Source organism: Zingiber officinale, chromosome 2B (assembly GCF_018446385.1).
Source record: "Zingiber officinale cultivar Zhangliang chromosome 2B, Zo_v1.1, whole genome shotgun sequence".
NCBI classification, from domain to species: domain Eukaryota; kingdom Viridiplantae; phylum Streptophyta; class Magnoliopsida; order Zingiberales; family Zingiberaceae; genus Zingiber; species Zingiber officinale.
Genome location: NC_055989.1, coordinates 131,020,784 through 131,163,587, shown reverse-complemented (window position 1 = coordinate 131,163,587; position 142,804 = coordinate 131,020,784). Strand labels below are relative to the sequence as shown.

At 38.5% G+C, this 142,804-nt stretch overlaps 11 protein-coding genes and 1 pseudogene across 19 annotated transcripts; 5 read left to right on the top strand and 7 right to left on the bottom strand.

The window, feature by feature from the left end:
* Positions 1–11,063: 11,063 nt before the first annotated feature.
* LOC122047233 (ACT domain-containing protein DS12, chloroplastic-like) lies at positions 11,064–14,140 on the bottom strand. Of its 2 annotated transcripts, XM_042608379.1 has the most exons (11): positions 13,746–14,140; positions 13,241–13,289; positions 13,041–13,166; positions 12,842–12,936; positions 12,734–12,757; positions 12,563–12,647; positions 12,418–12,477; positions 11,790–11,845; positions 11,484–11,589; positions 11,342–11,410; positions 11,064–11,262 (listed from the first exon to the last, which is right to left on the bottom strand). In XM_042608379.1, the coding sequence occupies exons 1-11, from the start codon at positions 13,868–13,870 to the stop codon at positions 11,200–11,202; spliced, it is 858 nt and encodes a 285-aa protein (XP_042464313.1). In that variant the 5' UTR covers positions 13,871–14,140; the 3' UTR covers positions 11,064–11,199. The 2 variants fall into 2 exon arrangements, with proteins under 2 accessions (XP_042464313.1, XP_042464314.1); XM_042608380.1 differs by lacking the exon at positions 12,734–12,757.
* A 2,641-nt stretch (positions 14,141–16,781) lies between these two features.
* On the bottom strand, positions 16,782–19,278 carry LOC122047231. Of its 2 annotated transcripts, none has more exons than XM_042608378.1 (6): positions 18,843–19,278; positions 18,520–18,634; positions 17,802–18,374; positions 17,310–17,484; positions 17,171–17,228; positions 16,782–16,996 (listed from the first exon to the last, which is right to left on the bottom strand). In XM_042608378.1, exons 1-5 carry the CDS (start codon positions 18,866–18,868, stop codon positions 17,203–17,205), a joined length of 915 nt encoding a protein of 304 aa, XP_042464312.1. In that variant the 5' UTR covers positions 18,869–19,278; the 3' UTR covers positions 16,782–16,996; positions 17,171–17,202. The 2 variants fall into 2 exon arrangements, with proteins under 2 accessions (XP_042464312.1, XP_042464311.1); XM_042608377.1 differs by having other exon boundaries at positions 18,823–19,275.
* A 2,174-nt stretch (positions 19,279–21,452) lies between these two features.
* Positions 21,453–24,983, bottom strand: LOC122049547 (CBL-interacting serine/threonine-protein kinase 21-like). Its single transcript, XM_042610914.1, has 13 exons — positions 24,738–24,983; positions 24,501–24,635; positions 24,306–24,413; positions 24,158–24,229; positions 24,031–24,084; positions 23,830–23,955; positions 23,657–23,746; positions 23,454–23,579; positions 23,302–23,388; positions 23,110–23,214; positions 22,044–22,106; positions 21,903–21,977; positions 21,453–21,766 (listed from the first exon to the last, which is right to left on the bottom strand). Exons 1-13 carry the CDS (start codon positions 24,885–24,887, stop codon positions 21,716–21,718), a joined length of 1,242 nt encoding a protein of 413 aa, XP_042466848.1. The 5' UTR covers positions 24,888–24,983; the 3' UTR covers positions 21,453–21,715.
* Positions 24,984–42,987: 18,004 nt separating this feature from the next.
* On the top strand, positions 42,988–49,952 carry LOC122047230 (thioredoxin domain-containing protein 9 homolog). Its single transcript, XM_042608376.1, has 4 exons — positions 42,988–43,141; positions 43,217–43,489; positions 49,370–49,528; positions 49,610–49,952. Exons 1-4 carry the CDS (start codon positions 43,118–43,120, stop codon positions 49,787–49,789), a joined length of 636 nt encoding a protein of 211 aa, XP_042464310.1. The 5' UTR covers positions 42,988–43,117; the 3' UTR covers positions 49,790–49,952.
* Positions 49,953–54,095: 4,143 nt separating this feature from the next.
* Positions 54,096–59,277, top strand: LOC122047229 (AFG1-like ATPase). Of its 2 annotated transcripts, none has more exons than XM_042608375.1 (15): positions 54,096–54,281; positions 54,942–55,254; positions 55,508–55,596; positions 55,687–55,787; positions 55,913–56,035; positions 56,584–56,653; positions 56,756–56,842; positions 56,925–56,990; positions 57,081–57,173; positions 57,278–57,334; positions 57,426–57,554; positions 57,642–57,732; positions 57,861–57,949; positions 58,692–58,885; positions 58,981–59,277. In XM_042608375.1, the coding sequence occupies exons 2-15, from the start codon at positions 55,032–55,034 to the stop codon at positions 59,081–59,083; spliced, it is 1,515 nt and encodes a 504-aa protein (XP_042464309.1). In that variant the 5' UTR covers positions 54,096–54,281; positions 54,942–55,031; the 3' UTR covers positions 59,084–59,277. The 2 variants fall into 2 exon arrangements, with proteins under 2 accessions (XP_042464309.1, XP_042464308.1); XM_042608374.1 differs by having other exon boundaries at positions 54,847–55,254.
* Positions 59,278–61,292: 2,015 nt separating this feature from the next.
* On the top strand, positions 61,293–64,404 carry LOC122048714 (pentatricopeptide repeat-containing protein At1g80880, mitochondrial-like). Its single transcript, XM_042610247.1, has 2 exons — positions 61,293–61,870; positions 63,052–64,404. Exons 1-2 carry the CDS (start codon positions 61,293–61,295, stop codon positions 64,082–64,084), a joined length of 1,611 nt encoding a protein of 536 aa, XP_042466181.1. The 3' UTR covers positions 64,085–64,404.
* Positions 64,405–65,069: 665 nt separating this feature from the next.
* On the bottom strand, positions 65,070–68,438 carry LOC122047228 (annotated as a pseudogene).
* Positions 68,439–68,888: 450 nt separating this feature from the next.
* On the bottom strand, positions 68,889–71,749 carry LOC122047227 (reticulon-like protein B21). Its single transcript, XM_042608373.1, has 9 exons — positions 71,093–71,749; positions 70,915–71,010; positions 70,738–70,840; positions 70,579–70,653; positions 70,347–70,497; positions 70,207–70,276; positions 70,061–70,126; positions 69,734–69,856; positions 68,889–69,364 (listed from the first exon to the last, which is right to left on the bottom strand). Exons 1-9 carry the CDS (start codon positions 71,562–71,564, stop codon positions 69,198–69,200), a joined length of 1,323 nt encoding a protein of 440 aa, XP_042464307.1. The 5' UTR covers positions 71,565–71,749; the 3' UTR covers positions 68,889–69,197.
* A 2,022-nt stretch (positions 71,750–73,771) lies between these two features.
* Positions 73,772–77,315, top strand: LOC122049546 (DNA damage-binding protein cmr1-like). The gene is made up of 4 exons (XM_042610912.1): positions 73,772–74,538; positions 74,917–75,323; positions 75,998–76,096; positions 76,828–77,315. Exons 1-4 carry the CDS (start codon positions 73,852–73,854, stop codon positions 77,039–77,041), a joined length of 1,407 nt encoding a protein of 468 aa, XP_042466846.1. The 5' UTR covers positions 73,772–73,851; the 3' UTR covers positions 77,042–77,315.
* Positions 77,316–78,471: 1,156 nt separating this feature from the next.
* LOC122047226 lies at positions 78,472–81,745 on the top strand. The gene is made up of 5 exons (XM_042608372.1): positions 78,472–78,888; positions 79,665–79,727; positions 79,900–79,962; positions 80,082–80,144; positions 81,410–81,745. The coding sequence occupies exons 1-5, from the start codon at positions 78,487–78,489 to the stop codon at positions 81,524–81,526; spliced, it is 708 nt and encodes a 235-aa protein (XP_042464306.1). The 5' UTR covers positions 78,472–78,486; the 3' UTR covers positions 81,527–81,745.
* Positions 81,746–81,830: 85 nt separating this feature from the next.
* On the bottom strand, positions 81,831–87,783 carry LOC122047225. Its single transcript, XM_042608370.1, has 13 exons — positions 87,669–87,783; positions 85,625–87,414; positions 85,292–85,424; positions 85,082–85,184; positions 84,913–84,996; positions 83,718–84,128; positions 83,532–83,627; positions 83,058–83,219; positions 82,818–82,997; positions 82,537–82,650; positions 82,272–82,454; positions 82,151–82,195; positions 81,831–82,079 (listed from the first exon to the last, which is right to left on the bottom strand). Exons 2-13 carry the CDS (start codon positions 87,363–87,365, stop codon positions 81,945–81,947), a joined length of 3,387 nt encoding a protein of 1,128 aa, XP_042464304.1. The 5' UTR covers positions 87,366–87,414; positions 87,669–87,783; the 3' UTR covers positions 81,831–81,944.
* A 48-nt stretch (positions 87,784–87,831) lies between these two features.
* LOC122047223 lies at positions 87,832–100,505 on the bottom strand. 6 transcript variants are annotated; one of them, XM_042608365.1, is made up of 20 exons: positions 100,366–100,495; positions 99,937–100,152; positions 97,892–98,546; positions 97,603–97,691; positions 97,406–97,495; positions 94,964–95,690; positions 93,861–94,886; positions 93,669–93,789; positions 91,625–93,414; positions 91,292–91,424; positions 91,082–91,184; positions 90,913–90,996; positions 89,718–90,128; positions 89,532–89,627; positions 89,058–89,219; positions 88,818–88,997; positions 88,537–88,650; positions 88,272–88,454; positions 88,152–88,196; positions 87,832–88,080 (listed from the first exon to the last, which is right to left on the bottom strand). In XM_042608365.1, the coding sequence occupies exons 2-20, from the start codon at positions 100,069–100,071 to the stop codon at positions 87,946–87,948; spliced, it is 6,279 nt and encodes a 2,092-aa protein (XP_042464299.1). In that variant the 5' UTR covers positions 100,072–100,152; positions 100,366–100,495; the 3' UTR covers positions 87,832–87,945. The 6 variants fall into 6 exon arrangements, with proteins under 6 accessions (XP_042464299.1, XP_042464301.1, XP_042464302.1 ...); XM_042608367.1 differs by having other exon boundaries at positions 91,082–91,181; positions 99,937–100,505; XM_042608368.1 differs by having other exon boundaries at positions 91,082–91,175; positions 99,937–100,505.
* Between the last annotated feature and the right edge of the window lie 42,299 nt (positions 100,506–142,804).

The window sequence follows — 142,804 nt, the reverse complement described above, 5'->3', positions numbered from 1 at the left end:
CAGCGTCGCTAGCAGCTTGGAGATCCTTCAATTCTCCATCGAATCTTTGGAGATCAGCCGAGCGGCTCTCCTTTTCGGTGGCCAGCAGAGCATCCAGGTCTTTGATGCGTTGCTCCAGCCCCCGGATCTCCACCTTCATGTGGTCCATATCGTTGATGGCCTGTTGCTTCTGAGTGGTCGCCGTCTGGATCTCCTTGTCTCGTTGTTTAATCATTGTTTCAAGCCGAACGACCTTGCTAGCCAGATCAGTAGCTCGTTTCCGTTCGGCTTCCAGCGATTTCTTGGCCTTCTCCAGAGCGGCCGTCGACTGCCTGGCGTCCCCCGCTGCTTTTTGTTTCTTCAGTTCCTCCTCCAGCTCGGCCAACCGATCGCTAATGGCGATCTGCTCCACCCAGTTCTGCTAGCAAACGTGAACAGGTTAAAAACTTCAAATAGGAGAGAGAAAAGGGGGAGGGGCTATACCCCGGTAGCTGATTGAAGGTTGCTGTCGCCGAACTGCCCAGGAGTCAACTTGGCTATCCGACTCCGAGCATCTATCCAAGCTTGGGCGAGAGGGCCCGTCAGGGTGATCATCTGCTCAGGAAACATCGGTCGATCGGCAGCAGCCATGTACGCCTCCGAAGGGAGGCGCAAAACGGTTTTAAGTAAATTCTGGCCGCTCGGCCCGCTCTGAGACGACCCAACAGCAGAAGAGGAGGGTAGCTCGCCTAAACGCCTGAGACATCGTCGAGTCCTCGAAGGGCTGGACGGCGGCACCTCCAAGCTGGCCCTCGGAGAATCCTGAGGGGTCGGGGTACTCTCGAGGGAAACTGTCCCGGACAGCACCGGCGCATCTGCACCCCGCTCAGGTTGTGGCTCATCAAGTGTAGAGGCAGGTGCGGATTCCGGTCGCCGGCGTTTCCGAGTGCGCAGCGGCACATCATCGGCCGAACGGCCCTCCACTTTAGCTTCGCTCGTAGGTTCTATATTGCCCGTGGCCTCATCAGGAGGGGCAGGGGCGTCCGAGGCTTCAGGGACCGTTGGCGTCCCCTCATCTTCTTCGCCGGCCGGATCAGCTGGAGCAAGGCCCCGTTCGGCGGCTTCCTTGCTCGTCACCGCCTCAATCCGAGCGGCCTTCAATTTGACCTTCTCGGTAGCTCTGGCACGCCACATGACCTCAGCTGCAGAAGCAGAGAATAAATCAGTTAGAACAAAATAAAGGGGAAGATAGGGGAGCTTACTCATGCTACAAGGCAGATCGGCTGGCGTAGAAGACAAGCCGAATATATGCATTACTCATGGGAGGAGCATCTTGTCAATGTGATAGCACTGACCGACTAGCTGTTCGGCTGCATGGAGATAGTCCGCGTCACCTCTAAACTTGCCGAGCTCCGGTTGCGCAGGCATAGCCGTCTGCCACTTGGTGCGGAAAGTGGGCCGCTCGGGAAAGTGTATATAGAAAAAATGCTCCTTCCAATGTTTGTTGGAGCTCGTCATATTATCGAAAAGGACGAAGCCTATCCTAGACTGGAAAACAAAGGTGCCCCACTCGGCTTGCTTGGGATAGTAGAAGTAGTGGAAGATTTTTGGGGTTAAGGGAATGCCGTTCAGTTTGAACAAAACTACCACTCCGCTCAGCAACCTAATAGAGTTGGGAACTAGCTGGCCGAGCGGAATGCGGAAATAGTTGCAAACTTCTAAGAAAAACTTGTGAGGATGAAAACGTAGTCCGGCCAGGAATTGGTCCCGGAAGAAGACAACAGTGCCGGGCGGAGGATCGTTAGGCCGATCGGAAGGTGTGGCTAACACTATTTGGTGGTCGATCAGTAGGTCATATGCTCGAGTGAGGCGCAGGGCGTCTTCCTCGTCGAACCGACTTTCCATGCTCGAGTACCAAAGACCCGGAGCACCGCCGGTTGACTGCGAGGTACTGGTCATGATCGAAAGGCCAGAATGCGGGATAGAAGAGGAGGGTTCAAGCAATGGAGGAAAACCGATTGAAAAGGATGATTAACAGAAAGAAGAATGCGTCTGGAGCGAGAAAAAGGGTCTTACAAGCGAGGGAGATGATCGGAAGAAGCCGTGTGATCGTCGGAAAGTCTGAGCACAAGGTCGCCGGCGAAAGGAGGAACGATAGGAGTCTGGAAACGAAGAAGACGAAATGCGGCGGAAACGGAGTCAAGGGCCTTATATCACCGCCCGGAAGCGATCTCCACCGTCCGATCCAGGTCGTCGGTATCGAGGTTGCCATCTGATCGTCCGTTTCAAACTGCGGCTGTCCCGTCGGAAGTGACGTAACCGCCATACTCTGACAAATGCACGATCGCCACGTGTCAGCCGGTTACTAGCCGCATTTAATGAACTCCCCTTACCGTGCGCAGAGCACGTGATGGGTAGTGTGGGAGAACGACGGACGTCGATTCCAAGAAAATATAAGGCATGGACGAAGTATCGCCGAACGGACAGATATCGCCGCACGGATGAGCATCCTTATGCCTGGCCGAGTGGCCTAATGCAATGATCATTGTTCGGGCAGATCGGCAGTCCAGTCAGTCGGACTTTGCCTCCTTCAACTAGACTCGAGAGGAAGGCAAGTGATCCGGCGGTAAAAATCCGGAACCCCATAAGAAGGAGTCAACGCTGAGGGGAGGTCAAAGGGTCCAGTGGCTCGCCGGAAAAGGACGAGCCGACCGGACTCGGAAGAAAGGGAAATCTGATAGTAAAAGGCACCCTGGTAGGGACCAGGGTTCCGACGCTCAAATGAAGCAGTGCATAATGACCGAGCGGAAGGATGTGCCGTCCGGTCGGCGCAAAGAATCAAGGCCGTCCGGACGACGTTCTTCACCCGCCCGGCAGGTCGAGCGCCCCAGTCAGGCGGTGGGTAAAAGACGGGGACATCTTCTGACAGCCGTCAAGTCGTATGGCTATGCCATACTTCTAGTCTGACAACGGGGGGTCCTGCCGTCCCATCAAAGAACATGCTCGGACTGTAGCAGTATGGTGTCAGGTAAGCTCTCTGACAAGTGCATACCGGGGTATGGGTTGCTGACACGTACGCACCTCGGTGGGCGTGCATTAGTTCCTTCTCCGTCCTATATAAAGAGGCTACTACTTCGCCAAAGGTACGCATGATACAAGTTTGGCAGCCACTTTCTCCACCACTTACCTGACTTGAGCGTCGGAGGGTCGTCGCCGGGAACCCCTTCCCGGCTAGACTTTTGTGCAGGATCGCCGGAGCTTCGTTCGACCAGCCGGAGATTCACTCCATCGACTAGGAGCGTGCCGCGTGCCCAGCGTCCTTTGGTTCAGCGATTCGGACAGGATCAGATATGAAACTAGATCTTATATATTCAGCTAGTTCTCTTGATTATATCCTTGTCCTTAAATATCAATTTAACTCATTATATTGATAGTAATGATTTTTTGAACATAAATTGAATTTTCAAATATTTTCGTATTAAAATATTATTAGTCATAATATATTTGATCAAATTGATGTTTGAGGGCATGGATATAATCAGGAGAGATAGACGAACACGTATGAATTAGTTTCATGTCAATCCGAAGTTAATTGGTTCATTAGTCAGTTTTGGGCAGAATCGACTGATGGGATCTCGGATTAACATGAAATCAGTTCTTATATATTTGACTACCTCTCCTTATTATATCCACGCCCTCAAATCTTAATTTGACTCAAGATATTAACAATAATGATTTTTTGAACACGAAAATAAAAAGCACGACTGATGGACCAAACGATCTCGGATTGATATAAAACTAGATCGTATGTGTTAGACTAGTTCTCCTAATTATATTCATGTCTTCAAATATTAATTTGAACTAAAATATTGAGATTAATGATTTTTTAAACACGAATTAAATTTTTTGAACATATTCGTATTCAAAAAATTATTACTCTTAATATATTGAGTCAAATTGATATTTGAAGATACAGATATAATCAAAAGAGTTAGACAAAGAAATTAATTTCATGTCAATTCGAAATCGTTTGATTCATCCATCAGTATTCCAATAAAATTATCCACCTCTAGCTCGTATCTACAAGTATAGGATGTGAATAAAACTTTAAGGATCTATAAATGATTTTATCAACCTATTAATTAATTAATTAATCTATTAATTAATTAATCAACTTCTAATTAATCCATAATCTGATTAATATTCAATTCAATAGTTATTCTATCAATTATCAATTTCAATTAATCTCGTTAATTAGTATAATCAATTATCTAATGTACTAGATTACTTAACAATCATTAACTATCCGATATTAACTACAATCAATTATTTAATCAATACCTATACACAAACCAATTCACCAATCATTCAATTTATATTCAATAACCTATAAATAATTCTATTTACTAAATCTATAATAAAAGTTAGATTTTTAAATCAATTAATTGGAAATCAATCAGACTACTTAACCCAACCCCCACATCTACTAAACCAAAACAAGATTAACAAATTCAACGACATCTCACGGAGGCAGCCGAACATGCGGCGTCGCATTCGGGATAGTGAAGAGTAGCGCGATGGAACCCCGGGCCCTCGATGTGGTTACAACGACAGTGGGCAGTCACGCGTGCGTGAGGAGGGACGGTGCCGAACCTAATAAAACTTAGGTTAGAAAATATAAAGTTAGGCTAATTGACATTATCAACTACTCACTTAAATTGACTATTCTAAAGTTAAATCATACATGAGTTGAAGTGATTGTCTATGGGGATGAGTTATGTGATTGTAATTTGGATTTACGTTGTAAATTGAGTTGGTTGTAATGTTTCTTTTATAATCAATTTAGAAGATGACTTGGAATTTAAAGTTAAAGTTATATATATATATGCTGTGATTAGATCTTGATGAGATGCTTAGCTTGGATACTGATTGACGAGATTTTAGATCTAGTTACTAAATGCTTTTGAAGGAATTGTATATCAAAGATTAACTCAATTTGAGCAGAATTTTGATGGCATATTAAATTATTCAATTTAAGGGCGAATGAATTTGGAGGACAATTGTTTTAAAAATGTGGAAAAGACTTTGATTGAATGATCTTGTCATCCTATTTTGTGGGTTGTGATTGAATTTCAATAGTTGTTTCAAATCTAAATGTCATGCCCCGAGGATAAAGGTGTCCAATAAAAATTCGGACAATACCTCCCTGTAACAGTGATAAATTGGAGTCAATATATATACACACTCAACATATAAACATAATCTACAGCCACGCAGTTTATAAACAACTCACACGGCTAAAAGTAAACACAGCGGAAATCACACAAAAAAAATATACGAATGTAAGACCCACAAAGTCATTAACTAAAATACCTGCAACCACCAGACTAGACTCCAAACCCACATCAACTTATTAGAAAGCAAATACGCAAAATCAATATACCGTCCAAACAGTAATAAGACTGAAAAGAAAACTGTTCTCGAATGTGTAGTGGGGCTGGCAGCCAGGACTCTCCATGCATCTTGATTCATCTACCTACTACCTGGCGAAAAAAAAACAATTTGTAGGGTGGTGAATGCTAGGGCTCAGCGGGTAAAGGAAAGATAGTGCATAAACATAACATACTATATAAATAGAGAGGGAGCCAAAGATATACAGTTTCATAAGAGGAATAGTAGATACTAAAATAAAATCGTAATATATGCTCATACCTGAAATCATATCCTAGGCTAGGTAATAAAAGATCAGGAGTAATACCAATCGACTACTAAACTATTCATCACTACGAAGATATCATGTGAGGCAAAGACATTCTATCAATAAGTAAATCGGAGTTGAACAATATGCGATCAATACATATATAACTCAACAAGTATAAATGTATCACATAGCAAAACGAACAACTGTAAACATAAGAAAGCAACAGCATAAGCAGGTATAACAATAATAAAAATGTATGCACTGATGGTCACTCCTGCCCACCCCTCTACTCCATGACCCCTGTATGGTCGAGAGGTCGGGTCACTGACAAACTGTACAACACTACAGCTACCACTCTCTCGAGAGGTCGAGTGAACAGTTGCATAATAGCTAACTAGCTACATCTGTGACGGGGGTCCTTGCTGCTCGCAACTCCAACACCATCACCGACAACAACATCATCAAAACCAACATACTAAGTATGCAAAGAGAGATTGAAGAGGTTAGAAATCACATGATGGATGGCGCCAGAATCAATGATCTAATAAGTCGAAGAAAGTGATGTCATAGTGTAGGTAGTGGTCGACAAAGCAAGCGGTCCATAGATAGCACGAGATGAGCCAGTGGGATGCAAAGGGGTAGGAGCGAGGTAATTTGAAAAATCAGGATAACATCGAGCAGAATGACCTTGACGACTGCACAACTGACAACGTCCAAGATACGGGTGTGATACACGATGACCCTGTGATAGAGAGGGTGACTGCTCCCATGGTCGGGAGGACCACAAACCAATGGGATGAGCACCGTTGGGTGGATGAGCTGCGATAGGCGGATAAGGCGGTCCACGTGAGAAGGTAGCAAATCGAGAAATAGGGTAAGCAATTGCCGGAAGAGTGATTTGTGTATCCCTACAAACGGTAAGATGAGCTTCATGATTGAGGAGCTTCTCATGGAGTTTCTCAAACGAGATTATAGTGTCTCGAGCTTGAATGGCACGTGCGAGTTCCTTATAGCCATCATCAAGACCATGAAGGACTTTGATGGTGAGGTCTTCAATGTCAAGAGGGGCATTCATGAGCGCCAGTTCATCATATTTGGATTTGATAAACTATATAAATTCAGTGATAGATTGAGAGCATTTGATTGGATTGCGAAGTTATGTTTTGAGTTGTATAATATGACCATGAGAGGACGTACTATAAGTGAGAGCAAGAGTGTTCCAGACATCACGAGATATGCGAGCAGCAGCAATGAACGGAATTAAGGATGGAGAAAGAGATCCAATAATAACATTCAATATGAGTTGATCTTGATGGATCGGCATGATATGCAAGATTAGGAGTCTTAGCTCCGTCGGCAATATGTAGTTTGTCCGGACATGGGTGAGAATCATCAACAAAGCCAAGCAGATCATTACCAGTGAAGAGGGTGGTGAACTATAGACGCCATGAGAGATAGTTGGATGAAGTCATCTTCAAAGGCGCATGAGCAGCAACATTGAAAGAGACCGGGATGGTCACATGTGCAGTCATAGGAGTGACTGCCTGAGAGAGAGGGTAGACGACAACAACGACGACAATAGCTAGGCGTGGGTAGGATTAGAATTTGTGGTGTATACCTGAGGCTCTGATATCATGTGAAAAATATTAATAGAATATATTTTTACTATTTAAGAATAATAATACAAGGTATATTTTATATACACCTTTAAGAGATAAAGATAAAAACGAAAACATATACAAAAGATAATGAAGCATATACAAGGAAAAAAAATTATGTACCATGTATTCTAACATATATTCTAAGATATCTTAATAGGTTGAAGGATCCATCTGAGATTTGGGATAGTGTAGAGTGACTGACGTTACAATTTATGAAATTAGTGAATGAGTGTCAAATTTTAAATTGTACACGAGTTATGGGGATAATTTTTGAGGATGATATTTGTGAATTCAGTGGGTTGTGAAGTATGTCTTACAATCAATTTATGAGATGCCTTGGATTTTGAAGTAGTATCGAGTATGTGCTATGATTAGATCTCGATGAGTTGTTGACTTTGGATTTTAATTGATGTGATTTTAAATTATCACCAGAAGTGATGAAGTTTAATTTACACTAAAGCGAGGGCGATACCATATTTGATTCATTAATGAGATACATAGTAATATTTTTTTTATTCATTAAAAAACAAAATGAAAATGAATAATGATCGATCCAAATAAAGAGGTAAAGCATGAAATCTACCTAAATGTTTGTGCTTCCTAAATTTTCTCTAGAAATCATGAGTTATTATTTTACACATTAATTTGTAAAGTTTATTTCTCAAATATACTTTTAGTAGTAAACTTGGAGCTGTGGATTGGTAAAAAAAAGAACTGTAGGGGCAATTTAGATAAAAATGAATATAAGGGGCATAATTTGCTGAAATGTACTAAATAAAGTTTAACGAATAAATAAAATAAAATTCTCTCTCTTTTTTTTTTTGAATTTTGTTTCATTCATACGTAGATAATGGATTTGATGTAGCAATTTAAAATTGCTTAGGTGGAGAATATTTAACATTTTAAGGGGTATTTTCTAAAAGAAGAAAATTTCAGGTCTGATTTAATTAAAATTTTCACTGAAAAAAAAAATCTCTAGTATTCATGCTTGTCTATTAATATACTATAGTATAAACTTTACATATTAATATTGTCATAACGAAACGAAAAATTGAAAATAAAGAACATGTTTTTGATAATTATGTTTTAGTTTAGCTTAAATATTTTACGCTGAATATATTTCTCGATCGAGAAACTATTTTGTGTATCTTTAAGTATTCTCATAATGACATGGATTTAGTATTTCTATTTTTGAATTTTGACATGGTCAAACTCCACATTAGGAGTTTAATACTTTAGTTGGATTTAAACCATAATTAACCTTTAATTAGTCTTAATTCGTTCTCCTTTCTCCCTCAAAGCACCTCAAATGCAATGTAGAAGGGGGGGGCTTCTTCTTAGCCTCCTCTGCAAATTTTGCTGAGAACAATTGTGTAATCTATTCCCATGCAAGGTAATTATTCGAATTTCTATTGCCATACTTCTTCTTTTATTTTTTTTTTTGCAAGATTTATTATTCATTTTATGGCTTTTGATTCCTTTTGAAATTTTTAGATTGCAATTCATATATCATTTCCTTTTCCATGGTTTGAGTTCCTAGAGAAATCGAATCGTCAATATATCCAATATGTATAATTTTATGGCTCAAGCTTTAGATCGAGTAATGGATAGACTAAGAAAGTTTGTCATCCTCAATTAACTTGGAGTATGTGAATAATGAATTAGATGAAGAAAATTTGTAGACAATAAGCATTTATAATGTGAATAATGGAAAGATTAAAGAAGACTTTTCGAATAATAGAGGGTTAAAGATGCTTTGTCGCACCAATAACTAGTATGTGAAATAGAACACATACAAGAAATTTATGATAGCAAATCTAATTAATATTTCACAAGATCATTGTGGATTCTTCAAGTGCATTGTGGTTCTACTTTTATTTGATTGTTGGCTACTTTGTTGTTAGGCCATGACTATGTCGAAGGAAAGATTGCACCAAAAGGACATCAAGAGTGTTTCAAGCGTACGTGATTTGAACAAGAAGAACAACAACAATTCAAACCCTACTTATCAAGTAAATGCACTTTCGAAAATATCTAAGAAGCCCACTCCACATTATCTTAAACCAACCGCCACAAGCTCAACGAATGTCTCCAACTCTCTCCAACCCAAAACGCAAAAGCAAATGCTAGATAGAAAATTGGCCGTAAAAGCCTCATCGGAATCCCCTCTCCTACACTCGAAGATCCAAAAGCAAACATCCAATTCTACATCCTCGACGAAAACCTCATCCCGAGCCTCCTTGCACTCAAGAACCCAAAGGCAAACTCCCGATGGCGGCGCGTTGTCCACAAAAACCTCATCACAAACCTCCTACCTACACTCTAAGAGCCAAAAGCAAGCATTGGATAGCTCTGCACCCTTGCACCACAAGAACCATATGCAAAAAGCCAATAATTGGTCGACGGTGAGAAAGAAAACATGTCCTACATCTGCTGCTGCACACGCCAAGAGTCACAAGCAAACATTTAATGGCTTTTCGCGAAGTCGAACGACACCGGTGAGCAAGGCTCAACCTGTTTGTGTCCTTCCTGAGAGGCCATCTTCAGCTGATAGCACAAAGGTGAGGACACGATCAATTCCAAGCATCTCATCCCTACTAAGTCCAATAAAAGCAGAAAGCATTATAAGAAGTAATTCAAAGATTTATGGATCGATCGCGAGGATGACCATAACACCATCTACTCCGATGATCCTCACCGTGATACATGAAGAAGAGGAAGGAGAAGAAGTTGATGATACTTCAGAGAAAGATAAAGAGAGTCAAGGCGGTAAAGAGTTAGAAGAGAGATTGAATTGTGGGAGAGAATTGGTGGACGATGAGGTGGAGATGCCTGAGATCGAATATCCGATGTCCTATTCCGGTCCATTTGATATTCGCAACAACAAAATAGAGCAGATGGCAAACAAGTTTAGCATTGGACGATCAAATAAGGTGAAGGCACTCGCGGGAGCATTCGAGACCGCAATCTCCTCACGGAAGTTTGAGAGTAGAGGCAACAATCATTTCATCTAAGAACCAAGGATTATGGCAAAAGATGAATACGCTCGTCCCCAACGCCTCTCCTAATTCATCCCAAGGTCAACACGGAGGAGATATCTAAGAACCAATGATGCAACTATAAAGAGTGAACTAAGAAAGTCATTGATAAAAGATCAATAGTAAAGGTGTTTGTTGTTTTTCTATTATTTTTTAGCAGAGGACATGAGAGATATTCCATGAATTCTTTTGTTTAAAGAATTTAAAGAAAGAAAAAAATAACATACATTTTTTTTCTTAAAAAAAATTGGTTCAGAGATCAGAGATGTGAATGAATTCAAGAAAAAGGGATGTACAATTCAATTGAATATGTATGGAAAAGAAAATGCTTGTACAAATTTTATGTTCAATGATTAAAAAAAAGGTGTTTTCTAGGCAGTGATAAAATACTTAATAGAGCAATAAAAAAAAACAATTTTTGAATATACATAAATTATATTTTAGATTTATCCAACAGGCGAATTAGGAGGAAAGTTATCTATTAAATTAATACTTTAAATAAATTATAAGTGCAATAAGTTAATAGGATTTTCAATAGACAAATATAAACTAGCAAGCTTATTAGTTGTGTTAGATTACAGGAAACCTTTTTCAGGTTTCGATATGTGAATTACAATAAACTTATTTGTATAATTGAAAATTTATTATGATCAACGTGATATAAAAACTTAAATGCAGTCAACATCTTCATGCAACGAAGTCAGGTTGAGAAAAAGAAACATGAATGTAGCGTCAATTTAGAATCAAAGGTAATGTATTACAACATAATTTGGTTTTTCCAGTATGTAAAATGTTGAGTAATTCTCTTATTTATACCATGACAAAGCTGCCCAGGGAGTGACTAAAAGCTCGCGTCCTCGGTCGTTGGCCTCCTCAAGAAATAGCTCAAGCTATTAAAGAGAACCTACAAGGTCACACGCACTTTTTAAAGGTCCTTGAGGAGATAACATTGTGGAATTAGAATTCTTGTAGATAAACCATACCTGTTGCAGGGACTTGATGATGGCTTTGTTCCTGTAACTGACATGGAACTTTGCTTTGGCAAACAATCCCTGCAAGGAGAAAGGGTTTACTAACTCGATTGATGAGTATGTAGAAAGAACTTGACAGAGCCAATTATTTTACTTCGGTGTCGAACTCTCCAGACTGGACTGTGATATTTATGTCGTTGATGATCCTGACAAGATCAACCAGCAAACCAGGGCGGTCTGCTGTCTCTACCACAAGTAAGCTGAGGAGAAGTATATGAATGTGGATAAGTAGTAAGATCATCCACTTAATGGGAGTTGTCGCAACATTTACTTTTGTTTCAGAGCACATATAATTTTAACTATTCAAAGACCGAGTATGCACACTACATATGCCAAAAGAAAAGAGACATTCATTGATAAATATGACAGCGAAAGATTAGGTTGTTAGAATTATTCGTACCTTTTGTCAGGTCCATCGTCATAAATATCTATATGGGTTGCAATGTCCACATCAACCTGAAACACAAATGAAGATGAGAACCTGAAGTTCATGCATTCGTGAAGCACTGCACTTGTCGAGTTGTTGAATGGTGAAAGAGAATACAAAATGAAACATCAGAAGCCTGACGGCCAACCAGTATAAACCTGATTTAGATGGCAAAACAGAATGATGAAATATCAGAAAAACACACACACAGACAATAGGGAACACGAATTTGACAACAGAGTGAAACATCTTCCAATAACAAAGGCCCGCCTGGTTAACTCAATGTGTGCAATATTGGAAAAGTAGTTTCTTTTTTTGCTAAACATAGATGCATCTTATGGGCCATTTTGTAATCCAAACCTTAAATACAAAAGTTCACAAATTACAGACACAACTTCCGTTTGTTGTTTGGTCACGAGAAAGTACACTGAAAACATAAAATTGTAAGGGAAGTATGGCTCCTCTGGCACGCTCAGATTGTGTTTTTGTAAAAAAAATAATTTACCTATCTTTCTAACGTTGAAATGAATAGAAGGTTCTAACTTCCAAATATCCAAAGATTCAAGTAATCCTTCACAGATATAAAACAGGAGCTACATACCTTCTGCTCAGGTGGCTCCACTCCAAAAGTTGCTCCCATGGCCAGTTTACTGCTAGACTCCTGTAGGGAACTAATAAGTTCCATTAAAATAACTCAAACACATGAAAATAAACCCATAGTGATCGATTATAATTATCAGAATTACCGGGTGATATTGGAGCATATTGGTGATAATTGTCAGCCGAATTGTTTCCAACAACTCTGGGTCATCAATCTTACGGCCAGTAGACCTATGAAAAGTTCCATTAACTACAATATAGCATGTTTCGATACACAAAAGGCAAATAGCAAAACTATTGTCGACAAAGTGACAAACAACAGTAGAGCTTTATCCATGAAGCTGCAGCAGTGAAGAAGAATGCTGTGGTCAGAGAATAACAGAAGGGTGAAATAAGCAAATACAGACAAAAAAGCGAGAGCTCACCTGTTAGTTATCATGAATCTATGGTGCTTCCCAGTAGAGTCCGAGTATTCATTAGCCTTTACAACATGGAGCCCCAGGTTCCTCAGAGAATTCATCTACCAAGGATATAAATATAAACAGGAGTAAGAATTAAAAACAGATGCATTTAACAAAAAAGAAATACACAGGAGACGAGGAAGGGAAGAGATTTCAAGTATACAGTATCAAGTAGAGCACCAAGGCGATCGCCAAAGGCTATCTCAACGACGGTTGCATCTGGATTTGAGTCTTGATCAATTGTCACTTTGGGTGTAGGAATTTTATCAGTCGCTTTGAAACTCCCATTCTAGCACAAAGGAAACAATGGATTAAAAACAGAATCCATTTCCAGGTAAACGCACCAAACAGATGGCTGAATACCTCAACAGCAGTTGGGTATGCGGATATAGGAGTGTGCAGGGATGGACATCTGACAATATCCCACAATACAACATCAGCAGAAAATAAGTCACTCGAGTAAAGAACATGCATATTAAACAAGTTTAGATCTTTCGCCTTTGGTTTCATCTTTTCGTAGACTTAAATGGATATGTTCCAATTACATGGTATATAGAACCATCACAAATCAGTAATATTTTACAGATTGATCCGCAAAAATATCCTAGATTAACCAGATGTCTCGATCTGCATGTTCTAATGTATTTATGAACAAGAAAGCAACTATCTCACATCCATAAAACAACTTTACCCAAATCTAAGAACAAAGAGAGATATTTAGAAGCCTGCACAATTGCAACTCCTGACAAGCATTAATGGATTAGAAACCAAAACATCTCACAGCAAAAAAATCCTTTTAGCCTAAATCTACAAGGACGGAGATAGCCAGAAAAAAAAAGTAGAGACAAAAGCAGGAAAGGATCAAAACCTGATCTTTGAGGAGCTGGAGATCCCCGATCGGAAGCGACGAAGTGAGTGGCTCCCACCTCCCTGTCCCAGCTTCAGGCCCAGGCTCGGATGGAGGACACCGGCAGCCATCGCAAGCAGCGCCATTCTTCAGCCTCAGTTGGTCGACCGAGAGGAGGATCTCGAGCGCCCTAGATTTGACTCGTAGATCTGCTTTCCCCGCGGTCAGTTAGGGCATCGGAGGAGGGCGACAGCGGCATTGGGAGAGAACACGAGGCGTGATTCACCTTGTGATCCATGCAAATGGCATGCGCTAGGTCTACTTCGCTCTCTCCCTGCCGCAGCAGCCGCTCTCCAGGCTCAAGTCAACTACTCCTCGTGGTAGCTTCGGGAGAGAGAAGACATGGACGAGACAGGGAGAAGAAGGGAAGATATAGCGACGGGCGGCGCCCGCTAATCTCGGGACTGTCATACTCGAAATCCGACGGTTAATTCGATCCTACCGTCTACGTGCGCCAACATCTCAAAACAAAAATAAAAATAAAATTTTTTAAAAAATTAGTAACTACTAACTATTTTGCACTGTATACTAGTAACTTATTCGTATTATTATTTTTTTCTTATTTTTTCCATCAAAATCGATGAGTTATAGTATCTACGAACCAGTACCTACTCTATACATTTGTAGTAAATATAATTTAATAGCTGTTATAATATGAAAAAAAAAGATTAAAATTATCGGAGACTCTGATAAAGATTTAAATGATGTATTTTCTAGTTAAAACTTGATCGTTATAGATTCTACCCCATAACAAGTTAAGGATATCTAACAAGTTTCAATTTGTGTAATTGTAGTAGCACCAATTTAGTAGTGGCTAGACATGAATGTTAAACTTTAAAATTTGAGAGATCATAACTTTTGACTCAAATTAAACTATGCGACATAATATATTAAATTGAAACTCGTTAAAACTACACTTGGTTATGGGGTGGAACTCGTAACGATCCAATTTCAGACTCAAAAAATATCATTTAAATCTTTTCAAAAACTCCAAACAATTTAAGCATTAAATTTTTTTTTCCATATTGTAGAAGCTAATTAGTAGCGATTACAACGTGTCAATTTAGGCAGGAGAAAAATAAGAAAGAGATAATAATATGAATAAACTACTAATATGTATTGGAATGTAATTAGGTAATTATACATGGGTGAGATACCATTTTGGTAAAAAAAAAATTAATATACAACGCTTATCATTGGTGGCAAAAGGTAAATACGCTCGTCCCCAGTGCCCCGGCCAACCCGTTCCAAGGCCAACACGGAGGAGGTAAATCACAGACGACTACTAGCCTTTGGAATAGTGACTAGCACATAAGGGAGGGACGCTTATCATAAAACATAAGTTATTATTCAAAGCACATATTATTCATATAATCAACCTCTAGAGTTTTGATATTTATTTAACAATATATTTAATTATGGAGACTAACAAAGGTGAAAAGTTTACCGAATAATTAGTCATAACTAGAGATTAGGTAAGTGAAAATCCTAAATGCAGTTAAGTAAGGAAAAGTCTTAACTGTGGTTAGGCAAAAAAAAAGTTTTAGATGAAAGTTAGACATGTGAGAAGTCATAACTAGATGTTAGGCAAATGTGAGTAGTCTACAAAGTGACTAGTAAATCTAAGTAGGTCAAGGCGAACAGATGTTTCGCAAGAGGAAAATTCTAAAGGAGTTAACCTTAGGTAATGGGAAGTCTTAGAGAAGTGAACTCCAAGCAAGTGTGTCTGAAAGGTTTTCGATCAACCTTGTATAGTAGACCGAACCAACGAATCTTGAATGCTGCTAACACTGTTTTACTTTATTGTTTTATATCTATTGTGCTCTTAGTTAATCAGGTTGATCAAACAATAAACGGGACCAAAGAAAGTCCAAACAAATTTGAAGAGCTGGATATTTGGCAGGTAAGTTAAGGTAAACTCCTGGAGTGGAGTGGTGAGGTTGTGTTCTAATTAGCACAAACCTTAAGTGTTGATCCAACTAAAAAAAAATCAACGGAGATTTCTAAGTTAAAGATCAAGATAGTCATGTCATATTCATGCATCTATATTATTTACTGTCTAACTATGTTTTGCAGGACTACTATTAGTATTTTGTTTGTGTTAACTTTGTTTTGCAGATAAACAAAGTTCTGGGTTGACCAAGGGTTCAATGTAATGAATGAGGTGTTCAGTCGACTGATTCTGCTAGTATGGCAAAGATCATATCGATGTTCAGCAAATATGGTAAACAGTTTGTTCCATCGACGGATAAAAGTGATCAATCAACCTATCTGGCCAACGTGACAGAGATTATATCGAAGTTTTGCAAATATGATAAACAGTTTGTTCATCGACAGTTCAAAGTGATCAATTGACCAAACCATAAAAAAGAAATGGCAGACGATCATGATGGATTGGGCAGGAAAGGAGTACTACAAATAAAATGGATCAATCGACCAAACAACAAGATTTACGGGATCGGACAAATCGGATCATAGCAAACAAGGAAGGACGTAGAGTTCAGTCGACGAATAGAAAGTTTTGCCGATGAAAAGGATTTTCAATTGACCGAACGACGTCTATAAAAGAAGATCTTGAGCTCCGAGTTGATTATCAATTTCGTTTGTGCCTCTCCTTCTCCAACTGTGCAAGTACTGTTTCTACGACACTGAAAGACTCTCCAACAACTACAGCTATTTCTTCTACTTCTACAATATTATTGTCGATATAAGCTTTTATTTACTTACATTCATTTAAAGGAGATGTGGCATTGTTACTATCTTCTTATTTTATTTGTATGAATATAATTTTTCAAAAAAATTATATTAGATTGTTCATTAGAAGTGATCAAGAATTAAATTACGGATCTTAGACTAATAGTTATTGGACTATGAATCAAGTAAAATCAACTAATTCTTTGTCTCGGTTTTACAAAAACGAAAAATAAAATTTAAAACGATCACGACTTCGATCCTACACAGATCTCCTCAAAGAGTAAAAACACAAGGAATATGCCGTTTTCGCTAAATATGATTACTCTTAATTGTCGATTCGCACTGATGAAATTTGTTTTAGCTTGCTACAAATTATTAATAATCATCCAACGAGTCAAAATCCTTCATGGCTACTTGGATTCAATAGGGGAACAAGAAAAACAAAGAAACTAGTTCTTCTGCTCCATTTGTTAAGGAATACCCTTGATTTCCTATGCTCCGGATGTTGATACAACAACCTACGAAGAAAGAAAAACAAGCATCATCAAGAACAATATATCGGAAAAAAATCCTTAAAATATTCTATGAGAACAGTTTCTATGCATCTTTATGAAGGTCTTAAGCAAAAGACAGTTTGATCAGATCAGTATCACTCAATTATCAAATCTGCACTCTGAGTTATCGATGCTCACCCGCTATTTAAAGCAACAGAACGTGTAGATCTTCATGCTGAATATAGCACGAATGGTACTGCAAAGCATGTAAACAAAATCAGCTACTACATTAACAAGAGGCATTCACCATTTGTTGCAGTCCCGATATTAAACTTACTGACTAAAACAATGCTCAAGAGAAGTAAACAAGTCATCCATAGATATCGGAGAACATGCATTTGTTGTCGTGCTTCGTCTGTACGTCTTCGGAATGCACCAACTTTCCCGATAAGATGTTGTGAAGTGGAAACATTTGAACAATTTCTGATCCTTGCATTCATTCCATTAACTCGCTGATGAAACACATCAACAATAACACTGAATCAGTTTCAGCTTTGTGAAAACCTAACTAGGAAGCCATTAAACATCTTATAGATACTGAAATAACTAATCTAAACTTTTGTCTACAAAATTGATTAGTAACTAAGGCTTGAATTGTCGTAAACGAGATTGTATTTGATTAAAGGCCATATAAATACACAAGGAATGTACCTCATCAAACATACACTAAATTACAGGCAACATATCATCTAAGATGGTGAATGAAACATAAAAATTTATGATAATTTGTCAGTCCCTATTTCCATTGTATGAATATACAAAGATGTACCTGAATGAACCGAGTCACTCCTTTTAAGTAATACGATAAGTCATGCCTCCGAGTCTTAGATTTCCAAATCTTGTCAGATATATGAGTGAGCCCCTCTGATCTAGTTTCAACCGGTGTATTTTCTGTTTCTTCATCGGCAATAACAATTTTCCAATCACCAGCTTCTGATGAACTTAATGGATTAATTTGCCCACGAGATTGTTCTACCTCTGTGGCTTTCCTTTCATATGATTCTTTGTTCACAACTTCAAATGCATCTCTCTTATTCAACATACACTCGCTGTCATAGCTCCAAGGGGAATCATAACAATAACGATCGACATGTTTTGCTTGTCGTCGATCACTTGGCACCCCAGAAAGAAAATCCGCGAGGTCGTCTCGTTCTTGTTTATCTAATTGAACCCAACGTAGGGGTTGCTTCCCTTCTTCAATCAATGAACCATTCAACCCTTTCTCGATTCGCATAATTTGGCTCCCAATTACAGAAAGAAATTGCTTGTGCCTAATGACTGCAGTATCCTCGGAAGAAAGACTTCTGTGGTTCATTTGGACAGCTTTTCCAAAGTCCTCCAGCTGCATCAGGGCAAGAAGCCACTACTGAACTAAATCGATGTTCATATGAAAACCAACAAAAAACAAAACAAAAAAAAAATGGAACGAAACAAGAATTAAGTTTCATCATTTCAACATCAAAAAGTGATCAGTGGGTGAACAGAACCTGCCACTTTGCAGTTCCCAGAGCAGTTTGGAGTTCCCTTTGCAACTCATCTGATGCTTCCGAATCAAACCTAACTTTGTGGTTCCTCATCCACATTCTATAGAAGGATTCCAGTCTGAAACGAGTAAAGAGAATGGACACATTGAAGCAATAGAAGAGGAGATAAAGAGAATTATGGTTCAGAAGTAAAAAAACTGTGAAGAAGAGAAAACAACAGTGAACCCTAGAAAATTCCCCTATTGCAAAATAAACGTCAAAGATTCAGTTTTTTTTCACGTAAACAAGAAGAAATCAGCAGCATACGTATCGGCCGATTCCTGCACCTCCTCCGCCGCGGTAAAAAATGCATCTTTCTGCCACTGATCGAAGCTACCACCGGCCGCCATGAGAAAGAATGAGGAGCTCCTCCGTCAGAAAGACCCAAAATCGCTCGAGACTTTCTCCCGGCCAAAGGTTGAAGACTTCGCTGACTTTGCAGGCGGGAAAGGTGCAATAGCGCCCACCAACGACTACACCAGAGGAGGAGGCGGCGGCGGCGGCGGCGGAGCGAGACGAAACCTTTGCTACCTCTGCAGGTTACAGGGATTGGAAGAACAAGCTACGACCAGAACGAATCACTCGGGATACTTTACTCTTCCGTGCGTCTCCATCGAGGGAAGCACCAAGCGTGGAAGTCCGACACGGCGTCCGCGGTCGGCCATGGGAGTCCGACACGGCGTCCACTCGATGCGGGTGGGCGTGCTCGATTTAAGCAGACTCACGCAGCAGTCGCGCACCCGAAAGAATCTCTTACTCACTCAAATGATATGATTTGGAGTGGGCCCCACATCGGGGTCCTGTGGAGTGGATGGGTTTGTTGGTGGAGAATGGGACGAAAAGATGGACTGTATTTAACTGCGATCACGCGACCTGCGTGGCTGTGCCTGAGCCTCCGAGTACGAGCAAGTAGTTTACAGGATTACAATACAAAATCTCAATTTTCAAAAGTATTTCATTATTAAGGAAAAAAATTAAAAGAAACCCAAATATCAATTTTTGTTAAAAAAAAACCCCTCCTTTTTTCTAAAGTCAAAAAAAAAAAGTTCAATAACATTTCTCATTCTTACAATATCTTTATTTCATCCTTATTAAAATATTTAAAATTACATCAACTTATTAAAATATCTTTAATATAAATATAACGATAATGGATCAAATAGCCCTCCTAAATTTGTAAAATTCCTGAAAGACACATTTAATTTTTAAATTTTCTAAAAAAATTATTTATTTTTTATTTTATCCTTCCCTTACATTTAAAAAAATGATATCATGATGCTATATTTATTTTTTCATAGAATGATACCACTATAGTGTTATTTTTTTAATACCACACCACGAGAAAGGTAAAATAAGAATATGTGTGCTCTTTAGTAAATATGAAAATTAAGCATGTCTTTTAAAAATCTATAACTTTAAATGTGTTTTTTGGTTAATTCTAAAAAAAAAAAATCAGACTCGATATATAATATTTTAGGAAAAAAAATAAAAAGGGCGTCTCTTTTTTGGCATATCTTAAAAAAACAAAGGACGTTTTATATTAATTTATTATAAAAAATGATATACCTCACCCTTAGAAAATGATAGAGTTATCCTTCACTAACAATTTTTTTTATTACTATCTTTCTTATTTTTTTTCCATCTAAATAAGAAAAGTTACAAATTTTAGTTATTACACATAGTTGTTATAACTTAACTACAACATAGAAAAAAATAATACTAAATTTGTTTAGTTTTTGAAAAGTATTTAAACAATATTTTTTAATTTGAAATCTAGTTATTATAGGTTTCAACTCGTAATAAGTTATAAATATTTAAACGAACTTCAATTTGATATATTACGCATATTGTGATTCAATCCGATTTAAAAATTATTATCTCTCAAAATTTAAAATTTAATATTCACATTGTCATAGCTACAATTACATAAATGTTAAATCATAAATTTTAAGAGACTAGATTAAATCACAAGATACACGATATTTAGAAATCTTTAATTTATAATATTATAAGTCATATGGTTAAGCCCGAGTTAAGCAAATCCTCCTTTTTTTTTTTTTTTTTTGTCAAAAGTTTAAAAAAAAAAATATTTCTCATTCAAACAATAATATCTTTATTCCATCGTTATTATAATATTTAAAATTATATAAATCTATTAAAATATCTTTAATATAGATAAAAATCATACTCTATATATAATATTTTTAACCTATTATACTTTTAAATATTATTACTTTAATATATTATAGTAAACTTGAAAATAATGAGTTCGATTTGTGAAAATAACCTTTGTAATACAAGCAAGATTTACTACAATATTAATAAGAATTTTATAGAACCAACTGTCCTTTAATTTCATTCCGTAAAACTCAATATTAATAAAAAATTTGTGCAACAAACTACCCTTTAATATATTATAGTAAATACGGATAATTATTACACATTATTAAAATGGTGAATAAGGATATTGTTTTTTTCTTTTTGGGTGGTGGATTAAGTTATAAGATGTTGCCATATAAAATATTGAGGTCAAAACTTTGCATGTCCAAATATACCCTCCTCTTATGTTTTACTATATCTACTAATGACTAATAGTCATTATTTACATTAGTGATTCGTTATTTACTTCTTATTAAAGGAGACGTTGGAACGAGCGAATAAGGATATTTTTTGATGAAATAAAATAAAATATAACTTTATCTTTCTAGAAATTGGTTTGATAATTAGAGAAAATTAAAGGCATTTTTTTATTTTTGCTCTTCGTTATTTGTATAAAGACACGAGGTGTCCCTGCACGATATTATCCTAAAATGCACACAGAAATAGGCATAATATTAAAATGCACAAAAAATCTCTTCCATCAATTTTTATTTACATTACCAAACGTAGTAATGTAATCAAGATTATATTAATTACATTACAAACTCAATTATATTACGCCCAACTAAATGTAGCCTAAATGTCATAGACATGATTCACCGGTACAACATTACCAAATAGTCCCTCAAAATTATCATTTCTAATACCGAACGGCAAAATAACTTTTTTTTTCTCTTCTTTAACTTTCTTCTTTGAATTATGATAAAAGTTTGTTTCAATCTGAATTAATGATGAACTCAAAGTTCTCATTCTCACCATCCTTTGATGACTCTGCTTCTCCTCATGAACTCCGAGAGTTGTCCTTCAGCAAACTTGATAGGCTCTTGCAAAACTGCAAATTTATATTTACATTTAATTCCATAAATAAATAAATAATCAAAAACATTTCAACTTGTAATTTTAAAATTAATATTATCCATTAAAAATGTCCTTGAAAATACATACAAATAAAATCATGATAAAATTACCTCTTTGTAGGATCCTAAATCCCCTGCAGATTTTGAAACTTCAATAACACAATATTTTGGTGTCACCTCCACCACCTAATAATAATAATAATAATAATAATAATAATTGAAGTGGATAATATTGTAATATTGGCATCATACCTCTGCTGATAAGCTATAGTGTGATCTACTTCTTGATAATCCTTTGCTAACATGGAGTCTCACCTTGAAGTTATTATAAATTATGGTAAGCAAACTTTGCAAGTGGATAGTTTCTAAATAACAGGGCAAAGGCAAAATTGCATATTTGCATTATAAATACACTTTTTTTTTTTTCAAATTTACCACTTGAGTTTCTAGCTTTATGAAATATAAAGTTAAAAAATCAAAGCTCCTTTTTTGAAATAAGATGACACACCCCTTCTTAAATTTTACACAAAAGGGTGTTCCACGCTATTAGCCTCATAAAATAATAGGGTTATCCTCAAATACTATTATTATATACTAAATATAGTATTAAATGGATTTGAGCACTTTAATAATATTTATATAATTTTAGTTATAAAATGATAGCTACTCTAATATTATCTTATTTAATAATATTTAACAATAAGATTTTATATCTTCGACAATATAGACTTATTTTTTTCGAAAAGATTTTCATTGTAATAACTATTAAATTATAGCTGTATTGTTAGCAATTATAATTTTATAATTGTTATAACATAAATTTATCTTATTTAACAATATTCATATTTTAACAGCTACTAGTTGTAATTTTTATAATTATAACAGTAGTTATGAAATCATAATTACTATAATTTTATAACTACTAGTAATTATAATTTTATAATTATTATAATGTGGATTTCTCTTATTCATGATGGTAAAAAAAATGAATATGTTCGTCCCTAAGATCGATTCATATAATTAATTAGTTGACGAGGTCTATTCAAAATTTAATATGTATGATAGAAAATATTAATATTAAACAGTGTACTAAACGATATATGTATCATTTTTACCAGGGAGTCTGATACGATGGGACACTGTTAAATCAAACGTCAGTCAATTTTTTAATACCCAAATATAAAATCTCGTATCATTTTGACTTATCATTTTAAATATTATAAATATATAGTTATATTATTCATTTTAAACTGAACGATGATAAAAATAGATATATTTGCATTTTCCCCTAAAAAAATAAACTGAATATAATTCCTACCCTGGAATTATTTATTCTTTTGACAGAGAGGTCCACATCTTTGGCAGCAACCTCGATCTTGGCAAATGTTTCATCAACAGGGTGCTCCGAGCCAAACTTTATTTTCTACCAAAAAAAAAAAAAGTAATTAATTAATTTATCAAAATAATTCCTTAAAAAAATATTTTAAAAATAAAAAAATCAAAAACACACTTCTTCCTGAAAAAGCCCAGACAAATCAAGATCCTTTGACATGGCAATGAGCCGAAAAGCATTAATAAATCTCCAAGAATTATTTTCCTGCAATAAAATATAATTAATTAATTCGAATATATTATAAATTTAATAAAAAATATAAATCTTACGCCGTGGGTTTGCGTTTCGCCACTGGAAGTTTGGCTCAAATAATTCTCATCACAATCAAGTCCTACATTTTGCCTGTAATCCACTTTAAACCACTCTTCCTCCAAGATATTTGAAATCCTTGCCCTCTAAAAATATATTTAAAAAATTAAAATTACTTTTTATAAAATAAAATAAAATAAATTTTTTTTGAGAGAGTAAATACCTTTGTTGGTAATGGCTCCAAAATTTTGGAAATAAGTTTCTTTTGTGCACTAGTGAACCGAACTGGAAATGTATAATCTGCTATAGCAATCTTTTTTTTTCAAAAAAAAATATATATAATTATTTTTAAAATAATTAAATTCGATTGATTTATTCAATTTCAGCTTAGTTTACCTTTCGGTATAAGTTGGTGAGGGTTCTGTCTTGGAAGGGCAGAAAACCAGCAAGCAGTTGAAACAGAACGACGCCACAGGACCATATATCAGCAGCAGCTCCATCGTAGCTTTTGTGGGTGATCACCTAAAAAAATATTTAATAAAATACAAATAATAATTATTTAATTTATTTTACAAAAATAAGTAATTAAATATTTACCTCCGGAGCCACGTAGCTCGGGGACCCACAAGCAGTGGACAGCAAGTCCCCTGGCTGAAAATCAAATTTAAATAATAAAATTCTTTTTTAGTTTTCTCAAATAAAAATATTTATTTATTTTTTTGACCTTTTTCAGCGCACTCAGTCCGAAGTCTGATACTTTGATGTTTCCCTTACTGTCTAATAGTAAATTCTCCGGCTGCTTAATTAATTAAAAATAAATAAAGAATATATTAATTATGAACAATTTTTTTAAAATTAATATTAAAATTGACCTTGAGGTCCCTGTGATAGACTCCTCTGCTGTGGCAGTAATCCACAGCGTCAATTAACTGATGGAAGTATTTTCTGGCTTCCTTCTCATCTATTTTCTTCAGATAATCCTGATAATACTAAAGAAGTATATTATTTTTTATTAAAAATGAAAAAAAGGTATTTATGTTGAGTTATTATATTGAAAATATTATTACCAGCTTATCAGAGAGTGGCCCTCCTGCTACATACTCCATTACAAGGTATATCTTCGTCTTTGTTGCAAGTACTTCACGAATCTTGACGATGTTTGGATGATCAAGGAGTTTCATCGTGCTGATCTCCCTCTTCACCTGATTTAATTTCTTTTCAACAACGATCACAAAACTCGATTTTTTCTCCTTAAAAAAAACTAAATACAGAAAAAAAAGAGGTTTGAAATAAAATTAATTAACCTGATACATTAAGTTGTTCTTGATGACCGTCTTCTTGTCGATGACTTTAACGGCGACGGTGGCGTTGCTCTCCACCTCCACCCCGAGCTTCACCTTCGCGAACATCCCCTCGCCGATGGTGCGCTTAAGCTCGTACTTACCGACCATCATCCTCCTCGTCTTCTACTCCCGTCTCTCTCTATCTACACCATTTATGTACATGCATAAATATATACATAAACACCTTCAAACGTTTTCCTAATTTTACCATTCATTTATCAACGGCGAACCAATAATGAATTCAGGTGAAAATAAATAGAATATTATTATTATTATTTATTTATTTATTTATTTATTTGTGGGGGAGAAAAGAGTTAGTTGGAAAGGGAAACGTGATCGGTGCATAGTGGAGACTGTAGAGTGCAGGAATGGAAGGTGAGCTCTTCTTCCTTCTGCCGTGGTAGTGTAGGATGCTGTGCGGATTCGGGTACCAAGCAGGTTCGGTTCGGGTATGACCGTAATTAAATAAATTAAGGATATGTTTGGTTGGAATTTACTCTTGATAATTTTGATTATCTATTTAAGATTATCAATAAAAATTCTTTTTGATTTAGATAATTGATTCTCGAATAATGTTATATGTCCGACACGTTAACAAATGGGGTACGTAATTCTGAATTCGAAAACCTCAAAAAACCTGAGATTTTTCTAGATTTCAAGATTAATGAATGTTTTTTTACTAAAAATATCATCCGATAAGAGAAAAACGTGGACAAAATATATAAAAAAAGAAAAATATTTAAATAATAATAAAAACGTAAAAAAAAAAATTTATAAATATGGTTGATTTTACGAGGATAATATAGTAAAATATTAAATTAGGTTATTCATTAAAATCTTAAAACAAATAAATATTTTATTTTATTCTCCATAACTTTTGTTGTGTGATTATATGATAATCATATAACTAAGGTTATACATAATAACTCGAACTAAACACACCCTAAATAATAACTAATATTCATGAACAATATTTATAAATAATATTTATAAATAAAACTCTTATCAATGTGCTAAATAAATAAAGAAGTTTCAAAATGAATAAAAAAAATTATATTATCAAAATCAATAATCAAACTAAATAACTAACTAAGCAAGTTTAAAATATAAAAATTTCAAACTATCAAATAAGTTTAAAATTGAGAATTCGATGACAACTAAATAAACTAAGCTTGAACCAAATTTAAGTTTATAAAAAATAAACTAATGCAAACTTAACAATCATCTCAAGAGATTGATTCATTTTAGACTTTACTTATGATACAGTGAATAAAATAGAGCTCACAAAATTGGGGTTGGAGTCAAGTAAGCTGACTGATGTAGCGGTTAAAGTCAAAGTGGGGTCGACACTTGGGGTTAACATAGTCGCATGGCTCGACCAAGTAGTTCAGTCGATCGAACTTTAGGCTGATCAGAGCCCAAGTCCTCTTGGCTTGGGAAAATACCCAGTCGAGCTGTTTTAGTTTGATTCAGAAGCACATGGTTGGATGGCTTGACTGAACGATTTAGTTAACCAGATTTTGAGTTCCCCTCACTCTACCGGACTCTAAGTCTCCAACAAGGAGACCAAGCCGAGTCCTCAAAGAGGTTAAATCTTCAAGTTGTTCTATATCCCTTAGCCGAACCACCTCACTCCGAAAGCAAGGTCCAATCGGACGTTGGAAGGGACTTAGTCGGCCTAACATCATGACACATTAATGACCTATCAGCTCAACATTCCTTTTTGTTGTTATTTGTTATCGTTGTCAGATAATCAAAAGAATATTTCCCGTGCAAGTTGTACACTGAAAACTTCTACCCCGTAAAGTAGGAGAATTGCGGATCTATTATAGGAAAGATGTTAAAGTGTTATAATGGTCGGCCTTATTTTACTAATTTATCAAGATTCATGCCGAGAGAAATAATACTATATAAGAGAATCTCTACATACAAGCGTAGGTACATAAGGTTTCACCATCAAAATTCATTATTCATGGTTACTGCTTTTCATCTATTACACCATCACTTGTCTGGTGTCAGAGTGTCAGCGTGGCTGCGCCGAGACTCCTTCCTAGCCCGATGATTGATAATTTTTTCTTCTAATTCTTTTTCTTAATACCTAGATTTACTTGTAGTATCAGATTTCTCCCATTTGAAGTTTCCTCACGATCAATATTAAAATTATCTGACCAACGTACTATCCTTTCTGATTTTAAATATAATTATTTTATAAATATACTTATCACCGTAAAATAGGAAGGGTACCGTATATTTGATTTGTTATTATTTCTAGGACTTTCTCTGAGCAATACTGCTAAATAAGGTAAAAAAAGATTTTCATTTCTCGTCGAATAGGATACAAATGGGTGGATATAAATGGAAATATCTTTTCACCGAATCGCAGAATTTTTTTCTTCCTCAAAATACTCGAGTCTTATATCCTACTTTTAAAATCATCAAATCAGCTATCTAATACCTATTTTATGGTGTAGGAGAGCACTAACATAATAATATATTTGTACAAAAAAAATAAACATACAATAAACTTATAAATAAAAGAATAAGGTTGAAAAATTATTATCTCCGGTTGAAGTGTCGGTGTACTCTTTAGAAAATTTATTACTATCCACGGTGCAGAAGTTCTTCCACAAAATTCTCCCAAGATCCGACAACCACTCGCGTCGCGGAACCAAGCCTCAGGACAAAAGCGTACACACACAAAGAGGGAAGAAGGAGAAGAGGAGACTGTTCGAGAGATACCGAACGAGGAACAGAAGCGCAACATTTATTCACTTCGAAGCGTGAGGCCCACGAGCTGGGGATTTCCACCCCTTGCGCGGGATGATCGCGTGTGTCGCACCCAATTTATGAATTTCCGGCTCAAACCCCTCAAAATCACCTGATTTGAGTTCGGCCCACGCATGCGTGTAAGTCCCCATAACTTTACTAAGCAAGGATGGAAGTGATCTATATATAAGGTATTCCAACCTTCTTAGCTTAGTAATATGAGACTAAATATATTCACATATGTATTACCATAACAACTAAAAAAAATATTTTAAATTAAAAACACAAAACACAACATTTTAAGCCATCATATTTATCTCAATCGATTTCTATATTACAATTCGGTTATTATTAATTATTATTATTTTTTATTATAGCAATCGAGTCGGTTATTATTAATTATTATTATTACTTTTAATGTACATATTTTTTTACAGACTAATTTATGTTTAAATAATTAATGTTCACTGTATATTATGTCAAGTATGAACATAGAATAAGATAAATACAGAATAATTAATTTGATGTCATTTAAAATTCTTTATATCTATCGATCAGTGTCAATCAAAATCGATTAATAAATCTAAAAAATTTAAAATGATATCAAATTAAATTTTATATGTTTATCTAGTTCTACAGTTTATATCTCTGACCTAATTAATATCAATTTAGTATAATATATTAGAATATTAATTTTTTAAACATGAATAAAATTTTTAATTATTTTTTAAAGACGAGTTTTAATCAACTGATGTAGCAATCTATTACACTAACTGTTCTGGATTACATTGCTACACTTCAATTTTTTTTAACAATTTAAAAACTTGATTCGTGTTTAAAAATTTATTATTCTCAATATATCATTAATTTTTAAGTTATAAATATAATTAGAAAAATTAGATAAAAATATATGGATTGATTTCATATTATTCTGAACTATTTAGATCTATCAATCAGTTGATGCTAAAAATAATTGATGGACCTATAAAACTCAGAATGATATGAAACTAGATTTTATGTGTTCATCTAGTTCTCTTAATTATATTTATATTCTCAAATATAAATTTGATACAATATACTGAGAACAGTAATTTTTTGAACTATAATGTATCTGAACAATCTAATTCATGCTAAAAAAATCATCTCACTCAATACATTGCGTTAAATTGTTATTTGAGAGTATTAATATAATCAGGATAACTACATGAACACATAGAATATAATTTCATATCATTCTGTGCTCTCTAAGTTCATCTACTGATTTTTCTCGAAACTTACCAAAATTGGCTGATAGATCTAGAGAGTTCTGAATGAGATGAAACTAAATTCTATATATTTGTCTAGTTTTTATAATTATATGCATGCCCTCAAATATTAATTTGAGATGAAACTAAATTCTATATATTTGTCTAGTTTTTATAATTATATGCATGCCCTCAAATATTAATTTGATACAATATATTGATACAATATATTGACAGTAATAAATTTTAAAATCAGTAGATGGATATAAAGAACTCGAAATGACATGAAATCAAGTTTTATATGTTTCTCTAGTTCTCTTGATTATATTTATGTTTTTAAATATCAATTTGACCCACCATATTGAGTGTAGTAATTTTTTAATATAAATTATATTTTTCAAATACATTCGTAATTAAAAATCACCCTCTCAATATATTGTGTCAAATTAATGTATACTTAGACTTTTAAATATCAATTTGACATAATATATTATTGAGAATAATATTTTTTAAAAAATAATTTGATCTTTTAATAAAAAAAGTAAAATATGTGATTTAGATATAACAAACAAAAAAGATAAAATGGAAAACTCTTTGGTTAGTTGAAGTAAACATGGATGATGGAGCCTAAAATGAAATTACATTAATATTTTTTATTCAAATATAAAATAATTCTAATATTTATTAGTAATTTTCATAGAACCATTAATCAGGAGGAATTTAGAATTCAAAACTCAGCTACTGTATATTATTGAAAATTTTTCTTATTAATCAATTATGGATCTAGAGTTCGAGACTCATCTACGGTTCCTGATTGCAGGTCATATGTATAGAACCAATTTCAGGATTGGGCACAGTATCAAAGATCTTTTAGAAACACATATTCCTCCAGGGGGTCGATTAGGGCACAGACATAAAGGTCTTTATAACACAAACAATAATTCACTTCATTTCAATTAGGTCTTGCTTTAGCCTCCTTAGGGGTTATTACTTCCTTGGTAGCTCAACACATATACTCTTTACCTACTTATGCATTCATAGCACAAGAATTTACTACTCAAGTTGCATTATATACTCATCACCAATACATTGCAGGATTTATCATGACAGGAGCTTTCGCTTATCTGGTACTTTCAACTTCATGACTATATTCCAGGCATAACACAACATTCTTATGCACTAATTTCACATGTTAGGTGTAGTTAGTGTATTCGATAGCTCCCTATTTAGTGTTATGCATGGTTCCTTGATAACCTCTAGTTTGATTAGGGAAACCATTGAAAACGAATGTGCTAATGAAGGTTACAGATTTGACCAAGATGAAGAGACTTATAATATCGTAGCTGGTCATGGTTATTTTGAGCGATTGATCTTCCAGTATGCTAGTTTCAATAATTCTCGTTTTTATATTTCTTCTTGACTTCTTGGCTTGTAATAATAAGAATTTTTGTCATTAATCAATTAGAAATTTAGAATCTTTTTAGTCCCATATTTTATGATTGAAAATACTACTACAAAGAGAGAAGTTTCTATAAATATGTTGAGTGGTGATTTTAGAAAACATATATTTTTTTATTTTTTTGTTAACTAAGATTAAGTATGATATATTAAATTAATTTATTATAAAGATGAATTTATTAGAATAATTTACTATTAAGATTCTCGTGCATCATTTTCTTGGATGATGGATGCTCAGTATTTTTTCCAAATCTATATATTACTTTACACAATATTTTTGTAATTAATAATATAAAAAATTAATCCATCCAAACAATACATATCACGAGACTATTCTTCAATTATTTCGAACTTCGCTACAGCTGGACACGTGTTCTTGATGTTACAATTTTCAGAATTTTAGATTTTTTAATAAAATATTTTATTAATGGATGATAATGGGAATTTCTTTATCAGAAACTAATAGAAATGTACACGTGTTTTTTTAGCATATTCAATAAATTGATCAAAGTACGTGGCTCAACCCAGCGCACGATTTTTTTTATTGGACAAAAGTGCGTTTTGTTTAAATCATCGAGTTGATCTATTATTTTGATCAGGAAGCGGCCGGTCAACAAGTACAATATTCTTTATTGTATATCTTATTTAGAAGATAACTTTTTATAAATTCATTATAGCTGGCACTGCCGTGCACCACAGTAGTTGATCTACTATTTTGATGTTTCATGAGGAGGACATTTTGTTTTTTTTCAGAATCGAAAAGGCGACATCTCATTTTAATTTTTATCATCTCATTTTAGGTATCTAACTATTTCTGCTATACCGTAACAATTAATTCCTATTATTTTTGCTCAGTTTTTTTCCCGTTTAAATCGACGTGTTATAAGAATCCGTAGCTACTGTATAATTATAGTATTTTATAGATATTACAATTGAGTTATATACAATTATAATAATTAAAGTTTTGTAGCTCTTACAATATGCTAAAAAATTTATGATTAAAATTATTCAGAGCAATTTAGATGATATTTTTGAGTCTAAAACCTTATTGTTATGGTTCCACCTCATATTTAATTGTAGTTCTCTAAACAAATTTTAATTTGATATATTGTATATCCCGTGATTCAACCCGAATCAAAAGTTATATTATCTTAAAGTTTAGGATTTAGCATTCACATTATAATTGCCACACAGTTATATCAACTAGAGTTTTATAACTGCTACATCGTAAATATTAAACTCTAAATTTTGAGAGGTCATAACAAACCACAAAACGCATTGACACCGTCTGTGGGAACGCACCTGAATCCGAGCCAAGGAGATGGAAGAAACTGGACGTCAGCACACCGTGACGTTCTCTCAAGAGGAGCTCGACGCGCTCATACAAGCGCGAGTGCCCAAAATAATAGAGCAGCAATAGAAAGCGCTAGCCCATCGGCTGGCGCAACAAGCAACCTCAGCATCCAGAGGCTGAGCGGCGCACAAAGACCGATCGTAACAGCTCTCCATATGGGGACAAAACAAGGGTCCGACCGGCACGCAAGTAGAAGCGCCACCGCCCCAATTCCATTCCATTGGGCCTTGTTCCAGACGACCTCCGAAATTGCGCAAGCGAATCGAGACCGGTCTTCATCAGACGAAGCTCCCGCTCGGGAAGCGAGAAAAGGCAAAACGCCCCAAGCCGACTCATCCCTCGAGCGGATCAACCGCCAATTCTTCGAGACAATTCTGCATGATCCTCTGCCAAGGCACTACGCACCCTTGGCGATTGGTGAATACAATTGGTCGACTGATTCGGACGACCACCTCGGTAAGTTTGATAACGCCGCAGTCCTTCATCAATACACTGATAGAGTTAAGTGCCGAGTCTTCCTCACTACGTTATCCGGCTCGGCACAACGTTGGTTTCGAAGATTGTTAGACGGGTTGATTCAGAGTTTCGAAGGACCGGTCTTCATCAAACGAAGCTCCCGCTCGGGAAGCGAGAAAAGGCAAAACACCCCAAGTCGACTCATCCCCCGAGCGGATCAACCGCCAATTCTCCGAGGCAATTCTGCATGATCCTCTGTCAAGGCACTACGCATCCTTGGCGATCGGTGAATACAATTGGTCGACTGATTCGGATGACCACCTCGGTAAGTTTGATAATGCCGCAACCCTTCATCAATACACGGATGGAGTTAAGTGTCGATTCTTCCTCACTACGTTATCCGGCTCGGCACAACGTTGGTTTCCAAGATTGTCAGACGGGTTGATTCAGAGTTTCGAAGGACCGGTCTTCATCAGACAAAGCTCCCTCTCGGGAAGCGAGAAAAGGCAAAACACCCCAAGTCTACTCATCCCCCGAGCGGATCAACCGCCAATTCTCCGAGGCAATTCTGCATGATCCTCTGTCAAGGCACTACGCACCCTTGGCGATCGGTGAATACAATTGGTCGACTGATTCGGACGACCACCTCGGTAAGTTTGATAACGTCATAACCCTTCATCAATACACGGATGGAGTTAAGTGTCGAATCTTCCTCACTACGTTATCCGACTCGACACAACGTTGGTTTCGAAGATTGTCAGACGGATCGATTCAGAGTTTCAAGAACTTCAGAACAAGCTCGTGGTCAGGCGGGATATCAAAAGCGTTAATAAGGTGCGCCGCGTCGCCCACATCAAACCTAGTCTCCATGGTGGTATACCAGAGACTAGGGGCGGGGTCGACTGGCTGGGAGGAACTGGCCATGATCGGAAAATGAAGAGGAAGAAGGATTCGTTAAAGAGATCACCAGAAAAAGAGAGCAGGATCGACAGGATGTTCACCGGGCAAAATGGCGGAATGACAGAAAACACTAAATGGTGAAAAAGGAAGAAGAAGGAGCAGAAGTGGAAGCTTACAGGAAAGGGAAGCGCTGGAGTAGAAAGTCGGGGGACCGCCAGAGCACTGAGCGTGGGCAGTTGCCAGAGCACACGAACACGAAGGCAGCAACAATGAAACAGAAGTCGACGTAGCGGCTTCATAAAGATCGAGCTCGGTCAAGCAGAGCCATCCGAGCTAGGTCACGAGAATCGACGCACGCATCCAACCATCGAATTTGAACCACCGCACGTCACATCACCTCTGACACGTCAATCGCGTGGTAACGGCGGCGGCACCACAGAGCATTCACCTACAGGGCGCATTTAATGAGCTCCATTATTCGGCATGGCCGCGTACTCGGTTCAATGATGGTGATTTTCACGAATTCCGAAAAGATCCGGAGGACGTCAACTTTGACCGCCCGCGGACCAGGACCTGGAACGGGGAATTTTGCATCAAGTACCGACATACTCTTCGCCGAGCGGCGGTGGGGAGCCGATCGGACCCTCTTCAGCAGTACGACCTAGCGGCCGACGGAGCACTAGATTAATTTCGTCCAATCAGTCGAACTTTCAGTCTCCTTCGACTAAACTTGAAGGGAAGGCATGTGATCTGGTAGTAAGAAGGGGCCCTCGCCTCGAGTGAGGGCGATGACACGTGGGAGGTCAAAGTCAATGGTCAACGATCAACGTCGTGAGTATCCAGCCGGGCGGACGTATGTGTGTCCGATTCTGCATTATAGCTCGGTCTGAGGCCGAGTTTCCGACGCTCAGAAGACTCAAGCCTGGCTCTAGAAGGAAGGAATGAGGGCCGAGCAGCTCCCTCGTTTGGCCGAACGGGGAACGTAACCTCGGCCCAGCAGACATGGCTTCTTCACTCGACGAGACGGAGCCAGGACAGTTGGATGATCGGCCGAGTGAACATCACGCTCGGCCCGGCCATGATAACAGCTACGACTCGACCAATTGAGCGGCTACCCCGTTCGACCCGATAACAAACAAAAGGAGCAACTGGGAATATCTTCCTAGGGATTAATGTCGACGGCAGGCTGCGTGGCGGGCGGTATAGTCAGACGGAGAATCGTACGGTGGAATTTCCACTATCATGTCAAAGATATGCTCGGGCCATTGAGGTATAACGTCAAGCACATTTTCCTGACACATCTATTATAGGTATACTTTGAGGAACGTGCACGTCTTGGGGAGTGTGCACGCACCTTCGGGGAGCCCTATATAAGGACCCCATACTTCAACGGAGGTATGCTCACTTCTTCACTGTAGCTACAGTTCTCGTTTCCTCTTCACCCTACTTCTTTCCGCCGAAGATCTTACTTGAGCGTCGAAGGGCCATCGCCGGGGAACCCCTCCCCGGCTCGGTGTTGTGCTTGCAGGTCCACGTTGGCGGGAGATCTACGCCTGCAGAGTCTTCGACCAGTATCATGCTTGTAGGTCCCCGGCTCTGTGTATAAGTGCAAAATTCAGACTTGTGCAGTTTCTATTTCATGTGTGCCAGTTTTGTATCAATTTACATTATTTCCATGCTTATGGAGAGCTAAATCCATTTTGAAACAGAGAGGGCAGTGGGAACATAATCTTTTCATTCAAGCATCAATTGATACCTTTAGCCCGGATGAAATGTATATGGGTTGAATTTAAGCTACCTTAGGTTTCCATATCTGAACTTATGCAATAATTCCGTATTTACAAATGTTGGTTCCGTATGAAAATTGAAGAGGAAATGTAGAAATGCGGAATGATGAGGATGCAACTCATGTATAGCTAAGTTCAATTCTTAAAACTAAGTGTTAAACATGTTCATTTCTGCAAGGTTTATGTCAAGAATGAAGGAAGACAAAGGAAATAATCTTGTGCCTAGTTTTAGTTCTGTTCTTTTCTAGAAAAAAAACACAAGGAAATATAGAAACAGAGGAAGAAGTGGATTCATTAGTGATGCACATGCTGACAACTTTTTGCAATGATCAGTTCAGTGCAAGGAAACCAAATTGAGTCTATTGCATTTTCTGTACAGAAATTTCTGAAATCCAGAGGTGTATAGAACAAACCATGACAGGAGAAATTATAATGGATTAAGATTGGATTCCTTTAATGTGATTGTATTGCATTCCTTCTAATGCTTGTGAGAGTTCTATGTGTTAATTCTTGTCATTGATATCTTGGAGCTCCGGTTGTACAATTATTGAGTGTATTCTCTTGAAACTGAATTTTCACGGGTACAAAAATCTGCAGTGACAGGTAAAAGAACAAGATCAGTACACTAAAAGAATATCATGACATTTGGATACATGTGTGTTTGAATTGCCCGAGACGGACAATATTTTAAGTGTGGGGGAGGGAGCTATTTTCCATTAGCTAATGTGAGTTTGTTTTTGAGCTTTCAAGTGATGGAGTGGAAGTGAAAAATCCAGTGAAAACAGAAGAAAATTTTGGAAATTGGCACATCACAAGAGTGTATCAAAAGAGTATCAAGATTCTTTGTTTGCCATCAAATTGAAGGGGAGGTTAGCTTGGTCTTTTGAATTGATAAAGACAAATGGTATTCATCTCTTTTCACATCAAAATGGTCAACTCATCAAGTATATTCCCCCAATACTCTAATCTCCTCAATTTTTCATTAAATACTTTTCTTTTGCCTATTTCATTCACTTTCTTTGTTCTTTTTGCTTCCATTTCAATTATTCATGATAAATTCCTTTTCATTCATGTATGCTATGTTTTATAGTGGTGGAGAAGTAGAATATAAGCAAGCTTATGGTAGTGAAATGTTGTGAGTTGTATTGAGTGAGCTCCACTTATACACATGCTTGAGTGTGAGAGATAGATTAGGTAAATCCCTTGTGAGATTGCAACATGCTTAATTTTTTAATTGGATTGAAACTACCATACCTACTGATTATTGTTTGAATTGTTTTCATGATTGTTTGTGATCTTTAAGATGATCTTAGTTAAATTCTTTTTACTATCTTCTAGGTATTGTCAGGGAATTTGTTTGGAGATAATTTTTAATTTTCTTGACTTGAACGGGGCGTCCAAGGCTAAGTGTGGGGATTTGATAACTATGATTTTGGCTATATTATTTTGAATCATAATGCATGTTTTTATTGGTTTATTCATAGTTTAATCTCACATTAGCATCATATCTCAATATTACATTTGATTTTGGACCTAATTGTAAATTAGCTAATTTTCATGGTATTTGGTGCTAATATTTGATTCTTATTTTGTAGGCATCAAAAGGGTCATGGGCCCGATCAAATCAGGCTGCATTTGGGCTCAAATCAAGGGCTAATCAAGTCGATAAAGCCTCGGAGCATTATAGGTCGTTCATCCAAGATTGAGCAGATCTGAGCCATCCGTTGAAGATCCGGCTCATCCAACCTAATGAGGGATAGATCTGAGCCATAGATGAGGATCCAGACGTTTTGATCCAGATCTGAAGACATCACAGCCGTTGATCAAGCCAGAAACGACCTGGACCGTCCGATCAGATTGGGAGAGGTTTAAAAGCTTTGAGAAGCTACAGTGTCTTGCGGACTCGGCGTTTTCGCGACTACAGTGCCTTCGTCTTCTTTCTTCTGCGACGCCGAGCTTCCCGTTCCTCAATTCCAAATCTGATGAGCAAGCTTCTTCTCCGACGGCGATTCTGAGCTGCCGGCGTTCATCTTCCGGCGATCAGAGGAGTGTTAGAGGGAGGTTTCTCGGCACGCCTTGACTCTGCTTCATCGCGCGTTCTTGATCCGGGGAGGTTTCCGATCAGTGAACTTCGTATCCAACTGAGCTCAGAGGGAGGTTTCTTTGAGTCTCAGATCCTTTTCCGCACCCCATTTCGCAGCTACATTGGATCGATGCGGTCGTTCGATCTAGTTTGGCAATTCACAGATTCAAGCTCTGTTTCCTTCGGCTGATGAGGTTTCCAGTTGCTGGGAGTTTAAGGGGAGGTTTTCAAGGTCAATGAACGCTTTCTGGTAATAAGTTGGAAGCTTGTTTATCGTTTGTTGGTGTTTGAGGGGAGGTTTCCGATAGCACATCTGTTTCATAGCAGGTTGAGAGGAGTTTGATCCGGATTTGGGTTTGTGGAATGTTAGGGTTTTGTTTCTTTCATTTTTGTCTTCGAATTGTGTTCAAACATGCTCAGATCCTATGATCTGATGTCTTTGTTTTGTAGTTCCGTTTCTGATTTCTTACTTGCAGTTTTTATTTTGTTAAATTTCGGCAATTAAACCCCATGATCAGTTACTTAAGAAGTTTGCAATTCTGATTAGAATAGTTAGTTTAACTACTTGGATTCTGAGAACTTTTGCCATTAGATCTTCGTTTTTAATGGTTAGATTAATTTGTAATTTAGTTTTTGTTTTGGATTAGAAGTTAAGATTGACACAAGCTTGTTAGTTTAAGTTTAGTAGTTAGCGAGGTTTTTGTTCTGATCAATGATATTTTATAACTGGGATCATGCTTACATTTGGATTGCTTAATTTGATATATTGATTGTTACCTCTGTTCAATATAATTTTGTTTGATCTTATGAGTTTAATTGTCAAGTTGAATTTTAGTTGTTCATTAAAGATTTTGTTGATTGTTTTCCTTGATTTACTGATGCATTGAATTCGAATTTAATTTCAGTTAAATTGATATTGAATTCATCTTGATGATGTACGAGTATAATTGGAACTAATTCTAGAAATCACACATTCACTAGTTAACCTTAGAAAAATACGACTTGGGACTCCTTACTACACGTGTTTCATTTAGTTTATGTGAGTTTCAATCTTTATTAATTTGGAGCGCCTTGTGACATGCAAAAAGGCTGACACCATATATCCTTAAAACGAATTTGATAATTTTCTGAATAACTCATCATCAATCTAATTATTCCATAAGAGCCTTATGCCTTATTTCTACTACACTATTCTGTTGGGGTGTACCAGGTGCAGTTAGTTTGAATTAAATCTTGACTACTGATAAGTGACTCCTAAACTCTTCTAAGAGGTACTCGTTACTACGATTTCACCGTAGTGTCTTGATACTTTTACTTTGACGTTACTCCACATTAACCTAGTACTCCTTGAACTAATCAAAGCACTTAGACTTGTGGTGCGTCAAGTAAATGTATCCTTATCTCGAATAGTTGTCTATAAAAGAGACAAAATATTCGAAACAACCTCTTGCTTGGATAGTCAAAGGTCTTCACAAATCAGAATGAACCAATTCCAACATATCTTTGGCTCCACACCATTAGACTTTAAAAGCTTCTTGGTTATTTTTCCTTCCAAGTTAGACCCGCAGGATTGGAAAGATTTCCACTACCAATGAACCTAAGAGTTCATTGATTTTTTTCCTTTGAATCCTACTCAAGTTAATATAACCTAGCCTTAGACTGCCAAGGATGTGATTGGTTCATTTCCGAAGGTTCCTTTCTCTTATGAAAGTTAGAAGATGTGTTACTAATTTCCATTTATTACATTGTGGGAGTTATTGGATTTATAAATTGTCAACTAACGTACCAGAACATATATCTTTCCTATTTTCTTGATAACAAGTTTGTTATCAAAATAGATAGAATATCTATTCTTCGATAGTTTAGAAACCGAAATCAAATTCTTTCTAAACTTGGTACGTAAAGATAATTTTTTAAAATCCATATTTTATTCTTATCAGAGGATAAACATCTCCCACTGCAACAGCTGCTACTTTTGCAGCAGTGCCTATGCAGACGGTGACTTCCCCTTCATATAGTTATCGGGTTTCCTGGAACCTCTGCAATGAATTGCAGACATGATCAGTGGCTCCCGTATCTACACACCAGGTATCGGTAGATAACACCACTAATTATATATTAACTAATGAATGAAATACATATTTTGTTCTTAGTTCTAAGAGGACAATCTACCTAAATGTCCAAGTCCTATTTCCAATCATTACAATTGGGACTACTAAGTCTATTCTATAGTATAACAACTAGGGGATTGACAAACATTTTAAATCCTAAGAATCACAAAAATATTTGGTCAAGACCAACACCTTAAAATCCCCATGAATTTTGTATGTCACGATAGTGTGGACGTATACAAAATCAAAGAGGAGATTTTATTCATTAATTTTATTATCTCGTCATCCTAAATTTATGACAAATAAAATTAATAGTTGGTCTATCAAATATTTGGTCAAAAACTTTGAATTTGAAATAATATTGATTCCTCAAAACAATATCATTTAAATTCGCCAACACCTCAAATACCATGAATTTTGCATGCCACGATAGTGTTGACGTATACAAAATTGAACATTTGTAAGAGGAGGGTTTTACCCATTAATTATCTTGTCAATAAGTCTTTATGACAAATAAAATTACCTCAAACACTATGAATTTTGTATGCCACGATAGTGTGGACGTATACAAAACCAAACATTTGTTAGAGGGGTTTTTCCCATTAATTTTATTTCCTTGTCAAACTGACAAATAAAATTATCTCATACACAATGAATTTTTGTATGCCACGATAGTGTGGACGTATACAAAATCTCAACATTTGTAAAACGGGGTTTTAATTTTATTATCTTGTCAACCTATCTTTATGACAAATTAATAGTTGGTTTTCTTCGGTCACACAAATAATAGCAGTGACTTCGATGGGGAGGATACTATTAGACGTGTCTAAGCGTATACCATTACTTGACACTAAGTCCATTAATAAGATTATGCCCCTTCCGATGGGGAAGATCATACGCTCTTAATTAATTTCCAAACCTTGTGTTTGGTTGATGGAAATAGAATCAAGATTTTGGAATAAAATCCAAAAATTTGGGTGTGGATGAAACTCACCACCTCCCTTAGGTTTTGATGGAATAGGAATAAGAATTATGTTTTGGACGAAAATACCCTTAGTATATTTGTTCAATTTTTCTTTCATTTCACTCTCTCTACTTATTCTCTCTCATCATACTTTATCTCCCCTCATTTTATCATCACATTGTCTCTCTCCTTATTCTTTCTCGTCACACATTGTCTACCATTTTCTCTCTCTCATCACACACACACTCTCATTATTTTCTCTTTCTTTATTCTCTCCTCATTTTTTCATCACACTTTCTCTCTCATCATTCTTTCTCTCTCCTCAATCTCTCTTACCATACTCTTTCTCCATATTTTATCTCATCACACTTTCTCTCTCGTCATTCTCTTCCATCACACTTTCTCTCCTCATTCTCTCTCATCACATATTCTCTACCATTTTCTCTCTATATTCTCTCTTATCGCACACTCTCTCACATTTTTTATCATACTTTCTCTCTTATCATATTTTCTCTCTCTTCAATCTCGCTTACCATACTCTCTCTCCATATTTTCTCTAATCACACTGTCTCTCTTTTCATTCTCTTTCATCACACTCTCTCTCCTTATTTTCTCTCATCACACTTTCCTTCTTTTCATTTTTTCCCATCACACTTTCTTTCTCATCATACTTTCTCTCCTCAATCTCTCATTTTCTCTCATCACACTTTCTCTCTCTTCATTTTTTGCCATCACTCTTTCTCTCTCAACACACTTTCTCTTTCATCATACTTTTTCTCTTCTTAATCTCACCTATCACGCTCTCTAGCTCTCCTCATTTTCTCTCATGCCACTTTTCCTCTCTTCATTTTTCCCCATCACACTTTCTCTCTCATCATATGTTTCTCTCACATTCAACTTTATCTTCCATCTAATTTTTTTTCCTCTTATTTTCCTCTAAGGGTGAAAAAGGAAATTTAAGTTCATTCCGATTGAAAATATTCAATTAACCAAACATTATTTTTAGGAATGATATCCAAGCTCATAATCATTCTCATTCCACAATACTATGACACTCATTCTCATTCTGATTACTAGGAGAAAATCAAACGCCACCTAAGTAGGGCAATGCAAGGAGAGATATGAAAGAAGAAGAATTGACCTATAGAAAATAGTTATAATTTTTTAGTATTGCCTTTATTTTTTTAGTGAGTCAAGACTAATACTTTTATAATTTTATACATCTCTAGGGGTACTTACAAAAAATTAAGGTAGGACAATTGCCTCACCAAAGTTACACGTGCAGGGGCGTAGCCAGAATCTAAATTGACCTGGGGCTGATCATCGAGATATAATAAATTAATTGATTCAAAAATATAAACAAAAAATGATTATTAATTTTTCGAAATTATAGAACAATAGTATCTAATATTCAATACATTCAAAATTAAAGCATAGAGCAAAAAATGCTATTGAAATTGTGCTCTTCAATTTTTCTTAGAATCAAATTCATTAATTATTATATCATTATCAATTTTTTCAACCAACTTTCGTTGAACGAACTCATTAAATAAAACTAATCAATTAATTAATAAATCTATTAATAAATTTATTAAAATAAAAAATAGTAGTTGACTCATACAGATAATATCAAAAGAAAATATACTTACGACAATAGTCGTACCGATATCGTGTGTTATTCGAGAGAAAGGATGCCGCGCTTGTACTTGTCAAGTTACTGTCGAATACCTGTATAGGACATGAATATAAAATATCATATGAATGATAATGTAAAGATCTTCAAAAAATTGAGAGATTACGTCATCGAGAAAGGAGCTCTATTGCTTGAAGGAAATCCATTCTAAAAATAAATAGATCTACTCAAACCTAGTGACGAAAAAAGAGGATCAAAATTAAAATCTTTTGCACCTACGACTTTGCGGATAAGAGGAAAAACAAGGAGGTGGGGGGACGACAACCGGGATCCTTTGGACCGCAACCCCTGGTCCACTCCTGGACCAGGGGTTACTGATAGGTGGGATCTCGTGGACCCTACCTGTATAACAAATGGGATCCATGAATTCCCACCTATGAATGAAGCGATCCATCCTCTGGATCGCACTTTGTAGTCCAGAGGATCCGACCTCGGGGGGATGAAGACACTTGTGGCTCTGCGATAAGAGGAAAAATAAAAGGTTGCTTGCGTGGAGTTTATAAAATTTTAATTTAATTAAAATTCCTAATAAATTGACATGTGTTTTAGAAATTTAATTAAACAAAATAAAAAATTTTGATTTAATGGAAAGTGCATGCGGGAAACAGGAAATAATTAAGGAAAAAAATATAGGGATGATTTATTTTGTTTTATTTTTCTAAAGTTGATGGGGTTGGAGCCCATCCTAGCCCCAATGTGGCTCCGCCCATGTACACGTGGCTCTGCCCTAGTTATGTGTGTAATATAATACATAAACATATGCGGATAAGATACTCTCCTTCATAAAAATTAAGACCTATACAATAGTGCAATGATATGGTGACGCTCGAGAATTTCAATAGCAAGCTACTGTAACAAATTTTCCTTTATAAAAAATTAATTTAATATTATATTTGATATTAGTTAAAAAACTGAGAAAAGTATATTTTTTATCATTATCCACCCAAAATATTTGTAAAAGCTTTAGTGTTGTCAATTCTAAGATGTGAGATTAAAAATAACTTTAGATTTTTAATTAATTAATTAGAATATTTTTACTGAATTTCGAATTCTATATTCTTGATTAATTAATAAAAAATGACCCCGGGGTATGTCATGGTAGGACATTTTAAATCTCTGATTGATGTGTCCGTAGAAATTATTAATAAAATTTGAAATTATTTTTAATGTAAAAAAATATTAATCTAATTTTATTTTAATTTTTATTAAAATTAATTAGCAAAAGAGGTAGATTCCATATTCGTAATGAAGTAGGATAGTAAGAACGCACTCCTTAACGATCGGTAAAAAAGGTGTACTTTTCAAAAATTATTTTAAATTTAGGAAAAAATAAATTTTTTTTTTCCTTTTTTGCTTAACTAGTTTTGAGCATATTTTTTTTACTCGAAATAAGAATCTAAAAACAAATTTGAGAATTCGAGATGCTTCGATTATTTAATCCGTGCAATGTGAAAAAACAGGATTCGCTCGTTTGTTCCGATCGAAGCCGATCCGGAAGAATTAGGGTTCAGATTCGCGTTGCGTCATGAATGAAACGCTAGGGAAGCAGGTGAGCTGCTCACTCCGGCGCTAGATCTCTGTCTTTCTCCGCGCGAGTTTTTTTTAGGGTTGTGGGCGATTGCAGATCATCGAGCAGCAATTGCTGACGGTGGCCAAGGCCGTCGAGGACAAGATCGATGAGGAGATCGCGGCGCTGGATCGGCTGGACCTCGACGACATCGAAGCGCTGCGGGAGCGCAGGCTGCAGCAGATTAAGAAGATGGCCGAGAAGCGCAGCCAGTGGGTCTCCCTCGGCCATGGCGAGTATTCTGAGATCTCCGAGAAGGACTTCTTCGCTGCCGTCAAGGCTAGTGACCGCGTCGTCTGCCATTTCTACCGCGATAACTGGCCTTGCAAGGTATATTCTCCTTCCTTTCCTTAGCAAAATTACAATTTGGGAGCTACAGGGGGAAATGGTTGCTAGCACAACGTACCATTTGAAGAAAATTAATTGATTGCAATGAATAAGCATAACGATGATTTTGCTGGTTAAAATGATTTATTTTTAGATCTCCACATCTCTATGCTCTTTTCCTAGTTTGATGATTTCAAACTTTCTTGCAAATACATTCCTATGAAACTGGAGCATGTGTTCCACTGAGCCTAATGGAATTATGAACGAGTCTAAAATGTTCATCTGTATAACCCGAGGGCTGCAAATCTTTGCTTTTTTGATGGAGTAGTTAAACTAGATCACCACTGAATATATCCTGATTTCTTAGCTATTAATATGAATATGATGATAAAGTAAGTATTATTCAAGTGGCCTTGCTAGTTTCGTGAGGAGCAGATTGCACGAGTCTATGGCCAGGTTAAATATGTGACTAGGTTTTTTAAGCCGGAGAGTTATCCTAAACTGCATTTTGTTTATTCCTGTTGTTAAAATAAACAATCTACCATCAATACCAGTAGATCAAGTTGATAGGGAAAAGGTCAACTGATGCATTTATGCTCTTAACACATCGTGTGTATGGGCAAACTGGATACGACTGGTTTTTCAACTTAAATCTAACACATGAACTGACTAAGCTTACTTGAGATATATATTACAGATAGGTAATTGGAATATAGGTACTCTTGCTTCAGGACTGTCCAAAAAGATGGGAAGAGAAAAGTCCATATAAAAGGGAAAAAAGGAAAAGAAAAATCTGCCTGAAAAATGGGCTGTACTTTAATGTAAGCACACTCACGATACTTGTAATCACTGTGTAGGAATATAAGAGTGACAATTTGTGTTATGCTGTGTTAATTGTGTCATAAGTTGAGTTATATGACATTATTAGTTTTTTTTTTTGATGAAATAACTTGATTAGTAAGCATGTCATCCATTTATATATTTAAACCATTTTGTGTCACTTTTGAATTTTGTCTTGACTAATTGTGATTTAAGTTGAGTTAGGTTGTTATATTATTGATTAGTGTCTTGAACTACTGATTTATTTTCTTAATTCTTACCACATGATCTTTGAAAGTTTCACAAAAATTATGTACTTCTGAGTTCCTTTGTGTTAATTTTAGCTACCTAGACATCTGAACATAGCACACTGTTTCATGAATTCACTGGCTTGTTCGGTTATCTGACTCGAATTACTTCTATCCTCAAATTTTGACTCGATAAGCTTTTTAGCTACGTTGCAACTTTTATTGTTTGTTTTTCCTGGAGTATTCTCTTATGGATCTATTTGCATCAGCTTCTTTTCTCCAATTACCCTCATTAACCTACATAATGTGACCATCGACTTATTTGATCACATCATGCTATCTTGTATTTAATTTTTAAGAAACAGTTTGTTGTCCTGCTTCATGTCATCTAAAGTTTTTTAACAAAAAAAACATTATTTTATCCAATTTTACACAATTGGCTGTTTTTGTAGTTTTTAATGGCTAGTAAATGTTTGATCTTTTCCCTCCAAAGCAATATGTTGTGGGTATGCAAATTATTGTTGGAACCCCGAGGTATTTTGATGTGATCAAACAAGTTAAGCTAGGTCCTGCGTTGTTTAACCCTTGTGTCTAAGTGTGCAGGAGCTTAGGAACACAGGAAGTCGAGCGGAAGACGCGGCTAACGAGAAGGACGGCACGGGGAGAGAGCCGACGGGCTCGGTGCGTCCGAGGGACGAGGTGACCGCGGAAGAGTACACCGGCGGACGAGAAGAACATGCGCGGCTTTCGAGGGACGAGAAACCAGGAAGGAAGGCTGCTCGAGGAGAAGGCCGGAACATGGGTTCGGGTGAGCCCTATTCCGGAAGGCCGAGATCACCCAAGCAAACGGAGCCGGAGCGAACAGACCCGGACCGAGATGAGCTGGATCGAGACGAGCTGAACCGGAGTCGAAAAGTCAACTTATGTTGACCTTAGGGCTCCGGGCGCCCGGAACCGACCGGGGCGCCCGGAACCCTTCCGGGCGCCCGGAATCGACTTTTCAACAGGATCGAGTTTTGACTCGATCCGACCGTTGGGGGATAAAATTTATCCCCCCAGGGCGCCCGGAACCCTTCCAGGCGCCCGGACCAAGACTATAAATATAGCCTTGGTCCAGAAGCAATTATTAATCAAGAACAACTACTTGTAATCCAGTGCTTTCATTTGTGTTATTTCTTTCTGTGCTTTCAACGCTGTAAGAGGCTACTCCGCCCAGAGGAGAATCAATTAGTGCGTCTTCTTTGCCTTGGATTAGCAATCCTCTGATTGCAAACCAAGTAATTCCTCTGTGTCTATTTTCTGTTTTAATTAGTCTCTGCCTTTTTAATTACAAGTTCTTTTAAGTTAGTTGAATATCCGAGAAGGGTTTTTGGTTTTATTTTGTAGGGCAATTCACCCCTCCCCTCTTGCCGGCCTCCAAAGGGACCAACAAGTGGTATCAGAGCAAGGCGCTTCAGGAGGACTAACCGCCGATCGAAGCAACAAGATGGCCGGACCAAGCATCGTCCCACCAAAATTCGAGGGGAACTTCGCAGACTGGAAGCGTCGTATGGAGGTATTCCTAAAAACAGATTTTGAAATTCGATTTATTATGAAATATGGTTTTGTAGCTCCAATAGATAAAGATGGAAAAGAAAAAGAAGAGAGCGATTGGACAAAGAAGGAGCAGAATGAGTCGGTAGCAAACAGCCGTGCGGAACATCACCTGCTGAGCGTGTTACCACCTCAAGAGGTCAACCGCATTGGAAACTATTTATCTGCTAAAGAACTTTGGGAGAAGTTCTTGGAACTCCATGAAGGTACGTCCGAAGCAAAGCTCGCTAGAAGGGACATCCTCCGCAACAAACTGATGAACATCCGTCTGGAGAAAGGTGAGAAAGTAGCCGGTCTACATGCAAAGGTAATAGAACTAGTTACTGGTCTCGAAAACCTTGGTGAAACGGTAACAAACCGGGACACTATACGCTACGCGCTCAACACGTTTCCAAGAACTCCGGAGTGGACATCAATCGTCGATGCTTACTACATCTCAAAAGACTTGGAGGTAAGTACTTTAGAAGAGTTGTTTTCTACCTTTGAATTACACGAAACTAGATATGCAGAGATATCAAAGGACACAACCCAGACTATGGCTTTGAACGCAACCAACAAGGATGAACCCGAGTCAGACTCCGAAGACGATCAAGAAGCGTACATGGTAAGAAACTTTAAAAAGTTTTTTAGATCTAATAAATTTAAAATGCAGAATAAAAAGAATAAAAAATGTAGAAGAAAGGTACGATGCTACCAGTGTCAAAAGGAGGGACACCTAAGGGAAGACTGCCCAGAACTCAAGAAGGTCAAAATGAAGACACCCAAGAAACACAACCTAAAAGCAACTTGGAACGACACTTCTTCATCCGAGTCAGAAGCTCAAGAATATGCTGGGATAGCGCTGATGGCAAGTTACGAAGGGCAAAGCTCATCAGAACCTAGCATCGATGAAGGGGGAGCGACCTCAGATGAAGGCAGCGAAGCAGGGGGAGATTCAGGCTTCAAGTCCGATATGGTAAGTGAGGTATGCATTTTACCCCCTGATCAACTTTATTCTGGGATTAAGGCAATGACTAAATCCATGTATAAATTAGAAAATGAAAATATCAAATTAAAAAATGAAATTTTGGAAACAAAAAGAATTTTAGCAAAATCATGTCTTATAGAGGATTTTGGTAAATTGAAAATTGAAAATGAAAAACTAAAAGAAGAAATAGAAAGATTGAAAAAATATAAAAGTTCAAATATTTCTACCTTTAGAAATTATAGAGGTTTAAATTGGTATTATAGATTTCATCAAAGTCAAATTAGAAATATATCAAAAATCTATGTACCTAGGAAATACTTGGTTAACCTAGGTAGGAACCTCTACTGGGTTCCAAAAACCTGTTTAATTTAAATTTAGACTTAGCATTTTCAGCAAGGAAATTTAACGACTAATTTCTTTATGAGGCTTTGTCTAAGGAAGTGGTTGTTGCTCCAATAACCAAGAAGGCCTAGTGCCTCGCCACGACCTGGAAGCCAAGTATCGAAATGAAAAGTTTAATTGACTAACTGAAAAAACATTAATTTAATTTACCTAATGCTTTAAAAGAGTTATTCAATTTGTGTTAGAAAATATTTAAAATTAATTTATAATTAAAAAATAATAATTTTTTTTTGAAAATTAACTTAAAATTTTTTCTGAAAATTATTGACTTAGATATTTTTTAATTAACTTAGAAATTTTTCTATGAATATTGTCTTATACATTTTTCCTTTGAAAATTGCCTTAGAAATCTTTTATGAAAAATAACTTAAAATTTTTTCTGAATATTGACTTAGAATTTTTTTTTAATTAAACTAGATATTCTCTTTTGAAACATTGCCTTACAAATTAATATTAATTGCCTTAGAATTTTTTTTTGAAAATTCACTTAAAATTTTGTTTACCTTAGACTTGTTTAAAGAACCCCTATTTTTAATGTGATCAAAGGGGGAGAAGAATGTTAAGTCTAGGGGGAGGTATATAAATTTTTTTTTTATGAAATATCCTTGGACTTAATTGCAAATAAATTGTTTTTATTGTATCTGTTTTTCCCTAGCTTAACTTGGGTTGCTCACATCAAAAAGGGGGAGATTGTTGGAACCCCGAGGTGTTTTGATGTGATCAAACAAGTTAAGTTAGGTCCTGCATTGTTTAACCCTTGTGTCTAAGTGTGCAGGAGCTTAGGAACACAGGAAGTCGAGCGGAAGACGCGGCTAACGAGAAGGACGACACGGGGAGAGAGCCGACAGGCTCGGTGCGTCCGAGGGACGAGGTGACCGCGGAAGAGTACACCGGCGGACGAGAAGAACGTGCGCGGCGTTCGAGGGACGAGAAACCGGGAAGGAAGGCTGCTCGAGGAGAAGGCCGGAACATGAGTTCGGGTGAGCCCTATTCCGGAAGGCCGAGATCACCCAAGCAAACGGAGCCGGAGTGAACAGACCCGGACCGAGATGAGTTGGATCGAGACGAGCTGAACCGGAGTCGAAAAGTCAATTTATGTTGACCTTAGGGCTCCGGGCGCCCGGAACCGACCGGGGCGCCCGGAACCCTTCCGGGCGCCTGGAATCGACTTTTCAACAGGATCGAGTTTTGACTCGATCCGATCGTTGGGGGATAAAATTTATCCCCCCAGGGCGCCCGGAACCCTTCCAGGCGCCCGGACCAAGACTATAAATATAGCCTTGGTCCAGAAGCAATTATTAATAAAGAACAACTACTTGTAATCCAGTGCTTTCATTTGTGTTATTTCTTTCTGTGCTTTCAACGCTGTAAGAGGCTACTCCGCCCAGAGGAGAATCAATTAGTACGTCTTCTTTGCCTTGGATTAGCAATCCTCTGATTGCAAACCAAGTAATTCCTCTGTGTCTATTTTCTGTTTTAATTAGTCTCTGCTTTTTTAATTACAAGTTCTTTTAAGTTAGTTGAATATCCGAGAAGGGTTTTTGGTTTTATTTTGTAGGGCAATTCACTCCTCCCCTCTTGCCGGCCTCCAAAGGGACCAACAATTATATCGTTGTATTTAAAGAAATACTAGCTTGGTTTAACACAACTAAATTTTGAAAGAGTCTTAGATCCAATCTTTTGCCTGGATCGCTTAGTATGTGTTTAAGGGGAAGATGGGCCGATATGGGAGGAAATCTGTTCGTCTTCTCAGTTCAGTCTTGGAATATTCATATTCTGTACAATCAAATTTTCAGTTCAAACTAGTGGTTCTTTTGATTTTGGAAATCACCTATTTCGATATGATGCTTGCAGGTAATGGACAAGCACCTGAGTATTCTCGCAAAGCAACACATAGAGTCACGCTTTATCAAAGTTCATGCCGAGAAAAGCCCGTTCCTAACCGAGAAGCTCAGAATTGTGGTATTACCAACCCTCGCTCTCGTAAAGAATGCCAAAGTCGAGGATTATGTGGTTAGTGGTGCAAAAATTTCATCATCTGGTGACTGGATGATCACTGAATTGTGCGAGTTTTCACGTGTTCGTGCATTGCAGGTAGGCTTTGATGATCTCGGAGGCACTGATGGCTTCAGCACAGAAGAGCTGGAGGAGAGATTAGCCAAGTCCCAAGTTATTGTCTTGGACGGCGAAGGGCCTTCTCATCCCTCGAAGTTCAGCAAAACTAAGAGAAGTATTCGCCAGGCAGAAACGGTCGACTCATCTGACTCGGATTAGTCTAAATATGCTTGAATGTTTTCACTGTCAAACAGAAGATGCAAAACATTCGCATCAGTATCTCTTTATCGAAGTTATGTTCTTGTTCAACCATTGGCGAGACCAATTGATTCAAAAGTTTCATGTATTTTCAAGTCTTAGTTAATATTAAATTATTTTATCACTTTTTATTTGACTGATTTTTTTTTTTTTTTATATATTTGCGTCTGAATTTTAAGAATATTACCATAAGCTACTTAATTCTGAAATGAAAAGAAATCGCAAGAGCTGGATGCTGAATTTCTCACAAAAAACAAGAAAACAAAAAATAATCCCTACGAGTGGGATGGACTTTTTAAGATAATGATGAGACATTACATATGAGGGTTCAATTATTATTTAAAACGTTAGGTCGTCCGTCACATGATTTTTATAATTATGTAATGTTTTTTATATAAATATTTAAGTAAGCGTTAACGTCCAAATTTGACCAAAATAAGCGTCCAGCGACGCGCTTGTGTTCTCGAACGGGTCCAAAATTCTACTGAATAAAAAATTAATATTTATTTTTAAAAAAAATACAAAATTAAAAGGATCGATTTTAATTTTCAACCAATGTACAATTACTCAACTATCCTTCAATAAAAATTATTTTATTATTTTATCTCATTTAAATCACTTGTTTAAATTTTGAATCGATCGGATACATTATAATAACTATAAAATCATAATTATTATATATATTATAAAAATTATGATTTTATAACTATTACAATCTGATTGTTAGATAAGCAAATTGAATTCATATTGTAATATTTATAATTGTATAGCAGACACAATGTGAATGATAGATGAACAGAGATAAATTACGATTTGATTGAATTCACGTTGTAGCAGTTATAAAATTATAACTGTTACAACATGACTATTTTTGAATAGGTTAAGTATAATTATAGTAAATATAAAACTGTAGTTATTGATCCGATGGTAAGAATAAGGGGGCCCACTCAGGTAGGGGTCAAAGTCAAGAGGGTCAACCTTAGTACCTTGCTGATCCGGGGGGGGGGCACCTGGCCGACCAGCCGGGGGTAGTTTCCAGGTTGGCGCGAAAGCCAAAGTCAAGAGGGTCAACCTTAGCACCTTGCCGATCGGGGAGGTCGCTTAGTCGACCGGCCGGGGTAGCGCCTCGATCGTCGCGGAAATAGCTCGGCCACGGGTCGGATTTCCGACGTTCTTGAGTTGGCATACGATGGCTGATATGCCGAGCGTCCGATTCGTCCGAGTATATGGCCGAGCGGCTCATCCACCAGGCACGGTAACAGACAAAAGGTACAGAAGGAGACAAAGGGGACAACTGAAGATATCCTTCTCGAGATATGTGTTGCCGACAGACAGCATGGTCGGCGGCCGGACCAGACAGAGAATCGTACAGTGGAAATTTTCACTGTCACGTCAGAGATATGCTCGGACGGTTGCGGCATAGCGTCAGATATACTTTTCTGACACATCTATTTTGAGGTACGCTTTGGGAATCGTGCATACCTCGAGAAGCGTGCACGTGCCTCCCAGGGGTCCTATATAAGGACCCCCAAACTTCAACGGAGGTATGCATCACTCATCTATTGTAGCCACAGTTTCGTTACTCTATTTCTGCTTTTCCTCGTTGTCTGACTTGAGCGTCGGAGGGTCGTCGCCGGGAACCCCTTCCCGGCTCGGCTTTGTTGCAGGTTCACCGGAAGTCCACGTCATCATGAAGACCACACGAAGGCAACAGAGAACGCCACCTCCCCGGCATCCGTCGACTTAGCTCTCGGATATGATCAGTTATTATAATATACCTACAACCAATTTAGGATTTAAGTAGGAGATAATAATACGAATAGTACTGAATATTATTATAGGACAGTTGGATAATTGTACATGGCTAAATAATAGGTGGGGTACCCTTCTATCCCAAGCATATACAGAATTAATTTGGGATTAGAATTTGATGGGTTAAGATTGTATGGTAGAATTTTTTATCCAATTAAAATTTTATGATACATAATTAATTAATAATTAAAAAATATAAAAAACACACTCATTTACTTATAAATAAATCAATAATAATTATATATATATATTTAAATTAACTAATAATTTAAATACCATTATTAACACCTAATAATATTTATATTTTTCTACCATAATAAAATAATATAAAATGTTCAATAATAATAATAATCACATTTAACTTAAAAAAATTTACTTGACTTATAAGATGATAAAATTTAAAGGCTAATAAAAGAGCTAACTGAAATTATTGAACCATTTGATTCAAACACAAATAGAAATAATCTTCTAAACATCCGTTGATTCTACAAATATCAAACAATAGACCTAAAAAAAACTTATCAATTTGGATAAAAGAAACAACAAAATATATTTGATAAAAATTAACTAAAAATAACTAAACAAATATTTAAATAGTCTCAAAAACTTACTCCAACTGTGCCAAAGATGAAAAAAAAATAATAAAAAATTTTAAAAACTTCTGGTTTCGAAGAGACTTTAAATGATATTTTTTTAATCTAAAATTGAATTATTAAAAATAAAATTTAAAATTAATTATATATTTTATGAATGAATTTCGATTTAATATATTATAGGTTAAGTAGTTCAATTTAAGTTAAAAGTCATGATCTTTCAAAGTTTCCATCGACTTGATCTTACGGATTCTGCTCCGATTCTACTACAAAATCGATTTTGTATAATTCAAAATCAATTATTACAATTCAAGATCATAGTATCATACGATCGTACAATTTAACATCATGATTTTACAAACTATGATCCCAAATTTGCTTTTTTGTTTTTAAATACCGCCGAGTTTTAAGACGGTTAGTTTGTCCTTAAAATATAATACTCTTATCGTTTTATTTATAATTTTGCTTGATAATTTAACAATATTAGTAATTGAAAAGTAAACATACAAGTTTCCAAATAAAGAAACAATTTGCTAACGCAAATATTGTAAATGTTTTGTGGCAAAACAAAATTATTTTAAAATTTAGAACCAAAGTTCATAAATGACTAAATTATTGATGTCGCATGCCACTCAAGTGGATTTATTAAAAACATACCTAATTCAATCCGCAAAGAAAAGAATGACGATAAGGTTCATCCTTAAAAATAAAGTAGAAGAACCGACTATTGTTTGGTTTGAATTACTTTGGGAGGACTTTTAGTCTATCATGAAATTATATTTTATATAATAACATTGTCAACAAGGAGTTTAACATGTTAATTATTATTTAATTGGAAACCATTTAAAATAATATATGATGCCAAAGACTAAAAAGTAAAGTTAAAAGAATTAAAAAATAATCCAATCACTTGGTTGGAAATTAATTAAATTTCAACCTCAAATTACTTTTTTTTGGTGATGTATAAAGACAACCAACTATGGGTGGGTTCACTTTGTTGATCTTATCTTTTTAGAAAAATATCATAAATTATCTATTTTTATAATATTTTTATTAAATTAAAATAATTTTGACCAAACTAAAACAAATATTATAATATTCTATATATAATAAAAATCTTCATGATGTATTAGTCTTAGCTTAAAAATACTATAACTATGTTAAAATAAGCGTATATTTAAGATTTAAAAATATGAGATTTTTTTACCATAACAAAAATAGAAGGTGCCCTTTGAATATTTGCTATCAAGGCTCAATTCTATATTTTTTATTATCCAGGCGTGTTTTTGTAAAAAAAAGGCTAACTTCCAATTGCGCACTTTAGTTAAAGTAGATGATCCGTGTCGCATGACACGTGTGCGAGTTTCTGCGGTGAGGACGCCGTGTTGGACCCGCAACAGCGGATCCTCCCGCCGCGGGACGCGACTCCACCACGCCGCTCCCAGCCGTAAGATCGCTGTCGCGTACGATCCTCAGCCTCGGCAGCACGCGATCTTCAGTTCACATGATCCCGGAACAGAGGATGTTCTTTTCTCTCACTGCAAACTTACTCTTCGCGCTGATTTGCCAGGGCCACGGCCCCACCACAGTCTCTCCGTCAATCCGCCGCGGTACGACTATGAGTCGCTCAGTCCGATGCTTTGTGCTTCGTAACTTACATGACAGTAATCGTGGCCTTCTCCTAATTGGCCATCGCTCAACAATCTCGCGGGACCCGCGGGAGGTAAGAGTCGGGTAAACATGCCAGTAATCGGGACGATACCAACAGGAGATTACGGCAGCACGTGGTAGGCCCCGTTGCCACATGGACAGTGCGTGTCATCGAATTCTGAAAATAAAAATTAATCGGCCTCTCTCTCTCTCCCTCTCTCTCTCTCTTTGTTCCTTCTTTATCGGCGACGGAGATCGGAAAAGCTGGAGGCGAAGGCAGAGGTGGAGCTTACGGCGACGGCGCAATCCACTTCGATTATCGTTCCATAGGCCCTGGAGTTCTTCCATTTTGCGGAATTACTTTTTCTATCTAATTCCAGGTTTCCTGGAGGATTAAGGTTAGGGCTTGCTTCGATGGTTTGTTTACTCGTATTGATTGGCAAACACGTCGCCGGAGCAATTATTGTATTAAGCTTCTGGAAACTGATTGCGGTTGACTTTTTAGTGCCGTTTCGTTCTTTTTTATTTTAGAATTGTCGCAGTTGCTTTCTACCATTTGCATGCCCAATGAAGTTTTTTTTCCTAAAATGAATTTTCTTTCTTTGATGTTTATTTGTGCGGTAGAATGACCTTCCTTTCCCTCTTTTGTGAATTTATTTTGGAAATTTTTGGGTTCTAAGATATTTTTGATCGGACCATGTTAAAGTTTATTGAGATTGTGATCATTGGTACTCGGGGTGAAAAGGTCAGAAATTATGTGGATCTAAAATAGGCATGAATTTTGGTTTCATTTTGATATGATTCTGATGATTGTGCTAATAGTTGAACCCATTTCTGCAATCTCATTGTCATTGTTTTATTATTATTATTACCTCTTTGGGTGTTATCTTCATGGCTTTTCATAAAGTTCGATGTTCCATTTTGCTTTTTCATCCAAGTTTCATTGTATCCTCCTCTTTACAGCAAAAGGAGGGATCTTCTCGTTCTAGTGTGTCTAAATTTGTTGTTGCAAATCGCATGATTCCGTAAGGGCATCATCATTCATGCTTCTGCCACAGGAAGGAAGATTTCACGCCGTCAAAGCCTCATCCGCTTAACTCTAGCACTTCTTTTTAACTACCTATAGTTTCCATAGCTGTCATACATCGATGATGAGATCGTTTGGTCGAGCTCTTGGGCAAGTTCATGGTTTATCCCGACTTCTTCGGAGAGAGATTTTGCACGCAGGAATTGGAAAAAATGGGAAATTGTTGGTTATTTGTAATCCTGTTGCTGAGTTGAGGAGGGTTTCTTGCAGCAGAGAAATGAATAGTTTGGACCACAGTATGATGCTTTCCAAGCTTATGTCAACCACAGCATACGACTCTGGAGGTTCTCTTTTTTGCCTTATCATTCCTTCCTCTTTTTCTCTCCTAATTGATCTTTGTCCTTGACTTCTAGTAGAGAGATCAAATAACAATATTTTCTCCAATTTGCTAATACTTTGTAGTTTAATCGTATCTCTCAGATCTTTTACATGTGTGATCTACCATCTATGCAGCTATGAGCAACCAAGAGACTATCCCTTTAAGTGCAAGAGACATATATTCTCTGTTTTGACATGTATTAATTGTGTTAATCACAGTGATTCCAGATACTGGAGGAGCTGGCCCTTTGCTGGAGTATGAAAGACGAATTGCCTCAGGGGAACTTGTTGATGGAGACAGTTTTCAGGTATATCTGCTAATTTCCGACATACAGTATCTGATTTCTATCTGTTTTACTTCTTTGGAATTTAATTTCTGATTTGATGTGTATTCTTAGGTGGACACAGTTCTAGCACTGCAAAGACTCTATGGTGAGCTTGTTGATCACGAAGAAAGTTGTCAGTTGGATAGATATACTGCATCTAGGAAATCGACTAGGTAATACTTGAGCTTGTTAACGTTGTGCTTGAATCATATTTTTGAATCTGTTTCTCTTGAAGTTTTAGTTAGTTTCTCCAATCTCGTCTCCTATGAATTAGTTAATGGTTCTGGGTTTCTTGCAGGAGTAGGTGGTTGTGGTCCCGTTTCATTCCAAATTCTTCTTATTCGCCGGTCAGAGGTCTATACATGTATGGAGGGGTAGGCACGGGAAAAACAATGCTTATGGACTTGTTTTATGATCAACTGTGAGTGTTCTGGAGATTTCAATCCTTGTTGTTTTAATGAATTACATTCTGATGCTTATTGGTGTGATTGGTATCGGATCTTTACTAAATTAGGTTAAAACTGTCAATTGAATGATAGTGACAAGAGCAGGAAGGCTTAACTGTAATTTTATGCTAACAAAATGAATATTCTGAGTATAATAATGTTTTTTTACTGATAATAATTCAAATTGGCCATAAAACACATTGAATTTAGCTGACATTTTTCGTATGGAGCTAACTCATTCAATTTGGGATTACTGTCAGATGGATTTTGTTTGGATATTTTTTGCACACAAGAAATAATTTTTAATATGTTCTTAAATTCCTTCAACTAGCGGGTATTTGAGATTTCCTCTTTGAAGATCTTGTCTAAATTATAGTCACTATAAGATGCTTTTCCTATGCAAGTAAACACCAGTTTATTTCTAGCAGATGAAAAATATTACAAAACACTCTTATCATAATTTTGCAACTAGTGATGCACACCTTTAATCGATCTTTTCTGACTCTTGTTTGATCTTCTGCAGGCCATCTAATTGGAGAAAAAAGCGGATTCATTTCCATGATTTTATGTTAAATGTACATAGCCGCTTGCAGGTGAGCTGATTCTCTATAAAGTTCAAACGCTAATCAAATGAGCTTTATAAACAATTTCCCTCTTAATGGTTTGTATTCTCTGCCTAAAATAACATACTGTAGATGCACAAAGGAGTAGCAGATCCACTAGAGGTTGTTGCAGGAGAGATATCAGACGATTCGATTCTATTATGTCTTGATGAATTTATGGTACGCTCATCCTTACTGCAACATATTTCTCTAGCCACTCTTGCTTTTGTGGCTCAATTAGTCTTGATTGTGTCAATAACAGGTAACTGATGTGGCTGATGCTCTTATACTAAATCGACTTTTTCGACATTTGTTCAACAAAGGAACTGTATGCACTCTGATCTTTCTTGAACAAATTTTCCTGGTAGATTAAAGCAGAAACAACCTTGACCTGAGTCTCTTTACTGACTTTCTTTAGGTTCTCGTCTCTACTTCAAATCGTGCTCCAGATCGCCTGTATGAAGGTGGTTTGCAGAGGGATCTTTTTTTACCATTTATTGAAACATTGAAGGTATTGATCCTATAGATGTGCATAATATATTAACCTTATAGGTTTCTTTCTAGCATTAGTGTATACGAACCCCGCTGCTTATTTTGGTGGAAATTTTGTGACAGGAAAGGTGTGTTGATCACGCTATTGGTTCCTCAACAGACTACCGGAAATTGGGTTCTGTAAGTTTAGCACAGTCTTCAGTAATATGCACTCCATGTTTTCTTTTGTTCAACAACTTCCACTTATAAAAATACAATTACTTCCATGCAGGCTGAGACAGGCTTCTATTTTATCGGAAAGGGGTACCCTGGTCTTCTCAAACAGAAGTTCCATCATTTGATTGGAAATGAGATACCAGGGCCCCAAGTCGTGGAAGTTGTAATGGGCAGAAAATTGCAGGCACATTTTACAACATAAATTTTCTGAATTAGTACTATCCTTTATAGTTTCTAGCTCTCATGTTTCTGTCATTTTTCGCCTATAAAGGTCCCATTAGGCGCTAATGGATGTGCACACTTTCCATTTGAAGACCTATGCGATAGACCTTTAGGGGCAGCAGACTACTTTGGTCTATTCAGTAAGATGTTTTTCTTTTATTTTGTAGAAAAAATTGAAATCCTTTTATTGCATTGCTTTGACGATCAGTCATGTTTCCATGTTGTTCTATAACTGATCTTTACATTCTAACCCTCTCATTCACTGCAGAAAATTTCCATACACTTGCTCTGGAAGGTGTACCAAAATTTGGGATCCACAACAGGACAGCAGCATACCGCTTTGTCACGCTGGTTGATGTATGTCCTAGATTTTGTGAAGCCATTATGATATCTAAGTTACAGAGCTACTCCTTGATTGCTTATGCTAATGCATGGTTCACATTACATAATTGGTTATGAACTAATTGATATTCAATTGGTTGGTTTAAGGTTATCAATAAATAAGATTTGTCCAAGTAACTTTGTTCTTTTTGTCCATATCACTTCCTCTTTTCTTTGAGGATCGGGATTTATTTGATCATATAGATCACATAGTTTGGGCGCCTAGAATTTGGTGGCCCCTTGGGCCAATCTATTTGAACCCTACTGGGTCAAATCACGAAGATGATGATCCTCAAGAGCACAAGGAGTTCTCGAAGAGGGGAACCATGTAGTACTGGACACTAGATAGAGATTTTTCAAAGAAGGTTTTTTTCCTATTAACAACCTCATGTTGTATTGATCTTCTCTTTTATAACAGTAGGTGAAAGGAAAATTTCTTGGCCTCATTCTTCTTCGGCCGATTATATTGTTCTTTCTCATGATTTTAATGCATATTATTAGATAAATGACTTGTTTTAAAAGCCAAATATCTCAACTATGCTGAATTTCATGGTCAGATTTCTTCATTTACTTTCATTGATCTTTTCACCAGTTCTTGTGTTTGAATTCCTGTCGACAAAACATTTTAGCAATTTGAGTTGTTCCCTTGACAAAGTTTGGATGAACATTTTGAGCAATTCACTCCTCCAATCTCATGCTTAAAGTTGTTCTCCAACAGGTGATGTATGAAAACAAGGCTAGACTACTATGCACAGCCGAAGCAGATCCAGTTGAACTATTTGAAAGCATTGTGACCATCAGCGACGCGCAGAAGATCTCCCCAAGAACATCTTCACGGTCGCTGAAGAAAGATGATCTAGACCTCTGTGTCGACAACGAGCTAGGATTCGCGAAGGACCGCACCATTAGTAGGTAAAGCATGCTCCTAGAGTAATCAATTATGAGAGGAGATTGAAGATATCAACATCAGACCCTAACGACATTCTGAACTTTTTTTTTTCTTTCAGATTGACAGAGATGAACAGCAAGGAGTATTTAGAGCAACATGATGCCAAGTTGCAGGAGAAGGCCTCTCAAGAAATGCAACTGAACGCCTCCATTGGACATTGATGTTGTCTATAAATTCAGCATTAAATGGGAGATAAAATAAATGTCATTTGAGTGGATCAGAAAACTAGAATCCCTCCTAAAAAAGGAAAAATAAGAGGAAAAGCATAGCCTTAAACCTTGTTCATTGAGGCTGGAAAATTGAGAGTAATGTTGTTTTAGTGGATGATAAAATAATTTACAAGTTTTTCTGTGTTTCTTCCCTGTTCAAGCTAAAAAAATAAGATCAACCCTAACTTACATTAGCACCCTCAGTAGGTTTCACTCCCACTCGAATCGAGCTTGATAGCATGCGAGCTAGATTTTCTGTTGCCCTAGCTGAAGATCATATTCACAAATCTTGTGTAAATTAAGGTTCGTTCGTATCATTTTAGGGTTTAGGCATTTCATTAGAAACACATGGTTTGATGCAAGCTTATTTTATAAAAAGAAATAATGAATAATGATGTTCATTTTTTGGAAATTCCTAGTACGCTGAAAAGAGAAATATCTTTTTAGTAAAAAAAAATCCATAATTTACTCACCCAGCTTAGTAAATTTTATTTTTATCCTTTTATATATCAAAATTTTAAACAATTATTTTCAAATACCCTTTCTTTTTCTCTTTGTCATCATCACATCAGTCATACAAAATTGTTTGATGAACTCCGAATTATTTCAAATTAAAAATAATATATTTCTAAAAACCTCTTTAATACATTTATGTTTAGATCTGAATTTTATAATATAAATTAAGAATAATGAATTAAATTGAGAGTACATCTTTAATTTTTTACTCAATCCATTCAAATCAAATTTAGATAGGACTACATAAATATCTTAAAGAGGTTTTCAAAAATATATTGATTTTGACTTGAAATGATTTAAAATTCTATAAGTCCATTGGTTGATAATAGGCTTAAAAATTTTAAATCACTTTGAATCAAAATCAATGAATGTCTAAAAGTCTCCTTAATGTATTTATGTTATTAGATTTGAACTTAATAGTATAAATTAAGAATAGTGAATTAAATTAAGAGCACATTTTAATTTTTTTACTTTACTCATTCAAAAAATCATTGTTCTCAATTTACACTATTGAACTCAGATATGAGCATATAAAATATATCAAGTCGATTTTCAAAAATAAATTGATTAACCAGTTTCATCCGAAATTAATTAATGAATCTATACCATTTGAAAATTTAAAATTTTGATATTTTTCAAATCAAAAGTCTTATAAACCTGTTGATGACTTTGGTTAGTGAGTATTCTTATCCTATGTCTTATAATAAGTTTGTTAGAAATTATATTAAGTTAAAAATAGTGAAATTTATTGCTATGACTTTGGTTGGTTTAAGGCTATCGAATTAAGATTTGAGACATAACCAATTGAACCCTATGACTTTGGTTAAAAATTTATTGATAACCTTAGGTTGAAACATAAATCTTAATTCGATAGCCTTAAACCAACCAAAGTCATAGGATTTGAGACATAATATAATTTATAATTGCTCTCAATTTATACTTTCGAATTAAGATTTATGTCTCAAAGTCATAGGATAATAAGTTAAAAATTTACTATTCTTAATTTATGATATCGAATTAAGATTTGAGACTTAATGCTTAAGAAGATTTTTAGGAGTATATTAGTTTTAATTTAAAGTAATTTGAAATTCTCTAACTCTATCATTAAGTTTCGATCCAAAATAGATTTAGAGAAAAAGAGTAGTGGTATTTTGGAAATATACTATGCGAATTGAGTATTTTGAAATGATGAATAATACTGCCCGTAAAAGGTCATACATCAATCTTGGACATCTCACATGATATTTTTATGCCGGCTTTGTAATCAATCCTTGTCAATTTTTACAAACTAACCAACTCGGCTATGTCCAACGACAATTAAAAAAAAATATGATGGATAATAGTGAAATTTTGCTCACATGGCTAGCAAATTACCGAAAAATATTTATAGGAATTTTCTTTTGGTAAATTTAAATTAGGAAATGTTCATCTTTTTCATGTACTTTTTTCATGTACTTGATATTGTCTCGCTGTAGTTAGTTATGTGTTTATTGATTAAAAATCTATTTAAAATTTAGGATAATTTAATTAATCAAATCCGATTTTTTTTTGATAGAATAAATACATCTGGGCCATACTTGAGCCCCAATCTGGCCCAATTAAAGCCTCAATCTTTATAGCACCCTGGCTGAGGTCCTTCTCTTTCATGGCGCTTGCGGTGAACCTAAGCCGCCGCTCACCTCAACTCTGTGCCTTCCTCCTCCGTCTCTGCCCCTGCCGCCCTCTCTCTTCTACTGCTTCCCGTTCTTCTCCACTGCTCGTCTTTTCTTCTCACCGCATCTACTCACCCACTAATTCTTTGCTTCGAGCCTCTCCCTTTTCGTCGCTTTCCTCGGCCGCCAGCGACTTTGAAACCGACTCCGACGAGCCCTGCGACCCCGTGGACGAATCCGATTTCGTCGGGTTTCTCCAGCTCCTCACCCAAGCCAAATCTCTGTCTTCGTCTCGGAAGGAGGCCGACGCCTTCCTGGCCTCCGCATCGGGTGTTGTGCCGACCAGGGGTTTGCTCTGCAAGGCCCTATGGGAGCTGAGGGACGACTGCGAGTTGGCCTTGCTCGCTTTCCGGTGGGCGGAGGAGTGCGTTGGGGATTGCCGATGGGCGTGGCATCTCGTGATTTGGATCATGGGGAGGCAGCGGCGGTTCGATTTGGCCTGGTACCTGGTGCGGAAAATGCATCGGCAGTCGGTGCTCTCCCAGCGAGCGATGGTGATCATGATGGAAAGGTGCGAACTTCACACTCATTTGCCATCCATATATCCAGTTTCCAAGTGTCATGCACTTTGTCTTCCTGATGAATGCAAATTTTTGCAAACAAGATGAAGGATGCTATTAGGGTTTATACAAATCTGAAGAACAAATTCGGATAGCGAAATGATCTTAGATAACTTACTGTCGTAGGACTATTTTCTTCCTTCCTGTTACCTTTTAACAAGCATAGGATCCCCTTAGAAACATAAAAAAATAGAATATGGTGATACTGAAAATTTGATAGTTGCTTTCTGATTTACAAAATTTCCTAATGAGAAAGAACATGGACAATGGAAATGCAAGAAAGAAATGGAGTTGGCTTTCTAAAACGTGATATTTCGGTCTCCTTGTTTCTTGCTAGATATTTAATGTATGTAATGTTGAACAATAAAGAAGAAATGAGTGTGATATTTCGGTCTCCTTGTTTCTTGCTAGATATTTAATGTATGTAATGTTGAACAATAAAGAAGAAATGAGTGTTTTATGTAGAGAAGTTTTGAAAGGTATCATAATATCGAATCAGCTTTGTCCATGCTGCATCACAAACTTTTCTTTTTTGCATAACAAGATTGTCGTTGTATCCAAATATCCTTTACTTCAAGATCAGTCCCCTATTTTTCTCATAATGCTTGTTATATCAAGATCACTCTAATTAGCTTATTCTATGTACTGAATATGCACTCGAGTGATCAAACAATGAATGTGTGTGCTTCTATTCTTTTAGTTAGTTTTTTAGAGGGAAGGATTAAGTCATTTATACTTAAAGTTGAGTTCTCTGATACCATCTCTTTTCTTATGTCAAATACTGATGCTTGGACACTCACTTTCTGTGTCAACACTTGAAGCCCCAATTGATTACATATAAAAATCTTTAGAAATAGACGTCTTGAACACTTGGATATAGACCGATAAGATATAATACTCAAGTCTGAGTATCATAGGTTGGGTTTACAATCATTATAGTCACACTTTCCTTGCTATCATTACAAGGACATATCTTATGTTGTGATTAATTGTTGATTTGCCCTCTCTCCTCAACTTCTATTTACCCTAGTTTGTCATAGAGAAAGCTTTGAGCTCCTTGATGTCATACTCTCTTCTTTGTGATGATTTGTTCTTTTCATGTCTGAGTTGCGGGAAATTTAAAATCTTTTAGGTATATAGCTGCAGATGAAGCCAAGAAAGCAATAAAAGTTTTTCACGTCATGGAGAAGTTCAAAGTTAAAGCAGATTATGCAGCCTTTAGTGCCCTTCTTCATGCCCTTTGTAAGAACAAGTATGTTGAGGAGGCTGAGGAACTTATACTTGTAAACCGGAAATATTTTCCTCTTACATGTGAAAGTTTCAACATAGTGCTAGGTGGATGGTGTAAGGTCATATGCGATCTGCTTGAAGCTAAGAGAGTTTGGAGAGAAATGTCAAGTTATTGTGTCACCCCAAATGGCACTTCTTATTCACATATGATATGGTGTTTCTCAAAAGTCGGTAACCTTTTTGATTCACTAAGATGGTACGATGAAATGAAGAAGAGAGGATGGACTCCTGACCTTAGCGTCTACAATTCTCTTATCTATGTTCTAACAAGAGAAAGTTGTTTGAGGGATGCAAACAATATTTTTGAAAAGATAATACAAGCAGGCTTGCATCCAAATGTAGAAACATACAATTCTATGATATTGCCTTTGTGTGAAACATCGAAACTGGAGGAAGCACGAATGCTAATAGAAGATATGAAGGTAAAAGGTATTTCTCCAACTATTGATACATATCATGCTTTCGCTAAGGCAGAGGACACTGAAGGATCCATGCAACTGCTAAAGAGAATGAAGGATGTTGATTGTGGCCCTAACAGTCTCACATTTTTTCTGTTATTGGATAAGTTTTTCAGATTGGGCGACTCTGAAAGTGCATTGAAAGTATGGACCGAGATGAAGAGATATAATGCCATTCCTGATGCTACACATTACATGACAATCATAGAAGGTTTGGTGAAGCGTGGATGGATTCCAAAAGCTCTTGAATTCTACAATGAAATGAAATTTAAGGGGTTTCCTGCCGATCCTAAGCTCGAGAAGTTTTTCATGTCCTTCATATCAGCTCACAAAAACCACTGGGGAAGTAGGGGCAAGGAATTTATCTATCCTCTGCGTGGTGGACATTTTACTAGCACAGGAAAGGGATCTCTCTAACCAATGTCATTATCCCTCAAGATTTTCTCCTGATGCTGCTCTTCTAGAGCCATGTGATAATGCTGAATTTATTGGAACAAAGACGAACCATAGCGCACAGGGAATGTGTTATCGCAGGTGGTGCCTCATGCAACATCACTTACAGATGCAAGTCTCCAACATCAGACAGATCGACCTAATTGTTTGTCTTGAGTAGCTGCCCAAAGTAAAAAAAATGTTCCTTACTCTTAATCAGCTGAGTTTTATGTCTTGGTGCTTTACACTGTCGAGCTTTATAGTTTCTCTGGTATAAGAAGATAAAAGAAAAAAGTACTACATCATGAGAGCCAATTTTTCAGATGATTGCAAGTGATTGTTGCACAACAAACTTTCTATTAACATCTCCTTTCATTCAACCGAAAAGGAGTTGAATATCTCAGGACTTGACATTCCGTTGCCATGATGAATTCACGGTATGGACAATATAGATTATGAAACTAGATTACACACCATGGCCTCAAAACTTAACAGGTGATGTCTTGCATCTTATTGTTCTTCTTTTGTCATCCACAAAGCTGAAACCATAACATACATTCTAAAATGTTTGGTCCTTAGCAAAGTCCTGTACAAGGAAACAGATCCAAACTCTCGAAGCTAAAATCTTGGTAGCATTCTATTGCACCTTTAGCTATAATATATGTATTAGATTTCTGTTTTGTGTAAGGAAAACTTGGTAACTCAATTGATAGAATCCAAGTTCATGGGCAACTACACATCAAAGTGAGTTCATAGCAAGCACACGAGACCATTAAAATAATGCTACAATTGTTAGATGATTCAAAGATGCTATGTTCACTTTGAAACTTGAAGGTAACAAGTGGTTTTATGCATCAAAACTATTTATTTTCCCCCTGGGTTTCTGTTAACAATGCATTCATATTCCTACACCTTTAACTTTGTGACAAGAATTTTGTATCACAATTAAAATTATGAAGAGAGTATGATGTTACAAGAAACAACTTTCTTATACAAAGAAAAGGGCAAAAGTTAGTAAAAGAACCATAATTAATATATATTATATACACACACAAACACAATCTCCAATGTGATCAAAAGGGTTCTGCTCTTCTGTTTTCTATGCAAAAACTTTAGAGCCTTCAAAAATTCCCACTGCGTTCTTCACAGACTCAACATCAATGTCTATTAGCTTTCCTGTGCTTGATGCAATGATTGAACACCTCTTTTCTCGGGCATTAGGAACAAAGGTGTTTGCTTTTTCTTCAGAAGAAAACAATGCAATACTGAAAAAAAAACATCTCAACTATCACAAACAAAAGAATGATATGTTTGTTATTAACCACTTACGAATCAAATAAAGTTGAGCTAGAATATTGAGGGAGATGGGAAATTTAGATAAAGATTTTTTTTTTTGCCTGTACAAGGTTTATTAGTAAAGAGATTATTTTGCTGATCTCTTTCATCCTATATCTTTTCCAATCCATCATGGTATCTTACTGGACATAAACTTCAAATGATGCCTAACAAAATATCAAAAATAGTACCAGAGCCAAAATTCTCAAACACATCAATCCTCTTCTTCCTTTGGTTTATCTTACGGCAAACATTTTCGTATATTTCCTTTACGGCGCCCTCTTCTTCCCTGATACTTTCTATACCAAACACATCAACCCTCCCATGGAGCCTCTATATAAAACAATGCCTATGCGCTATAACTCATGATATATGTCATGCAAACTTTATATGCATTCAGTATCATCAGTTTATGGAGGTATTAAGGAAAGATTAAAGTGATTGTTGTCTAATTCATAACCAATTCTGCCTTGATCCTTTCCAGCTTGATGTATTACCATATTAAAATTCCTAATTGCTTTCGCATGATGTGATTTTTCTCTATTCTTGTCCATTGTTTTTATGTAACTGCTAAAGTACTGCTTGTGTTAACTATGAACTCTGAACAATGCTGAACAAATCATCAAGAATATTATTCTTTCCACAAGTTCTCACAAAATTGTGTATAATTGATCTAAATAGTTAGCAAATGCAATTTTGTTATTGTTTTTTCAGAAAGATATATAAAGGAAGCCCTTGAGCCTCCATCCCCCAATAACTTATAATTGTTGCAAGACATTGAAATTGTTGTAATATAATTTCAAAGTGTCTTGTATTCCAAAGGTTCAACTAACTGGGGCTCTGACTATATGAATCTTAACTCACCAATTAGCTTATATTGCTAGTAGTGCCATAGTTATCCTTCACACACCTTTTACTTAAATCACAACTTAAAGGCCTAGATAACCAAATAAAAGGATTTATCACATAGAGTTGAGAAGAAATGACCTCGGTTTGTTGCGAGCATTAGCAAGTTGCAGGGCAGCAGTGTTTGTGGCAATTACTCCGATTGCATCATCAACGAGAGCTGCTAGCTAAGGATGCAATTGCAAAGCAAATTAGTACTGAATGCACTTGAAATATAGAAGAGGATAAGTAATTAGATTTAGTATACCTGGCCAGGAGTGGTAATGAAGAGGATATGTGTGTCATCTCCAACCACTTCCTCTACATCCTCCCTCACTTTCTCATGTGGGATGACAAAGAGAGGCTTCACACCCCTGTTTCCACAAGCTAATAAGATGTATCTAATTTGAAATCAATTCTTGAAGATTTGATATCCATGAGAATAGGACACAGAATTCTAATTCACTTTCCAAGAGTAAGTATTCTTCTGCAGACCATTAAGAACAAGTACTGTATGAGTTAGACACTGAACTAAATTTTCTATGCAAAGTAAGGATACATTACCACCATCACAAAGGGAACTATAAGATTATATATTGGCTTGACTTCTTTATTCATGAGTTGAAAATCACCCATCTTATGTTTATTGATCTAGTAGTTAAAGTATGCGCATGAGTTAACATCTAGTAAAGTGTCATTCATATCTAGATTATAGATTTTACATGATGGCAGTAGTGTCATCCATGTATACTTTGTTCTTGACTGTTTCTTCCACTTGACTGAGCTTATTGTAGATAGCATGGTTTCACTCTATAAACTTGTATCTCTACAAAGGAGTTCTGCATACCTCAAACCTTTTACTATTTCAGCCCAAACTTGGATCGGCAACAAGCTATCACTGTCCCCCTTGGATCTCATTGAAGCCACAGAATCTGTTTCAATGCCATGAATGACAACAAATCCCCCCTTTTGAACTCCGACTTTACTGTATTTTTCTTCCACATAGGCCCTGAGCTTCTTTGAGATGGGCACTCTGAGAGGAGACACTGGGTGCCTTGGCACACTGCAAAATGGTCTCCCTAACCATTCCTCCATTTCATCGTACCTGAAACACCACAAGTATCACAAATGAACAATCCACAACAACAAAAGATTTTTTTTAGTTTGTTTGTTTAGAATTGAGGCATCAATGGTGGTTGCCTCACATGTGGTATCCACATTCGGAGAGGTTCATGGTTGGAGAAGTGAATGTCTCTGTGAGCAGCAGGCCTGCGCCTGTTGCATTGACATTAGGGTACACGTAGCTTACTTTGTCCCGAGCAGATGTCATGAACAGGAATGCCGCATGGCCAAGTCCATCAAGCTTGGTCGACAAGATCAAATCATATTATCGATTCTGTCAACAAATTCATAAAAATCTAGTGAGATTTCTGATGTCATTCCATTTCAAGGATCATGTGTTTTCCCCCCTTTCATTTGTACCTTTAATAGACCGATCATGTTGACGTACTCCGCCGGCTCCGGGAAATCTTCGTCGGGGTCATACACATTCGCCCACCTCACATTCTTGTTCACCTCGTACACCTGCTTCCCCCTGGGCGAGGCAACGACGTCGATCTGCACGCCGGGGTACCTATCCTTGATGAGCTGGATCACGGGGAAGAAGAGGAGGTTCTCGTAGACTCCGCCGGAGATGACGCAGCAGCAGAGGCGCACGTCGCCGCGGATCTTGGAGGCGAGCGAGGCGAGCTCGACGTTGAATCCCATGGGAAACTTGAGGAAGCCGTAGGGGTTGGAGGGGTTGTCGGGAGGGCGAGGGTCCTCCTCCTGCTTTCCGTCGGCGAAGAGGGATCCGTACTCGATGTCGGGGTCCTCTCCGTAGTCGAAGGGATCGAGCCAAGGGTTCTTCTTCTTCTTCGCGGCGGTGGCGACGAATCGGAGCCGTCCTCGCTGAGGATGGTACGCCGAGGAAGGGGATAGAGCATGGGTGTGGATTGGGGAAGGGAATGCGTGGGAGATGGGGGAAGGGGAGCTTGGGAGGAGGTGAAGCGAAGCCATGGCTCTGCTCTGTTCTGATTTCTGCTTCATGGTTTTGTGGTTGAGACTGGACGGCTGAGATTTAAGTGTGTGGATGAGGGAGAGATAAAGTGATCTTGTTTCCTCTTTATTTATTTTTCTAAATTTGTATGTTTTTTCCTTAAAAACTACAAATGATTAGATATTAATTAAATTGTAAACTCACTCATGTTCAGATGTTCTCCCAGTTTCTTTTTATTAATTTGTAAACTCTCAAAATTCAGATATAATTTGATAAATTGTAAAATGTTCACCACTTGGCGTCTAGTAATAATTACCTTTGGTTAATGATGATTAAGCAAGGGATTAAAGAATTATATTAATTACTTTATAATTACTAGTTAATTATTACATGGAATCCTAATTCCAATTCATGTCGAGCTTTGCCCAAACTAAAAAAGAGAATTTGAGCAGTTATCTAGAATTGTATCGTCTAATGGTATATAGTGTAAAAGAAAACCGGTTAAATCGAAGATCATCATAAGACACGGAGTTACCACAATGAAATAAATCATTGGCGACTGTCACTTATTAAAGCTTGTCCCCTACACAACCTGGCTTGGCTAAAACAAACAAACCCGAGTGGGTCACTCGACATCTATACCTTCAAAAACACACTTTATTATCAATAGACAACATGCACACCACATGTTTGGTGAAATGCCTCAATTACAACATATATGGACAAACAATGCGATCTGATGAAGAAGGTGCCTTGATAAGATTATATTTCCTTACTGTTCTTCAAGTTTGGTGTCAGAGCTCCACTTTGATCTGTTTTTTCTTTTCTTTTTTATGATAGTCATTGTAATTTGAGCTGCTGGCTTTGTCCTGCCATGGAATCTTCTTGTCCTTCCTTTTGTTGTTGTTGTTCTTCTTCTTCTCTCTTGTTGTTGTTGTTGTTGTTGTTGTTGTTATTCTCTGCTGCAGGTTGTTGGTAGAGCTTCACAGCCACAACGAGCATGAAGACTGTTCAAATGTGTAAGCATCAAGGTGTCAGTCCTTTGTCTTAACTTAGGACCGAGAAGTGGATTGGGTTCACCGAGTCGGTTTGAGTTTCCTTGGTTGGGCCAATTTCTAATTTCTACAAAGCTCTTTGAGAAAAATGTAAAAAAAATTGGGGCTAATTTATACTTTTCCTTGATTTCCTAATGAGCTTCGTAACCATGGAACGATTTGTATCAATGTTCTAAACAATAGATCTACTCGACTCGTATCAACCCCGAATTTGGAAAGAAAATTTAAGTTTTGACATCGAGAAGAATTTATCAAATTAGGAGAAGAATGATGAAATTCCGTTTTCCATAGAATCGCAAGCATAGAGAGCAAGACACTTACATGACCAAACCCGGGCGATAGCCGACGATATGTTCCAAATAACACAAAAGATGGCAACAGCCATGGCCTTCTTGTGGGTGCATGACTCCCACCCATCCCTAATCCTATCCAACCAAAATCTCCCTGCACGGTGAACACGGCCGTTAACGTGTCAACGATATTGAACACAACAAGTTCCGAAACTCAAACTAACAAAAATAGACACAACACAAACACAGACACACGCGATAAACCTCGATCGAATCCGTTAGTGACTAACTAACTTTGGAATCTACTTGCATTCATCGATGATTAAAGTTAAAGTTAAAAGGTAAACAACCCACTGACCAAGTTTTGTCAGCTGAGAAGAGTAGGAACAGCAGGCTTTTGGAACGATGAAGACCCCAAAAAACACTGCAGCAAGCCAAATCAAAACAGTCAGAATTCGATCTGAGATTTAGGCTGCCAAAAGTAAAATCTAAATCTAAGCTCACTCAGTCTGACAAGACTCCAAATTGTGATGTTGCTGCCGCATCTCGCCATCACAAATAGAACTCCAGCCAACTGTAGAACAACAAGAAGCAATTTTTAGTGAAACTGCGAATCTAAAGACAGCAGGAACCCTAAATTATACCTTTAAAGTTGTTGATGGATCACCAGAGAAGAGAGTTCTGAGCTTCAGAAGTAGCTCGTTGATGTAAGGAAGCAGCATTTTTATAAGCCAGATTGCATCTTCTTCTTCAACTACATTGCAACTCTCGTCGCACTGTAACTGGTCTTCTCCTCTGATTGAGTTTATCAGAAAAATGTATAATTCAGAAGAGGAAAAGAAGGATCAAGTGTGTGATTTTGAGGTGTTTAATTACCTTCGGATGAAGGATTTGCAGAGGAAAACAAATGCGATATAGATAAGTCCAACGTAAGAGCTCGCTGAAATCATACTGAAAATTGACAGCTTTAGAAATCAAGTTTTGTTTTTTGGGGTTTGTCATCAAACATTTTGATGAACAGTTTGTTCTTCTGACCTGAAATGGACTTCCTCGGCGTACGACGAGGAGAGGAGGAGGAAGGTTCCGAAGCCGAAAACCAAGGCGGATCTCGATGCGTCCTTCCACATGACTAAATCTTCTGCAGGATTTCGAGAAAATCGAACATGAAAAGCGATCGAATTTTGCAGGTTTCACGTTGTGATTGCAAGTTACCAATGCTTTGCATCCTGGTGGATGAAACAACCTCGCACATTTCTTCTTCTTCTTGTTCTTGTTCTTGTTCTATTTCTGGATTCGTCACTGCATTCTCTGCAACAATTCAAGAACTTGAATCGCATGAGAGAAGAACGCACGAAGATCTAACTAACTGAATTTAACTGTCATCACTTACCAACGCATTGCATTTTGCTGTCTTCTTCTTCTTCTTCTTCTTCTTCTTCTTGAATATTACCATTTCGATCTGCAACGAGAACAATCTGCTCCTTTTCCACCACATCCGGGGACAGCAAGCTCTCAAGGCTCTGGTTCTTCTCCTCGTCCTCGACCGACACAGGGATCTGCTCCTCCTCCTCCTCCTCCACGCTCCTCGGCTTCTCGCCATTCTTATCCATTTCCTTGTCGACGAACATCTCGCGCTGATCGGTCCGCGAGATGGGTAAATCCGAAAGGGATTTCTTGAGCTGAACTGCGCTGCTTCCGCCGCTCTCCTCTTTGTCCACCGCCGCAAAATTGGATCTTTTCCGCTTCACGACCGCCGCCGCACTGTCACTTTGGCTCTTCCTCAGCCTTGCGCCGCCGCCGCCGCCATTGCCTCCGGCGCAGCTGCTCCGCGACAAGGCTCGCCTTCGACTGCATGCCTGCATTTTTTTTTTCCTGCTGCTCAATTCTCGTTCTCGAGCTGCAAAATCTGCAGAACTTTCAGCAGAAGGAACTTCAATCTTCTGTCCCCTTCTCTCTCTCCCTCTTTTGAAGAGGACAAGAGAAGGTATAATTGCGAAAGAGACAATGGATTACAGTGCTGATTTAGTCAAGAACCATCAGTCCTACTCCTTAAAGAAAAGGATTAGAGTGTGTGTGATTTGGTAGATGATGAGCCGCCATGATTGAAGGCACGTCCTCGTAGCTTGAGATTGAAGGATCTGGCACATGTCCATGGGCGAGGCTTTAAGAGCTTTTGGGGATAATGATTAATGATAGATTTTTGGGAACATCAGCCAATGAGTAAGGGAGTAGATAAAGGGAACGCTCATTCAGGTCCACCGCCATGAGAGTAAAAGTAAAACAAGGAGATCTAAATCTACAACTTTGGTTGTTAGATTGATTCTTCATGGTAACTTTGATGAACAGAGTGTGTGGGGCTGTCTAGCTAGATCTTCAAATTTAGAAGTAAAAACTCAATATAATTAAAAATAGATTATGATGAATTTCTTGTTCTTTGTCTTTCCTTTTTCTTTCAAATAAAAAAGATTTTAACTCTTCCTTCACTTGGCTGAGAGCCCTCTCTCGGTCTCTCCCATCTCTTTTGCCCTTTTCCTCCTCCATTCACATCCTTCTAAATAAAGTCTACGTAAAAAAGGAAAGAAATTTAGTCAAAAGAAAGATTGGTCCTGTCCGAGAGTCGAATCGACGGACGCTGAGGAGATGGTACTCACACTGATTGAATGTAGACTGAAGATGACGTGGACCTCCGACGAGCTAAACTTATAATCACAAGTCGTTAGTGCTGAGCCAAGGAGGGATTCCCCGGCGATGACCCTCCGACGCTCAACTTAGTTACCGGCGACAAGCAAATGAAGTGGAGAAGAGAAAAGAATAGCAACGTAACTATAGCTACAGTAGGAGTGAACTTACCTCAGTCGAAGTCTGAGGTTCTTTATATAGGGCTCCCGAGAGGTATGTGCATGCTTCTCAGAGCATACCTGGAAAGGAGATGTCAGAAAAGTATGTCTGACGTCATACCTTAACAGCTCGAGCATATCCCTGTCGTGACAGTGAAAGCTTCCACCGTACTATTCTTTGTCTGACCATGTCGTCTATCGACGATATTGGTCCCTAGGAAGATATTCCCAACTGCTCCTTTTGTCCGTTATTGGACCGAGGGGGGAGAGTCGCTTGGCTAGTCTATCGTCCGGGTGTTACCATGGCCGGGCCGAGCGGGAGAGCCCCCCGGCCAGTCCGTTGTCCAGGCGATATCGTGGTCAGGCCGAGCATCCGCTCGGCCAATGGTCTGTTGTCCAGCTCCGTCCTGTCGAGTGAGGGAACCCTGCCTACTTGGTCGGGGTTGTACCCACCGTTTAACCGAGCGAGACAACCGCTCATCCCTCATCCTTCCATGCTTGAGCTTTTTGAGCGTCGGAAGTTCGATATTTAGCCGAACTGTCGAAGTGTCGAATCGACTACTCTTCATGTCGATCGGAAAGGTGGTTCGCCTGATCAAACTAGTGCTCAAGACGTTGATCACTTTGACTATGACCCTCTACGTGACGATGACCTTCTATAAGAAGACCTCATTCTTACCACCGGATCAATTACTATACTCCATAATTAAGAAGTGGTAAAAAATCTCTTCTTTAAAACAATTATTTATTTTAAATAATCTAAATATTCATATTTTATCCCATTAATTTCGGAGATAAATAATCTTTTCCTCTGGTTCACTTATTGTTCGTAGCATAATTTATACAGGCGGATTTCTAAAATATTCCTTTATTTGGATTCGAATTTTAATCTTATGATATGTCCCATAAATACTTTATCATTACATTGAGAGGTAAGTTTAATAGAAGTAATATGGTTAAATTTTGATAAAGATAAATTAATATAAATTTGAATATTTAATCTTTTATTATAAAATTTATAATATATCTTGTGTTTAATTAGATTAAACAGATATTTAATAGAAGGAAAAAAACTCTTTTAGAGATAAATTTAGACCTTTCTCAGGTTAAGCTGAATTCTTATTCTGTGTATATATTATTCAATTAAAACAATTGGATTCTCTTTGTTAGATCCGACCCGAATTTTGGCCTCCCGCCATTTATCTCTTACCTGTTAATTCTTTCCCGCGCCGCCTCTTTTTCTTCAACCTCTCCCTGCCGCCTCTACATCTACTATCTCCATCGATTCATCTCCATCGAGATCACGATTCCGATGGTGACCGCAGCGATGACGGACTACGAGCGCTTGCGGCTCGAGAACATCCGCCGGAACGACGAGATGATTTCCTCCCTCCTGATTCGCAGCAAGGCCTCTGATCTCGCCACCTCCCTGAAGCGCTCCGCCGCCACCCAGAACAAGCCGAAGAAGGCGGAGAAGAGTGCCAAGAAAATTCGCGCCCAGGATCCCGTCCTCGTCCGTCGCTCCCTTCGCCACCGCGGCCTCCCTCCCGAACCGACCCAGCCCAAATCTGAACCGACCCAGCCCGAATCTGAAAGCCCCAGCGATTTCCCGGCCAAGAGGGAGCAGCTACTCATCGGCGATGCGTTCGTGGATAGATCTGAATCGTCCGACCGAAATCTGGTTGGAGCCATCCTGAGCGCGTCCGAGCGAGCAAGTTTGGATCTTGCAAAAGAAAAGGAGGTGGGAGGACTGTTTGATCCGAAGAGGGATTTGATGCTGAGGGAGGAGAATGTGAAGAGGGTTGTCGGAGGGAGAATAGTGTCGGTTCGGTTCTTGCCATTTTGGGACAGGACGGTGATCGTGGCGGGAGATAAGCTAGGCAATCTAGGGTTTTGGGATGTGGACATGGAGGAAGGGGATAGTGATGGGGTGTATGTTTACGTTCCCCATTCTGACTCTGTTTCCGGAATTTCAGTGCATCCCTTCTCCCCCGCAAAGGCAAGCATGCTGCTCATCTCTTAGTCTTCAAAGTGCAAACATGATTCCTAAATCCAAGAGCTTTTCATATATCTATGTTTTTGATGATTTAAGCTTACGTTTTCCCCATTTTTTCATCTTCAAAATTTTCATTTTGTTATTGAAATTTACTTCATTCATGCGCTCAAACAGTGTGCTACCAATGAATCTAATATTATATCTTTTTTTCCCTAATAATCCATTCTCTTTGTAACATTATGATGGTTGTCTCAAGTGCAACATACTTGAAACAATTGTGAGGAATGTATTTGTATCCTCCTTGTTCCCTTTTCAGTTCTGAATATGTTGGCTAGGAAAACAATCTTATGTTAAATTATTGCATGTTACTATTTTTGGCAGATTTTCACTTGCAGCTATGATGGACTCATCCGGTTGATGGATGTTCAAGATGGGACCTTTAATATGATCCACTCCAGTGACTATCTTATTTACTCCATCTGCCAGTCGCCTATCAATACTAGTACAATTTATTTTGCGGAAGGTGCAGGAGACTTGAAACTTCGGGATGAGAGGACAGGAAGAGCTTCAAACACTTGGGGTTTGCATGAAAAGAGAATTAATACAATTGATTTCAATCCTGAGAACCCCAACATGATGGCTACTAGTTCAACAGATGGGATGGTTCGCATATGGGACTTGCGAGTATTGAAGAATCACCAACCAGATAGTTTAAAGACAGTACAACATCGACGTGCTGTTTATTCTGCATATTTTTCACCTGGTGGACTCAGACTCGCTACAACAAGGTTTTACTTGTCTGTTTACTTTCTCCCGAAGATGCTTGGTTTACTATCTGTAGCTTCAATCATGTAGATAAATAGTCTGCAATTGCTGATTCTTCTAGTTTAGTTTACCAAAATGTGTAAGACAAATCAAAATGACTTTTCTTTGCACTAAAATAAACAAGAAAACATTAATAGTATCATGCCATGTACATGTCAAAAATTCTCATTTTTAGTTTTTTGTTCTAGAAAGCAGAATTTGGAAATTGAAATAAAAAATCAAATAAATATTCATCATTAACTTTATGACACCATTGAATAGTAAACTTTATATTTAGACAGATATCTAATATTCATCAAAAGTTAGAAAACAAAACACTATAAAAATTTTAGGGAAATGAAAAATCTAAAAAAAAAAACCTGTGAATGTTTCCTTACAAGTCTCCTTGATCTATCTGTTGGCTTTGTAAATTATTAACGCACTTTGCTCCTTGTGTTCTCTTGTTCTAATTCTAACTTAATAAAGTCTGGAAAGTGTCTTCTCCGTGTCGAAGATGCTAACAAATCTTTTTTATATTAATAATTTAGGAAGAATTCACTTTTAAATTAATCGATTGTTGTGATTGTTTAGAATATATTTGGTTAGTTACATGCTAAAGCTAGTGTATCCTTAAGCTCAAAGAAAACTGTTTGTGCAGTTGTGATGACACGGTTGGAATTGCTAGTGGTGTCAACTTTGATGATCAATTATTGGTGAAACATGACAATCAGACTGGCAGATGGATATCCACATTCAGGTTTGTGATCTACTCGTGAATTCAGGCTACCTTATGTTTCGCTAGTCATTTTTTGTTTCTAGCTGCAGAAATTTTTACAGATCCATTCCAAATAGAGATCCATAACACTTTCTGATTTTCTATATTGACAAATTTTGGTGAAATTTCTTTACTAGTTTGATTGCTTGTGCTTTGAAAAGATTATGTATTTTCAGTTGACTTGCCATTTATATTGATCACCGGTTCTATGTCAAGCACGTCCAACGGTATGATCTTATTGATTATTCTTCCTGCATGTAGCTTTGAATTTAGACTATTCCAATTAGGGTTTATGTTTTCTCAATATAAAACATATCCAACATAAACAAATTTAAACACACTAGTGAGCTCATTTAGTTCACTTACTAGATCAATGATTTGACTAATTTGTAAGCATAATAACTCTGATAGTTGAGCTCCAATTGAGCTCAACAAACTTTTTAATAAACAAGTTTAAACACATTTTTTTAGCCAAACAAACAAACTTAAAATACCATTAACCTTTGGTGGTTGAGCAATCCTGTTCAATTATGTTTCTATTTGTTTTCTTAGTTCAATTTTCTTACATATCACTGCTGTCTCATAGATTTCATATCCATGTGGGGGCTGATGTATGTGATTTGATCTTATTGCCACCTAACACAATTCAATTTTCTCTTCATCTGGTGAAGAACAATACTGAAATAGTGATAAAAAACCCCCTGCTTTTACAGAGCCATTTGGGGATGGGATGACTCTCATATCTTCTTGGGAAACATGAAAAGAGCTGTCGATATAATTTCAGCCGATTCAAGAACTACTACAACATCCCTGTTCAGCGAGTACATGACTTCAATAGGTTGCCGGCTTGCTGCACACCCACAGATACAAGGAAAACTGGCTTCAGCTACGGCTGGTGGCAAGGTGTTTTACTGGACAAGATTATGAGCTTTGATGGTTAGGAGTATTTTAGGCCTTTGCTTGGCCTTGAACTCTTTAGTCAGACTTAAGTAAAAGCTACTAAAAACAGTGACAAGAGTGATAATTCAGGTGTTCAGATTTCACTCGTTTAATTTTGGAGTAAAGCGTCTTCCTCTTGACTACTTAGTGCTTATTGATTGAGAGTACACTAAACTGCAAGTTTAGTATGATAAGTCAAAAGTGTAGTGTCTCAGAGAGTTAGTAGGTGTGTAGCAAATGAAGTACAAAATTTATTAAGCATATTCAGTTCTTTTATAAACCGTGTGTTATCTTCGGACTCTACAGTGGTCTACTCATCCCAAATTCCCAATCACTTAAGATTCTCCAACGTGATTGGGCAATTGTTTTTTTCCCATTATTTTAATGATTTTAAATTTTCATAATTTTACTTTATATCTATCACGTTATTAATTCATATTGTTAGATGAATAATTGTATTAATAATTTATTATTTTGTGGGATGAATTAATAAATAAAGAGGCCAAAAATTAAAGAAGTGTTTTTTTAATAAAGTGCCTGTTGCCTCGTTAAAATTAATGACATTTTCTTAAATATAGTATTTGGTATTATTATTTTTTATTGTTCGATATATTAAATCATGAATTGAATTGTATAAACAAGTTAAATTCACATTTAATGATTATGAAACCGTAATTACTTCATCTTTCTTATTTTATTAAAAGGACATCTCATTCCATCCATTTTTTTTGGTAAAATAATTCACCTATCCTCAAATATACAGTTTGACATTATTATTTTCTATCATACTAAATCCTAAATTGATGGATCAATTATATAAATAAAACAAGTCTAATTATAGCAATTGTAAAATCATAATTATTATAATATTATAATAGCAACCATTTTCATATTCACTATCGTAACTATTATAAATTAATTATGAAACTGTAATTATAATTGTACCTAAAAAATATTATAACGTAGGTTTATCTTATTTATATAATTGATCAATTGATTTTAATTCACGTAATAAGTGTCATTTTATAAGAGAGAGAGGTGCAATGATTATGATTTTTGAATTTTGATCAATAAAGAATCACTGTATACACTTTTAAGTTTTTATTGTATGATAAAGGATGATTCTCATTAAACTATATCTAGGTCAATAAGAAAAAAAAAAATTTATAAATAACTCATAGTCATTAATACAGATGACTAAAAATATACTCAAATGTGTCGAATTTTAATCCTAAAATTTTTCATGTCCCAACCAGCGAAGTCTGGAAGATTTTTCATGTTCTGGAAGATTTTATTTTTATTTATTTATTACAAAATAATTATTTCCGCCCGCAAGTATCTCCTCTCTATATATACGCTTCCCTCGATAAGCGCACGCCAATTGATCTGCCTCTCTCACGGTCCTCATCCCTGCTCCAACCTCCCACGCCAACATGGCCGCCTCGGTCAGCGCCGCCACCACTTCGTCCTTCGACGACCCCGGCGATTGGGTCCACAAAGCCCTTGTGAACCCCCATCTCCCCGCTGAGGTTCTCCTGAGTTTTCGCCGGCGCCGCCCCGAGCTGGAGGCGGAGGCCGACGAAGACGCGGATCCGAGCACCTCCGAAGCCGAGAAGGTGCTGGAGTGGGGGAAGCGAATCAAGAGGTCGAGGGTGATGCGGCTCCCCCGAATCGCGGAGGCGCCGCTCGAGGAAGAGCCAGCGGTGATGAAGAGGAGGCCGAGCCCGCAGTCGCCTCTCGATCTGTGTCGCAGCGCGTCGGCGAGCTCCAACGAGAAGCCCGAGGTGGTGTCAAGATCTCCCTCCCTTGCCACCGCCGAAGCCTGCCGCATCGAGGTGAGCGCTGCTTCCCCATCACAACCGCTCCCTTTTCTCGTCCCTTGTTTCATATGACGAAAATGCCCCTTATCGCGCTGTGCAAATAACTCTATCGATAACCAAAAAAAAAAAATTGTAGCATTTTCCCCCAACTCGGTGAAACATTTTGGAATATAGACTAATTCGAACGAAATTTCATATCGAATTTCGAGGGTTTTCAGGAAACTCATCGTAAACTTTTAGATCGATTTTTAAGTTTTTCCTATTATAAAAAAAAGGTTGATTCATTCCACTCGTGACCTTTCTATGTTTTTCTGATGCGATATTCTTTTTTGTTATTGCATCACGTACCTGCATTTCCATTGGATGAAGCAGTGGATCCGAATAACATACTGTGCTATGGTAATCGTCGAAGGCGAATTTTTCGGTGCCGTAGTCGTAGCAAAAAACGTGGATTAATTTATTTCGATGGCGGTGTCGCGTGCGGTGTGGCTGGCGCATGCTGCGCATCATGGGTGGTTACAGATTCCACCAGTTCTATACATTTATTTTAGTTTTTTTCCACCAAAAAAAATATTGATTTTGTTGTTTTTGAAGAATCGTGTTTCATTTATTGCGATTTTAATCTGCAACCCCGCTGCCAACTTGGATGGGAGGAGTAGTGGGCTCGCTTTCTTTGCTGCCTTATCTTGCAAGTAATAATAATTACGAGTGCATCGGATCGCATTGGATCCCCTTCGGCCATGGCGCTGGCTGTCGACTTCAACAACTCTGACGCTCCTCTTTTCTCTCAGGTTGTGGCTGCTCCGTCGATCCCGGCCTCCGCCCGCATCAGACGGCCAGCGGCGAGGAAGATGGTATATTCTCTTTCCTCTGACAGAAAAAAAAGACGATTTTTTTTAATGTCACGGAATCCCCAAATGTGGGCCTGTTTCTGTTGCCTTCAGTCAGAAGACATTTAGAATTCGATATTAAGCGTGTTCTTAGCTCGGCGAGTGAGTTATTTTGTGCATTGGGTTTGGTGAGCAGACGAAGCTGGAGCTGCAAGCGGTGGAACGGACGCTGCTCGAAGAAAGGGCGAAACTTCGCAAGGTTGATTTTTTTGTTCTCCATCTTTTTTATTTCAATTGTTCGAACGCAGTCAATTTTGACTGCTTAATTCTTCGCCACTTATTTGTACCATGTGATTCATGGATGTGATTGCGAAGCAGGAGATAGAAGACGCGCGAAGGACCGCCGACGAATTGCGCGCCCATAATCACAAACTGAAGCAGGTGCCCCTCTCTTCTCCCTGCATGGCATTATTTATTAAGACTTATTTATGCGAGCTACTTATTGAAACCGTAGTATGGATAATAGCTAAAATTCAGAAATTAAACTGAAAAGTGAACTCTTGGGGTCAAATTAACATTGTTCCAAAGAATCTTACCCCACAAACATCTTAAGAAAAACAGTGAGGAAGTCTTGTTTTTTTTTCTCAAAGGGAATCACTATCCTGGGCCCCCTCAATTCCATACTACTTCCAAAACCAAAGTACAAGATGCTAGTTGTTTATGTATAGCTTCTTAGCAAAATTCAGACCTCCTGTCTTCAGAAATACACAATCTATGCCCCCTTTCAAGTTTTTTATTTGGTAAAAGAAATGATATTTGCCAAGCTGTTAAGTGTTTGATTATGTGAAAGTTTTGTCATATTTTCATTTTTGATGTAATTATGATACAAAATATTATTTATCAAGTTATTTAATAGTATAGCTTGACCAAAGAAAAGTATTTTGGTACAATAGGTGAGAGGGGACCTTGATTGAGTAGCTTTCGATTGACCTAGATTTGTCTTTCATTAGTAGGGCCCTTCTGCTTTGACTTCAGCATAATATTTTTTCAGTAGAAAATCACATTCACATTATGTTGATGGCAATACCTAGCATCTTACTTTAGGTAAGCTAGAATCGATCCATGCATGATATTATCTGATCCTCTCGGGACGGTCTAGTGGCTAGCGTATGAAGTGTTGTTACCATGAGTCTGGGATTCAAATTTTGATAAAGCTAAGGTAAATACCTCCATTATGTGTTAGTTATTATTCCAAAGATTAGTTATCGTTCGTGATTTACCTCCTTCATGTTGGCCCTGGGACGGATTGGCGGGAACGAGCATATTCACCTTTTGCCACCATGGATGATATTATCAGACCGGATCCTATCTCTTACATACCAAAACATATTAACAATAATTGAAATTTGTTATCTTCTCATAATATTCAAGAAACATAATATTCAAGAAACATAATATGATCATCAAAAACCACCCTATTCTTTTAGGTCTATTTCTTCTTTTATAGGGATACAACAGTTTTTTTTTCCTGTGTGCATAATGGATTGGCTTTTCATTTTACCATGATAGTACTTTGAAGTACTCAATGAGCGTTTTGATGCCCTTGATAATAGTGATCTTGAACTAAGCTTATTTCTACAATTCTCACTCACTTTTATAATTATACATTAAGAAATCAACTGAAGCATTACTTTCACTATTTGCAGTTGCGAGCAGAGCTTCCAAAGATTGCAGTTCCTTCTTCCCCACCACCCCGGCACAAAGCTTCCGTTTCATTACCAGACCTCAACGTCCCCTTACCTGATTGTTACTCACCATCCTAATTTTCATCGGCCACGAAAACAAAATGTAAATAGTCGAGTTTGGGCTAATGAAGCACCAAATCACTAACAATACTCTGCTAATTCTATTTCATATTTAGGATGAGCAAATGGTAGGTAGCTAAGCTATACTGCACGGCTGCAATCTATTCTACATTTTTAAGATTTTGAACACAATTTCTTCATCTTTTCATTAATGAAATGATCATCCAACTTCTTTTCTGTTATTGCTTATTGTGGATTTTAGATTGCTTATTGTAAAAACAATTGAAGGAACCGTATCATCACAAACAGCAGTGAAATCATATATTACAAGTTCATAGAGAACATGCCCTTAGTAGGAAGCAAACTATTTACATGTTACAATTCACATATTCAAATTATCAATCTGGAGCAATAGTAGTTTTTAGGTATACAAGTCTCAGTTCAGGTACCGTCTGCAATTTTTTGAATCGCAGAAACATGGAATTTTCTCGCCTTCATCTTCACTGTTGAAGTGATAGTCATAAGTAATCTCCTCGCCAGGGTTTATGTCCCTCTCTGCGAAGAAAACCACCTGTAAGAAGGATCACCATTAGTTAGATTAAACACAAGCAGTCTTTGTAGTTTAGTTCAAATCATAATCACCTTTTTCTCATTCCTGACTGTGATTACTTTAGCGACACAGTTTGGCTGATTCATCAACACAGAAAGGATCAAAATCTCGAGTAAACGAAAGAACAATCGGCCTTGGAACAAGGTCTATTACCAGGCAAGCATGGTTGACAAATCGGGCAATCCCGCCTTTGCGTGTGGCATCAATGATGTGTTCCTTATCAATCCTAAAGAAATAGCAAGCACTCTTGTATTGGATTCTTCTACCTGATTGGTACTCAATCTCTCGTTTGTCGGCTACTCGCAGTCCGACAATCTCACCGATATATTCAACTACCTAGGAATGCCAAAAAAGATGTGTGATGCTACTTTCACCTTTGATCGAGCAAAGGCAAAAAATAGAGTAAGACACTACTTACCATGGCTCCGCGAGGAATAAACTGCGATGTGTACAGACCAAGCGCATGGATTCCTGATTTGTAAACAACCAAATGCTTCCATCTCTTTAACTGCTTGTATAGAATGTATTCCTTCTGGCAATCAGAAACACTAAGATGTAAAGAAATTTTGATTCAACACTTCCATAAGTAAAATTTCATACCACAAAGACACAATATTAGGCGCACAGCCTGCAATCTGTAACAAGACCAAATGTTTCGACGATCCTATAGAAGCTAGGTGCAAAGAGAACACTGCCTACCCGGTAGTCATTCTCGACATCTGAACCTGATGGCTTTGTTAAACCACTAGCACGGCACTTCTGACCATTAATATGAAGCCATGCATTTATCTGCTCCTGGGAAACAATGCATACGCCATCTTTACCGGGTCCTTGGAGATTAGGCTGGTGTGTTCTCTCTCTTTTCCGACCTCTAACAACCTGTTTTAAAGCTTAATGTCTAAACAAATTGATTCTTTATCAAGAAACTACTAGACTTACCTCGGTGCGAGCACACGAGCATTCTTCCTTTATCAGGCTTTGTTGGGGATCCACAACATGATTATCAAGACGATAATTATTGGGCATTGCATGATGCAGGCATCTCCCGTAAAAGCCAACTTTTTCATCATCATCACCTTCAATTTCACTTTGTAGCAAACCCTATGAATTGAATAGGAGTTGGCAAATAGTAAAAAACAACGATAATCCAAGGATTAAGCAACAATATCGACTGATCATGCAAGATAAAAAACAAGATGGATCAAAATCAAGGATAATTTAGATTTTGGCACTTGAAGCTACTTTTCTTTTACAAAGTTTGTATCCTTTTCACAAGACTCTTTAGTTGGTATTAGATTCTGCAGCAAATGTAATTTTACTATATGCACAAACAATAATATTTCAAAAAGACGACAAGAAGTATAGTTCAGATTAATTTGCTAATACAGAAGGAACTAGTAAGAGTAGGTAAACCTTCTGATGTGCACACCAAGGATGAAATGGGACAGAGCAACTTGAAACTCTGCACTCTATGCATGAACCTCCTGAACGTTTACACAAAGAACAGACCTGAAAAATAAGTCATCCTTCGTGTTTATTATGATAAACTCACCAAATAATGATTATTCGTAAATGAACCGATTGTCAATAATAACTCACTACATTTTTCTTAGCAGGTAAAGCACCAGACACATCAAAAGTATTCATTGTGTCAACATTTGGACATCTTGTACCAGGTGTCCAAAGTGCGCAAACCATATGCACCCATTGTGTGACAGATGGATCCAGTGATCCGGCGATTATGCTGTTAAAAGCCGGATATTTTCCTGACATTCTACTTTTGCTTTCAGCTGTACAAGTCTCGCTAACTGAACCACAGTTGTTGAATTTAGAGGCTTCATCTGCAGAATCAGGATTGAGAGCATCGATCTCTGCATGTTCAGAAGGAATGGTCTTCACAGAATAGGATCCTTTACCAACTTTCCATGCCTTCAATAAACTCTTGATAATATTCTGACATTTTACTGCCCTTGTCATGGCTCCATCACCATATCCACACAAAACACAAACCTGTTTATGACAAATTATGAAGATCGAATTATGATAATGAATATGGTTAGGATTTCTTTCAATTGATCATGAAAAAACAGAAGCATTATGATCTATGATAAACTTAGAATATGTAATATGCATGGTTTCACACAATCACATTGATGAGCAATGTTCAGCATCATGGAACAAGTTGCAACATTCATGGTAAATTGAGGACACGAGGTATGTCAAGGGAACAAGTATATGATCAATAGCACAGTTGCTGATGGTTTAATTGATTAATTATTGTATTGTAGTTCAGATTAACCTACTTAAGCTGCTGGCTAATTAGTAAGAGTTTGTTCTCTTCTATCCATCAGATTAGGTTTTAGATGATTAAATAGCAAAATTAGAAACTCAAATCATTGAATTTTGTTCTCTGTGTGCATTTGTTGGGTTGACCTTTCCTTGTCAGATTCTGGGGTAGGAATTGCTAAAGTTTTCCTAAATTAGTTGATTCATCACAAGATTAGACAGAATCACACTTATGCAATTAGATCATCAATTTAAGCTTAGATTCTCTATGAAAGCTTATCCCAGAAATATCATAAACACAAATACACAATGCGACCAAAAAAAGAGATCAAATCAGCATGGTTTTCTTCTTTTTCACAATGATCTAAATGGCATTTCATGTAGAAATGTAAGCTAACATCAAACACAAATGAAGAGCTTAAGTCAAAGTTTACAAACACCATGCTCAGTGAGGATTTATAAAGTAGAAAATACTAGCATGCACAGAAACAGCAGGCTTGTCGCTTACGATGTCTTGGGAGTTGCACTTGCATGGACGACAGCACCAATTACCTTTGGGAATTTTTGAAACTCCATAGCAGGCTTGGTGCACCTACACAAATGTATGCCAATCCAAGGGATGAGTAAATAATTAAATAAGAAAAACAAACATGAAGACTAAATTCCATGCCATGTACCTTAATCAAGCAGTCATGACACTCTAACAATTGATTGGTGTCACCTTGATTCGAGCTTCCACAGACACAACAAAATGCATCTGGATTTAAAAGACTGCGGCTACTATGTAACAACTCATTGTTAGAAAGAGAGAATTAACACAGAAGGCTGACATGAGAAGCTCCAACAAACATCATTGTTTCTATTTGAAGTATAATGTGATTGCCTACCTTCTGCTTACTTGAGACAGCTTGCCAGCATGATCTTGATTGTTCTTAGGAAAGGGAAAAGAACCAATAGCTGTTGGCGATGCTGGTTCTAAAATCTTCTGCTGATGTAATTTATTATCTTGATCTTCCAATCCTACAGAAAAACTTGCAACCTTCAAATTAAGGAAAAAACATAAAAAGAAAAGGAGGAAGAAACTAGTGTCAAAAAAGAGGCCTTTTATCTTCAGTAAATTAGAATAAGATAAATCCAGATAAATACACAAATTTTTGAACAGATGAGAATATACAAACACCTAGGAAATGTATGTGTAACATCACACACTAAAATATTACCACAAATAGCCGAAGGGGAACAATTGAGCTGATCCTTTGCCATGGTCAATTTTGAGCATTCATTAATCTCAGTAGTTGATGAGCAGGTGCTCTTTGCATGATGCCTAAATTTTGCAGCAAGTTTGCCAGGACTGCACGTACAAATATCCTTGCACCGTAAGTTAGATATTGATTGCATAGAATGCAAATGACATCTTATGCCTGTGTTATTTCCAGAATGGAATGCCTTTGCTGTTGATGGTGAGTTCAAGTCTTCACCATTCTTTCTTAAGCATTCACAACTTTCTTCCAATCTACGAAAGATTGCAGAATTTTTAGCATCCTCAGAGGTTTCACTATGATGGCTTACAGCTGTATCAGAGGTTTCAGTAAGGTTGCACTTTCTAGCCCTTTTTAGTATTGAAGCCAAGGAAATTATTTTTGCAGGCTTTTGATCACCATCAGTTCCTCCACTAGAAATGATACCTGAATTTCCACATACAACAGGCTTGCTCTTCTTAGGTAAACTAATCTTGCTTGAAATATTTGCAATACAATTTAGCGACATGAATTTAGGTGGCTTTGCAGTACCACTACGACTTTCATGTTTTGAACATGCAACAAGCCCTTGTTTCATCTTTTCTCCAACACGCTTGAGTCTTCTAAGTGAGATATCATCATTTTGTAACTGCTTGTCGTCATCCTTTGGCACTCCATCTTGGTAACCAATTCTTTCCTTGAATTTGTTGAAGGATAAAACTGAACGCTTTCTCTTGATAATTGCAGCAGACCCATGAGAAGCATTTGTTCTTTGCATCACACAACCAGGTTTGGAAACTTCAATTTCTTGGGATCGAGAACTATCATTTTCTAAATGCCTAACATTGTTCAGTATTTCAGGGCCACCAAAAGGATCAAATGATGGATTATGGTCCTCAGATTTGCTTACAGCAGTTTTAGGTGTCATTTCAAGCTTGCATCGATACTTCCCATTTTCTTTTTTTGCCAACCCTTCATTGAGACACTTGACTTTCTTGGATTTATATGGAATCTTCGAATGCAGTTCATCAATAGGATTAATGGACGAATCGCTTGCCAAGCAATCAAACCTAGATTTAGCTACATTCACCTTGTCGACTGTATTAAAGCCTTCGTTGCCATCTCTGACGACTACATCAGATGATCCACATTTCTCATTCCCTGATCCTTCATCAACCACTAAATCATGCATCATTGTTGAAGTTCTAATACAGGGAGTTGAATTATTGACTTCCATTGAAACTTGAGTTAAGACAGGAGCAGAGGATCCGGATGACATATTAGACATCTGTGGTGCTTTTGTTACATGGGAATTTAGATGAGCTTTGTTGAACTCAGTGGCATAATTGGGAACCTGATCGCCAACGCTCTTTGTGCTTTTCAATGCCTCTGCAAACTTGTCATGAGAAGCACCAGCATGGGCAAAATTCTTTTTTGGAACATCCCTCCAAAAGACAGTTTGTTGATCATTTCTAAGGCCGCTATTATTCTTAGAACAATCACAATGAGTTAGACGAATTCTCTTGCACTCTGGTAACAAATAGTTGCTGTTATTATCTCCGGTGGTATGTGTTATGTTGGCTTGTCCGCAAACCTCCTGCTCACTTAAGGCTTTAGAGGTACTATTACTCCCCGAAGTATAGAAACCATGAAAGCAATATGGAAATACAGAAGTGCAGCAATGTCCATATGAGCAAGAAGTATGTTCTCTGTGATTGAACATTTCATGTTTATGATCACCAGGAAAACAATTATTTGACAGCCTCCCCAGTCTGAGGTAGTGATCAAGAGTTGGAAAAAATAAGCATAAACATTCCAAACATCAATACTGTTGAAACAAACCATTTGCAGACAAGCAAAATTATTGATTAACAATGAGTTCAAAAGAGTTAACCATATGCATCATGTAATAAGAAGTATACATGACAGTTATAAACAGGAATGATGAAGTTGAAAGAATTAGCACATTTCAAGGAGAGTTGTGTGATAAAAACAAATAGAAGCACACATCAGTAAGTCACATCACCTCAGACAAGGTTGTTCATCCACATCACAATTGCAGCAACTTGAAAATCTTTTGCAGCATTTTTCAGATTTAAGCAGTGCTCTTTTCGTTGAACACGAGCAATTGCAGGTTCTAGTTGAACAATTGAAGGAACCGTATCATCACAAACAGCAGTGAAATCATATATTACAAGTTCATAGAGAACATGCCCTTAGTAGGAAGCAAACTATTTACATGTTACAATTCACATATTCAAATTATCAATCTGGAGCAATAGTAGTTTTTAGGTATACAAGTCTCAGTTCAGGTACCGTCTGCAATTTTTTGAATCGCAGAAACATGGAATTTTCTCGCCTTCATCTTCACTGTTGAAGTGATAGTCATAAGTAATCTCCTCGCCAGGGTTTATGTCCCTCTCTGCGAAGAAAACCACCTGTAAGAAGGATCACCATTAGTTAGATTAAACACAAGCAGTCTTTGTAGTTTAGTTCAAATCATAATCACCTTTTTCTCATTCCTGACTGTGATTACTTTAGCGACACAGTTTGGCTGATTCATCAACACAGAAAGGATCAAAATCTCGAGTAAACGAAAGAACAATCGGCCTTGAACAAGGTCTATTACCAGGCAAGCATGGTTGACAAATCGGGCAATCCCGCCTTTGCGTGTGGCATCAATGATGTGTTCCTTATCAATCCTAAAGAAATAGCAAGCACTCTTGTATTGGATTCTTCTACCTGATTGGTACTCAATCTCTCGTTTGTCGGCTACTCGTAGTCCGACAATCTCACCGATATATTCAACTACCTAGGAATGCCAAAAAAGATGTGTGATGCTACTTTCACCTTTGATCGAGCAAAGGCAAAAAATAGAGTAAGACACTACTTACCATGGCTCCGCGAGGAATAAACTGCGATGTGTACAGACCAAGCGCATGGATTCCTGATTTGTAAACAACCAAATGCTTCCATCTCTTTAACTGCTTGTATAGAATGTATTCCTTCTGGCAATCAGAAACACTAAGATGTAAAGAAATTTTGATTCAACACTTCCATAAGTAAAATTTCATACCACAAAGACACAATATTAGGCGCACAGCCTGCAATCTGTAACAAGACCAAATGTTTCGACGATCCTATAGAAGCTAGGTGCAAAGAGAACACTGCCTACCCGGTAGTCATTCTCGACATCTGAACCTGATGGCTTTGTTAAACCACTAGCACGGCACTTCTGACCATTAATATGAAGCCATGCATTTATCTGCTCCTGGGAAACAATGCATACGCCATCTTTACCGGGTCCTTGGAGATTAGGCTGGTGTGTTCTCTCTCTTTTCCGACCTCTAACAACCTGTTTTAAAGCTTAATGTCTAAACAAATTGATTCTTTATCAAGAAACTACTAGACTTACCTCGGTGCGAGCACACGAGCATTCTTCCTTTATCAGGCTTTGTTGGGGATCCACAACATGATTATCAAGACGATAATTATTGGGCATTGCATGATGCAGGCATCTCCCGTAAAAGCCAACTTTTTCATCATCATCACCTTCAATTTCACTTTGTAGCAAACCCTATGAATTGAATAGGAGTTGGCAAATAGTAAAAAACAACGATAATCCAAGGATTAAGCAACAATATCGACTGATCATGCAAGATAAAAAACAAGATGGATCAAAATCAAGGATAATTTAGATTTTGGCACTTGAAGCTACTTTTCTTTTACAAAGTTTGTATCCTTTTCACAAGACTCTTTAGTTGGTATTAGATTCTGCAGCAAATGTAATTTTACTATATGCACAAACAATAATATTTCAAAAAGACGACAAGAAGTATAGTTCAGATTAATTTGCTAATACAGAAGGAACTAGTAAGAGTAGGTAAACCTTCTGATGTGCACACCAAGGATGAAATGGGACAGAGCAACTTGAAACTCTGCACTCTATGCATGAACCTCCTGAACGTTTACACAAAGAACAGACCTGAAAAATAAGTCATCCTTCGTGTTTATTATGATAAACTCACCAAATAATGATTATTCGTAAATGAACCGATTGTCAATAATAACTCACTACATTTTTCTTAGCAGGTAAAGCACCAGACACATCAAAAGTATTCATTGTGTCAACATTTGGACATCTTGTACCAGGTGTCCAAAGTGCGCAAACCATATGCACCCATTGTGTGACAGATGGATCCAGTGATCCGGCGATTATGCTGTTAAAAGCCGGATATTTTCCTGACATTCTACTTTTGCTTTCAGCTGTACAAGTCTCGCTAACTGAACCACAGTTGTTGAATTTAGAGGCTTCATCTGCAGAATCAGGATTGAGAGCATCGATCTCTGCATGTTCAGAAGGAATGGTCTTCACAGAATAGGATCCTTTACCAACTTTCCATGCCTTCAATAAACTCTTGATAATATTCTGACATTTTACTGCCCTTGTCATGGCTCCATCACCATATCCACACAAAACACAAACCTGTTTATGACAAATTATGAAGATCGAATTATGATAATGAATATGGTTAGGATTTCTTTCAATTGATCATGAAAAAACAGAAGCATTATGATCTATGATAAACTTAGAATATGTAATATGCATGGTTTCACACAATCACATTGATGAGCAATGTTCAGCATCATGGAACAAGTTGCAACATTCATGGTAAATTGAGGACACGAGGTATGTCAAGGGAACAAGTATATGATCAATAGCACAGTTGCTGATGGTTTAATTGATTAATTATTGTATTGTAGTTCAGATTAACCTACTTAAGCTGCTGGCTAATTAGTAAGAGTTTGTTCTCTTCTATCCATCAGATTAGGTTTTAGATGATTAAATAGCAAAATTAGAAACTCAAATCATTGAATTTTGTTCTCTGTGTGCATTTGTTGGGTTGACCTTTCCTTGTCAGATTCTGGGGTAGGAATTGCTAAAGTTTTCCTAAATTAGTTGATTCATCACAAGATTAGACAGAATCACACTTATGCAATTAGATCATCAATTTAAGCTTAGATTCTCTATGAAAGCTTATCCCAGAAATATCATAAACACAAATACACAATGCGACCAAAAAAAGAGATCAAATCAGCATGGTTTTCTTCTTTTTCACAATGATCTAAATGGCATTTCATGTAGAAATGTAAGCTAACATCAAACACAAATGAAGAGCTTAAGTCAAAGTTTACAAACACCATGCTCAGTGAGGATTTATAAAGTAGAAAATACTAGCATGCACAGAAACAGCAGGCTTGTCGCTTACGATGTCTTGGGAGTTGCACTTGCATGGACGACAGCACCAATTACCTTTGGGAATTTTTGAAACTCCATAGCAGGCTTGGTGCACCTACACAAATGTATGCCAATCCAAGGGATGAGTAAATAATTAAATAAGAAAAACAAACATGAAGACTAAATTCCATGCCATGTACCTTAATCAAGCAGTCATGACACTCTAACAATTGATTGGTGTCACCTTGATTCGAGCTTCCACAGACACAACAAAATGCATCTGGATTTAAAAGACTGCGGCTACTATGTAACAACTCATTGTTAGAAAGAGAGAATTAACACAGAAGGCTGACATGAGAAGCTCCAACAAACATCATTGTTTCTATTTGAAGTATAATGTGATTGCCTACCTTCTGCTTACTTGAGACAGCTTGCCAGCATGATCTTGATTGTTCTTAGGAAAGGGAAAAGAACCAATAGCTGTTGGCGATGCTGGTTCTAAAATCTTCTGCTGATGTAATTTATTATCTTGATCTTCCAATCCTACAGAAAAACTTGCAACCTTCAAATTAAGGAAAAAACATAAAAAGAAAAGGAGGAAGAAACTAGTGTCAAAAAAGAGGCCTTTTATCTTCAGTAAATTAGAATAAGATAAATCCAGATAAATACACAAATTTTTGAACAGATGAGAATATACAAACACCTAGGAAATGTATGTGTAACATCACACACTAAAATATTACCACAAATAGCCGAAGGGGAACAATTGAGCTGATCCTTTGCCATGGTCAATTTTGAGCATTCATTAATCTCAGTAGTTGATGAGCAGGTGCTCTTTGCATGATGCCTAAATTTTGCAGCAAGTTTGCCAGGACTGCACGTACAAATATCCTTGCACCGTAAGTTAGATATTGATTGCATAGAATGCAAATGACATCTTATGCCTGTGTTATTTCCAGAATGGAATGCCTTTGCTGTTGATGGTGAGTTCAAGTCTTCACCATTCTTTCTTAAGCATTCACAACTTTCTTCCAATCTACGAAAGATTGCAGAATTTTTAGCATCCTCAGAGGTTTCACTATGATGGCTTACAGCTGTATCAGAGGTTTCAGTAAGGTTGCACTTTCTAGCCCTTTTTAGTATTGAAGCCAAGGAAATTATTTTTGCAGGCTTTTGATCACCATCAGTTCCTCCACTAGAAATGATACCTGAATTTCCACATACAACAGGCTTGCTCTTCTTAGGTAAACTAATCTTGCTTGAAATATTTGCAATACAATTTAGCGACATGAATTTAGGTGGCTTTGCAGTACCACTACGACTTTCATGTTTTGAACATGCAACAAGCCCTTGTTTCATCTTTTCTCCAACACGCTTGAGTCTTCTAAGTGAGATATCATCATTTTGTAACTGCTTGTCGTCATCCTTTGGCACTCCATCTTGGTAACCAATTCTTTCCTTGAATTTGTTGAAGGATAAAACTGAACGCTTTCTCTTGATAATTGCAGCAGACCCATGAGAAGCATTTGTTCTTTGCATCACACAACCAGGTTTGGAAACTTCAATTTCTTGGGATCGAGAACTATCATTTTCTAAATGCCTAACATTGTTCAGTATTTCAGGGCCACCAAAAGGATCAAATGATGGATTATGGTCCTCAGATTTGCTTACAGCAGTTTTAGGTGTCATTTCAAGCTTGCATCGATACTTCCCATTTTCTTTTTTTGCCAACCCTTCATTGAGACACTTGACTTTCTTGGATTTATATGGAATCTTCGAATGCAGTTCATCAATAGGATTAATGGACGAATCGCTTGCCAAGCAATCAAACCTAGATTTAGCTACATTCACCTTGTCGACTGTATTAAAGCCTTCGTTGCCATCTCTGATGACTACATCAGATGATCCACATTTCTCATTCCCTGATCCTTCATCAACCACTAAATCATGCATCATTGTTGAAGTTCTAATACAGGGAGTTGAATTATTGACTTCCATTGAAACTTGAGTTAAGACAGGAGCAGAGGATCCGGATGACATATTAGACATCTGTGGTGCTTTTGTTACATGGGAATTTAGATGAGCTTTGTTGAACTCAGTGGCATAATTGGGAACCTGATCGCCAACGCTCTTTGTGCTTTTCAATGCCTCTGCAAACTTGTCATGAGAAGCACCAGCATGGGCAAAATTCTTTTTTGGAACATCCCTCCAAAAGACAGTTTGTTGATCATTTCTAAGGCCGCTATTATTCTTAGAACAATCACAATGAGTTAGACGAATTCTCTTGCACTCTGGTAACAAATAGTTGCTGTTATTATCTCCGGTGGTATGTGTTATGTTGGCTTGTCCGCAAACCTCCTGCTCACTTAAGGCTTTAGAGGTACTATTACTCCCCGAAGTATAGAAACCATGAAAGCAATATGGAAATACAGAAGTGCAGCAATGTCCATATGAGCAAGAAGTATGTTCTCTGTGATTGAACATTTCATGTTTATGATCACCAGGAAAACAATTATTTGACAGCCTCCCCAGTCTGAGGTAGTGATCAAGAGTTGGAAAAAATAAGCATAAACATTCCAAACATCAATACTGTTGAAACAAACCATTTGCAGACAAGCAAAATTATTGATTAACAATGAGTTCAAAAGAGTTAACCATATGCATCATGTAATAAGAAGTATACATGACAGTTATAAACAGGAATGATGAAGTTGAAAGAATTAGCACATTTCAAGGAGAGTTGTGTGATAAAAACAAATAGAAGCACACATCAGTAAGTCACATCACCTCAGACAAGGTTGTTCATCCACATCACAATTGCAGCAACTTGAAAATCTTTTGCAGCATTTTTCAGATTTAAGCAGTGCTCTTTTCGTTGAACACGAGCAATTGCAGGTTCTAGTTGAACCTGTACACTCATCACAATAAGAAGACTGATAATAATTCTGAGTCAAGGGAGGAAGTACACAAAAGACAGACCTGTATGACAAGAATGACCAGAAAATATATCCATGCCGACAGCAGATCGGCAGCTTGGGCATGAGTGTCTAACAACTTTAGAGTCATTGAGATGAGTTTTGCAGTAAGATCCTTCCCTTAAGTCTGTCTGAACTGCAAATTCATCCTTACAACTTTCAGGTTTGGATGATGATAGACAACACAATTGATGATGTTGCGAGTTTGCTTTAGCAGCGTTTGAACTTTCTTGAGTTGAAAATTCAACTACACGCCGAAAAGCAGAATTTTTTGATTTGGCATCCATAGAATGCTTGGTTGTAGCAAAAATATTTTTGCTTGTTTCCAAAGAACAAAGGGTTGTAGAAGACATTAGATGGTCTGATTTCAACAAATCTGTACCGGATGATCCACAAGGAATTGGATCATCACACTCCTTGTTTGAGAGAAAAGCAGTTTTCTCTTGCTGCTTGGTGTTTCCAACACTTTGTTTCTGCACCATGTTAGATTGATTGTCCAAATAGAAAGAAAAATCCTTACCATTTCCAAGGATGCTGTTTTGGCAGCATTTGCTATTAAAAGGTGCAGAAATCTCTCTAGTAATTGTGACCTCATTTTGTTTTTGTACCATGGAGTCAGACTTTGTCGTGTCACTCTCAACAGTGAGAATATTCTTTCCTTCATCCAATTTATTGGGAAAATTCACCGTACTGGTGTTACATACACTTCTAGTACCATGTGTAGAGTCTCCTACAGAATTGCAAACATTGTGAGGCGTCTTAGATGATAAGTGCTCACTACCATTGAATAAGTTATCCAATGATAAAGATGTGTTATTCCCTTCAAGATGCGATAGAAACAATGAAATCAGGGGATTCATGTTTGCATCACGAGTGAGACCTTCAGAGTCAAAATGGTTACGAGCATTAAAAGATCTAGCCGCATGTTGTGTGGATCCTTTATTGTAAGGAGATGCCTCCGAAGATGAGAAATGGAGATTTTTCCTGATTTGATTTGCAGTCCAAGTTTTAGCAGCTGCATGAGAAACACCTTGATAAAATCATCCAATAAGTCAAGTACTAGTAAAAAATGACAAAAGAAAATGTAGTGTTTCCAATTCAACTTACTTCGTTCCTTTAGTTGCTGATATGGTTGTGGTTTCACTGTGTCATATGCTGGTCCAATTTGTAGTACAGACGATCCAAGTGAACCTGCAAAGGCACTGTATTTCTCAGATGGCTGGCCAAGCCTCAATTCAATGTTTGACGCACCATCAATATCAGCCAGAGGTGCTTCAGCAGAGGAGTTGGGATCGTCAATGTCATCATCATGCCTCACTGTTCCATTGGTCCAGGAACATGCTAAGGGCATACAAGAAGTATGTTTTCCAGTATAAGTGCCATCAGAAGTATTCAATTGCTGAACAACAATTTCTTTACCCTTAAATAAAGTTGAGTGAACTTTTTCAAGACCAACACTAATAGGAGGATGCTTCTGAGTATTCAAGAGTTGTTTCTTCATTGCATTAGGCATGCTAGCTGGCACTGAACTGGGAATCATCTTTTGACAATTTTTAGTACCATGAAAATTATAGCTTAGGCGCACATTGTCATGCTCCTTGTTTATTGATTTGTCCTGCATGGTATATCTCACCTTTATATATGGAGAGCTAGGAATAGAGTTACTCAAAGGTTTTGCTGGTCTCCAAGATCCACCAAATGACTTGATATTACTAATTGCCACATTGTTGTTCAACAATATTGGAGCATAACTGGCCTTGGAACCAACTGAAACATCTACTGTTGCAGAACCACCTGACCACTCCCCTCCAATAATTTCATCTGGTGCCATTATCTGAAGCACATAAGAAGAAAAAAAGAAGTATGATAATATAAATTTGTGCAATAAAAGAGATCTAGAAAAGAAAAAATATGGGCCACTTTTTTTGTTTATCACTGCTTCCAGTCTGAAGCAGGGTAAGAAGCCAGAAGTCCATACAGGGAACTAGCCAATGTCAATGATGTAAGAACATAGACGATGGATGTGGGTGTAACCTGCCATTGGCATCTTTTTTTGTTTATCACTGCTTCAAGTCTGAAGCAGGTTAAGGAGCCGGAAGTCCATACAGGGAACTAGCCAATGCCATTGGCAACTTTTTTGGTTTATCACTGCTTCCAGTCTGAAGCAGGGTAAGGAGCCAGAAGTCCATACTCCATACAGGAAACTAGCCAATGCCAATGATGTAAGAACATAGACGATGGATGTGGGTGTAACCTGCCATTGGCATAGCCTTGCATAGACCTTAATGGAAGAACGATAAGATTTATGCAGTCAGCCCCAAATAGTTGGGACAAACATGCTAGATGACAAATATGATAATGTTATGAGTGATCTGTAGAGTTATGGAACCTAAGCACCAAGTAATCTGCAATTCTTTGTTCATAGATGAAGTATACAACAATTTTCCTATCCACATGCCAGTCTTCTTTTTATCAAACCTGATTACAATTAGGACTAACAACAATAATATGTTAGAGTAGATTGTGCCCCTGCACATTGCTAGAAACAAGAAATGTTGGTAAAATGAAGAAGAGAAACATAAAGCATGCTCATGCAAGTAAAGAGCATGGAATCAGAACCTCATTACTTGAAACACAGCAGTAAATGAGATCATAGTTATTAAAATCAAACCAGATAATGACCAAAGCAAGCTATGGATTATTAGTTCATTAGTCAGACTACATTATAATATTGTCAACTTGTCCCAACTATTTGAAGTTGACTACATGAATCTTAAGTCTCCATTCCCATAACTTGAAACAGCAATTTCATGCCTCAGCCCCACCTTGTTTGGTCCTGCTTACCCTGATGCCTCAGAAACATAATATTTAAATGGTTTGCCTAGAATACCTGTACCCATTTTTGTTACTCCATAAGGTGTGTGATCATAATACTTTAAAGGTTTGTGTTTATATTTTTCACTCTTTTTGTTGCCTCGCCTTGCTCAGTTCTATTGTGGAATGGTAGATAGGATGTCAAAACTTAGAGATCTTTTTGACATCCTCGTACATAATATATAAGAGAAAAACAATCAATTAGAAACCTAAATCAATTTACGACATGATCAACCAAGTAAAATGACCATGGCAATTTTTTGCAGTTTCAATCAATGAAGTTACCTGGTTCTTAAATAATGATCCAATTAGCAAATTTTTCATTCAAGCCAATCAAGGTAGGGATAATTAAGGAGTTCAACTCCTATCTAGGTCATTCCATCATAAACAGTACTAGCATTTGTTAGATCAATGAAGCCCCCATTCTTGGTGTGTTGGAATTTTATTCAGCATAGAAAGTAGATCTATTACTTTCAGCGGAATCCTTACATCAAACAAAATGCACAGATGGATTAGCAAGGGAAGCTTAGATATTTAGTGAAAACAAAAATATGATGAGATACATAAATTCAACAAAACAATTTATAATTTTTCATTGAATGGTTGAAAGCACTCAAAACACCATGTCACTGATTTGTCGTTACAATTAAAGGATTATGTGGAAATGCAAATTACCCCTAAATATTGCTTGCACCAATGTGATATGTTCATTCCATTCTCCAAATAGACAGCCTCACCAGGATTCACCGAAGGCGATCCTGAATGCTGCAACAAAAACATGGGAAGAAGACAATGTTTCCCAATTCCCATGTGAAAGACAAAAGAAAGTCCAACATGAGAGCAATCATGAGATTCTCAGATCTTTATACTACCTCACAAAATTTGGGAACTGACATATGGGAGTTATGACAAAAGCATAAAACTCCAAGAAGTCCTGCATCACCCATAAATAATTCTCCTACTGCAAAACGGAATAGGGTCAGCAAAAAAAGCAAACAAATAACAGTCCAACTTGACATGTCCTGATCAAATCATTAAAAATGAACATAATCTAGAAATGAATAAGCCACAAAGCTTGTTGTTGGAAAGATTAGTGATGTACATGAAGTAAAACAAAAATACGGAGCATATTTGCATACGGAGAGCAAGTAGTAGACTGACCGGTACTTCTACAGAAGACAAGGGGACGCCCTCTAAGATAAGAAGAATTATTATGTGAAATAGGAGACTTGGCATCAAATGAAATAATCCTTGAGGCATGAACATCCTTATTTGAGTTTTTGTCTGCATTTGCTGACCTGCCTGAATTACATAGTTCATCCCATGGAGTGATGGCAGTTCCTGTATTGTTGGACTGAGAGGATTGACAAGGAACTACTTCCACATAGTCCCTCGCATGATGAGAATCGCCCACTAATCGAACATTGTTGTGGAGAAAAGGGACTTTAGTGGAAGCAGGATTTGTTGCTGTCCTAGAGACAACAAAAGAAGAATGCTCATTCCAATTTCCCAGAGAGCCATTTCCATGGTTTTCTGGTAGAGGTGGAATATTTATTGATGGTACCACACAGCCAGTGCCAGTTAGAACCTTGTCATTGTTGATATGAATCTTAGCTATGTCCATTCTTGAATGAGGCAAATGGGAGAATTCATCAGATAACAGAGCAAGAAATGAATTACCCAGCTCTGTCTTCCCCAATCTGTAGCCTAAGTTTAAATTACTAACAGCTGCAGTCTCCTGAACTCTTGCATGATCATTCAAAACCGCCTCCTGTCTAATGAAAGAATGGAAATGGTGCTTTGTGTTCTTGTGAACCTGCATGAGGCAATTGTTCAATAAAACTATTATTCTGTTGACATGAATTGAAATTTCAATATTGGTATAAACTGAAAGCCTCCAAACAATAACCATTCAGTACACCAGCAACTGATATACCAGTAAAATCAGCAATATGCAAACACTCCAATAGTTTTTTTTTGTTTCTTTACTGATAAGTTCACGCCATACTAAACAGTGAGCCATCAGATGCCAACCTTTAGCAGCAACGGGATGCATGGACATTCAAGATCAACACTTGCATAAATTAACATGCAATATATGTAATGTCAAACTGTAGCAAATAGCTAAGGCCTCAACCAGAAAGATTTTTCATGTTTTGCAAAGTTGCTGCACTTACACATACATGCAATTGCATTAGTCCATTCAAATAGTAGCATGCAAATCCAGAAGCCTCACTGATAAATAATTTGTTTTCTCAACGTATTCACCACAGTACACCAGAATGTGAGATCCATATAATTCCTCACAGTAGAAAAAAAAATCATATCCCTCTGATATCTACCATTGTCGAAACAGTGGAGAAAAATGCTAACAAATACTTCTGCACCAGTTCAAAACAACAATACAAATTTATTTAAGTTGAATCATGGTCCACTATTCTTAGAAAAGGACATGAGGCTTCAAACAAGAGAATCACATTATTTAGATGGATGATTTCTGAGGCAATGCTTTGATACCCCTGTTAACAGTAATTGGGACCATGTCTTCCCATCATATGAATGGAAAATTCTATAATACATTTGAGTTACTACATGTATGTCTCACTAAGCACAATGCCATAGTGTAGGCATTGAATTAGCTATCCTTTTACCAAACATATGTCAAGTAAACTAACTGATGTCTCCATGCATAGCAAGATAGATATTGGGTGTTAAACGTCAGTCATGCTTGGAGTCTTCATTTGCCGCATCCGTATGACATTCCAAGACGACACCAAACACTGCTATTAATCAAAATACCGAGTACTTAGGCACACACTAGTGCCGACCCTAAGGCTCTTGGTAACATCGGTTAAGGAGAACTTAAGGCAGTAGACTTACGAGTGTACTTGCTTCACCAACTTTCACTTCTACCGTTCCTACCGCTTTTTAGAGTGCAGCATGTGCGTCGAAGTATCAAACAAAAAAGAACAAAAGACATTTGGAAATGCCAAGAAGGCACCACCAAATAGCTATAAATGAAGCATGCATTGTACGATTCACCTCTAAAACATCGACCCCGTGAAGAAAAAACATCCATAAAGGCCCAAATTGGGAAAATATTTGGCCTTTGTATAGTAGCTACTAATACGACCAAATAAAATGACAGAACCCAACAATCCTAAACCAGAAAGACAGAGCATGCCAACGCACAGTAAGCCAGATACCTGAGCCGCGGACGCCGGCGCAGGCGCCTGCGTTAAGTGCGGCGACCTCACAGCCTGAGAACCCAGCTCCGTAGCAAGTAATGGTGACATCTGCGGCGACGAGTCCACGCATTTGGAGAGCCAGGAATCATCCATCGCAGTTTTCGTCCCTCCCTCCTACCTCTTCCCCATCACCTCACTCCCATGAAGACGGGCACAACGAGCAAAAGAGCGGCTCTAGCAGGTACAGCAGCAAGATAACGGCGATGGTGATCAACCGCGATCAAAAAAAGCAAGAAAGGCGCAAAAAAAAGGAAAGGTGCTCGACTGTGCTACAACAGCGGAAGACTGTGAGCCAGGAACAATAAACAAAGAGGAGGAAGAAGAAAGAAGAAGAGGTAGAGGAAGAAGAAAGGTAGAATTTTTAATGACAATTCTTGACCTTTCTACCTCTCTCATCGGTTCTTTTCACGGATTGGTGCCTCTGACTCGTGCTTTATCTGCTCTCTGCTCTACCTCTGCAGACTCCTTTTCCGCCTCCGCCATGGAAGGGGAGAGAGAGAGAAGCGAGCAGGCGTCAAAACCCGTTTGAAAACTCCCCCAAAGCTGGGCCATACTGGGTCCGACAAAACCAATCAATCCTAAGTTGGGTACAAAGGAGGGTGCCTGCTAATGCTGTCGTACGAAATGAAAATCATAGAGGAACAAACACGTGAGCGTAGAATTGTCACGTGAGCAGAGCCCGTCGCGTATTTTGGGCCGTCAGATTCGGTTTCTATTTTTCTTTTTAGTCCTCGAGATTTGTGTACGAGGGATTTTGGGAAATGTGAGGAATTTGATTTATTGATGCTTATTTTATCTTTTTGTCCTTTATTTAATTTAAGTTTTTTTACATTGGTCGCAATTATTTCAAGGGGTGATTAGCAAAGAGCCCGGACCGGTTCACGTCGGAAGCCCAAGAATGCAGCGGGTCCAGCCCAATCCGGCCCGGTTCAATCCTATCTAGATTTTGATTTCATATATCATTAGAACACGGAAACGAGCCGGTTCAAGTGTTTTCTCAAGCAAATGGACAGGAGTGATTCTTCTTTGTTCTTTTCCCCTCCATTATGAGATTAGTAGTAACATAAAGGGCCACTTGGCATTATATGGGGCCTCTATTATATATATGAGTGATTGATTTGCCATGGATATTTTTCTTTATATGCATGGATATTGTTGTTTTTAACATTATGACTTTACTCCTGATTTAACTTTGACTTATAGCAAAGATAATATGAATTTTGCGATAGAAAAGAATTAATTAGGTCAAATGATGTTAAACTTAGGATGATTAATTTAATCTTATACAAATTTTCTAATGACTATCAAGATAAATCAAAAAAATATATATGAAAATTTATTTTGATAGCTAATATTCTCAGATCCATTATTTATTAAAAAAATTCTTAATAATATAATCATTAAATATCTTATTCTATCATCCAGAAATTTCTTATTCTATCGAGAATCATAGTATATTTATGGATGTTGAATTTGATATATATAGATCATATTTTTAGAAGAATGCAAATATATGTACATAGATTTATAGATATATTTCATCATATTTGAATAGCTATTTAAAATATATTGTACACCTTATTTTATTATAAATAATAATTATCTTTTATTAAAAAAATAATATGAATTTTTAGATTGACTTAATTGGCAGAATGTAAGAATATGTAATTGTATCATCCATTTGAGAAAATTATTGATACATTTGATAATAATTATTCTTAACTAGTAAAAATATTAATTAATTTTCATATTAAATTTAGTTTATGCATAAGATTATATGTTCACCGGGCATCTTACACATCAGGCGGGATCTTTTGATTCATAAATTACGGATCAAAAAATGATTCATTCTTTGTGATTGGTGAATTTTGATGACCTCAACTTGTTAAGTAGATGGGGGCAATTAAAACTAATCAATGCATTGAGTGGACCGCGGATCAGAGCATCCGTCCTCCCCCACACGTTCATTTCCATAGTTATTTATAGAGAGACAAATTAGGAAACTCTATTAGTTTCGTTGAAAATCTATCCTAGCTCATTTCTATATTATAGCCAAAGGTGATTAAGTTCACCTTGAGCGCCCTCATAGTCCGTCTCAAGATTATGTAAAAGGAAGTAAATCACAACCCTTATTTATTTCTACAAAACTATCATGTGATGACCAATTTGATTATACCTTTGAGCTTCATATTAAATTTTAATTTTTTTTTAATTAGTATCAGACATTCAATTCTTATAACCAATTAATTATGGGTTAAGATGGAGCCAAGAAAATTATAAGGGGAGAATTTTTTTCAAGAATGAATTATAACTATATATATATATATATATATATATATATATACGAAATAATAACATTTTCTATTTAGACACGTGCATTCTAATTTTTAATAAAAAAATAATGATAATTTAACTTAGTACAATAAAAAAATATTAAAATAAAACATTAATTTAAAATAACTAATGAAAAAAATAGAGCAACACATGTCATTCCAAAATAAAACTATAATTTAAAATAACTTACCCCAAAGAGAAGCAACACGCATTATTTTAAAATTTTCAGCATATCCAGTGGCAATAAAACCTACAAAATAATAAAAAACTACTTTAATCGTTATAATATAATCAGTAAGATAAATATATATATATATAAATTATTATTTATTAATTTATTTATTATGTTGATATATTTTAAATCCCACTCGATATTTTTTAATAGTTCAAATTTAAGAATAATTAATTTAACACTGAAAGTCTAAACAATCTCTTCTTTAATCTAAATCAGTAATGAACTAACTAAAAAATCATCTTCCATCTTATTTTGCAACACGTCTTGACAATTTTTATAGATGAAAATGTTAGAGCAATCTATATGATCCTAGATTTTGATATTTGAACAAAGATTTAAACTAGATTTATTATTATATTTGATATATATTATGAGTGTGCAGGATACATGTACAAAAAGAAAAAGTCCAAGTGTGATATTAGCAAAGGTGAAAGTCCAAGTGTGATTTTGGCAAAGGTGAAAGTCCAAGTGTGATCTTGATAAAGGAGAAAAGTCCAAGGGTGAGTCTTGACAATGTAAATCCAAGCATGTAATCTTAGCAACGTAAGTCCAAATGTGACTTGGCAATGAATGAAATCCCGGAGGTACGACCTCTTGGCAAAGGAAGACCCGACAATAATGACAAAACCAATGGAAGCTCCAAAAGGCAAGGTGTGAAAGAATGAGAGACATCTAAGGGACGCGAGGCTGATGGAGGTGGCTAAAAGGCTAGGTCTAGGTTATGCGGGGCAAGGACGAGTATATGAGAGACTGTACTCAGGATAAAATTCTAAGTTACTGTCGCGTTACTGTAGCAGTCGACTGGTGTTTTCATCAGTCGACTCACAGCAACCGTTGGCTTGTAACTGTTAAATTTCACTTAGGACCAGTCGACTGGTGATTGCACCAGTCGACTGGTGGCGAGAAAATTGCTTAGTGTTTTCCTTCCGAATTCTATTAAATAGAGATTGGGATGTTTGGCCATGGTTGACGAAATTAATGATAATTAACTCTAATTAAGTCTCCAAGTGATCTAGTGTGATCTTGTGCGAGTTGTGGTGAGCTTTCTCCACCCACAAGGAGCTACGCGAGCTTGCCGGGAATTGATCCACTGATGGATTGAGATTTCATCTACCTTACGGACACGCTGTAGAGTATGAGCCCTAATCTCTGAACCACGTTAAACGGATGTGTATTGGTTTACTTTCTTGCTTATTATTTTTAGAGTTAGCTTTCCTTTTGTTTGTTAGTAATTTTATTTCCGCTACGATTAATAATTGTAGGAAGCTATTCACCTCCTCTAGCGGACGTCAAGGTTCCAACAAGTGGTATCAGAGCTTGGTCGCTCCTTGTTGGACTAATTGCCAAAGGAGCAACCGTTAGAGAAGAAGATGGAGTCGGAGGGACATCTGGATCCCACCTCCAAATGAGCGCAAAGACTTTGGCTATCAGAAGTCACACGTGGAGACGTGGTTTTAAATGGATTGAAACAATTGGATGGCATTGGAGGAGTCATTCAAGACTCAAATCAACAAGAAGGGAAAACACTTCCAGCATCGGTATTGGACGGAGCAGCAAAGGGAGCAATCGGAGGCGGACAAGGAGGTAACTAGAATTTTAATTAACTTATTACCTCCTAATGTGGTATTGAATGTAAGTGAGTACAAAAGTGCTCATGAGCTTTGGAGCAAGGTGATTGCGCTCCATGAAGATACTACACAACTCCAAGGAGGAATCCAAGGAGAAGGGTTCATTGGTTCAAGGGAAGAGCCAATCGGATGTTGACACGTGCTCAACATCAGAGGAGGAGAAGGAAGATGAGGAGGTATCATCAGCATCTTCAAGGGAGAAAGAAGTGGAACCGCCCACATCTTCAAGTGAAGAGGAAGAAGAGCAATCCAAGGAAGAGGAGATATTGAAAGCTCAACCCTCCACCTCAACTACCAAGAAGAGTACAAAGGATCACATCAAACACTTTGAGTGTGGTAAGATGGGGCACTACATGAATAGGTGTCCTTCACTCAAAAAGGTAAAGGAGGTAATCCCTAAACCCGGTAAAGTTACTTTGAGAACTAATGTGGGTTATAGGGATGAAGTCAAGGAGAAAAAGCACATTAGGTGTCACATATGGTGAGTGGGGACACTACCACACGAAGTGCCCAAGGAGAGGAAAACTCAAGAAATTGGTGCACTTGAAGAAATAGAAAAAGAATAGGAGCTTAAGTCAAGTAGGAGCTTCAAAAAGGGAAGGTAATCCCTATTTTGAAGTTTAATCCAAGTTTAAATTCCTTCATGCTTGTTAGGAATATTAAAAATTATGTACCTATGTATATTTATGGATTTAGGTACAATGATAGGAATAGGGTTAACACGGTAGATAACTATAGGAAATCATGTAAGGTTAGACTTAACAAGAAACAATCTATCTTGCCTAAGGAGAGGAAGGTGGTTGAAAATCTAAGCATTAATCCCAAGAAGGGGAGACATATGCCTAGGAAGGTGGGTAGGTCTAGGAATGCCCAAGGTGGACAAGTTGACTCTAGGATTAGAACCCTAGAGTTGGAAAATCAAGCCTTGAAGTCAAGGCTTGAGGAAATAGAGAAAATCCTAAATAGGTTTATTATTGGACGTAAAGGACTTGACATGTACTTGGGTGGTCAAAGACCCAAAAATATCAAATTAGGTCCCTCCAAGGCTAAGAGGAAGTCAAGTGCTAGGATGATACATGACAATGGCAAGGGAGGAGTGACCAAGGGCAAGGGAGAATCATCCAAGATCCATAATAAGAAATATGTAAGGGTCGCATATGATTATGAAAAGGATGAGGTGCCAAAGTTAAGAAGAAGAAGTCAACAAAGGTATACCATGTGGTGTAACCATGGTAGATGAGTCACCTAGGGAGGTGATTAAGGTTAAGATTCCTAAAGTTAGGAAGAGCCTCTAGGACCTATGGTAGATGAGTTATCAAATGTGTCAAATAGTTAGGAGACGGACTTAAGTCTTTAACCTAGTGGGTTAATACAATTGGGATGGTATCATGCATGGAAATATGAATTGGGTTCATATTGTATGGAAATTAGTTTTTGATATATAGATGTCATATAAACTAATATTAGGAATGTATTAGATGTCATATAAACTAATATTAAGAATGTATTATAGTTTAATATGGGCAGATACATCAAGAGGAAGCCAAAACTAAGATTTTAGGTCAAAATTCAATTGAACCATTTAGCTAGTTTAGATTTTATGTCAGTCTTGGGATCTGTGATAAATATATATATTTTATATACTTTTCCCAAGTAGACATTGATAAAATAGACCTCTTCATAAATGAGAATTTTTGGAGGCCTGTAGAATTTCTAGTGCATTTTTAAAGTTGGGTCAGAAATATTATTTTTGGCTGAAATAATATACCAGTCAAGTGATACAATTGCCAGTCAACTGGTAACACTGTTCATGAGCATAAGATGTCTCTATGAGCTCATTTTAAAGAGGGCAGTCGACTGATACAGTATAAAAATATGTTTTAGCAATAGAAAATAACTAAAAGGATGGTGAACATGTATGTAATCTTATGGAAGATTAATACATGATGTTTATGATCATTAGAAGTTAAAGAGTCTAATAATTTAGATATTATTGGAGATCTTTTTGATGTATGACAATGAGGGAGAAGTAAAAATGGAGAGATTGTTGGAGTAATATATGTGACCCTAGGTTTTGATGTTTAGGCAAAGATTTAATTAAGTTAGGTTTATTGTTGTATTTGATATGCATTGTGAATGTGCAGGATACAGGTACAACAAGGAAAAGTCCAAGTGTGATATTGGCAAAGGTAAAAGTCCAAGTGTGATCTTGGCAAAGGAGGAAAGTCCAAGGGTGAGTCTTGGCGGTATAAGTCTAAATATGTAGTCTTGGCAACGTAAGTCCAAGTGTGACTTGACAATGCATGAAGTCTCAGAGGCATGATCTCTTGGCAAAGGAAGACCCGACGATAATGACAGAGTTGATGGAAGCTCTAGAAGGCAAGATGTGAAAGATAGGGAGGCATCCGAGGGACGCGAGGCTGATGGAGGAGGCTAGAATGCTAGGTCTAGGTTATGTGAGCAAGGATGAGTGCATGAGAGACTGTACTCAGTGTATTGTAGCGATATTGTAGCAGTCAACTGGTAGGCGACCGTTGGTTTGTAACGATCGAATTTCACTTAGGACCAGTCGACTAGTCGTTATACCAGTCGACTAGTGGTTGTACCAGTCGATTGGTGGCAGAAAAATAATTTAATGTTTTCTTCCCGAGTTCTATTTAATAGAGCTCGAGGTGCTTGGTCATGGCTAACGAAATTAGTGGTGGTTAACCCTAATTAGAGTCTCCAAGTGCTCAAGTGATCTAGTGTGGTCTTGTGTGAGTTGTGGTAAGATTTCTCCACCCACAAGGAACTACGCGAGCTAGCTGGAGTTTGCCGAGGATTGATCCACCGACGGATTGAGATTTCGTCCACCTTACGAACACACCGTGGAGTAGGAGCACTAATCTCCGAACCATATTAAGCGAACATGTTGCTTTTTTGTTTATTATTTTCTAGAGTTAGTTTTCCTTTTGTTTGTTAGTATTTTATTTCCGCTATGACTAACAATTATAGGAAGTTATTCACCCCTCTCTAGTGGACGTTAAGGTTCCAACAGAAGATGCACGTTCTGTAGTTGTAGTAAAAATTGGAAGAGTCAAAATAAGTCTAATCAATTGGTTCACACAATATTCTTTTCTGTCTTTGACAATAACTGATACAATTCTAAAAATATTGACACATTTTGAAAATATTAACTGTGCTAAATATCGATCTCAAAAAACTCCAACTGATATTTTATATGCAATGCTTCTTGACTTGTAAAATCATCAAGATAAAGTTTTTCGACAAGTTTGCAAATGCAATTGATATTAAATGATTTGGATCCCAATTAAAGTCGAGCTAAGCCAGAGAAATTCTATTGTATTTTCATCAAATCGATAATTCATCTCTTGTAATATTGAATATATGGTGTTAGTGAATACATCAATTCGATAATGATGCTCTAAGGTAGCATTTCCTTTACTTAGTCGCCCTCTACTTGATCGACGAGGAGCTTGCATGTCTAGTATATCTATCTCATGTTTATCACAAAAACTCTTCACCTTGTCAAATAATTGATCTTATTTATTCTCTCTAAATTTTTGAATAAGTTCTTTTGTATTACCAGCTGCATCCATAACATTTATAATATCTTGAGACTTGTATTATAGAATTTGTCAAAGATCGTCGGTCGTTTCTAATAACTCAAGAACAAAATACAATATAAATACAAATTCAAATGATAACATTACATCATAAGCTTCATCAACTGTTGCTCTACCAAATAAATTATTTGTGTCATTGATGATATCACTTAAAACAGGTAGAACATGATCAAACAAAACAAGTAAACTACGAAGTGCCCTTAAGTGAGAGCTCCATCGTGTATCTCCTGGACGTTGTAATGCTCCAATTTGGTTTTTTTTCCTCTTCTAGATTTAAGCTCATTAGTAGATATCTACAATTTGAGTGACATGAGCAATTCGTAATTGATCATGGCGTTTAGAAGAAGAATTCACTAAATTCATTATAACAGCCAAGTGTGAAAAGAAATGTTTGATAGGAATAACACTTTGGGTTGTCCCAACCAATGTCAAGTGTAGACGAAAGCAATGAACATAATATGCATATGGACATTCATTAAAAAAGAAAGCTTGCAAACCATTCCATTCTCCTCGTATAGTACTAGCACCATCGTAACTTTGATTTCTCTTTTCAAAGTAGATAATTTTGTATCTTTCACATAGACAATGCCAAAGAATTTTCTCTAATTAAATTCTCTTTATCAACAAATCTTAAAACAATAGTCATTTGCTCTCTTTTTTACTCATCTCGAGATTTATCTATGATAAGACAATACTTGACATTTCCAATTTATTCTCTAATAAACTTTTGCATTCTACTCGCATAAAGTGATAAAATATTCTTCTGAATTTGTAAAAAAGTATAAGAAACATTTCGAGGTATATTTTCTAAAACAATAGATCTCACGTCATTATAAGAAGCTATGTGTTTTATGATTTCTATAAAATTGTCATGATTATGTGAATCCCAGGATTCATCGTGAGCTCTAAAAGCTAATCCTTAGAATGCACATAATTTTGCAGCATTAATTGAAACTTTAAATCGTAAATATTTTTTTACAACTAACTCTAAAGATTGTTTATCCATAATTGTATCAATATATTGCAATGGGTTCATTAAATCGTAGAAACTTTTCACATTTTGGTGTGAAGAATTAGGTCCAATCCTTTCATGAGTAAAAAATGAACAATCTTTACCATTAAATTTTTTCCAAGATTGAAATCCATCAATAATTAATGCATTCGAACCAAAATGTGTGTTTGGCTTAACAAAGAGAAAGCATGGAAGACAATAAGTTGCATTTTTTGACGAAGAATATTTCAACTAGATAGGAAACAACTTATGCCAAGTAGGTAAAAAATTTCTATCTTTTGTCAACAAATATAGGAGACTTATCTGTGATTATTTCATAAGGACCGACAATTAAATAAACTCGCCTAATCTCATCTCTTTTCTCGGACAGATAATTCCATATGAATATATGTAAATCAAAATCTCGTTCAATAGTAATATCATCATCTTTATCAATCTTATGAAACTTAGTTGGAGAAGGCTCTATAGTTAGAGTTTTATTTTCATTAAGATTGAGAATCTCAAATTGAATATTGTCACAAACAATATTAGAAAAACTATCTTCTAAACACCTTTTCTTGAAGTAGAAATCAACTTTCTTCTTACTCATAATGAGCGTATATGAAAAATATTGATAAGTAATCAATTGATATAAAAAATATCATATATATAATTAACAATCATATTGATATAACATAAAACTTACTCAACTTATAAAGAATCCAAGATGAAGGCAGTATTGAATTGTAATTCTAAGAATTTGAGAAATAGAAATGAAATTTTAATTTAAGGCTTCTAACGTCCTACTGTTCTTCAATCTCTGTTTTTATCCATGGGACTTTGAAATTGCAACTCTAGAAATTTAAGAAATAGAGATGGAAAATTTATTTAGAGCTTTCGTCTTCTTTTTGTTCTTCAATCACTTTTTTATCTATCGGACTTTGAAATTATGACTCTATGAATTTGAGAAATAGAGATTAGAAATTTAAAGACTTCCAACTTCTCTTTATTCTTCCATCCAACTTTGAAATGACAACTATAGAAACTTGAGAGGAGAAATTTGATCAAGGCTTCGGTTTTTTTTTTTTTCTCTTCAATCACCGCTAGGGCTTTGACATTTTGGACTTTGGAATTCAAACATTCTCACGATCTCATCTTTTTTATTCTTAAATTTTATTGTAGGGAAAAAATATTTAATATATACATTAAGGGGGTGTTTGGTTAAATGATGAGAATGACTATGAGTATGAGTTTGATAATAGGGTGAAATGAGAATAGGAATGGAAATGAAACTCCTCAAGTTATATGTGTTTGGTTGATTCCCATAAATCTAGTAATCGTTCCCAAAATGTCATTCTCAAACCCACAATCCAAACCATATCTTTTACTATCATTCCATTCTCTCATTCCCAAATCCATCAACCAAACACCCCCTAAAAACTGATGGCCGTAAAACATTTTGCATTAAAAGTTGTGATTGGTGACACATGTCCATTTCGTCACATGAAAATTTTTATCGACTATCAAGATAAATTAGAAAGGATTAATAGAAACTTATTTAAATGATCATTTTTTTATAGGATTAATAGAAACTTATTCAAATGATCATTTTTTATAGGAGAAAACTAAGATTCAAAACTTAAATCCTTTAGCTATTCAGGTTTGTATTAAAATTTAGTGATGGTATGGGTATCTCGATCTAAAACCATATAGTACTAATTGATGAATAGTAGTTAATGAATTTTAAATAAACTCAAAAAGTTATATCACATGTAACCTTTGATGGCCAACATATGGTTTCCACTTTCATTTATTTAAACTATAGATATATATTTATTTTTTTTATCATTATGAATTAATAATTTATGGTTTCCACTTCAAATGTCTCATTGCCCAACAAAGCGAGGACAACCTCCAGAAAATATGAAATTTGGCTTCATTCACCAACTTTTCCTAACATGAGCTCAAACCCCATCAAGCTTTGCTCCTTTAGTGAAACTTTTAGGCATCATTGTCCCATGATTTGATGATAAAAAAAAATTAAGGGAAATAAGTTTATATATATAATTATTGTTACGTAGATATACCCCCTCAGTTATAAACATGGACACATAGTGGAGGACTCACATCACATTATTTTATTTTCTATTCATCTATTTATGAATAATCCACTAAGACCTGTTGTTAATTTTTTTAATAGAAAATCTTATTTCTTTCACGTGAGAATTCAATAAAATCTCATGTCTAAACACTAAAATCCTAAATCCTAAAAAAATTTAAAGAAATCCAAACATAAACAATTAAGCATTTGACGTTATGTAGATTAAGGGGCCATAAAATAAACCTATATTTCATGTACTTGTTAGTGCATCATGAACTAGAAGCTTGAACACTGCCCATGATTTGTGGAGACATAAACCTTGAGACAATGCAATTAAACTAATAATATGAGATTGTAATTGTTTGTTTGTTTGTTTATTTATTTATTTAACAGGAACAGCTATCAACATGAAGTGTTTGTATAAAAGTATGAATAGTCTTTGTGGATGGCTAGATAGAGCTTCAAGATCACAAGGTTTTAAACTTTGAGAGGCAATGAAGTACTGTTCTTCTCGCACCATGGCTTTTATCTTCATTCTACTAGTGCTTACGTCGAAAACCCAAGGTAATTAATCAAGCTTAAGAAGATCGAAAACAGATTCATTAGTTTATCGATATTTTATCTTTCGACTGAACTATTCCTCTTGTTTCCTCAGGAATCAAGTTGGAAAACAAAGAGGTGTTCCATCAAAGGGAAGAGGTAATCTAATAATTAAAGAATATTTCTATGTCAATAGAACATTGTTTTGTAAGATTGAAGTGAAGTTTAATCTGTGTTTTTAAATGGATTAATTGTAGATTAAAGCAGGTTTGAAGACAAGAGGAAGTGGAGCTGCATTGGTTCTTTGCAGACAGAACAAGAAGTACTGTTCAGGAATTAATAGAATGCCTACAATTCATGAAGATTATTATGGGCCAGGAGATCACAAATCCAAGCATCATTAATTAATTAGCTTCTTATTAATTTCTTTGTTTTTAAATCAATTTTTTGTAGTGTTCATCGGAGAGTTTTCACTGATGCAAAAGAAGGTTTGTCATTTGTTTTTTGTTTTTCTTTCTCCAAAACAGAGAAATTAAAGGAGCTGTTAGTTCTTGTTCTACGATTCAGAGCGTTGATTATCTGAAAGGATTGATAGAGAAGATTGCAGAAACACGGGAAATTATCTTTAAACTTCTTCTTTTGATGTTTAAAAGTATATATCGAATGAGATTCATCTTACAAACTCGAAGGATTAAACTAACTTCATCGATTACTACAAGAAGCAGTGATTCTGGCGCCGCCGCCCTTCATCAGCGGGCTCTCGCCGGCGAACCAACAAGTCATGCCGCGCTCTGTTGTTTCAAAACAGCTACTGATACGACATGTTGTGGGTGACCTCAGAAGTAAGATGAGGTTGATAATCAAGGTGATATAGTAGTCAAGGTTAAGATGAGATGGTAGTAAAAGTCAAGATGTATGTATTCGAACGAATCACTTTCAATGGGGTTTGTGACTCCCCATTTTTCATGGGCATGACTTCCAATATTAGTCTGACAGGCTCTAAAACTGGTCAGACCAAGGAGCTCAACTCCTCACTTATCATGGGCATGAGTACTCCCAACATTAGCTTGACCGGCTTTAGTGCCCGTTGGACCTATGAGGCTTAGTTCCCCAATCCTCAATGGCATGACTCCCAATATTAGCCTAACCGACTCTAGTGCGGGTTGGACCTTCGGGGTACAACTCCCTATTTCTTATGGACATGACTCTTAATATAAAATCGATCCGCCCTAGAGTCGGTCGGATCTTCAGGGCTCAACTCCTCACTCCTCATAGACATGACTCCAAACATAAACTCAGTTGTCCCTAGAGCCGGTCGGATCCCCGGAGTTCAGCTCCCCACTCTTCATGGCATGACTCTTAAATATATAAAATCAGCCGGCCCTAGAGTTAGTCTGATCTTCGGGGCTCAGACTGTTAGTTAGAGCCCTAGAGCCAATCATTTAATGATTGTATTATAGACTTATTGTATCATATTCTTATATATAAATAAAGACATTTGTTTTGGTTATTATACTTACTTGTATTGGTGCCAAATAAACTAAGTATAATAGCGTCCTTGAGTAGGAGGTTCTCACCTATATCAATCGGTTAGTTGAACCGATAGTGAGATGATATAGGGAACACTACTCTTAATCATTCCTAGTCGAGTGTTAACATTCAGGGACAATGTTAATACAATAAGACTAGCATGTAGGTCAGCTCGATGACTTGATCTCACAAGTCATGGATATAGAGATATCAAGTTGACACATGGGTGTGCATTGGAGAATGTATACTGAATGACCCGCCATGAGAAAGTATCATGGATCGTTATATGAGTGTCATATATTTTCTCATGTGGCTATTAGTATGACTACTAGTCCTTAGACCTGAAGTCACCATGGTTCCCTACATAAGGAGTTATGTACTTTGGTTTCGTCAAACGTCACCCCTAATTGGGTGGACTATAAAGGCGATTACTGGGTATGTAACGAATTATGCAGAGGGATGTGAGTGATGTAGATGAGATCTATCTCTCCTATATGACGGGAGCGACATTGATATTCTTGATAGAGTGAGACCACGAAGTGCATGACCATGCCCAAATGAGTCAATATGAGATATTGAGCTCATTTGATTTAGTGAGTCTACTTGGAGTTCAAGATTTAGATTGGTTAGAGGATGACACGGTCTATACCTCACATTGATCAATCTAGATGTCTAGGATAGAAGGACACTTGTCATATATTGTGAGGAGTCACAATTAGTAGTCACAAGGTGATGTTGGATCTCAACATTCTTGTAACTTGGGTAGTAATGATGTGTTGCTAGATACCACTCATTACTTATGCTCCTAAATGGGTTTAGGGGCATTGCCAACGTTACAAGAACCTATAAGGTTACACACTAAGGAAAATTAGATGGAGATTAGGTTCATATGATGAACCAAGAGGATTAGATTCATTTGATGAATCAAATTAGATTAAGAGTAATCCTAATTGGGCTAATTGAGTTGGATTCAAGTTGATTCATGTATTCAATGAGTCTAATTTAGATTATGACTCATTGAATCAATTTAATTAAATGAATTAGATTCATTATATTAAATTGGCTTGAATTAAATGGTTGGATTAGATCAACCATGAGAGAGATTAAGTCAAGTTTGACTTGACTTGAGAGGAAGATGAAGAGTCAAGTTTGACTTGACTTTATGCCACATCATTTGTGACTTGTCATTAAGTGACCAATGATGAGGTGCCACATCATCATGTTTAGAACATGTGTGTGCCACCTCATGGAGGTTACAAATCTCTTTAATGGCCGCACTTAATGCAAAATGTGGGTTACACTTTGTGAAAGTGGCCGACCACTTTTGTGGTGAATGTGAATTCATTTTTTCATTCAAGGCAATTCACATCTTCTTCTTCCTCAAGCTCTCTCCTCAAGCTCTCCCTCTCCTCCTCTCCTGGCCGAACAACCTAGGTGCTAGCACACCTTTGTTTGGTCTTCTCCACCTAGTGTGTTCGTGTGGATACGTATAGAGGAGTATCTATTTTGATACTCTCGAGATCCGGCGAATTTTGGACGAGCGGGATACGAAAAGGGCACGCATCGAAGGTATAAAAGGTTTCCTCTTTGTAAATCTAGTGTAGATCTAGATTAGAAACTTGTACTCATATTTTTCAAAAGTTTTATTCTTTGCACAGATCCGTGGCTTGGGGTTTCGGGGTTTCCACGACGCGAAAAAGCGATTTTCGCGGCCCGAAAAATCCAACAGTGGTATCAGGGCCAAGTTCGAAGACTTGTACGAGTTTATTTTTGATTTTTATGAAAAATATAACTTCTGTGATTTTCTGTAAATTTAGGTTTTTTATGGTTTTTATGGGTAATTTTCTCGTAGAAGCGAAGCACAAGTGTTTCGGCACTTGTAGGCTTCGACTACTGGGAAGATTTTTCCAAAACGGCTTGGTTTCGCCCCAAAACTTTTTGGGACAGCGGGCTAAGGCACTGTAGGATCGCTAAGGAACCCTCGCGATGGTTAGATCGCGAGTAGGGGCGCTGCCCCTGGCCCCGCAAGAGGATTCGTTCCGCGATTGCGCCCGAAAACTGCTAAACGGGACCGCCGAGAATTTTTACTCGTAAAAATTGGTATTAAAATTACAGAAAATTATAGAAAATATATAATTTAGAATTATGTATAATTTGTGATAGTCATGGCCCAAAAGACCCAATTGGATTGGAATAAATGTGTTGTAATTCATAATACGGCCTGCGTGCCATGATGTGATGTGCGTGTTGTATTTTTATTCATGACCTGCGCGTCGTGCCTTTCTCTATTTTATATTCTTGTTGTAAATTAGTTTATACTCGAATGTAACTCGAATTTCAAAATTGTAATGTATAAAATTGGAGCGGTGGAAGGTCCACTCGAGACGGAGTTACGAGGAGGGCGTGAGCAACACAAGGTGGTCAAAGGGAGGAGCTTGAGAAGTTGTTGACCCTAGGTTGACCATCCGATCTTCTCATTGGCTTGAGAAGATCGTAGTAGGGTCATGACTAATCATGAATTAATTTAATTAATTGCTTGTGTATATGTGATGCATGGTTAAGTAATTAATTAGTGTCTAACGATTAGATTAGATCTAAGTCGTGCACATGATGCACCCTTCAATTAGATTAGATCTATCGATTAGATTACATCTATCAAGTATATGATACGTATCATCGTTTAGATTAGATCTAAATCACGTCAACTCTAATGCCTACCGTGCCGTGATACCTATCACTACCTTGATCACATGTGTTGTTGAATCTGCCAAAGCAGAGCAACACATATTATCTTGGTAGGGTACGGAGGGACAATCTTGGTCCCGCTTATCAACGCATGGGCGAATACAAACTCAATTAGATTGAGTATTCCTAGTTAACTCGGTTGGATCGAGTACAACTATAGGCATTCTTCCAATGGTTGGAAAGATAGGACATAAATCACATTTATATTAATTCTTGGGCGTATTAGCCAAAGCTAACTCAAGTTTTAATATAACTGCGGATAATGATCCTATAAACAAGAGTTGCATAGAGATGTAATTGGTAAATCGTTACCTACCGATCATACTAAGTCTTGAGTGTATTAGCCAAAGCTAACTCAAGGGTTAGTATGATGTGGATCTTGTCCCACATGAATTATAGAATTCAGTGGGAGCATCATTTAGTTAAAGGCCTAATTAAATGATTTAAAGAATATGATATTTATTTTCTGCATTTTTCTGTTGTAGATAAACCATGACGTCGAATACGAACACCTTCTCTCTGTGTTCTGTCCTTGAGAAGGACAAGCTCAACGGAGCAAATTTCTGGATGGCAAGAATTTGAGAATAGTTCTCACCGAGGAACGTAAACTGTAGAGCACCCATTCCGGAGGCTCCTCCTGCCAATGCCCCGCGAGCTGACAAAGATGCTTACAAGAAGCATCAAGATGACGCATTAGATGTGTCCTGTCTAATGCTCGCGACCATGAACTTTGAGCTTCAGAAGCAACACGAGTTAATGGGCGCTTACGATATGGTTGAATATCTTCGTCAACTGTATCAAGGACAAGCGCGGCATGAGAGATTTGAGATCTCAAGGGCACTATTTCAGTGCAAGATGTCAGATGGGGCTCCCGTAGGCCCATATGTACTCAAAATGATTGGGTACATAGAAAACCTACAGAGATTGGGATTCCCGCTTAGCCAAGAGCTGGCCACTGACCTGATCTTGCAATCCTTGCCGGATAGCTATAGTCAGTTCGTTCTAAACTACAATATGAACGAAATTGACAAGCCACTGCTCGAGCTGCTTAGCATGTTAAGAACTGCTGAGCTGAACCTTAAGAAGGCAAAGCCCCACTCTGTTCTGATGGTTCAGAACCACAAGGGCAAGGGCAAGCCCAAAGGCAAAGGAAAGTCCCAAGCCAAGGGCAAAGGCAAGGCACTGAAGCCTAAAGGAGGGGTCGCCAAGGATGCTACCTGCTTCCACTGCGGTCAGACCGGGCACTGGAAGAGGAATTGCAAGGTGTACCTAGAAGATCTTAAGAAGAAGTGAAGTGAGACTTCCACTTCAAGTATATATGTTATAGAAGTTAATCTATATATTTTTTCATCATGGGTATTAGATACCGGATGTGCATCTCACATTTGTACTAATGTGCAGGCGCTGAGAAATAGCAGGGCATTGGCGAAGGGCGAGGTGGACCTACGCGTAGGCAATGGAGCACGGGTTGCTGCTGTTGCCGTAGGGACTTATTTTCTATCTCTATCCTCTGGGCTTGTATTAGAGTTGGATGATTGTTGTTATGTGCCTGCATTAACTAAGAACATAATTTCAGTTTCTTGTTTGGACAAGAAAGGTTTCTCTTTTATAATTAAGGACAAATGTTATTCTGTTTATTTAAAAGATATGTTCTATTGTAGTGCACCTCTGATGAACGGACTCTACATTCTAGACCTTGAAAGCCCTATCTATAACATAAATACCAAGAGGTTCAAGTCAAATGACCTGAACCAAACCTATCTCTGGCACTGTCGCTTAGGTCATATAAATGACAAGCACTTATCCCAGCTCCATAAGGATGGTTTGCTGGATTCATTTGATTTTGAATCTTATGAGACGTGCGAGTTATGCCTACTAGGCAAGATGACCAAGACTCCCTTTAGTGGGCACAGTGAGAGAGCGACTGACTTGTTAGGTCTTATACATAGTGATGTATGTGACCCTTTCAATGTCGCTGCTAGAGGCAGTTATAGATACTTCATCACATTTACTGATGACTTCAGTAGATATGGTTATGTGTACTTGATGACACATAAGTCAGAATCCTTTGAAAAGTTCAAAGAATTCAAGAATGAAGTACAGAACCAGCTTGGCAAGAGTATTAAGATACTTCGATCAGATCGAGGTAGAGAATACCTTAGCAATGAGTTTCGTGACTACCTAGCTGAGTGTGGGATTCTATCCCAACTCACTCCTCCTGGAACACCACAGTGGAATGGTGTATCCGAAATGAGGAATGTACCCTATTAGATACGGTACGATCTATGATGAGTCACACAGATCTTACGACATACCTTTGGGGCTATGCTCTAGACACGGTAACTTTTATACTCAACCGAGTTCCATCCAAGGCCGTGATAAAGACACCAGATAGGATATGGACTGGGAGAGATGCCCAGGTGTCTTTCATGAGGATTTGGGGTTGTGAGGCTTACGTTCGACGTCAAGTCTCAGACAAGTTAGGACCCAAATCCGACAAGTGCTACTTTATTGGATATCCCAAGGAAACTAAGGGATATTATTTCTACATTCCCAGTCAGCACAAGGTAGCTGTGGCAAAGACTGGGGTCTTTCTAGAAAGGGACTTTGTTTCTAGAAAGACTAGTGGGAGCACGTTCGATCTTGAAGAAGTTCAAGATGCGAACAATAGCACTGAAGTCTCGATGGAAGTTGAACTGGAATCACAAAGTGTTGTGGATGATGTTGTTCCACAAGGAGTTGAGGAACAACAACCAGTTCAAGTAAACATACCTCTTCGCAGGTCTGATAGGGTACGTCGTCAGCCTGAGAGATACTCATTTCTCTTGTCTGACCATGATGACGTTGTGCTCATAGATGATGAGCCTATCACCTATCAGGAAGTTGTGATGAGACCAGATTCCGAGAAATTGCTAGAGGCCATGAGATCCGAAATAGAATCCATGTACACCAACCAAGTATGAACTTTTGTTGATCCACCTGAAGGGGTAAAACCCATAGGGTGTAAGTGAGTCTTTAAGAGAAAGACTGACATGGATGGACTTATCTATAAGGGTCGCTTGGTAGCTAAAGGTTTCAAACAGATTCATGGTATTGACTATGATGAAACCTTTTCTCCAGTAGCGATGTTTAAGTTCATTCAGATCATGCTTGCTATTGCAGCTTACCATGACTATGAGATATGGCAGATGGATGTCAAAACCATGTTTCTGAATGGAAACCTACTCGAGGATGTGTACATGACACAACCTGAGGGTTTTGTAGATCCACAGCATACTAGCAGAGTATGCAAGCTGCATAGGTCTATTTATGGACTAAAGCAAGCTTCTCGGAGTTAGAATCTTCAATTCGATGATGCAATCAAACAGTTTGGTTTCATCAAGAACGAAGATGAGCCTTGTGTCTACAAGAAGGTTGTAGGGAATATAGTTGTCTTCCTCATATTGTATGTGGATGACATACTACTCATTGGGAAGGACATCCCTTTGCTTCAGTCTGTCAAGACCTGGCTAGGGAGTTGCTTCTCAATGAAGGACTTAGGTGAGACATCCCACATTCTAGGGATACAGATCTATAGAGATAGATCTAAGAGATTGCTTGGCCTAAGTCAGAGTACATATATTGACAAGGTACTCCTTCGGTTTGCCATGCAGAACTCCAAGAAGGGATTTCTGCCGATGCCACATGGCGTGAGTCTTTCGAAGACTCAAGGTCCCTCTTCTAGAGAGGAGAGAGACCGCATGAATCAGATCCCTTATGCCTCAGCCATAGGATCTATCATGTACGCCATGCTATGTACTCGACCTGATGTCTCGTATGCTTTGAGCATGACGAGCAGATACCAGTTAGATTCAGGTGAAAGTCACTGGATAACAGTTAAGAATATTCTTAAGTACTTAAGAAAGACTAAAGAATATTTCTTGATATATGGAGGTAATGATGAGCTAGCTGTAAAAGGGTTACAGTGATGCCAGCTTCTAGACCAATCAGGATGATTATCGATCGCAGTCAGGGTTCGTATTTTACATAAATGGTGGTGCTGTGAGATGGAAGAGTTCGAAGCAGGATACAATAGCTGATTCTACGATAGAGGCCGAGTACATTGCTGCATCAGAGGCAGCAAAGGAGACAGTTTGGATCCGCAAGTTCATCACTGAACTTGGGGTGGTTCCAGTATCACTGACCTTATTGAGCTCTATTGTGACAACAATGGAGCTATAGCACAGGCGAAGGAACTCGCTCACACCAGCGGACCAAACACATACTACAACGCTTCCATCTCATTCGAGAGATTATCGAGAGAGGAGATGTGAAGATTTGCATAGTACCTACAGAGGCTAACATTGAAGATCCCTTGACCAAGGCTTTGGCACAGAGGAAACATGATGGTCACACTAGGTTATTGGGGCTTAGAGCCTACACTGATTGACACTAGTGCTAGTGGGAGATTGTTAGTTAGAGCTCTAGAGTCAATCATTTGATGATTGTATTATGGACTTATTGTATCATATTCTTATATATAAATAAAGGTATTTGTTTTGGTTATTATACTTACTTGTATTGGTGTCAAATAAACTAAGTATAATAGCGTCCTTGAGTAGGAGGTTCTCACCTATATCAATCGGTTAGTTGAACCGATAGTGAGATGATATATGGAACACTACTCTTAATCATTCCTAGTCGAGTGTTAACATTCAGGGACAATGTTAATGCAATAAGACTAGCATGTAGGTCAACTCGATGACTTAATCTCACAAGTCATGGATATAGAGATATCAAGTTGACACATGGGTATGCATTAGAGAATGTATACTGAATGACCCGCCATGAGAAAGTATCATGGATCGTTATATGAGTGTCATATACTTTCTCATGTGGCTATTAGTATGACTACTAGTCCTTAGACCCGAAGTCACCATGGTTCCCTACATAAGGAGTTATGTACTTTGGTTTCGTCAAACGTCACCCCTAATTGGGTGGACTATAAAGGCGATTACTGGGTATGTAACGAATTATGCAGAGGGATGTGAGTGATGTAGATGAAATCTATCCCTCCTATATGACGGGAGTGACATCGATATTCTTGATAGAGTGAGATCACGAAGTGCATGGCCATGCCCAAATGAGTCAATATGAGATATTGAGCTCATTTGATTTAGTGAGTCTACTTGGAGTTCAAGATTTAGATTGGTCAGAGGATGACACGGTTTATGCCTCACATTGATCAATCTAGATGTCTAGGATAGAAGGACACTTGTCATATATTGTGAGGAGTCACAATTAGTAGTCACAAGGTGATGTTGAATCTCAATATTCTTATAACTTGGGTAGTAATGATGTGTTGCTAGATACCGCTCATTACTTATGCTCCTAAATGGGTTTAGGGGCATTGCCAACGTTACAAGAACCTATAGGGTCACACACTAAAGAAAATTAGATGGAGATTAGGTTCATATGATGAACCAAGAGGATTAGATTCATTTGATGAATCAAATTGGATTATGAGTAATCCTAATTGGGCTAATTGAGTTGGACTCAAGTTGATTCATGTGTTCAATGAGTCTAATTTAGATTATGACTCATTGAATCAATTTAATTAAATGAATTAGATTCATTATATTAAATTGGCTTGAATTAAATGGTTGGATTAGATCAACCATGAGAGAGATTAAGTCAAGTTTGACTTGACTTGAGAGGAAGATGAAGAGTCAAGTTTGACTTGACTTTATGCCACATCATTTGTGACTTGACATTAAGTGGCCTTTGATAAGGTGCCACATCATCATGTTTAGCACATGTGTGTGCCACATCATGGAGGTTACAAATCTCTTTAATGGCCACACTTAATGCAAAATGGGGGTTACACTTTGTGAAAGTGGTCGACCACTTTTGTGGTGAATGTGAATTCATTTTTTCATTCAAGGCAATTCACATCTTCTTCTTCCTCAAGCTCTCTCCTCAAGCTCTCCCTCTCCTCCTCTCTTGGTCGAACAACCTAAGTGCTAGCACACCTTTGTTTGGTCTTCCCCACCTAGTGTGTTCGTGTGGATACGTATAGAGGAGTATCTATTTCGATACTCTCGAGATTCGGCGAATTTTGGACGAGCGGGATACGAAAAGGGCACGCATCGAAGGTATAAAAGGTTTCCTCTTTGTAAATCTAGTGTAGATCTAGATTAGAAACTCGTACTCGTATTTTTCCAAAGTTTTATTCTTCGCACGGATCCGTGGCTTGGGGTTTCCGCAACGTAAAAAAGCGGTTTTCGTGGCCCGAAAAACCCAACACAGACCCCCACTCCTCATGGACATGACTCCCACTATAAACCCGGCCAACCCTAAAGCTGGTCGGATCTTCGGAGCTTAGTTCCTTACTCCTCATGAGCATGACTCCCAACATAAACAAGTTGGTCCTGGAGCCGATCGAATCCTCAAGACTTAGCTCCCCACTCTTCATGGGCATGACTACCAACATAAACCTGACCGACCCTAGATCTAGTCGGATCCCCAGTGTTAGGACCAAAAGAATTCAGATATCTTCATAATGGTATGTTATTGTCCACTTTGGGTCTAAGCCTTCATAGTTTTGCTCTTGGGCTCTACCCAAAAGGCCTCATGCCAATGAATATATTTTTTTCTTGTAAACCCCTGATCTTTCCCATATGTTTTCAATGTGGTACTATACTTACAACATTGCAACCCCAACAATCTTCCCCTCAAACAAATGATCACAAAGTCCCCCTCAAGCATCGAGTCACTTTTGTCCTACTCAACGTCTCCCCTCGAGCATCAGATCACTCTTAACTTGCTCAGGGTCTCCTCTCAAGCATCAAGTCATTGACCTACTCAGGGCCTCCCCTACTTCGTTCAAAGTTTCATCCGCATGGTTTGATCTTGGATCATAGCTCTAGCTCGTGCTTCTTCTAGCTTTTAGTCTAGTGAAGAGTGACCTCACTCTGATACTATTTGTTAGGACCAAAAGAATTCAGATATCTCTACAATAGTATGATATTGTCCACTTTTGACCTAAGCCTTAATGGTTTTGCTCTTAGGCTCTATTCAAAAGGCCTCATGCCAATGAAGATATCTTTTTCTTATAAACCCATGATCTTTCCCATGTGTTTTCAATGTGGAACTATGTTTGCAACATTGCAACCCCAACACTCGGGACTCAACTGTCTACTTCTTATGGGCATGACTTCCAACATAAACCCGACCGACCCTAGATCCAATCTAATCTCTAGGGCTCAATTCCCCACTACTCATGAGAATGACTCCCAACATAAATTCTACCAATCCTATAGTCGGTTAGATTTCCTTTAAGAGATAGCCTTGTCATGGAATCATAACTACCTGTCAAAGAATAACAGCTACTCATCAAGGAATATTCCTCTGCTTTGACATATACACGCAACGGAACCTTCCTTTGCCTAGGAGAAATCAACCTTACATCCTCCAATATCCGAGATATTCTAACATCTGACATTCTCTGAAATCTCATTATTGTGGAGGTTATGAGAGACAATATAAAAAGGAGGTTCTCTCCATTTTCGCTCAACTACCGTTCTAACTTGAGCGCCTGATTACCTATGCTAGAGATATCCTCTTTGGTTCTCGCTCTAATATTTCCATTGGCCTTGTTTGTGGTGTGTATAGGTCCGCAGCTCCTAGTAGGAACATTCACCTGTTTCAGAACGTAAGGATCGACGCAGCTGGTAAAATCAACGTTACCATGACACTAGAGGAGTACAAGCTATTTCTGAACGCTAAGGCCCTAGCACTATCCCAAGAACATGCCGCGAATTCTCACCCGTACTGGTAACCTACAGCCTTGGTGGAATTTCCTATGTATGAGAAAAGATCCAAGTAAAAATAGTCATTTGAGTTCCCCCAAGCATTTTTTTGAACGCTTGCTGAGGCTTGTGCCAAAATCAAGTGGTCACAAGCCTCCTCGGTAGAGAATTCACCCCAGAGGGATCTAAGGCGAGGCTAGACTCCTGCCGCTCCGGAATCATCAGAACAACCAGCGTACCTTTCTCTCAAGAGGTACTAGATGAAAAGATGCCTAAGTATTTTTGACCTTTATCTATTGGAGAGTATGGAGGCAACACCAATCTTGAAGATCAACTCCAAAGATTTGAGAACGTTGCTCTACTACACTAGTATTGTGACGCCATAAAATGCTGAGTGTTTTTCACCACTCTATCAAGCTCGGCAAAGAGATGGTTCGACTGACTGCCAGTCAGATCAATTACATGTTTTAAGGAATTCAGAAAACCTTCCTACACCATTTTGCCAGCAGCAGGAGGTATCAAAAGATCAGTCTAAGTATGTTCACGCTCAAGCAAATGACTAAAGAATCCTTGCGAGTATACATCAAACGATTCAACCAAGTGGTGTTATATGTTCCGTCTACCACTTCTAAAATATTAATAAGTATCTTCTCTCAAGGCCTTTTAGAGGGAGAATTCTTTTGAGTCCTTATCAGAAAGCCCGCAAAGGATTTTGACGACTTGCTGAGGAATGCGGTCAAATATATTAATGTAGAGAAAGTCCAGACCGCCCGGAAGAATGAGGTGATTGACCCAACTCCGACCAGCCAAGCCGATCAGAGACCACCACCACCTCTAGTATGCCCTAGAGACCCTCGACCGAGTCTTCCGTCGGTCCAGGAAGCGAGAGCGGTACATCACGTCGAGGTCGTTTGAACCTCTTGAGTGGGTACCTCGATATTGCACTCACCATTGATCCAAGACTCACGGCACAAGAGATTGTTATCAACTTGCTCGTGAAAACACATAGAATGATCGAGTGGGGCATGCCACCCCTTGATATTATGCCTCAATTTCTGGAGCAACTAGCTCCTAACCCCAGCACCGCTGGCCGCCTGGCTAACACACCTTGGGTAATTGAAAACCAAGGTGGCCAACTAGATGACCAAAGCAAGGAGCTACAACAGACTCGGGAAGAAGAAACCAGGGAAATATCATGGTAAGAGACGTTGATATGATCTTTGGAGGCTCCACTGATAGTGATTCGACCATAGCCAAGAAGTGTCATGGATTGAGGGTATACTTGCCCGTTAAATTGGACGATACCCCTAGTGACAATATAACAAATAACTAATACCAAACTATTTCAAATCAATACAACACCAATGTTATATAAAATCACTAAACTCAAAAAAATTGATGCGTATATGTATGAATGTTCATGTGATTATAGTAAACTACACTATTGGTGCAACTTCCCTTTGATCAAGATTAATTAGGTTGAGTAAGCTTGAGTCGGCTCAAGCTTGAGTCTTGATATTATGAAGATTACAGGTGTAATTATTCATATGGGAGATTGATGGTCAAAGGTTGAGCAGAAGAGTCAAATAGGTCAAGGTTAACCGGATACTTGACTAGAAAGTCCTAACTGAAAGTTAGGCAAGTGCAAGTCCAATGGGAAGGTTAGCAGAAGAAGAAATCCAAATAAGTCAGTGTTGACTGGACACTTGGTGTGGAAAGTTTTGGTGAGTGAAGTCAGACAGATTTAAAAATTTTATTGAGTGAAGTTAGGTGATGAAAAACCCTAGTGAATGAAGCTAGGTAGATAGGAAAAGTTCTGGTGAATGGAGCCAAGTGAAAATCCCTAGTGAGTGAAGTTAGAAAGTGAGAAAATCCTGGTGAGTGAAGCAAGGCAGGTGGGAAATCCTAGTGAGAGAAGGTAGGCAATTTAAAAATCCTGATGAGTGAAGAAAGGTGAAAAATCCTAGTGAGTGAAGCTAGACAATGTAAAAAAGTCTTAGTGAGTGAAGCTAGGTAATGTGAAAAGACCTAGTGAGTGAAGGTAGGTAGATGGGAAATCCTGGTGAGTGAAGCTAGGTGGTGAAAAGTTCTGGTGAATAATGCCAGGCAGTGGAAATTCAAGTGGGTAAAGGTTGACCGGACATCTGGTGAGTGGAAGTCCAAGCAAGTCATGGAGGATCGGACACTTGCACGAGATGGTAAGTCCAAGTGCGTCAAGGTTGACCAAACACTGGCATGAGGAGAAAAGGTCTAAGTAAGTCAAAGAATTGACCGAACACTTGTTGACAAAGTCTCAGGAGGTCAAGGTTAACTAGATACTAGGCAATGAGGAGTCTTGACAGGTCACGGTTGACTAAATGTTGGATTTGAGAACCTTAGACTTGAGTTAAGCAAGTTAAAGTTGGTTAATCGATCATGTGATTGATCGAACCAAAGCCCAATCGATCAGTTGATTCATTGGGAGAGTCTTGTGAGCAATGGCAACCCAATCAATTAGTTGATCAATTGACAGCCCTTCGTGAGAGCATAGTGTACTCCCCAATTGATCAGCAGATCGATTAGGCTACTTCAATTGATCAGTTGATTGATTGGAGAGGAGTTTTCACGAAGCACAGTATGTACTGTGCTTGATCGATGGGGAAGGAGACCAATCGATCTTGGGGTCTTTTGTGAGAACATAGAAGTCATCTGGATTGATCAGTTGATCGATTCAGTTACCTCAATCGATTAGTCGATCGATTGAGATATAACTGTTGTGTAGGTTACGAGCTTTGGACAACTGGGATTGATTATATCTGACATGGCAATCGATTGGGAGTAGGCCCAATTAATTGGGAGCCCTAGATCATCATAGAATAAAGTTGTTGGTGAGGTTCAAACGTGTAACTCTTCACCGATTCTTCTCCACCATTATCACCGATTCTTAAAACTTCTTAGAGATAAGTGTTGTTGCACTTCCAAGGTTCTAGAGGTGATTACAAGCTACAAGAGATTAAATAAGAAGATGTTTTATTGTATTTATGTACATTTATTTCTTATTTTGAGTTGTATTCTTGTGTGAGCTTATATGAGGTTTCTCCACCTTCGGATTATTCTGAGAAGGAGTGTTTTCTTAGTGGAGAGTGTGCTCGAGTGTGGATCCTTGGATTAGTCACCTCTTCTTGAGGTGAATATCAAGTAAATCCTTTATGTTTGCATTGAGGGGTTCGCTTCTAGTATTTCCGTAGCAAAGGATTATCATTGACTAAGCGAGCAAGCTATTCACCCCTAGCTCCAAAGTGTCCCAACATACACAAGCTAACAATTATAATATTTATAACAAAACCTCAACAATTCGACGAGAGAAAGAAAATAATAAATTGTGACATCGGAACAGAAAAAAAATCAACTCCAAAGGAAGAATCCAACGTGAGTGGGATTGACAGCCAAGACCTCTGAGCGACACAACACAACCTCTATCTACTAACCTGAAAGTCAAAGAAAAAGTAAGGAGTAATGAGTACAATAACTCAATAGGTATAAGAAGATAGTGTATGGTGCTATATATAAGGAGATCAGAAATGCAGTCTCAATTAAAATACTTACTATAAAAGTAAGAGAGCCAATATAAGAAACCACTAACAAAAGCATAAACAACTATATAACCCTCCACTAACCTGCTTAACCAAGCATAAACAATAGATTGAGAGTACATATAGTACATCCAAAATCCTGCATAAATAAATACATAATCGGCATATAGCAAGCATATAACAAGGTATGACTATAGGAGAAATGCTCTACCACGGATGATCCCGTGAGTAATCAGGGTAAGTAAATACTCACTATCTGTGGACGAACTTGCTACCACATAAAATCTCATGGGCAAACATGGTATATACATAGCTATCTAATTATGGACTGCATGTGAAATCGCTACCACGAATGTCTTATAAGCAAGTTGTATGTATCATGATCGTTGACGACTTTCTCGACCACGAATGAGAGACAATGGTCGATAGGATATACCAACAAAATGATAAGCAAAAAAGTGAATAATCACATCCAATATAACAACCTATAACCTCACTTTGGTCTAACCTTACTAGCATATATGTATGAGCCTAAATAACAAATAAAGGTCTAGTAGGAAACTCGATATTGTACACTACGGTATGATCTTACTAATGTATTAACATAATAAATAAAGGTCTAGTAGGATACTCAATATCGTACACTACAGTATAATCTTACTAATGTATAGACATGAGCCTACATACTAAGCAAAGGTTTAGTAGGATACGCGATATCCTATACTACGGTATGTTAGCATTAATACACAAGAGTGAATAAATATCAAACTAGTAACCTAGTTCAATATTTTACAGCTATGTTATGGTATAGTATCGTTAGCATGAAAGTCCAAGCATAAATGGTTTTAAATAGCATGGATAATAACGAAACTGCATTGATATCAATGCACTTATAAGATCAATAGAACTATAGAGGTCCAAGCAAGAATTATCCATCTTAATTGTAGAATGTGCTAATAACTCAACAGTAGAATAGGATGACTATTTTCTAATCCGAGGGTGTATCTCGAACATGAATCCTACAAGTATCAAATATGAAGCAAAACTAAGTACTAATACAATCCTAGTAACCGTGAATAATCTATGTATGTTAATCATTTATTTCCCCTTATACTAGTTGTCTAGATTTCTCAATTTAATTAGTCACCACCAAATCGATTAGGAAGTCAATTAACTATCAAGTTAATTAAACTATCTTAATTGATATTAAATCAATTATTCATTCCATTAATTACCCTTTATTAAATTGATTACCAATTAGCTCAAAGTTTAGGTAATTATCTAATAAGTCAATTATCTTGTTAATGTTGGATCGTTACGGAAGTAAGAGGAGGGTGAATCACGTGGTTTTTAAAAACTGATCTTTTTGAAAGCAAAGTGCCCAGTGAAAAAGATAGAAACAGAAATAAAAAAGCAAGAACTCGATCGGTTATTTGGTTTGGAGCCTTCAGCGATTTCTACTCCAACACCCATGATCCTACGGATCGTATCGATGGGTAATTCATTATAATCCTCTTTTGAAAGCACCGGAAGAGGGAAAGAAGTATAATAGAAAAGATAGGATAAGTGTAACAAGGTGCACTTTCCTTTTAACCAATAATTAAGTACACAAAGAAAAATTCGTTACCCAATACTTGTAAATTATCGGATTGAGCTCGGTATTGGATGACTTCTTAGTAGTAGTCGAGCACAATAGTATTTGTTGGTTAGTCCTAGGAAAACCTACCGGTTCCACCGTACAAAATTTTTTTGTACAAGTGTCAAACCTTTCCTTAAATAATCTATTGTGTTCTTTAGAAGTTAAATTAGGAATCGCAGACGGAACTTAACATCATTGATTCTAAATTTAACTTATCTGTTCTTAATAGTTTAGATTTGAATCGCAAGCGGAACTTAACACTATTGATTCAAATCTACCTAAGTTATTAATTTCATTAAATATTAATTTTCAAAATTGGCTTCCAGGACTACATGGCGAGGCACATGACCTTCTTGGATATGGGAGCAACCACCACCGCCTAGGCAAAGCATTTTAAGGAAAGCTAATATTTAATTTTCTTAAATAACTCTAGGTTAACCAAAAAGAACAATCGAATCACAAATTCGAAAAAGAAGAAAATACAAACTCGAAAAATTAGATCTAATTGCCTATTGTATTTAGAATTCATACAAAGAAAAATAACTAGTATGATGCGGAAGAAAATTGCTAGTTATACCTTCTCTTTGTAAGCTAATGACCTCAAGATCTTTTGCCGTATTCCTTGCCTCGCCTTGGACGTCGTGTGGGCGACGATCCTCCAAGATGAACACTACCCAAAAGCTTTCTCCTCTTCCTCTAAAATTCGGCCACCACCACCACCAAGGAGAAGAGAGCAAAAGGGAAAAGAGAAGGGAGAGAGGGGTCGACCACTTGAGATCTCCAAGCAAAAGAATAAGAGTTGTGTTTCATGAAGCCCCCTCACCCCTTCTTTTATATTACTTGCCCAAGGCAAATAAGGAAAAACTTTTTACAAAAAAATAAAATCATCCAAGATTTTTTCCTTTTCCCTTTTAATTTTTCTTTTTCTTTCCTCTTGATTGAATCAATCACCAATTTTGATTTTGTGATGATTTTTATTTTATTTTATGGCTGGCCCCTTGCTTGGGCACCAAGCAAGGTGGCCGGCCACCTCATTAAGAGAAAAGGAAATATTTTTTAAAAAATTTTACAAGAAGAAATCCTCTTATAAAATTTACAAGCTCTCTTTCCTAAAGTAGGAGTTAAAAAAGGAAAGTTCTAAAAATTAAAACCATGTTTTAAAATTTAAAACTTCTCTTATAAAATTTCCTTTTTAAACATGATGATAGAAAACTTTAATTTTAAAACTTATCTTCCCTTTTTTTTCTTAAACCATGAGGATGGTTAAAAAGGGAAAGTTTTAAAACTTTTAAAACTCTCTATTAAAACACGTGGTCTAATTCAAATAAGGAAAGTTTTTTAAAAAAATTAAAATCTCTCTTTTAAAACTTATAGTTTTCTATAAAGAGAAGATTTTAAAAATTCAAAACAACCCTCCTATTTGAATTAATCTTGGTCGACCCCTATAAAGAGGATATGGCCGACCCTTGCTTGGTCATCAAGCATTGGACCGGCCCCCTTCTTGGACACCAAGAAGAGCCTTACATTTGGATGGACTTGAGGTTATAATGAGGCTACGACATAGACCTAGAGGAGAAATTGGTTTTGGCCTTTTGATGAGCTTGAGTATCCCGTGCTCGCCCTGAACACACAACTCAAGTTCATCGATAATAACTCATTCCACTAGAGAGTTATTATCGCACTACCACACCAATCCCAAATTACATTATGGGCTCCTTCTTATCATGAGTGTGTTAGTTTCCCTGTGTTTAAGATAACAAATGTCCACTAATTAAATAAGTTACTGATAACTTACTTAATTAATATCTAGCTCCAAGAGTAGTACCACTCAACTTCATTGTCATGTTGGACTAAGTCCACCTGCAGGGTTTAACATGGCAATCCTTATGAGCTCCTCTTGGGGACATTCTCAACCTAGATAACTAGGATACAGATTCCTTCTATAATCAACAACACACACTATAAGTAATATCATTTCCCAACTTATCAGGCATATTGATTTATCGAGCTAAACCTCACCCTTTGATAAGTCAAAGAAATAAACATTAAATATATGTGCTTGTTATTATATTAGGATTAAGAGCACACACTTCCATAATAACTAAGGTCTAGTTCTTTTATTAAGTTAGTACAAAAAGAACTTACCTAAATGGTTGGCGCCGTCTGTGGGAACGCTCCTGCATCCGAACGGGAACAATGGACGAGGCTGGACGACAACACACGGTGGCGCTTTCAACAGAAGAACTCGACGCTCTGGTCGAAATGAGGGCCGCCAAACTTATGGAGCAAAAACAAAAAGCATCAGCCGAGCGGCTGGAGCAACAAGCAACATCTGCATCGGGTGGTCGAGCGGAAGCACCTCAAGCCACCGTCGCATTCCATCGGGCCTTATTTCGCACCCCTGAAGCCGCACCAGCTCGAAGAGATAGAGGATCTTCTTTAGACGAAATGCCAAGGCGAGATGACAGAAAAGGGAAAGCTCCCCGGGCGGACTCATCTCCCGAGCGGATCAATCGCCAATTCTCGGAGGCTATTCTACGAGACCCCCTACCCAAGCACTACGTGCCTCCGACGATCGGCGAGTACAACGGAACAACGGACCCGGATGATCATCTGGGTAAGTTTGATAACACAACTACACTCCATCAATATACAGATGGAGTAAAGTGCCGCGTCTTCCTTACAACTCTCTCGGGATCGACTCAACGGTGGTTTCGGAGACTGCCGGACGGATCCATCACTAGCTTCAAGGACTTCCGAACGGCCTTTCTCCACCACTTCGCCAGCAGTCGACGTTATCAGAAGACAAGTGTCAGCTTGTTTGCCATCAAGCAAGAGCCGAAAGAGTCGCTTCGAGCTTACATCCAGCGATTCAATCAAGTGGCGATGGATATCCCAACGGCCACATCGGAGACGATGATGAATGCCTTCACGCAAGGCCTTGTGGATGGGGACTTCTTCCGATCACTCATTCGGAGACCACCCCTAGATTATGACCACATGCTACACCGAGCCAATGAATACATCAACGTGGAAGAAGCACAAGCGGCCAGGAAAAAAGAAACATCAACCGAACGAGCACCTCCTGCCGAACGGAAACAGAACGCCGCTCAGCAGCCGCCCAGAGGACCGAGGGCCGAAGCAATCCGATCCCCCCACGCCAGATCACACGTACAAGAGGTGGCTGCCGCTCGGCCCAAGCCAAAGAAGAGGTGGACCCCTATGTTCTGCTCCTTCCACCGGACGGATACGCACAACACGAGGGATTATCGAAGTCTTCCCTTCGTGGCTAATCCCGTTCCCAGGAATGCCGAAAGACGGTCTCCTCCCAGCAACAGGAGACAAAGGACCCATGAAGCCGACCGGACCCGCACCGAGAGGCGACATCAACAGACGCCCGATCGGCACAGATCTCCGAGACAGGAGAATCACCGAGCGTCCAGAGAACGGTCCCGACCGTCCACTCGGGAAGAAGAAAACAGGAGCAATACTTCCCGGGGCGAGATCAACGTTATTGCCGGCGGGCCGACCGGAGGAGACTCCAATCGAGCCAGAAAGGAAGGCGTCCGACAGCTCCAGATCCACGCAGTCGGTTGCAGCCAAGAGCGGGCAAGTGGACCGAAAATCACTTTCGGGCCCGGGGACTTACAAGGAGTTGAAGTGCCCCACGACGATGCTCTGCTCATTAAAGCGGTAATAGCAAATTACACTATTCACCGCGTATTTGTTGACACAGGGAGCTCGGTCAACATCATATTCAAGAAGGCGTTCGATCAGCTGCAAATTGATCGAGCCGAGCTGCTGCCCATGACGACCCCCCTCTACGGGTTTACGGGCAACGAAGTTCAGCCGGTCGGACAGATCCGGCTGGCTACCTCGCTTTCGACTCTCCCTCGTCCTACAACGTCATTTTGGGACGACCGGCGCTCGGCGAATTCCGAGCAGTCGTCTCAACCTTCCACCAGAAGATGAAGTTCCCCGTCGAAGACAAGGTGGGAGAAGTACGGGGAGATCAGTTAGCAGCTCGGCGATGCTATATAGAGATGATCCGAGCAGAAGCCTGTTCCGCTCGGAAGGCGCCCCGAATCGAGGTACACGCCATAACCGAGAAACCTGCTTTGATTTATGATGAAAAGGAGGAGGTTCAGATCCATCCGACCCGATCGGAGGCCACGACTTTTATCGCCTCTGATTTGGAGGAGGAGCAGAAGGAGGAGCTGATCCAATGCCTCCAAAGAAATCATGATGTCTTCGTCTGGTCGACACATGAGTTGCCCGGAATTTCGCCGAGCCTAGCGCAGCATGAGTTGCATGTCCGACCGGATGCTCGGCTAGTAAAGCAGAGAAAAAGGGATTTCAGTACCGAGCAGAACGCCATCATCCCGGCGGAAGTAGAGAAACTTCTGGAGGCCAGCCACATACGCGAGGTGCAGTTCCCGAGCTGGCTGGCTAACGTAGTATTAGTCTCCAAGTCGGGCGGCAAGTGGAGAGTCTGCATCGACTTTTGGAACTTAAACAAAGCATGTCCCAAAGATTTTTATCCCCTGCCTCGGATAGATCAGCTGGTGGACTCTACTGCCTGCTGCGAATTAATTTGCATGCTCGACGCCTACCAGGGCTATCACCAAGTACCGCTCGCCCGTGAAGATCAAGAAAAGGTCAGCTTCGTGACAGCCAATGGCACTTATTGCTACAATGTGATGTCGTTTGGATTGAAGAATGCTGGGGCCACCTATCAACGCTTGATGAACAAAGTGTTCCGGGAGCAGATCGGGCGAAATCTGGAAGTCTACGTGGACGACATTCTTATCAAATCCGTCCGAGCGGCCGATCTCTTCAAGGACATGGAAGAAACCTTCCAAACGCTGCGCAAATATGGGGTCAAGCTAAATCCCCAGAAATGCCTGTTCGGAGCAAAAGGGGGGCGTTTCTTGGGATATATAGTGACCGAGCGGGGAATTGAAGCCAATCCTAGCAAGGTGAAAGCTCTGCAAGACATGACTCCTCCCAGAAATACAAGGGAAGTGCAACGGTTGACCGGTCGGATAACTGCGTTGTCCAGATTCATCTCCAAAACCGCCGACCGGAGCCTGCCATTCTTCAAGATCCTTCGCAAGGCTACTAAGTTTCAGTGGGATGAAGAATGTGACCGAGCATTTGAAGAGTTGAAAACATATCTAAATTCTCTGCCTGTACTTGCCAAGCCGATCGGGGGTGAGTCACTTTATATGTATCTGTCGTCAACTGAGCATGCTGTAGGCTCAGCACTTGTGAGGGCGAGTGGCGAAGAGCAGCCGGTGTATTTTCTAAGCCACATTTTAAAAGATGCGGAATCTCGTTACACCGGGCTCGAGAAGTTGGCCTTTGCTTTGGTTCTAGCCGCTCGGCGCCTTCGACCATATTTCTTGGCTCACACCATCATCGTCCGGACAAACAGTCCACTAGGAAGAGTGCTGTTGAATCCAGAAGCGTCCGGACGGCTCATCAAGTGGACGACAGAACTAAGTGAATTTGACATCCAATACCAGCCCCGCTCGGCGATCAAAGCGCAATCCTTGGCTGATTTTGTGACCGAAGTGCAGAGGCCAGAGCCGGAAGCTCTGTGGAGAATATATGTGGATGGGTCTTCCACTCGGCTCGGAAGTGGGATTGGAATATTGCTGCTCTCACCTCAAGAAGAAAAGATGCACCTATCCGTCCGGCTGGACTATAAAGCCACCAACAATGAAGCAGAGTATGAGGCCCTCATAGCCGGATTGCAGGCAGCACGACATGTAGGAGCCGGTCGGGTGACACTCTATTCGGATTCACAGTTGGCCGCTCAGCAACTTTCGGGCACCTTTGAAATCAACAGCGTTCGGCTTAAGCTCTACGCTGAAGCCTTTGAAAAACTCAAAGCTACTTTCCGAGAGGTCCTTATTCAAAAGATTCCCCGAACGGAGAACCAGGTAGCCGATGACTTGGCCAAACTAGCAAGTTCTATAGTGCCGATCACCATTCAGCAACCAATTGAAAAAGTACTGCTGGTAGCGCACGTCGACCGGATGGAAAGCCTCACGTTTCCAAGCGACTGGAGGACACCCATCATAGAGTTCCTCCGCTCGGGAGCCACACCGGCCGATCGGGATGAAGCCCAGCTGCTCAGGAGGAGGGCCAGTCGGTTCACACTCATCGGTGATCAGCTCTACAAGAAGGCTTTCTCACGTCCGCTGTTGAAGTGCGTGAGCTCGGAAGACTCGGCTTACATTCTCCAAGAAGTACATCAAGGATCGTGTGGAGGGCATCCGGGCGGACGATCATTAGCTAAGAAGATCCTACTAGCTGGATACTTTTGGCCGACCTTACAAATAGACGCCGCTCGGACAGTATCTACATGCCTTTCGTGCCAGAAGTATCACAACTTCTCCCACCGACCGGCAGAGGAGATGAAGGCATCAACCGTCTCATGTCCGTTCGATCAATGGGGAATGGATATCGTGGGTCCATTTCCGATGGCGACCGGGCAGAGGAAATTTTTGCTGGTGGCGGTCGATTATTTCTCCAAGTGGGTGGAAGCCGAGCCACTAGCCAGGATCACCGAACAGATGGTCAAAAAATTCATATGGCAACACATCATCTGTAGGTTCGGTATCCCTCGCCGACTGGTTTCCGACAACGGGCGGCAATTCACAGGGAAGGTGCTAGAAGATTGGTGCAAAAGCTACGGCATCGAGCAACACTTTACGTCTGTGGCTTACCCCCAAAGCAACGGTCAAGCCGAAGTAGCCAATCGGGAAATTCTTCGTATTCTGCGCGCTCGGCTTGACCACTTGGGAGGAAGTTGGCCGGATGAAGTGCCGGGCGTTTTATGGGCCATCCGAACAACTCCTAAGGAAGGAACGGGCGTTACACCTTTTCATCTGGTGTACGGCGGCGAAGCGGTCATTCCGATTGAAGTCGGCGTCGAATCCGTCCGGGTCCAGTGTTATGATGAAGGCAACGCCGAGCGGAGGAACATGGAGCTGGATTTGGTCGACGAAGAGCGTGCCAAGGCATCCGTTCGGCTGATGGCGTACCGTCAACGGATGAAGCAAAACTATAACCGGCGCGTCATTCCTCGATCATTCTAGGTCGGCGACCTTGTCTGGAAGAAAGTCAAGCCGGTCGGCGACGTTGGCAAGCTTGAAGCCCCATGGGCAGGTCCCTTCAAAATCATCGAGAAGCTCCGCTCGGGAGCGTATTATTTGGAGGACGAGGACGGTCGACAGTTAGATAGGCCGTGGAGCGCGAACCACCTCCAGCCTTACCGGGCGGGATGAAAGGTGTACCACTGTAAATCATCCTGTGTACTTTTTTCGACTGAATACTGGAAATGCAGAAATGCAGAATCAAGAGAACAAATATAAGGCATTGTCAACAAGGATCGAAGGCCCCGTACCATTCGGACGGAGGTATATTATCCGAGCCAAAATGCTCGACGAAGTAGACCCTGAGCCGTTCGGCCAGGAGGGCATTATCCAAGCTGGGTGAGAGGAAGGCAAAAAGCTCCGCCGAACGGAAGCGGAAGACGGTCTAGCCCAGACGTTAAACCATAGAGCCGAGCGCTATAAATATCCGTGCGTCGAGCTCCGACGTTAAAATCGAGAGACGAGCCGCGTCCATAAACCCCCGGGCGGAAGATCGACGAGCACCGTCGTTAAGATCGAGAGCCGCCCGATCGGCTATAAACATCCGCGACGACGAGCACCGTCGTTGATCGAGAGCCGTGCCGATCGGCTATAAACATCCGCGCCGACGAGCACCGTCGTTAAGAGGCGAGCCGCGCCGATCGGCTATAAACATCCGCGCCGACGAGCACCGTCGTTAAAGATCGAGAGCCGCGCCGATCGGCTATAAACATCCGCGCCGACGAGCACCGTCGTTAAAGATCGAGAGCCGTGCTGATCGGCTATAAACATCCGCGCCGACGAGCACCGTCGTTAAAGATCGAGAGCCGCGCCGATCGGCTATAAACATCCGCGCCGACGAGCACCGTCGTTAAAGATCGAGAAAAGCGCCGATCGGCTATAAACATCCGCGCCGACGAGCACCGTCGTTAAAGATCGAGAGCTGCGCCGATCGGCTATAAACATCTGCGCCGACGAGCACCGTCGTTAAAGATCGAGAGCCGCGCCGATCGGCTATAAACATCCGCGCCGACGAGCACCGTCGTTAAAGATCGAGAGCCACGCCGATCGGCTATAAACATCCGCGCCGACGAGCACCGTCGTTAAAGATCGAGAGCCGCGCCGATCGGCTATAAACATCCGCGCCGACGAGCACCGTCGTTAAAGATCGAGAGCCGCGCCGATCGGCTATAAACATCCGCGCCGACGAGCACCGTCGTTAAAGATCGAGAGCCGCGCATGATCGTCCGCAAGTACCAGATTGATTAAGGCTGATCGGCCATCGGTTTGCCAATACTTCGCATTCACTGAATGCAAACAGTATAGCCAAGCACTAAACGATTTTGAGGAAACGAGTCAATCGATTAACCCGATCGGTCGTTTAGTAGGAAACACGAGGAGTCCAACTGATTCTACGAATAAGCAACAACACACTAAAAAGGGACAATGAAGGGCAAACAAAAAAATACAAGGAACATAAGGAGGCCGAACGGCACGTACAAAAAATTTTACATCCGCCGAGCGGATGAAATACAGAAAGCACTTGAAAGAACTCGCCTCACTCCGGGTCCTCAAAATTAAAAAAGGCGTCCGGGATATCATCAATCATGGCCGCCAGGTCGGAGGCGGGAATATGCATTCCCGTAGGAAGGTGGCCACCCTTCTTCAAGTACGCCATGGTGACCTTGACCGCCTCGGCGAAAGTGGAGGAGACGTTGTCGCCGAATTTTGCGCCGAACCATTCCGAGCGGAGGTATTCTTGGCGCGCTGCTGCTAAGCGACTCGGCTCTCCCTCCTTATATTTTTTGAGCACCGCCCGGGAGGCGGTTAAGGAATCTTGGACTGCCTTCAAGTCCATCTCAGCCTTTGTGCGTTCAGCCGAACGGACCTCCCGCTCGGCGTTCAGCTGGGCCTCCAGATCCTTGGATCGCTGATCTAGCGCACGGACATCTACTTTCATCTTGTCCAGATCAGCTATCGCTCGCTTCTTCCGGGCAGTAGCGCGTTTGGCATCCGCCTCACGCTTCTTGACTTGGCCCTCTAGCCGAGCCACCTCTGTAGACAGGTCGGCGGACTTCTTCTGTTCGGCCTCGAGGGCTTGTTTCTCCCGCTCGGCCGACGGACCCCCCCGACACTTGGAGTTTTTCCAGGAGATTCTCCAGCTCGGCTAGCCGATGGCTAGTGGCGATTTGCTCGGCCCAACGCTGTAAGGGAAATAATAAAATCAGGAATCAAACAGTAGCATGGCACAGAAAGAGAAATGAATTTACCTGAGTGGCCTGCTGCATGTTGTTATCGCCGAGCTGCTTGGGCGTCATGAGGGCCACTTGAATCTGCGCGTCCTCAAAAAGCTTGGCGAGCGGACCCGTCAGGGTTATTTCATGGACGGGGCTCGATGGGCGATCGGCGGACAGTAAATATTCCTCCGACGGGAATCGAAGGGTAGTCTTGATGGTCGGGTGGCCGGCCGACACTTCTTCAGCTGCAGTCGCCTGGCCCGAGGACTCCCCTATGGTGGAAGTTTCGCCCAACCGTCGCAGGCGACGACGAGTCCGTGGAGGAGAGCCAGAGGGCTGTGCGGTGGGCGATGCCACAGGGGTCACGATCTGCGATGGCGTGCGATCTGGCGAAGCTACGCCGATCGGCACCTGTGGTTCCCCCTCTTGGGCGGCGGAAGGCCGGAGTCTCTTCGACGTTTTCGCCGAACTTCCAGCGGTGGATCCCCGACCTGGGGGACTCCCAGCTCGGCGGGGGCCGAGGAAACAGGATCCGCCTCAACCTCTGTTGAAGCGGATAGGGCAGCTTCTGTTTCAGGGGCGGATTGCGCCCCCCTCTCCTGCGTCTGCCGGGCGGCTGGGGATGAGACCCCGCTCGGCGAGCTCTTTTTTGGTAGCCGCTTCAATTTCCACGGCCTTCAACTTTAGATGAGCGGTAGCTTTGGATCGCCACATGACTTCAGCTGCAGTAGAAGAAATTAAAATCAGTTAGACAAAAAAGGCTAAGGGAGTAAAGAGTCCTTACCTATGCGGTAGGGGAGATTGGCCCGAACGGGAGATAACCCAAAAATATACAACACTCCCTTGAGAAGCAACTGGTCGATCTTGTACCGCTGACCGGACAACCAGTTTACCGCATGAAGGTAGGCCGGATTGCTTCTGAATTTGTCGAGCTCCGGTTGGGTCGGCACAGCGGTCTGCCATTTGGTTCGGAATGTTGGCCGCTCGGGAAGTTGGATATAGAAGAAGAATTCCTTCCAGTGCTTGTTGGAGGTCGGCATATTGTCAAAAAATTTAAAGCCTATTCTACTTTGGAAAATAAAAGTGCCCAACTCGGATTGTTTGGGGTAGAAGAAGAAGTGGAATATTTTGGGGTCAAGAGGGATACTGTGCAGCTTAAAGAGGACGACCACCTCGCTCAGCAGCCTAAAGGAATTTGGCACAAGTTGACCGAGCGGGATGCGGAAATAATTACAAACCTCCAAAATAAATGGATGGGTAGGAAATCTAAGGCCGCCCTGGAATTGGTCTAAAAAGAAACAAATGGTGCCGATCGGCGGGTCATGGGGCCGGTCAGACGGGTCGGCTATAATTATTTCATGGTCATCAGGGATCCCATACGTCCGAACAAGACGCCGAGCGCCCTCTTCATCAAACCGACTCTCCATGGTCATATACCAAGGGCCATGAACATCAACAGCGGGTTCAGAGGAGCTTGCCATCTCGGAGAAGCAATAAGATAGCAGGAAACCAGAGGAACGGGAACGAAAGAGGCAAAACGAGTTGGGAAGACCTTGTAAACGAAGGGAGAAGACTCACTGAGAAGGAAACGGGCGGAAAGGATCACCGGTGGGATGGTAGCCGCCGAAAAACAGGAACTGGATCGTCGGAGGTCGCAGCAGAAGAAGAGGCGGAAGGACAACGCACAAGCAAGTATGCGGCGAAGGAAGGAGACGGAGGCTTTATACGGCCGAGGCTGGTCGGCCTCCGCCGTCGGATGCAGGTCACGAGAGACGAGGTCATCATCTAACCGTCCATTTCAAAGCAATCACGTCCCATCGTACGGATCATCGCCGCCACGCAAGAAGAGCCACGTGGCGCTCTGTCACCAGGCGCAATTAAGGCGCCCATACCGCGCATGCTTCGGTTTAATGAAGAGGATTTGCGTGATTTTCGAGAAGATTTAGACAAGAAAACATCCATGTTGAGCGACAAGACAACCAAAACGAAGAGCCGAGCGGCTGAATTTGGCAGAAGGGCCGAACGGCCCCAGGGATATTATAAGCGACGGAAAGGCGGCGACCGCCCGCTCGGACACATAGTCCAGTCAGTCGGACTCACTGCCTCCTTTGACTAGACTTGAAGGGAAGGCAAGTGATCCGGCGGTAAGAATGGGGGATCCACTTCCTGAAGGGTCTCAGCTTGAGGACAGATGGAGGGCCGACTAAGCGGTTAATGGCCGCGCCGAGCAGCTGAGTAGGTCCGAGCGGAACCAAAGATAACCCAGTCATGGTCTGGGGTTTCCGACGCCAAGGCGGGAGAACCGAACGGCCGAGCGGGGCGTCTGCCCGGCTAGGACCGAAGAGCTGAGCGGGTGGTCCGTTCGGCCAGGATAAGGGCGAGGGTACGAAGGTTAGCCGAGCGGCCTATTCGTTCGGCTCAGGATATGGGATGTCAGTAAAGGCATGTCTGATGATTACGCCGTACACAAGAGTGCACGATGGAGGATCTCGCCGTCACATCATGGAGAGGTTGATACAGTAGCGGTATGGCCTTATGGACGTCTTTCTGACATACCCATATCTGGGCATGGTCCTTCTGACAGACCCATACCTGGGCATGGTCAAAAGCAGGTGATTGCTTTGATTGGCGCGCCCAGGCTCCTTCGAGAGGTCTATATAAGGTCTCCATTTCTTCACCGGAGGTACGCGAGTCTTCATCCTAAGGCCACCTTTTTGTTATTCCTCGCCTGACTTGAGCGTCGGAGGGCCGTCGCCGGGACACCCCTCCCGGCTCTGTTTTGCTGCAGGTTCGCCGGAGCACTCAAGGATCCAGCAGGGAGCGCCACGTGCCCAGTGTCCGTTGACTCTTGGTTCGGACAGGATCAATGGTCATACTCAATACACTTAAAGTGTATCAGTGTAATTTATTAGTCAAGATAAACTAATACTTAATTACAATACGACTATTCTGATGGTTTGCTCCTTTCCATCTTAGTCGTGAGCAACTGTTTATAATTTATAGAAAACTGACAACATGATCTTCTGAGTGTGACACCACACTCCATGTTATCTACTATATAAATTAATTGAACAATTACATTTAACAAATAAATGCACATATTGACCAATGTGATTCTTTTATCTCAAAAATAAATGTTTACAAAAGTTAGACTTTTAGTATACACTCCAACAGTATTATAGCAGAGTAGTAGCATGAAGTTAGAGCATTTGAAACGTCTAACGGACGCGTAGAAGCTTGTAGAAGAGATGTGTTTGAAGCACTAGTCGAGACCCTCGTTTATTGAGTGTTGAAGGCGCCTTCCATAGTATTGGAAGTGCCTTCAACCCTTCAACTCTTATCCCAAACAACTCATCTCTTATCATTGACGAAGTTCGATTTTATCCGATCGAAGGTGCCTTTTAAGTTCTCGAAGGCGCCTTCCATCAGTCTTGGCCTTATTTGATTGAGTCACCTTCTTCTTCTTAAGTACTTTCTAAACTAGTTTGACTAGTTTGGTGGTGATTTCGTCTTCTTCTAAGTCTGATTCATCTTCGGACTCAGGTTTGGTTCGACGCTTGGCTTTTGGTTTCCTCATTCTGTTTATACCTACGACCAAAGCAATACATTTCTCAACTAGCAGTGCATTAGTCTGTTCGTGAAGTTTGAATTCAGAAAATAATTCATCTAATCTAATTAAGGAAAGGTCCTTAGATACCTTGTAAGCATCTACCATTGATGCCCACAAGGTGTTCCTAGGAAAGACATTTAGCGCATACCTAATGACGTCGCGATTTTTCATCTTATGACCAATTGCGTGGAGACTGTTCAGAAGGTCTTGGATGCGTGCGTGTAGTTGGCTCGACGTCTCCCTCTCCTGCATTTTTATATTATACAATTTATTTAGAATCAAATCTCTTTTACTTATCTTAGTATTGGAGGTCCCTTCATGCAGTTCGATTAGCTTCTCCCATAAGTTTTTGGCGCTTGAGAATGGGCTGACTTAGTTAAGCTCTTCTTTGGTTAGTCCACATTGTAGGGCTCGAGTCCCCTTCGCATTAGTCTCGATCTTTTTCATCAAGTGTGTGTCCCAGTTTTCGCATGACACAAGTGCTCCAGTGGCATCGACTGGTAAGGAGAGGTCCGTTTGGATGATGATCCATATTTCTACCTCGGTCTTCAGATAGTATTCCATTCATCCCTTCCAGCAGCTGAAACCTTTGCCAGAAAATAGTAGTGGGTGTGCGGTATCGTAACCTTTTTGATGGTCCATTAAAGAATCTCTTACAACAAAAATGAGAAAACTTGTTCCAAGACTTAGTCTTGGATTAGTAGTGTGGTAGAGAAATAAAGCGAAAAACTAGCTCAAATGGTGTTGCACAAATTTTGAGAAAAAATTCAACGAATCGACAAATTTGTCAGGAGAAGTTATTAGACTAATCAAAACTTATAGAAAAAATTTTAAAACAGGAGAAAAACAAAAGAATTTACTTTTTAAAAAAGGACAAAAAAGTGATGAAAAATAATCGAACGGTGGTTTCACCAATTCAGAGCGATATCACTCTGATACCAATTATAGGATCAATGCGTGCTAGAGGGGGGGGGGTGAATACCACTCGTGACTTTTTCATATTTTTGCAAAACACAGAATAAAACATAGTGCAAAAGAAGATAGAATAAAGCAAGCGCTAACACTTTTGGTTACTTGGTTCGGAGCCTTTGACGACTCCTACT

Bases quoted from the DNA above. Each gene is read 5' to 3' on its own strand.
- LOC122047233 (XM_042608379.1), bottom strand. From the start codon at position 13,870: ATGGCGCTGCTTGCGATGGCTGCCGGTGTCCTCCATCCGAGCCTGGGC. The intron at 12,478-12,562 runs GTAATTCTGATA...AGTTCCCTACAG, and splicing joins ATATGCTCCAATATCACCCG to GAGTCTAGCAGTAAACTGGC. The intron at 11,846-12,417 runs GTATGTAGCTCC...TTTGTGTTTCAG, and splicing joins TGGAGCCACCTGAGCAGAAG to GTTGATGTGGACATTGCAAC.
- LOC122047231 (XM_042608377.1), bottom strand. From the start codon at position 18,905: ATGGCGGCCGGTGGTAGCTTCGATCAGTGGCAGAAAGATGCATTTTTT. The intron at 18,635-18,822 runs GTATGCTGCTGA...TACTCGTTTCAG, and splicing joins GTGCAGGAATCGGCCGATAC to ACTGGAATCCTTCTATAGAA. The intron at 17,485-17,801 runs GTACATCTTTGT...GTGTTTCATCAG, and splicing joins GAGTGACTCGGTTCATTCAG to CGAGTTAATGGAATGAATGC.
- LOC122049547 (XM_042610914.1), bottom strand. From the start codon at position 24,887: ATGATGGTCGGTAAGTACGAGCTTAAGCGCACCATCGGCGAGGGGATG. The intron at 24,636-24,737 runs GTTAATTAATTT...AAATTAAATCAG, and splicing joins AGAACAACTTAATGTATCAG to GTGAAGAGGGAGATCAGCAC. The intron at 23,389-23,453 runs GTAAGATTTATA...ATTTTATTGCAG, and splicing joins GCGAAACGCAAACCCACGGC to GAAAATAATTCTTGGAGATT.
- LOC122047230 (XM_042608376.1), top strand. From the start codon at position 43,118: ATGAATGAAACGCTAGGGAAGCAG. The intron at 43,142-43,216 runs GTGAGCTGCTCA...GGGCGATTGCAG, and splicing joins ATGAAACGCTAGGGAAGCAG to ATCATCGAGCAGCAATTGCT. The intron at 43,490-49,369 runs GTATATTCTCCT...TGATGCTTGCAG, and splicing joins GCGATAACTGGCCTTGCAAG to GTAATGGACAAGCACCTGAG.
- LOC122047229 (XM_042608375.1), top strand. From the start codon at position 55,032: ATGATGAGATCGTTTGGTCGAGCTCTTGGGCAAGTTCATGGTTTATCC. The intron at 57,335-57,425 runs GTAAGTTTAGCA...ACTTCCATGCAG, and splicing joins ACTACCGGAAATTGGGTTCT to GCTGAGACAGGCTTCTATTT. The intron at 57,555-57,641 runs GCACATTTTACA...TCGCCTATAAAG, and splicing joins TAATGGGCAGAAAATTGCAG to GTCCCATTAGGCGCTAATGG.
- LOC122048714 (XM_042610247.1), top strand. From the start codon at position 61,293: ATGGCGCTTGCGGTGAACCTAAGCCGCCGCTCACCTCAACTCTGTGCC. The intron at 61,871-63,051 runs GTGCGAACTTCA...AAAATCTTTTAG, and splicing joins ATGGTGATCATGATGGAAAG to GTATATAGCTGCAGATGAAG.
- LOC122047227 (XM_042608373.1), bottom strand. From the start codon at position 71,564: ATGCAGGCATGCAGTCGAAGGCGAGCCTTGTCGCGGAGCAGCTGCGCC. The intron at 70,841-70,914 runs GTAACTTGCAAT...GAAATCCTGCAG, and splicing joins CACCAGGATGCAAAGCATTG to AAGATTTAGTCATGTGGAAG. The intron at 70,127-70,206 runs GTGAGCTTAGAT...GGCTTGCTGCAG, and splicing joins TTGGAGTCTTGTCAGACTGA to TGTTTTTTGGGGTCTTCATC.
- LOC122049546 (XM_042610912.1), top strand. From the start codon at position 73,852: ATGGTGACCGCAGCGATGACGGACTACGAGCGCTTGCGGCTCGAGAAC. The intron at 75,324-75,997 runs GTTTTACTTGTC...CTGTTTGTGCAG, and splicing joins CTCAGACTCGCTACAACAAG to TTGTGATGACACGGTTGGAA. The intron at 76,097-76,827 runs GTTTGTGATCTA...CTGCTTTTACAG, and splicing joins AGATGGATATCCACATTCAG to AGCCATTTGGGGATGGGATG.
- LOC122047226 (XM_042608372.1), top strand. From the start codon at position 78,487: ATGGCCGCCTCGGTCAGCGCCGCCACCACTTCGTCCTTCGACGACCCC. The intron at 79,728-79,899 runs GTATATTCTCTT...TTTGGTGAGCAG, and splicing joins GGCCAGCGGCGAGGAAGATG to ACGAAGCTGGAGCTGCAAGC. The intron at 79,963-80,081 runs GTTGATTTTTTT...ATTGCGAAGCAG, and splicing joins AAAGGGCGAAACTTCGCAAG to GAGATAGAAGACGCGCGAAG.
- LOC122047225 (XM_042608370.1), bottom strand. From the start codon at position 87,365: ATGTTCAATCACAGAGAACATACTTCTTGCTCATATGGACATTGCTGC. The intron at 84,129-84,912 runs GTAAGCGACAAG...TGTCATAAACAG, and splicing joins AGTGCAACTCCCAAGACATC to GTTTGTGTTTTGTGTGGATA. The intron at 82,196-82,271 runs GTAATAGACCTT...TTGATGAATCAG, and splicing joins TTGTCAACCATGCTTGCCTG to CCAAACTGTGTCGCTAAAGT.
- LOC122047223 (XM_042608364.1), bottom strand. From the start codon at position 100,071: ATGGATGATTCCTGGCTCTCCAAATGCGTGGACTCGTCGCCGCAGATG. The intron at 90,997-91,081 runs GTACATGGCATG...ACATTTGTGTAG, and splicing joins GTCATGACTGCTTGATTAAG to GTGCACCAAGCCTGCTATGG. The intron at 88,651-88,817 runs GTAGGCAGTGTT...TCTGATTGCCAG, and splicing joins ATGTCGAGAATGACTACCGG to AAGGAATACATTCTATACAA.